Source organism: Salvia hispanica, chromosome 4 (genome assembly GCF_029641045.1).
Source record: "Salvia hispanica isolate PSC_SH4W2 chromosome 4, Shi_PSC_v1, whole genome shotgun sequence".
Taxonomy (NCBI): domain Eukaryota; kingdom Viridiplantae; phylum Streptophyta; class Magnoliopsida; order Lamiales; family Lamiaceae; genus Salvia; species Salvia hispanica.
The window spans coordinates 6,297,855-6,424,827 of record NC_142695.1 but is presented as its reverse complement, the minus strand read 5'-3'; the positions used below and the strand labels follow the sequence as shown (position 1 = coordinate 6,424,827).

General features: G+C 37.7%; 20 protein-coding genes across 36 annotated transcripts; 10 read left to right on the top strand and 10 right to left on the bottom strand.

The window, feature by feature from the left end:
• The first annotated feature begins 4,558 nt into the window (after positions 1-4,558).
• On the top strand, positions 4,559-14,180 carry LOC125192974 (protein ACCELERATED CELL DEATH 6-like). 2 transcript variants are annotated; one of them, XM_089070017.1, is made up of 5 exons: positions 4,559-4,606; positions 6,211-6,376; positions 11,864-12,680; positions 12,772-13,304; positions 13,416-14,180. In XM_089070017.1, exons 2-5 carry the CDS (start codon positions 6,233-6,235, stop codon positions 14,016-14,018), a joined length of 2,097 nt encoding a protein of 698 aa, XP_088926143.1. In that variant the 5' UTR covers positions 4,559-4,606; positions 6,211-6,232; the 3' UTR covers positions 14,019-14,180. The 2 variants fall into 2 exon arrangements, with proteins under 2 accessions (XP_088926143.1, XP_088926142.1); XM_089070016.1 differs by having other exon boundaries at positions 4,591-4,606; positions 6,182-6,376.
• Positions 14,181-29,059: 14,879 nt separating this feature from the next.
• RPL3P (ribosomal protein L3 plastid) lies at positions 29,060-32,383 on the top strand. Its single transcript, XM_089057675.1, has 5 exons — positions 29,060-29,496; positions 30,072-30,281; positions 30,648-30,752; positions 31,733-31,846; positions 31,969-32,383. The coding sequence occupies exons 1-5, from the start codon at positions 29,173-29,175 to the stop codon at positions 32,140-32,142; spliced, it is 927 nt and encodes a 308-aa protein (XP_088913801.1). The 5' UTR covers positions 29,060-29,172; the 3' UTR covers positions 32,143-32,383.
• Positions 32,384-32,462: 79 nt separating this feature from the next.
• LOC148927139 (putative pectinesterase/pectinesterase inhibitor 13) lies at positions 32,463-34,671 on the bottom strand. The gene is made up of 2 exons (XM_089057674.1): positions 33,880-34,671; positions 32,463-33,465 (listed from the first exon to the last, which is right to left on the bottom strand). The coding sequence occupies exons 1-2, from the start codon at positions 34,449-34,451 to the stop codon at positions 32,607-32,609; spliced, it is 1,431 nt and encodes a 476-aa protein (XP_088913800.1). The 5' UTR covers positions 34,452-34,671; the 3' UTR covers positions 32,463-32,606.
• Positions 34,672-35,850: 1,179 nt separating this feature from the next.
• Positions 35,851-37,619, top strand: LOC148927138 (CST complex subunit TEN1-like). Of its 3 annotated transcripts, XM_089057404.1 has the most exons (4): positions 35,851-35,943; positions 36,085-36,200; positions 36,993-37,143; positions 37,326-37,619. In XM_089057404.1, exons 2-4 carry the CDS (start codon positions 36,097-36,099, stop codon positions 37,443-37,445), a joined length of 375 nt encoding a protein of 124 aa, XP_088913530.1. In that variant the 5' UTR covers positions 35,851-35,943; positions 36,085-36,096; the 3' UTR covers positions 37,446-37,619. The 3 variants fall into 3 exon arrangements, with proteins under 3 accessions (XP_088913530.1, XP_088913529.1, XP_088913531.1); XM_089057403.1 differs by lacking the exon at positions 35,851-35,943 and having other exon boundaries at positions 35,995-36,200; XM_089057405.1 differs by lacking the exon at positions 35,851-35,943 and having other exon boundaries at positions 36,072-36,200; positions 36,886-37,143.
• Positions 37,620-41,334: 3,715 nt separating this feature from the next.
• On the bottom strand, positions 41,335-44,269 carry LOC148927137 (pyruvate dehydrogenase (acetyl-transferring) kinase, mitochondrial-like). The gene is made up of 6 exons (XM_089069759.1): positions 43,888-44,269; positions 42,641-42,899; positions 42,319-42,499; positions 42,002-42,149; positions 41,698-41,908; positions 41,335-41,619 (listed from the first exon to the last, which is right to left on the bottom strand). The coding sequence occupies exons 1-6, from the start codon at positions 44,128-44,130 to the stop codon at positions 41,561-41,563; spliced, it is 1,101 nt and encodes a 366-aa protein (XP_088925885.1). The 5' UTR covers positions 44,131-44,269; the 3' UTR covers positions 41,335-41,560.
• Positions 44,270-46,903: 2,634 nt separating this feature from the next.
• NPSN13 (Putative plant snare 13) lies at positions 46,904-51,664 on the top strand. The gene is made up of 10 exons (XM_048095905.2): positions 46,904-47,364; positions 47,846-47,938; positions 48,753-48,846; positions 49,356-49,393; positions 50,049-50,143; positions 50,408-50,487; positions 50,565-50,621; positions 50,700-50,792; positions 50,988-51,062; positions 51,255-51,664. The coding sequence occupies exons 1-10, from the start codon at positions 47,285-47,287 to the stop codon at positions 51,360-51,362; spliced, it is 813 nt and encodes a 270-aa protein (XP_047951862.1). The 5' UTR covers positions 46,904-47,284; the 3' UTR covers positions 51,363-51,664.
• A 1,818-nt stretch (positions 51,665-53,482) lies between these two features.
• Positions 53,483-58,924, top strand: LOC125194045 (squamosa promoter-binding-like protein 1). The gene is made up of 11 exons (XM_048092046.2): positions 53,483-54,533; positions 54,612-54,793; positions 55,577-55,719; positions 55,794-56,186; positions 56,521-56,595; positions 56,685-56,792; positions 56,943-57,060; positions 57,157-57,298; positions 57,397-57,547; positions 57,651-58,250; positions 58,349-58,924. Exons 1-11 carry the CDS (start codon positions 54,040-54,042, stop codon positions 58,760-58,762), a joined length of 2,820 nt encoding a protein of 939 aa, XP_047948003.2. The 5' UTR covers positions 53,483-54,039; the 3' UTR covers positions 58,763-58,924.
• A 495-nt stretch (positions 58,925-59,419) lies between these two features.
• LOC125196044 (MATH domain and coiled-coil domain-containing protein At2g42460) lies at positions 59,420-61,048 on the top strand. The gene is made up of 6 exons (XM_048094399.2): positions 59,420-59,524; positions 59,599-59,728; positions 59,809-59,978; positions 60,048-60,339; positions 60,417-60,583; positions 60,669-61,048. Exons 1-6 carry the CDS (start codon positions 59,494-59,496, stop codon positions 60,821-60,823), a joined length of 945 nt encoding a protein of 314 aa, XP_047950356.1. The 5' UTR covers positions 59,420-59,493; the 3' UTR covers positions 60,824-61,048.
• Positions 60,890-62,140, bottom strand: LOC125196048 (uncharacterized). The gene is made up of 5 exons (XM_048094405.2): positions 61,881-62,140; positions 61,558-61,626; positions 61,384-61,459; positions 61,247-61,311; positions 60,890-61,093 (listed from the first exon to the last, which is right to left on the bottom strand). The coding sequence occupies exons 1-5, from the start codon at positions 62,001-62,003 to the stop codon at positions 61,028-61,030; spliced, it is 399 nt and encodes a 132-aa protein (XP_047950362.1). The 5' UTR covers positions 62,004-62,140; the 3' UTR covers positions 60,890-61,027.
• Positions 62,141-62,291: 151 nt separating this feature from the next.
• Positions 62,292-64,588, top strand: LOC125196045 (DNA-directed RNA polymerases II and V subunit 8A-like). Of its 6 annotated transcripts, none has more exons than XM_048094400.2 (5): positions 62,304-62,670; positions 62,793-62,905; positions 63,139-63,308; positions 63,695-63,789; positions 64,137-64,366. In XM_048094400.2, the coding sequence occupies exons 2-5, from the start codon at positions 62,833-62,835 to the stop codon at positions 64,246-64,248; spliced, it is 450 nt and encodes a 149-aa protein (XP_047950357.1). In that variant the 5' UTR covers positions 62,304-62,670; positions 62,793-62,832; the 3' UTR covers positions 64,249-64,366. The 6 variants fall into 6 exon arrangements, with proteins under 6 accessions (XP_088913796.1, XP_088913795.1, XP_088913798.1 ...); XM_048094402.2 differs by having other exon boundaries at positions 62,307-62,670; positions 63,151-63,308; XM_089057670.1 differs by having other exon boundaries at positions 62,292-62,619; positions 63,695-64,588.
• Positions 64,589-64,830: 242 nt separating this feature from the next.
• LOC125196047 (putative serine/threonine-protein kinase PBL3) lies at positions 64,831-70,226 on the bottom strand. Of its 3 annotated transcripts, XM_089057666.1 has the most exons (8): positions 69,071-69,126; positions 68,924-68,998; positions 67,761-67,852; positions 66,550-66,761; positions 66,324-66,459; positions 66,099-66,235; positions 65,577-65,703; positions 64,831-65,489 (listed from the first exon to the last, which is right to left on the bottom strand). In XM_089057666.1, the coding sequence occupies exons 2-8, from the start codon at positions 68,950-68,952 to the stop codon at positions 65,206-65,208; spliced, it is 1,017 nt and encodes a 338-aa protein (XP_088913792.1). In that variant the 5' UTR covers positions 68,953-68,998; positions 69,071-69,126; the 3' UTR covers positions 64,831-65,205. The 3 variants fall into 3 exon arrangements, with proteins under 3 accessions (XP_088913792.1, XP_088913793.1, XP_047950361.2); XM_089057667.1 differs by lacking the exons at positions 68,924-68,998; positions 69,071-69,126 and adding an exon at positions 70,122-70,226; XM_048094404.2 differs by lacking the exons at positions 68,924-68,998; positions 69,071-69,126 and having other exon boundaries at positions 67,761-67,979.
• On the top strand, positions 68,592-70,064 carry LOC148927136 (MATH domain and coiled-coil domain-containing protein At3g58210-like). The gene is made up of 6 exons (XM_089057668.1): positions 68,592-68,707; positions 68,782-68,911; positions 68,982-69,151; positions 69,221-69,512; positions 69,589-69,755; positions 69,841-70,064. Exons 1-6 carry the CDS (start codon positions 68,677-68,679, stop codon positions 69,993-69,995), a joined length of 945 nt encoding a protein of 314 aa, XP_088913794.1. The 5' UTR covers positions 68,592-68,676; the 3' UTR covers positions 69,996-70,064.
• Positions 68,739-71,182, bottom strand: LOC125196049 (uncharacterized). 3 transcript variants are annotated; one of them, XR_016129062.1, is made up of 6 exons: positions 71,042-71,182; positions 70,743-70,811; positions 70,569-70,644; positions 70,432-70,496; positions 70,122-70,275; positions 68,739-69,649 (listed from the first exon to the last, which is right to left on the bottom strand). XR_016129062.1 is itself a non-coding variant. In XM_048094406.2 (5 exons), exons 1-5 carry the CDS (start codon positions 71,150-71,152, stop codon positions 70,210-70,212), a joined length of 387 nt encoding a protein of 128 aa, XP_047950363.1. In that variant the 5' UTR covers positions 71,153-71,182; the 3' UTR covers positions 70,005-70,209. The 3 variants fall into 3 exon arrangements, 1 of the variants encoding a protein (XP_047950363.1); XR_016129063.1 differs by having other exon boundaries at positions 68,739-69,379; XM_048094406.2 differs by lacking the exon at positions 68,739-69,649 and having other exon boundaries at positions 70,005-70,275.
• A 2,999-nt stretch (positions 71,183-74,181) lies between these two features.
• LOC148927135 (RING/U-box superfamily protein) lies at positions 74,182-75,993 on the top strand. Its single transcript, XM_089069525.1, has 3 exons — positions 74,182-74,524; positions 74,600-74,676; positions 75,606-75,993. The coding sequence occupies exons 1-3, from the start codon at positions 74,300-74,302 to the stop codon at positions 75,850-75,852; spliced, it is 549 nt and encodes a 182-aa protein (XP_088925651.1). The 5' UTR covers positions 74,182-74,299; the 3' UTR covers positions 75,853-75,993.
• A 2,070-nt stretch (positions 75,994-78,063) lies between these two features.
• Positions 78,064-80,676, top strand: LOC125196693 (S-adenosyl-L-methionine-dependent methyltransferases superfamily protein). The gene is made up of 9 exons (XM_048095303.2): positions 78,064-78,374; positions 78,507-78,620; positions 78,766-78,834; positions 78,926-78,945; positions 79,032-79,084; positions 79,189-79,219; positions 79,363-79,438; positions 80,132-80,265; positions 80,409-80,676. The coding sequence occupies exons 1-9, from the start codon at positions 78,173-78,175 to the stop codon at positions 80,433-80,435; spliced, it is 726 nt and encodes a 241-aa protein (XP_047951260.1). The 5' UTR covers positions 78,064-78,172; the 3' UTR covers positions 80,436-80,676.
• Positions 80,677-81,097: 421 nt separating this feature from the next.
• On the bottom strand, positions 81,098-92,555 carry POK1 (phragmoplast orienting kinesin 1). Of its 2 annotated transcripts, none has more exons than XM_089069524.1 (32): positions 91,889-92,555; positions 91,639-91,794; positions 91,336-91,419; positions 91,134-91,253; positions 90,938-91,051; positions 90,725-90,817; positions 90,482-90,642; positions 90,337-90,411; positions 89,631-89,718; positions 89,446-89,504; positions 89,288-89,351; positions 89,154-89,219; positions 88,895-89,062; positions 88,683-88,787; positions 88,372-88,607; positions 88,221-88,290; positions 88,076-88,144; positions 87,929-87,987; positions 86,857-86,923; positions 85,509-86,672; positions 84,099-85,367; positions 83,917-84,024; positions 83,662-83,825; positions 83,494-83,566; positions 83,341-83,415; positions 82,617-82,853; positions 82,310-82,408; positions 82,153-82,227; positions 82,024-82,082; positions 81,756-81,867; positions 81,393-81,654; positions 81,098-81,303 (listed from the first exon to the last, which is right to left on the bottom strand). In XM_089069524.1, the coding sequence occupies exons 1-32, from the start codon at positions 92,372-92,374 to the stop codon at positions 81,272-81,274; spliced, it is 6,069 nt and encodes a 2,022-aa protein (XP_088925650.1). In that variant the 5' UTR covers positions 92,375-92,555; the 3' UTR covers positions 81,098-81,271. The 2 variants fall into 2 exon arrangements, with proteins under 2 accessions (XP_088925650.1, XP_047950656.1); XM_048094699.2 differs by having other exon boundaries at positions 83,494-83,581; positions 91,889-92,554.
• Positions 92,556-96,376: 3,821 nt separating this feature from the next.
• Positions 96,377-97,579, bottom strand: PER1 (1-cysteine peroxiredoxin 1). Its single transcript, XM_048090236.2, has 2 exons — positions 97,417-97,579; positions 96,377-97,039 (listed from the first exon to the last, which is right to left on the bottom strand). Exons 1-2 carry the CDS (start codon positions 97,532-97,534, stop codon positions 96,495-96,497), a joined length of 663 nt encoding a protein of 220 aa, XP_047946193.1. The 5' UTR covers positions 97,535-97,579; the 3' UTR covers positions 96,377-96,494.
• Positions 97,580-98,633: 1,054 nt separating this feature from the next.
• On the bottom strand, positions 98,634-104,230 carry DRM3 (S-adenosyl-L-methionine-dependent methyltransferases superfamily protein). Of its 2 annotated transcripts, none has more exons than XM_048089037.2 (12): positions 104,089-104,230; positions 103,698-103,760; positions 102,970-103,089; positions 102,709-102,805; positions 102,451-102,497; positions 101,979-102,068; positions 101,523-101,621; positions 101,067-101,166; positions 100,611-100,720; positions 100,391-100,493; positions 100,195-100,265; positions 98,634-100,102 (listed from the first exon to the last, which is right to left on the bottom strand). In XM_048089037.2, the coding sequence occupies exons 2-12, from the start codon at positions 103,698-103,700 to the stop codon at positions 98,753-98,755; spliced, it is 2,190 nt and encodes a 729-aa protein (XP_047944994.1). In that variant the 5' UTR covers positions 103,701-103,760; positions 104,089-104,230; the 3' UTR covers positions 98,634-98,752. The 2 variants fall into 2 exon arrangements, with proteins under 2 accessions (XP_047944994.1, XP_088925720.1); XM_089069594.1 differs by lacking the exon at positions 104,089-104,230 and adding an exon at positions 103,842-103,974.
• A 2,596-nt stretch (positions 104,231-106,826) lies between these two features.
• LOC148927134 (uncharacterized) lies at positions 106,827-111,441 on the bottom strand. Of its 3 annotated transcripts, none has more exons than XM_089057401.1 (8): positions 111,151-111,441; positions 110,332-110,408; positions 110,023-110,161; positions 109,813-109,886; positions 109,261-109,734; positions 108,622-109,152; positions 108,270-108,482; positions 106,827-107,905 (listed from the first exon to the last, which is right to left on the bottom strand). In XM_089057401.1, the coding sequence occupies exons 2-8, from the start codon at positions 110,377-110,379 to the stop codon at positions 107,282-107,284; spliced, it is 2,103 nt and encodes a 700-aa protein (XP_088913527.1). In that variant the 5' UTR covers positions 110,380-110,408; positions 111,151-111,441; the 3' UTR covers positions 106,827-107,281. The 3 variants fall into 3 exon arrangements, with proteins under 3 accessions (XP_088913527.1, XP_088913526.1, XP_088913528.1); XM_089057400.1 differs by having other exon boundaries at positions 110,332-110,395; XM_089057402.1 differs by lacking the exon at positions 110,332-110,408 and having other exon boundaries at positions 111,151-111,440.
• A 936-nt stretch (positions 111,442-112,377) lies between these two features.
• On the bottom strand, positions 112,378-118,641 carry LOC125193278 (DEAD-box ATP-dependent RNA helicase 40-like). The gene is made up of 8 exons (XM_048091048.2): positions 118,484-118,641; positions 116,662-117,941; positions 116,243-116,470; positions 115,860-115,928; positions 115,063-115,332; positions 114,628-114,978; positions 113,918-114,195; positions 112,378-113,749 (listed from the first exon to the last, which is right to left on the bottom strand). The coding sequence occupies exons 2-8, from the start codon at positions 117,925-117,927 to the stop codon at positions 112,696-112,698; spliced, it is 3,516 nt and encodes a 1,171-aa protein (XP_047947005.2). The 5' UTR covers positions 117,928-117,941; positions 118,484-118,641; the 3' UTR covers positions 112,378-112,695.
• Between the last annotated feature and the right edge of the window lie 8,332 nt (positions 118,642-126,973).

The window sequence follows — 126,973 nt, the reverse complement described above, 5'->3', positions numbered from 1 at the left end:
TAAATAGCGGATAAACAAAATTAGTAATGTAAGACTTGAGGAATATAATAATGCGCTTATTACTTGTAGAGGATTAGGATTAAAGTCTTAGAAGTATAACAATTTTGTTGGTTCAGAGAAGTGTCAATTGAAATTCCTTTATACCAGGTTTGCACTGCGACTGCATCCTCATAGAGTTACTGATCATGGTTTGCGGCGTATGTGTCCAATTTCGTTAGATATGACATGTGTAAAATTTGAATACTTGCAATAGTAATAGCTTCTGTTGTGTTTGTAATGAATTTTAGAACTCTCACGAATAGTTTAATACTCCCTCCGTCCCATGTTATTTGCACTTTTACTTTTCGGCACGTCACAAACTTCTTAAATTATTTATAGTTTAAGTTAGAATTAATGCATTTAATTAATATGGTAGTTTAAGTTAAGAGGTCCTTTATTAAGTGACGTCTCATTACACTTAAAATTTTAACTTAATTACATAAAAAAATCAATCTCAAATTTACGGCCTAAAATGAAAAGTGCGAGTAGCATGGGACGGAGGGAGTAGTAAGTTTTGATTTTAAAATTCAGCATAATTTGTGGTACCTTATTTGTAGCATCTCCTATTTGGTTACGTATGAGGGATATTACAGATCTTGTGATCAAACGTTAGATTAATGCAACGTGTCATCCAATAATGCAATTAGCGCAGATAATAATTTAGATTTTTAATCTAATTTTAGATTTCCAGTCTAATAATTTACCTCGGCTAATAATATAGATTTTTAATATATAGTAATGTAACGTAGCACAACCATGCAATCTAAGGATCAAAGAGTTATGATTTGTGCTGTGTTTTATACTAAGAAACTGTAAGGACCCTAACACATTCTATAAGAGTAAATTTTGTTCTTGATAAATCGGATATTATAAATAAATTGATTTTTTCCTATAAAATCAGTTTATCCTTGTTCATAAGGTGGTCACATAGATTTATCCTTCTTATAAGATCCAAAATTATTTCAAAAAAAATGACTGATGCTAAAATAGGATTTTAAGAGATATTGAGGTAGATGTAACATAAAATAAGAAAAAATAGAAAAAAATAATAAAAGAATTTTTATTGGAGAATGGGTCCTACTTATTTTATTTTTTCCACTTAATAACCATTCACCAATCCTTCACTTAAGTATTTATGAATCACTCATTTTATTTTTTTTCCCCTATTTTTTAGTAGTTGATCATTTATTTATTTTGATTCAATTAAAATATGAAATTAATTAAAATCCAAAAACTACATTTTGTCGTAGGCAAATCCAGTAAACACATGTGTTGAGGGAAACCCTTCTTTTTGTTCATTTTCGAGTTGCCTAATAAGATTGCTAGGGCGATTACAATTCAGCCTCGTTCATATGGCTCGTGTTGGTGAGTAAGATGGAGTACTATGCAATTAGAAAAATAATTAGGCATTATTCACTTGTTCCACCTCCTCCAGTGGCAGGGGCGCACAGGTCAAACCGCCGACTCGTCCTTTGCCTTCGTGACGTAGTTGGGCATTATTGCCGAGGCGCGCACACACAAGTTCAAAACATCGTTTCTCGGGCCCTCCATTCGCGTTATTGCATTGGAAAGCATGTGAATGCTTAGATGTTCCTTACAGTGTAGGTTATTAGTGTGTGAACACAATTGAAATATAGGAATATTGCTTCTTCATGCGAAACCGGGAAAAAGTGGCCATCTCAATTTCCATCAACTTTCTACAAACGAAAATTTACCTGACTAATTAGACTATAGTGATTTAGAGGTAAATCTTTGTTTATTGTATTTATTAATTTATTTATAACATTGTGATAGTGATATGCGCATCATAGTTTGGCCTATTAATTTTGGAATTAGATAGTAAATTTGGGCTATATTTTGTAATTTACTATCTTTGTTTCATTACAAATGAGAGATTTTTTTTTTACATGTGTTTTGGAAAAATCATAAAAAATCATACTAATAAGTAGTTTAAAACTAAGTGAAGATAAGCGTGTGAACGCAATTGAAAAATTGGAATACTTTGCGAAACTGGGAAATAGTGGCCATCTCATTTCCGTCTACTTTCCACCTACGAAAATGTTCCTGTGCTACTACTTTTTTTTTTTATCAATTGATTACATGACTAATTATAGCGATTTAGAGGTAAGTCATTGTTTATGTATATATTGGTTTATTTAATAACATTGTGATAGTGATATGTGTGCATCATAGTTTGGCCTATTAATTTTTGGAATTAAATAGTAAATTTGGACTATAATTTGTAATTTACTCCCTTTGTTTTATTACTAGTGACAATTTTTTTCCACAAGTGTTTTAAATAAATCATACTGATAAATAGTTTAAGTGAGGGTAAGCGTGTGAACGCAATCAAAAAATTGGAATATTGCTTCTTCATGCGAAACCGGAAAAAAGTGGCCATCTCAATTTCCATCTACTTTCCAAAAACGAAAATGCTACTGTGGAGTACTACTTTTTTTTTTTATCGATTACATGACCAATTATAGTGATTTAGAGGTAGTAAGTGTTTGTTCATGTACTCCCCTCGTCCCATTTAAGATGACACGTTTTCTTTTTTAGTTTGTCCCAATTAAAATAACACATTTTATTTTTTGAAAACTTTCTTTCTCCAATTAATACACTCAACCACTTTTTCTCACTCCTATTAAAATATTCTTTTTTCTTTATCTCTCTACTTACATCCACATTTTCTCTCTCTAATTTAACACTTTAACCAATAACTCCTAAAATCTCGTGCCGGCTAAGCAATATGTTATCTTAGCCGGGATGGAGGGAGTATTTATTAATTTTAATTGATTGCCTATTATTCTTCTTATGAAAAGACTATTGAACCCTTCTTCATAAAGTTGACTTTATAGGAAACGAAAAAATATGTTAGACAACTAATGAGTAGTGTCATAATCCTAGTTAATGGCCCAACTCCGCTGCTTGGAATGGGCAGACCAGAAATGGTATCCAAAGCCCAATCGAATGATGTGGGAAGTCCTGATGACGTGACAGACTGTGACAAGTCCTCGATGATATGGCAGGAAGTGTTTTTAGCTAATTCTAGTGCTAGTCTATTGGCTAGGGTGTGCTATTGTGGATGCTCTAAATGGCCTTCTGATTTTCTATAATGTCGCCTACTTTAATAAATACCCTCTCAATATTTTTAGACAAAATAAATTATTTACATGTTTAATAGGAGTAGTTTCTTATTAAGATCCAAAATAGTTTCACAAAAATTCACTAATATGCTAAAATATGATTTTGATGTGGGTCTTTTGGAAATAATTTGGCTAGAAAGCCCATCTATATAGATACTTTCTTCTTCGTATTTGAGTGATGAGACATGATTTTAAGAGATATACTCTCTATCTTACAAGAGAATATGCACTTTAGATTGACTATGAGTTTTAATTCATAATTGATTTTATTGATAAAATAAAAGAGGTATAGAAAGAAAAAAAACAATTAAGTTTAGTTGGACATTTTTTGCCTCATATCTCGGGCCATCCATTCATGTTATTGCATTGGAAAGCGTGTGAATGCTGAGCTGTCCCTACGCAATTAAAAAAATGGAACATTGCTTTTTCTTGCGAAGTACTCCCTCCGTCAGCCATTAGGAGTCTCATTTTTTGGCGGCACGAGTTTTAAGAAATGTTAAGAAAAATGGGTGGGAAAAAGTTAGTGGAATAGGGGTCCCACTTGTATATATTAGTTTTAAATGAAATGTGAGTGGAATGAGTTAATGGAAGGTGAGACTTTATTACCATTTATGGTAAAAGTGAACCGAGACTCCTATTCGTAGACGGACTAAAATGAAAAAACGGGACTTCTATTCGCGGACCGAAGGAGTAGGTAGGAGTGGACGAGTGGTCTTCTTTTTAATTAGTTAGATGCATCACAATTTCCATCTACTTTCCACAGACAAAAATGCTACTCCATTTTTTATCAAATGATTGAATGACCAATTACAGTGATTTAGACATAAGTCTTTGTTTATGTATTTATTTATTAAATTTAATAACATTGTGAGAGTGATCTGTGCATTATAGTTTGGCTTATTAATTTTGGAATTAGATAGTAAGGAATTTGGGCTATAATTCGTGATTTACTACAATTTATGTGAGTTTTAGATTGATGATTTTTGATTTTTTTGTTCATTGCAGTTATCTCGAGTGCCTCATAAAATTGTGATACCGTTATATACATATAAAAAAACTTTAAAATTATTATTGTTATATTAATAATAATAATGAATTTCTGCACCGACGCTACTGTTTATCTATCTTCGCTTCCATGTTTTTGAGAAATCCGTTTTAGATACACAAAATAGAGACAATATGGAAATCTTTAGTTAATGTGGGTGTGGAAGACACAGAATTGACTCTATTTCTACCATTCCCAATTGCTGTTGATTTTGATAAAACTATTCACAGTCGTTTTTTATAGTATTAAAAAACCTACTAATATTCTAATAAGAAGTCGTTGGAAATTTCGGTTTTGCATATTATATATATGAAGCCAGCAGAATTTTTCAGTCCATCATCTACTTCCAATTATAGGGAAATTCTGCTTCATCAAGGTTTCATCTTCTTCTCCATCACTCATTTTTATCATTTCAGTAATTTTATAGTAAACAAATTTAGCATCAGCCCTTTTTGTCAACCTTTGGATTTTTTTATATCTCGAATATAAAGAAGAAGATTAATAGTGGCAACATTTTATTTCATCACTAAAGTTAGTTGCTTTTTTTCCCCAAAAGTTTGGCCTATGAAAATGTATATCTCTGTTTGTCTATACGGTTTCAAAATCACATTTATCTCACAACTATTCATCCTGCCCCATGTGACGAATTTAATTCATACTCCCTTCGTCCCGCTTAAGACGACACATTTTTTTTTTTAGTTTGTCCCAACTAAGATGACATATTTCCTTTTATTTTAAACTTTCTCTCTCTATTTTAATACTTACATCTACCTTTTTTTCTCTCCAATTAAACACTTTAACCAATAACTCCTAAAATCTCGTGCCGGCCAAGAAATGTGTCATTTTAGTCGGGACGGAGGGAGCATTATATTTATATCTCACTCAGTGACGAATTTAAGGGGTATATAAATGTGGAGTATTTGTTTTCATAAGACATTGTACATAATTGGTAGTATAATGGTTAAGTTATTAGTCCTTTAGGGTCTATGGTTCAATTGGGAACATTTTTTTTATTTTCTTTATTGTACTTTATGAAATTTAAACTTTTTAGTAATTTACACATATTATAAGTCCTCGATGAGAACATAGTTTTACTTTTCTTTATCCATTCTCTCTCTCTCTTTCTTTATTTATTTTATCAATTAATAATATTACTTTTTATCACCAAAATAAACTATTAAAATACTTCATAAAATCTAAACTTTTACTAGTTTACATATATTCCATGTTTTATTTATTTTAAAAAGCCTAATTATTTATCTTAGTAAAAATAATTGTGTAATAATTGAAATGATTTTGGATTTTATAAATTAAGGTGTTTCACTCACTTATTGTACAAACCTCACAGATGAATCCTTAATTTAGGGAGTGATATAAATTACCTGTTTACAAATATAAAATTCTTTATTTCTTGTAATTTAATAAGGAGTAATAATGGATATATATGTATGTGCAACCTATATAGTTTATATATAGTTTTTAGATGAATAATATATATAAAATCAATTACTTATAAAAAAAATGATCAAATCATTACAATTCAAGTTTATATATAGTTTTTAGATGAATAATATATATGTATGTGCAACCTAATGCATGTTTATACTTTATAAGAGATTATTATTATTATTATATAAATATTACACCTCCTATTTGAGTATAAATATATCATTTATTTATAATTAAAAGATATATTAATTATATATAACTATAAATATTTAATTTCGCTCCTTCAAAAAATTTTGGATCCACCACTAATCACGCTATTATTTTATCCAATGAAATGAACGTTGTCTTAGTTTATAGTTTACGGTCCTGAGATGTTGTTTGAGCAAATTAAAGTCATGTTTTTTTAACAAACAATATTTTAGTGTATATGTAAATAATCGTTCATTCAATTTGTTATTTTTATGTTTTTAGATATTGTTACCAATATCATCTCCTTTATCAGGATCATTCATTTTTTCTATTTTGGGTAAGATTGAACATAGTATCTTCTTTCATGGAAAACAAACAAGAAGAAGAGAAGATGAAAAGTGTGTCGAATCTGGTCCAAGATCTGAAGGGGGAAGTTGAGATTAAAGATTCCATAACTGAAGAGGAGCTTTCTGCAACGCACCAGAAACCAAAGCCGAATGTTTTAACGGTTAGAAATTTTTATTATATTGATACAAGTATAGTTCAATTTTAGTCCTAAACACATTATCAAAATATGAATTTGGTCCAAAACATTCATTTTCTGAAAAACAGGTCCCATAACAGATAGTTTAATTATACATTATATAAAAATCAAAGTCAGTTACTAATATCCCTAAGCAAGTGGTTTGTACTTTGTAGGGGAAAAAAAACATTAAAACTAAAGCAATAGATTTCTATGGGTGGACTTATTCTCGATATGAGTTACTTTATTTTAAAGCGTATATTTATCATAAATGTATGTGTCATGGGGTTGGGTGTGACAGACAGTCTTCTTCCTTCAATCTCTTGAATGTGGGAAGCTCCTTGACCTACAATTCACCTTCTAGGTCTTCAATTCAGCTCCAAATCGGATGTGTGGAAGTTGGGGATCGAAATGTGTGAAGTCCATTTTATACTTGGAGTGAAAAATAGGCAAAGTAAGGGCGTTCTGTCTAGGTCCCGTAATGCTGCAAAACGCCCGGGCGGGCGTTTCTGTGGATGGAAAACGCCCGACCGGGCGAATTCTCTGTATCTTGAAGTGCAATTCCAGCTAGAACGCCTAGCCGGGTATTTCTTCGCCTAGAAAATGCCCGGCGGGCAAATTCTCGGTATTGGTCCGTTCAACTCCGTTTAAGCTCGTTTTAGACCTATTTTTGCATCAAGACTTCGACACTCTCGTTAGCTCTAAAAATAGCAAATAAGTGGATGAAACTAGACATGCCCACGGTTCATGAACCGGCGGTTTCGGTTCGGAACTGTCGGTTCCGGTTTGGAAAATATGGAACCGGAACCGAACCGTGAGGCTATTTCACGGTTTCGGTTTCGGTTCGAAAACCAGCGGTTTCGGTTTCGGTTCCGAACCATCAGTTTTTGGACGGTTCGTAGCGGTTTAGGTTCGGTTTCACGGTTTCGCGGTTTTTTTCCTTTATTTTTTTTTTTGCCATGTAGTTTGAAATTATAAAATAAATTGAAACAAGAAAGTAGATAGTTTAAATTGGAGTAAGGTGAAAATGATATCAAATTTACAATTTCAATATACAAATTACAATGTGATATATAAATAAAATCAACATTTAAATAATAAATAAATAAAATTAAAAAAATAGTGTTTTGTGCAATCATTTTTGAAGAGTGCAACCATCACTCACCACCAACCAATGAACCAATCAATTTTGAAGAATGCATATTCATATTTGAAGACTACATAATCATACTTTAAAAATGGTGAGGTTGCATTAACTAAATTAATTGAATTTAATTAATCTTGATTAACTAAAACTAAATCATGTATGATCAACAATGCCAATGAACCAATCAAATTTGAAGAATGCATATTAATATTTAGAATACTACATAATCATATTTAAAAAACGGTGAGATTGCATTAACTATAGCGGAAAAATAAACGAATCCCTCCGTTCCATAGGAGTAATAAATAAATATTATAATTTAAGCTAAACAAATGATCATATAAAAAGAGTACAATTGGAAATGTAAGATCAATCAAGAAAATTACTCATATTAATATTAATTTCATTTTGGAATAACTTAATGGCATTGATTATCATTTAACAATATTTCCTTGAATTTCTAATATAAATTGAATCAAATATCAATATCCCGTTTAGATAATCATTAAATAGGGTTCATAATATGTATATTATATATGATATCTTAAGCCAGCCATTTACTCTCGAGAAATCATTAAATAGGATTTTGTATATCAATTTTACAAAAAATAATCATTAAATAGGGTTTATAATATGTATTGTATCAAACGCCAACCAACCATTTACTCTCGAGAATGATAAAAATTTAAAAAGTCTATGTTAATTAGTCTCATATTAAACGATCATCGGAATTTGATGGGACAACTTGTGAGTTGTGACTATTGAATTTGATGAGTGGAATTTGGATGGACGAGATTTTGATGGCTTTTTAAATCCGGACTATATGTACAAACACCATTCATCAAGATTTTTCAAAGGTATATATCATGTTGGAACCGTGAAACCGCCGGTTCGGAACCGTCCGGAACCGGCGGTTCGGTCGCGGTTTCGGTTCGAAAAATTTAGAAACTGAACCGAACCACGGTTCTAAAGTTCACGGTTTCGGTTCGGAACCGTAACCGGCGATTACGGTTTCGGTTTTAACCGCCGGTTCGATAAACCTTGGGCAGCTCTAGATGAAACCTAAACTTTATACCTCAAATTACTCAATAACTTGTGTTAATCATCCACCTAAACAATCTAAACTATGAGTTTGCCAGAATCCTAAATTAAAGTTATAAAGTATTTCCAACCTCGTGTGTCACGTGGCACGTAACATGCAATATTGTAAACACTACCATGCAGGAGCGGAGCTAGGATGTGGCCAGAGGGCCTTTGGGCCCCTCGCCTGGTCGAAGTTTTCCTATATACTCCCTCCGTCCACCATTAGGAGTCCCATTCCTTGGCGGCACGGATTTTAAGAAATGTTAAGAAAAGTGGATGGAAAAAGGTTAGTGGAATACGGGTCTCACTTGTATATATTAGTTTTAAATAAAATGTGAGTGAAATGAGTTATGTGAAAGGTGGAACCCTATTACCATTTATGGTAAAAGTGAACCGGGACTCCTATTCGCGGGCGAACTAAAATGGAAAAACGGGACTCCTATTCACGGACAGAGGGAGTACTTCATTTTCCCCCCAAAAAAGAAACTCTATCATTTCTTGTCCGTCCCCTAAAAATATAAACATTCTATTTAAGGAAATTTCTTTTTCTCTAATGAGGCGGGATCCATTTCTACTAGCACACTTTTCTTTCTATCTCTCTCTTATTTGATCAATTTTGCATTAAAACCTGTGCCGTTTCAAAATTTTTTATTTTTAGGGAATAAATGGAGTACAATATATATACGCAAAATCTGATTATGGTATGTGTATCGATCTTGGAACCCATTGATAACATGTTCAGGTCCTGTTTATGCATTCTGGTTTTTTATTTTTCTATATCTCCTTGGATTCTCTAGTAATTTTATGTACTTCCCTGTCCTATTCAAAATGTTCATATTCTTAAATGACTCGAATTTTAGGTGGAGTAGTTGAGTGTGTAAAGTAGAGTGAAATTTTTTTTCATTCGTCCCAATTAAGTTGAGTTAAAACTTTTATATACAGAAATTAGAAAATTGTGTTGAAAAATAGGAGAGATGAATAAAATAGGAGCGATAAAGAGAGAGTAAGGTACATGAGGAATAGAGTAAGAGTTGTTAAATGTTTTGTTTTTTGTTAAAAAAAATGATTCTACTTAGTTGGGACTTGAGACAATCCAAAAAAGAACGACTCAATTAAATTAGAACGGAGGGAATAGTTGAATATTTTAATGAGGAAAGAAGAGAGAGAGAGTTATTTCCAAATATAGAAAATGAACATCTTAAATGAAATAAACTAAAAAAATATGGACATTTTGAATGGGACGGAGGGAGTACGTCTTACAGGAATAGCTAGTAACCTTGTATGGATAATTTTCATATTTTAAGAATAGAAATTACTACTGTTTTTTTAATACGTATCATATATATGTAAATATGTCACGGGGAGTGATCAATTACTAACTAATTAGCAATCCCAAATTAAGACCAAATCTTAGCCATTAGATTAGGAGATCTAGTGGTTGAAATAATTTCACATGAATTATATTTTTAATTAAGAAAATTATTAAATAAAATTAAAGGGTATTAATGTAAATTCCCTCTCATTAAAATCATATTAAAACTTTAAATTTACGTAACTCTCTCGATTTAAATATTTTTTTCCAAAAAATATATCAAATTAAAGATAATTTTATAAGGATTCCAACGATATCTCAATTGCATATGTTTCGACGACGTTCGGATGATGAAATTTAATACTCCCTCCGTCCCGCTTAAGATGACACGTTTTCCTTTTTAGTTTGTCTCAACTAAGATGACACATTTCCTTTTTTGGTAACTTTCTCTCTCCAATTAATACACTCAACCACTTTTTCTCACTCCTATTAAAATATCCATCTTTCTTTATCTCTCTACTTTAATACTTACACCCACCTTCTCTCTCTCCAATTAAACACTTTAACCAATAACTCCTAAAACCTCGTGCCGACTAAGCAATGTGTCATCTTAGCCGGGACGGAGGGAGTATTTTTTATTTTAGTTTTCTCAAATGTTGATAACCAGATTTTTATCAACAAATACATCAAAAAATTTCAATATAATGCATAAAATCTCAATAAAACCATGTAAAAATCTCAATAAATATGTGCATATATTTTCTTGTACTAGTGTTGATATTCTTATGTCAATATTGTTGATATTTGTAATACACTATGTTGATATAAAAAAAACCCTCACGAAAATTATCATATGATAACATAATGACGATATTACCCTTTTGTTGATATTTTGTCTACTATTTATTGAAATTCGTAAGGTTCAATCTCATCCACTCATTTTAAAATCTAAGGGTGTAGATTTGGTCTTAATTTTGGATTATGATGCTATAAGCAATGGAAGATGACCCAATATGTCATAGTATAACATTATTTAAAATCAATTTTGATTATATGCTCTTCGTAAATAAATACTACATCATTTCTCAAAGAATATGCACTTTGAGTTCGACACGAGTTTAATGTAAAATTGGTAAAGTAAATAATAGGTAAAGGGAAAATGTAATTAAAGTATAATTGCAAATTGCATATTCTTGTGAGATGGGCTAAAAAAGAAAGAGTGCATGCATAATCTTGTGGGATGGAGGACAGTATAATATTTGCAAAATTAATTTTAATATTATACTCTTTATTTTCAAAAAAATTATCCTTTGATTATTTTGCCGTCAAAACATGGACATTGTATACATAATTCATAACTTTGACTTAAAATTATACTCCCTCCGTCCCAGATAATTCGTCCCAGTTTTCCATTTTGGTCCATTCCACATAATTTATCCCACTTCACTTTTACCATTTTTGGTAGTGAACCCCATATTCCACTAACTCATTCCTACTCACATTTTATTATAAAACTAATATATAAAGGTAGGACCCACATTCCACTAACTTTTTCAACCCACTTTTCATTACAATTCTTAAAACCCGTGCCCGGTTAAAGTGACCCGAATTATCCGGGACGGAGGGAGTAGTAATGAATTTTGGAATAGGTTTGGCTAAGTTAAACCGAAATTTGATTGCGCACCCCTAATTTGAAAAAAAAAATAACTATAGTACTCCATTATATTTGGAATTTTATAGAAAAACAGTCTACTTCTATTGGGGCGAATGGAATACTATTTTATTTTGCATAAATTGTGAAAAAGATAATCAAGGACGTCTAGAGAATAGAGATTATGAATAGAAGTGGGCTTACTGTTGATTTATGCATTGAGTTGAATTCAATCACTTGTTCCTCCTCTTACTTAAGTTTGTTGATACTTTGAAATAGATGGTACCAAAGAAACCATATCCAGAGAAACCAAAAGAAGTGATGCCACCAAAAGTGATGCCACCATGTACGGATTTGGATATGGCGCGGATCAAGGAAAAATTCTACTCTAATCGAATCTACAAAGAGGAGGAGCTTGTGGCTGCAGAGATGTACAAGGATCTTGACTTGTATCTAGCAGCTATAAATGGCGATCTCGATCACTTCAAAATAATTCTCGATAGAATTTCGAGTTATTCTGTAGATGATATTTTGTCTAGGCTGAGCCCTATTAAAAACACATTTCTTCATGTAGCAGCCAAACATAGAAACCAAGACATTGTGAAATTCATAGCTAGTATGAAACCATCTCGTGTCTTGGCCAAAAATGTCCATGGAGAGACTGCGTTGCATCTCGCAGCAAAAGGTGGAGACGAAGCAATGGTAGAAGCCCTTGTGGGAATTCTCTCTCATAATGAGACAGAGAAGCGTAATCTGCTGATGGCAGAGAATGAGACGGGAAACACAGCCTTGCATGTGGCGTTACTTAGTGGTTGGGAATCAATTGCAACATATTTGATCGAGCAACATTCTGAGCTATCATATCACCTAAACATGCATGGGGAATCTGCCCTTTATTTGGCAGCTAAAGCTGGTTTTGTAGAATGCATCTCTTCAATTCTTGAACGGTGCACGGATAAGAAATGCCGAAAACTGCTTTTCAAGAATAAATCTCCCATTCAACCACCGATACCGATTAAACCCAATGAAGCACCTGAAGCACCAAGGAGGGAGAATAAATCTCCCATTCATGCAGCAATTGAGAGGAAGGAATTAGGTATTCATTAATGATTCAATTCCCACTTGATTGGAAGCTGGAAAATGGTTAGATTAGTTTCTTATACTTATCATTTTTTTTGGTGCATCAGTTGTTTTGAAAGCCATATTCAACGCGAAGCCTGAATTAATCCATATGAGAGACAATGAAGGAAGAAATCCGCTACATTTTGCGGCATCTTTGGGTGACTTTGAAGCAACAAATTACCTGCTACAAAAATGTAAGAGCAATGCAACTAGAAGAGACAAAAGAGGTGAACTGCCTATTCATTTGGCAGCACTTGAAGGCCATGTTGACGTCATTCGAGCTATGCTCATATATTGCCCCGAAGCAGAGGAGCTGCTCGACAACTCTGGTCAAAATATTCTACACATTGCTGCTGTGAGTGGAAGATATAATGTGTTCCACTATGTTCTCAACAATCCAAAACTCAACTCCCTCATAAACATGAAGGACAAATCCGGAGACACGCCCCTGCATATTGCCACCGGGAACGATCATCCTAAGATAGTCAGTACCTTAACCTGGGACCAGCGGGTCGACATTAAGGCGGTTAACAACAATGGAATGACAGTCCTTGATGTTGCTTATGAAAATAGGATACATAATCCTTCATTTGAAAAGGTATGTATGTACAGTTAGTTAACTATATTTTCACTCTTGTCACATGTGCACAATATTTGCAAAGAACACAATCCTAATAGTATATTACTAATATCTTTGTGTGGGTTTCAGCGTTTAACTTGGGCTGCTCTTAAAGCAGCATCTGTTCCTCAAAAGTCAGATTCAAGGAGAATGTTGAATGTCGACTTGAAGGTCTATAAAGAAAGAGTAAACACTCTCTTGGTTGTGGCAACTCTGGTCGCCACAGTAACTTTTGCAGCGGGCTTCACCATGCCTGGTGGCTACATTAGCTCTGACACAGGCACTGATTTGGGCATGGCAAGCATGTGGAGAGACACGGTATTCCACGTTTTTGTTTTATGCGACACTATAGCCATGTATACTTCAATCCTTGTTGTCACAGCTCTTATCTGGGCTCAGTTGGGTGATAGTGTCTTAGTCATGAATGCCCTCGAACTCACAGCACCTTTGCTTGGGGTAGCTCTGGTCATGATGTCCGTGGCTTTCACAGCGGGAGTTACCATAGTTCTTACCAAACTCAGGTGGCTCCAAATCACTCTGCTTGCCATGAGTACATCTTTCATCGCCCTATTGCTTCTGCTACTGCTTCCCTTGTGTGCACCAATCACTTCAAGGAGTCGGATTCTACGTTATCTTTCTTACTACCCATTTTGCTTGCTCGTATTTGTTAGTAGCACAAAGCGAAATAACTGAAGTCTTAAGCAACACATATTCCACATTGCATGTGGCACTGTATCGTATCTAGTTATTTATGTTGGTATGCACTTTTAATTATTTTGGAGATTGTGGCACTATATCGTATTTGGTTATTTGTATTGGTATGTACTTTTAATTATTCCAGAGATTGTGGCACTATATCGCATCTGGTTATTTGTGTTGGTATGTACTTTTAATTATTCCAGAGATTGTGGCACTATATCGTATCTAGTTTTTATTTTGGTATGTATTTTTAATTATTCCAGAGATTGTAGCACTATATCGCATCTGGTTATTTGTGTTGGTATGTACTTTAGTCTACTAATAAAGAGGTAAAGCACTTCTTATACTAGAATACATACTTTCTTACTACTACTCTCTCTGTCCTATAAGAATATGCACTTTGAGTTAGACACATGTTTTTAATGCACAATTGACAAAATAAGAAAGAGGTAGAAAGAAAAAAGTAGTTGAAGTATTGTTAATAGAAAATGAGTCCGATGTCATTAGATATGATCAGAGAATTTCTAAAATTTGAAAGTGCATATTTTTGAGGAACAAACTTAAGAGGAAAAAGTGTATATATTCTTACAGGACGGAATGAGTATTATTTATGTGTCATATTTATATGTTGGATTAGAATATTTTGCATTGCATGTGTGTTGTTTGCTTATGAAAATGGTGTTGGAAAAACTTTATGTTCTTAAAAGCTGTCTTGGGGAGAGTTGAATCTTAGCTGCATCCGACAAAATTTGAAGGAAGAAATTTGGTCACGTACCAATAGATTCCAACGTTAAAGTTTAAAAATGTAATTTTCATTGTTAAATTAATGTAATTTAGATTTATTTGTTTATATTATGAAATTGGATAATAATTAAATAAAGATGAAATAGAATAATTAACTTAGTGTCGTGATTTGAGGTTTGAAATGGGATATGAATTGTTGGATTTGTGCTTGGCGCGAAATTCTAGTAAATATTGTTGCATCGTTGGAAATAGGCTTTTTAAAAATAATTGGGCTAGAAAATATTTACAACTAATTAGATGATTGGCCCTTGCTCGGCCTTAAATGGGCAGGGCCGATCGGGCCTATAATTAATTACAATTATTAAGAAATGATTTGTCCCGAACTTTTACTTATAAAAAAGTTCAAATAGCTAAACATAATTGTATAAAGAATATTTGGGAGGAGATGATAAATAAAAAGAATATATCATATTTATACTTTCTTAAAAAATGAAATATACCTTTCCAAAAACGGAACAACTCCAAAGATAAAAGATATAATGAAAAGGTAAATGGTTATTTCCAAAAATTTAGTTGGTAGACTTTATTCTATAAGAATGCAACGGTACTATTTTAAATACTACTCGTATTATGCACTAAAAAGAACTACTACTAGAATATAGCAACGATACTATTTTAACTAGAATCGGTATTTAGGATTATATGACAACAACAAGATGAGTTAACGGATAATTTATTTTCTGATCAAATGTTTCCTTTTCCAAATATTTTAGATTATATGAATAATGATTCGAATGATGAATTTGATGCCATTATAACGGCCGCACAAGAGGAAGAGGTGAGTCGTCGGCGGACGAGGGGCCATCGCGCTCCATTCCGGGACATCGAGTGATTAATAGTGGTAGGCAAGAAAGTCATGAAAGACTCTATCGCGATTACTTCTGTGAGCATCCCGTGTATCCTGCAAACTTATTCCGTAGGAGATTCTGCATGAGTCGTCCTCTTTTTAGCCAAATTGTTGATGATGTGGTAGCTCACAATGCGTATTTTCGCTAAAGATGTGATGCTACCGGTCTTCTGATACGATCCCGCAACCTTCAGTGGCCAAAGCAACCGGTGATGCCGAAGAGCCGCTGGCGTTTGAGGACGTGTTAGACGTGGGGAACGAAACGTCCATCGCAAAGTCGAAACCGAAAAGGAACGTGCGTCCGCCCGAGAAGTTGGGCGACTTCGTTCCCAAATAAGTCCATAGTTTATTTCATTATTTTATTTTTTGCTATTTTCTTTATTACTTATTTTTGGATATTAGTATTTTATTTTGCTTATTTTGATTAAGTGTCGAGCGTAATTATAAGCTCCGTTTCGGGTTTTCTTTGTTGATTCTTTCCCGAGATGAATAGGATTAGGTCGAATCAACCCTAGGGTCCTTAGTTTATAAATAGGGCTTTTGTTCATTAACACAATTATGAATAAAATTATTATTTGCTCAACATACTATTGATATATCAACAAACCCTAGTTATCGTGTTGCCCGACGGAAGAACCACGCACAACTCGAAACTAAGCACATCTGTCGACCCTGCGTAGGGCGCCGGAGAAATCTCGATCGTCGAGCAACCGCCGCCGATCACCGTTGAGGAGGAGGTCCTCAACAACTGGTGCTTTCATCAGCTTACTCATGAAACGATTCAACAACAACAACGACAAGGCGGTTTGGGGGATGCCAAGGTCGGATTCTTTCCCTGCAAACCGGTTCGCGGGTCGCCAGCCGACCGGAGGCCACCGAGAAGAGAGCAGTTATTACCGTTCGCCGCTGGGTGACGGTGAGTTCGAGGGACGTTCGACAGATGACAACCGATCTGTTGATCACGGTGGTAATAAGTTGGACCGTCTGCTAGAGAAGTTCGACAAATTCGATTTATGGAAGGAGGAAACAGATCGTCGCTTTGAGACTCTGGATTCGGACCTCTCTCGCGATGCGGGTCGACAGCCGAGATACGGCAACGGGGACGATGAGGAGTATGGCGATTATCGTTGCACTAAATTAGGAGACAGGGGTTTTCATTACAGAAACCCCAATCTGGGTTTTTGGGACAGTCAGCCCGGGGAATGGGGGCGTCGTGAGGGTAGAGAACGTGAGGGATCAGGCTGGGAGACGGCCAGAGCACGGCAGCCGCGGCGGCAGTTTGGTGGTGCCGATTACTCTAACGATCGCCCTACGTTGTGTTGGGATCCGCCTCAATGATATCAGGCTCATGCATCAGGGTACGAGAAACCAAACCGTGTGAAGATGGACCCACCGCGATTTGACGGGTCAGATGCCACAAATTGGGTCTCGAGGGTTCAATACTACTTTTACCATTTAAATATGCCCGATGCCCAACGACTACACTACGCCGTGATGCTATTTGATCAGCCAGCCGCTGGGTATTTAAATATTGTGCCAACAACGAGTTTGTCACATGGCAGGAATTCTTGGACGACGTGTGACATCGTTTCGACAGACAGAGTTTCAAGGACTATTTCGGGCTGATCGCCAAGTTAACTCAGATTGGAATGGTGCATGAATATCATGATACATTCGAGAGATACCTGAACCGAGTCCATGGGGTACCGGAGTCTAGGTTGTTTACGATATTTATGAAGGGACTGGTAGCGGAAGCGCTAGGTTTTCATAAATCAATTACATAATAATTATGATCTATTTAGCGGATTATTTAGACAAATTCTATTCGCGCAATTATCACATGTATCATGCTCAAAACTCAAATAAATCATGCTTTAAATTAATTGAAACCTAAAACATGCTTTTCTACGGTTTAGCCATTATACCTTGATGATTCTCCAAAGAATCGAAGATGGCTAGCGCCTTCTCCACATGAAGATCTTTAGTACAAAACCACGGATCTTCTGACTGGTTCCCGGACTGTAAACTGATATCAGGGTGGGCTGATCTCACCAGTATACTAGGACTTAAATAAAGAATACATAAATCCTATCCAACAAATGAGAAAATTCGACCACTCCTTGGAATAGGGAGGGGCGAAAATTTTGAGTATAAATCAAGTATCTTTTCTGTCTCCTTTATTCTCCTATTTATAATAAGTCACATATTGAGCCCAGATAGGGATCTATGGAAGGCTTTGGATATGGGCTCCTCCAATTTGCTTTTTACTAATTAAATTAAACCCAATTTAATATAAGCTTAAAATTGGAATATTACGAGCAGCCACTACAGAAGTAATATTGCACTCCCCATCCAAATCCGAAATTACAAGTACTTCGGGTTTCCAAAAATTAATATTTATTTCCCGCGCTTAAGATAGAAACATCCATTAATTAATTATTTTCTGATATGGACTTAATTAATTAACATCTTATTTATTCCAAGAGAGGACTCAGCAAGAACATCTTATTTATTATTCATAGAGTGATTAAACTCCAACTAGCTAGGTTCCGAATAATAAAACCTTATTTCAAGCTTCTCTTGAGGATGTTATCAAACGAGACTCACCTCGCGCACGATTCAACATAATAGCAATCCTAGCACCGCTAGATATTAATCACCACTACCCAATATACCAGGCTTATTGGGTTGCAAAAAACCCGCACCATTTGGTAAGTCAAAGTAGTGCATAATCAATACCGTATGCTCAATGCTAACGTACATTGATTAAGAAACAAATACCATAATCTAAAGAAGTCACAAAGTTCCTCAAGAGTCATATATTCAGCCGGTTTGGGATACCAAGAGCAATCATCTCTGATCAAGGGACTCACTTTTGCAACCGAACGGTCGAAGCATTGATGAAGAAGTACGGAGTTCATCACCGCCTATCCAGTCCTTACCACCCCCAAGCCAACGGGCAGACAGAGATCTCAAACAGGGAAATAAAGAACATTTTAGAGAAGACAGTCAACCCCTCCAGAAAAAATTGGAGCATAAGGTTGGAAGATGCTCTGTGGGCATATCGGACAGCATACAAAACTCCTATAGGGATGTCCCCCCTATCGCATCGTCTTTGGGAAGATGTGTACTTGCCAGTGGGAATTGAGCACCGAGCATACTGGGCAGTACAACAGGTTAATGTGGATGCTAAGGCCTGTGAAGAGGAAAGGAAGCTACAACTACAGGAGCTGGAAGAACTCAGATTGGAGTCGTTCGACTCAGCCATGTGGTACAAGGAGAAAACAAAGATGTGGCACGACAAAAATCTAAGAACCAAAGATCTCCAAGTTGGCCAGAAAGTACTACTCTTCCAGTCAAGATTGAAGCTGATGCCTGGGAAGCTCAAATCAAAATGGGCAGGACCTTATATTATCACTGCCTTACGTGCTAATGGAGCGGTCGAGATTTCAGGGAGTATCCCTAACTCCGAACCTTTTGTCGTTAATGGACATAGATTGAAAATATATAGGGAAAATGAAGAGGTGTGTGTAGTGGAAGAAATTCCACTACACTTTAAGAGCATCTAAATGACCAGTAGGAAAGGGGTTTGAAGTTTCACTTGGTCAGCAGCATAGTATCGTACTTACTGACCGGGTAAAACTTCAAATACCCTTAGTAAGGATGTAAATATTGTAAATAATTGTTATTTTAATTTAAGTCAAGAAAGAAAAACAACAAAAATTTTTTTTTCCGGATCTTAAATATTAATTCGGAGTTCGTACTGACCACGAGAATGCCACTTGGGTGAAACTCTGAATTATATTAAAGAGCCATTTATCTACTTTTTCTATTTCTAGCTAATTGAGAAGAGGGAGTTGAGTAAAGTTTGAATTTTGGGCGTGTTGCAGCTTTGCAGGCGAGTGCAGAGGCTGGGAGGCGCGTGAGGCAAGGACGTGACAAGCAACGTCCAATCGGCTGTCAGCAAGCACAACCGCCTCCCACACGAAGCGTCTCAACCGAGCGACCGCCTACAACCGGTCAAAACCCTCAACTGCCCACCCCTCTATAAAACACCCCACCGCCTACTCCCCTTCACTTTACAAACCCTTACCTGCACTCTCTCTCTCACAACCACCACCCCAACTCCGAAAAACCACCACCCACTACAGAAACTACCGCAAACCACACCGGCACAGCCATGGCAAAGAAGAAAGCAACCATCAACAGAGCATCTACCGCCGGCGGGGCCTCGTCTGAACCCCAGACAGCAGCCGAATCAAGGCCGCCAAGCCCACAACAAGCACAACCACCGCCGACGACACAAACTCCGGCGATGGTTCCTTTAGACGCATTGGCGGCGTTTCTAAGCCAACAGGACCCCAACAGAGACTGGGCAGCAACCCTAGCCGGATTTGGCTTAACCGGAGGAGTGCCGGCGACATCAAACTCTACCCCAACCATAACCACAGAAAATCCACCCACCAGTCAGTAGAGGAGAAGACAGACGAACAACCGAAAAGAGCCGAACAACTTGAAGAGGAGAGACGAGACCCAGAAACACCTCAAGAGGAAGCCTCAGTGGTGACTAAACCCAAACCAGTAAAGAGGAGGCTAGTGTTGAAAAACGACCCCAAGGCGGAAAGGCAGAAACCCCAAAGAGTGTCACAGAGATGTTTAGGAAAGTGGACGTCCAACAAGGCAGGAGCAAACACCGCCGCAGATGCAGTGGAGATTTCGAGTGATGCCGAGAAGACTACTCCTACAAAACCTGGGGAGGAGCCCTCGAATGCTAGCCAGGAGGACACCCAATTGGCAACAGGGACAGTATCAGCAACGCCGACTGACCAGGAGGAGGACACTGACAAGGTGGCTGAGGGTCTGGACCTCGCATCAGAGTCAATAGGTCGGGAGGAGGCAGCAAGGAGTGATACTAGTACCCGCATGGTGGCCGAGCCTACCGCCCAGGAGGACATTTCAACACAAGCCGACGAGGAAGCAGAGACAATGGATGTCGAAGAGACTAAGTACATTCAAGAAAGAAAGAGGAAGGGGAAAGCCCCTGTCAAGAAGAAACAAGTAAAGAAGAAGAAGCGCACTGCCAATGCAAGCATAGTGATCAGAGAGCCAGAAGAGAAAGAGAGATCAAGCGACACAGACTACACTTCCAGCGAGGATTCTGGCTCAGAGAGTGATATCTCTCTGGAAGGAGAAGACTATCACGAGCAGCAGCTCCCAGACAACCACTTTGAACTAGTCCACCCTCCGGTAGAGAGGATTGTATACCGGCGGTGGAGGGTAACGCTCACTGATGAGCTTATGGAGGACATGAAGCACTTCGACACCCAAAAGCTTCAGGACGCATTTGACGACAAGGATGACAGTAGCAAACAAGTCAAATGCAGAAAGGTACTCCATATACCCTCTTTGGATGAGTTGTCTGTTCGTGATTCTTTCCTGGCCAGTATAGAGGCATTGGGCTTTGAGTGGCTGTTAGATAATAGGGACCCAGAGATATCCGTGAGATTAACTGTCGATGAGTTTGATAGAGTGGACTGTCAGATTGGGAATGTGTAGCCTGGAGGAGGCTATAGGGCCGGACTGGAGAAGCCGTGAGAGGGGGGTACCGAGGCGTCATATAGAATTTGAGCCCCAGGAAGCCTGGGAGGAGTTAACCCACCCCAATGCTGGCCAGTTCGCCTCCACAAAATCCAGATCCACCCACTTCAACAATTCCATGCTACGGTTGGTGCAGCTCTACTTAGGCTACAACCTGCTGGGGCAGAGTAACTCAGCCGCCAGAACGTCCATGACAGAATTGTACCTAGTGTGGTGTGCTAAGCGTGGAAGAAAACTACACTTGGGATTCTGGACAGCCTACCAATGCCATCTAATAGCCACCTACCCAGCCAGAAATTTGTCCCTCTGCAACATCCTAGGAGCTTTCGTGCGCAACAACATCATCATAACAGAGGCAGAGGACCTGTCTCCAATGTACATGGTCGACGCTCCTGGCCTATTTGATGTACCCTTCTTTGTCCGCACCAACTTGGTATATTATAGAGAAGGAGTACCCCAGTTCTACCCAATGGGAGAAGCCCCTGGGGGAAGGGCACAACAAGGCCAGGAGGTGCAAGCTGCCCCGATCGACCAAGCGCAGAGGCTGAGGCAAGAGAATCTAGAGCGGGCAGTGACTGAGCTGGCTGAGGAGAATAGACAATCGCGGGCGGAGATGGCGAAACTGACAGCACTGATGGAGAGCGTACTAAAGGAGTTGGCAAGAGGAAAAGCAAGCAATGAAGCTGGACCAAGCGGACATGGAGGACAAGATGCTGGAACCACCGGACCTGAGGAAGAGGAAGATGATGAGCAAGAGAAGGATGACGACAACCAAACCGGACCTGCTGAGGAAGAACCAACGGACCCACCTGCACAGAACCCTGCCCCAAGAAGGAGCAGGAGGAACATCTGATCGAACCACCCGAACTGACCAGTTAGTTTTTCTTTTTAATTTTTTTTAGTGTTTCTTTTATTATGTTATTATATTTTTCTTTGGTGCATATGTTATTATGTTTTCCTTTGTGTTTAGTCGTGAGCATGTTACCTCACACTTAGCCTACTGCGTAGTCTAAGTGTGAGGAGTTTATATGTTATATATCATGTTTGTAAATTTTTTTTTTATTTTGTACATCTATGTTTATATCTGAAACTCTCCCACTTAGCCTATTGCATAGTCTAAGTGTGAGAAGTCTTAGATATAATATGTGTTTGTTATAAGTGTGTGTCCGCCATACTAGCCATTCCCACTTTTCACTTCACAGCCCGTATCTGAGGCAGACACTTGTGAAGTGAGAGGGGGGAGCAAATGGCCAGTATGACATGTATATATGTGTTATTTGAGTCAGTACATGTTAGTTTTTTAGGTTTGTTTAGGTCTAGGAATTATGTGCTATGTTTTATGAATGGGCTTAAAACTCAACTGCCTCGAACTGACGGTGAGGGGAATTGAGAGAGATAAGACATGTCGGAAAACGGAAACCACCCCCTCCAGTAACCCCTAGTCAGTATAGATGATGCGAGTATGAAGGAAAAACCCAACCCTTAGGTCAGACACGAAAGCCCTCTTAAAAGGTGAGTTAAAGGCCTAAGGTGGAACCACTTTCCACTAAATACTGGAAAAAAAAAAAGAGAGGCTACCACATGATGTCTAGGGCAAGGTGACCGCGTGTAGCAAACCCTAAAGGCAGTAGGAAACCCCCCCCCCCATAAAAATTTAAAAAAAGAGAGAGAAAAAGAAAAAAAAACCTACCCTTAGAACCCCACTTTCTAGCCTGATTTCTACCCCGAAATAAACCATCAGCCACTGGAACTGTGTGCGTGCAAGGCATGAGGCAAGGAGGTAACTGACCAGGAGGACATACAAAAAGGAACCAGCTGAAGAAGAGAAAAGCAAAGAAAGAAGCAGAAAATCGATCTGAAGTTTCCAGATCCAAAAAAATAGAAGAAGGAATAAGGGTGGCGAAGCCACAGAAAGAAAAATTGAAGAAAATGGTCGCAGATACTTGACCACAAAAGAGAAAGGAGAAGAAGGAATAAGGGTGGCGAAGCCACGAAGAAGCTACTGACCAGTTGGAAGCCAATGTCAGAAATTGTCCGGCCGAAGAAGAAGCCCTAGCCAGAAGCCCGAATGCACACAGTTCTCCCTCATCAAAGTAAATAGTTAGTTTTTGAACCTAGAGCCTTAGGGACAACTACCCCAAACGCTACAAGCCACTAGCCCCATTACAAGCCTTAAAAGACCTTCGGGAGCTGCATGTGAGATCTGAGTCCGAAACATCTGTGGTTTAGCATTGAGAGAAAACAGTCCTAGCATCCCCTGTGAGGAATGAGTGACTGAGTGAACCCAGTGTTTGGCCTAGGATTGGGTGATCTTGACAAGCAGATATACTGGCTGGGGAAGAAAAGGGGGGCGGCGGAAGTTCAAGGCTGCCTAAGGCCGGATTGCACCTGATCTCGAGGGGAAGGGTGGTTGAAAATATAGCCTGTTCTGTGTGTTTAAGTTAACTATATGTGTATGTGTTTGTGTCATTAGTGTTTTCTTTTCTTTTGCATCAGAGTCTTGAGTCTAGCTAGGTAGAGTCGGTCAGGGGGAGTAACCAGGCTCGAATTCGACTTATTTCTTTTTGTTTGTCTTCACGCTTGAGGACAAGCATGTGGTAAGTGTGAGCAGTTTGATAAGTCGTATTCTAAGCCTTGGTTACTGGTCAGTATGTCGTGAAATACATGTATTATCTGCAAAACAGTTGCTTAAGTGTGCAGGATTGAAGGATCCAAGTCAGTAGGTGGCGATTCGTGTGACGCAAGTGGAAAGGGCACTAGAAGGGTGCGATACTGACCAGAATGCATGCCAGAGAAAAGGCTCGAGATGGAGAAGGAGGATAGCTGGGATGATTATTTTACAAGGGCAAAAAGGTCAAAGTGCGGGAGAAGTCTACCCTAAAAGCAAGGGCAAGCCTCCCTATAAAAGAAGCCATTTGGAGAGAGAGAAGGAGTTCGGTTCGGAGTTTGACAATCACACTTAGTAGAATTCTCTCTAGAAGATCCATCCTTCAGCATTATCTTACCTCTCGTTCCTCACCACAGCCATGGTCACTTAACGTCCAAGAGTCTGCCGGAGAAGTCATCAGTTCGCCTTTCCAGCCAGTTGTCGCAGTAGTATAGTAGTATCATCGTCCGGAGTGGCACAAACAATCTTAATCGCTTTCTTAGTTAAAGTTTACTTGTTTTCATCGCTAGTTATTCTGCAAACACTCATCGTTGTTGCCTTTTTGAAGTACCTTGTTAATTTCCAGCTTTTACATTATGAAGTTTCTATTTCGCATGTCACTTTGGTTTGAGTTTGTTTCATTCTGCCTAGGGAAGTTAGATTTAGTTATTGCTTTCAATTTCTAAGTGTTTTTTATTCGGGAGTTGTTGATTTGAAGTTGTAGCTAAGTTAGTCAAATTTTCGTGCATGAATTTCTTTTCTGCGCCGTGATGATCACCTTGCATGTCAGCCAGTAGAAGTAAAGTTGCAGTTTACCGTTTAATTCAAGTTTAAGCATTTTAATCGATGGATCTTAAGTTTGAATTCATGAATCTGAAGTTTAGTTATGGTGTTTGTGTTTATCTGAATTCTGTCAATACTTGGTGAAGAAGAAAACGTCAAAATCAACTTTAGTTTGAACCACTTTTACTTTTAAGTTACTTTTTACTTTTGTTCCCTACTTTTCAGAGGTACTATCCAGACTTGTCAGAAAGCCCCCAGCCATCAGATACACTTTGTTTTCTAACTTTCCTCTTTCAGTAACTGTCTACTTTCCGTATGTCTCTGATACACCTTGTCCCCTACTTTCACGAACACTCCCATACGTCTGTTATTTTTCCGCCTACTAGTCAGTAGAGTACTTCCTTATTTCCTGTCTAGGTAAAATCTCAACCCAAGCGTGGTAGCTAACCAAACACCCAGGAAAGTCACCACAGTTATCTAAACGTGTCCATCCTCGTGGGATTCGACCCTTACCTCCGCTATACTAATCAGTAGAAGTGGGTTGAGGAAATTTGTTTGAAGTCAGGTCTCGGTCGTCGTATTAACGACTCAGCTGGGTCGAGAATCTCTTCCTGATCAGTTGGATACACTCCAATTTCACACGCGAAACCATCGAGGACCAGGAACTGACCACTTCATACCCCTGAATTCCCATTTCTCCCAAGTGTGTGAGTGTGTGTGTGAGCTGAGAGCTAAAAATTGTATCTCTTCTGTTGTTGCATGCACCTTTTTATATAGGCGTGGAAGTGGGTCCAGCAGGGCTTTCGTGTATGAATAGTCTTCTTTGCCCTCAGCTTTGGACTCCCTTCGTCTAGCCATTTTCTTCTTAATTCTGCTCACTCTTCGCCTTTTTCCTTCGCTGGTCCACTGCCTTCAGTTCTTCCTGGACCTGGCGGATTCCTTCACACACTTGGCTTAAAACTTGTGTTAGACCCAGTAAAAAGGTGATTTTTCACCACAAAACCGATGCATGAAATTAGCCTTATCACCAACATCGTCGTGCATGTATTATATCGCAAATCATGATTATAGAAAATTAGAAGGAAACGACATAATTGATTGCGCATACGAAGAAGTTAATTGGTTCTAGCCTGATTTCAGGTCAAGGTGTGCGTCTCAATTTTGAGGGTTGACATGTTTCTATATGCGAAGAACAATCTCATAGCTGCTATTCATAGCTCCTCCGACATTCTTGATTCCTGCTCCGGTGCGACAGATTGGGTAATTCTTTTGATTTGACATTGTTGATGAGTGTAATTGTTGTGTATGCAATTGTTTGCTTTGGTATTTCTATCAGTTACTATATTGATTTCGAGTTTTGATTTTGTTTGGGTTCAATTTTGAATAAATTCAAATTGCTTGTTACAAGTTGGATAAATACTTTTGTGTGACCATATATCTGCTTGCCACTAAAATTGCTTGTGTTTTAGTATATATCTGCTTTCTACACATTTTTTGATGCTTGGAATACTCGATAATAAGCCAACAATGTAATAATTTTAGTTATTGAACACGAGACTTGCTTATTAGAATAGTTAAAAAAATTATCTCGAATTGCTTGACACAAGTTCGAAAAACGCTTGTGTGTTACAATATATTTGCTTGCTACTTCAATTACCTATGTTGTTATTGTGCATATACTTACTGCATATTTGCTTGTTGCTTGACATACTTAAGACTGAGCTTTTAGTCTAATAGTTTTGGTCGTTAAACATAGGACTCAGCTAATTAAAATGGTTACAAAAAGGATTTCAGATTGCTTGCCACTAGTATGAAAAATGCTTATGTGATTCAATATATATGCTTGTTGGTTCAATTGCTTGTGTTCTATCGTATATCTGCTTACTACATATATACATATATGCTTGTTTCTTGTCAAACTTGAGAACGAGCCAATAGACTAATAATTTTGGTCATTCAACACAACACGCACGCTTATTACGATGGTTAGAAAAAGGAAGGCAAACAAAGATCCTGGAGAAGATGACTGTAGATATCGAGTTATGTTTGTCATTCAGCACATTGAGATTTAGAACATTAATCACACATAAGGGATCAATTATTATTATTATAAGCAAATGTTAATGCACACACAAGCAATTCATCAAATGTAACCAAGCGAAATTGTAGTTTCAAAATCAATTGCGAATATTACCTGAAATCTATCACAAATCGATATGCACTATGGTAATCAAGCAAAATGTGATGCAAAGTCATTGTTAAATTTACACCACAACAAGCACAAATCGATATCTATTACTAATAAGCAATAAAATATATAAAGGCATGAAATATAGCTTCTATTATTATTTTTAGCAAAATAATGACAAATAAGGAATCACTAAACACTGATACGCAACTTCATACTCATAAACAAGCAATATAATATATTTAATCAAGCACTCTAACATATGAAATTGGTAATACAAACAGCCAATCAATAAATTACAGTAAATCACTAAATATAAACTCCACCAATAAAATAATACTACAATAATATTATATAAAGAAAACAATATGCTGCATATAAAAAAATTAAGCAACGAAAAATAATAATTAAGAAAATCATATACTCCCTTCGTCCCACATAATTTTACTCAGTATTCCATTTTGGGTCGTCCCACATAATTTTACACACTTCACTTTTACCATTTTTGGTAGTGGATCTCATATTCCACTAACTCATTCCTACTCACATTTTATTATAAAACTAATATTTTGAAAGTAGGACCCACATCCCACCAACTTTTTCAATTCACTTTCCATTAGATTTCTTAAAACCCGTGCCGGGTCAAAGTGGGTAAAATTATATGGGACGGAGGGAGTAATACATTATAAGAAAATAACTATATTTTGTACAAAACAAACGTGCCATAATAATATATGAATAATAATTTACCTTATCTATCACATTAATTGCTTGAATTTAGGGAAGAATAAAAACCGTTTAGTGGCATACCTTTATTACCCCTCCACGCCTAATTCCATACTTTTTGTATATGTTTATGATGTCATGTGGCCGTTTGTATATCATACAATTCCTATATCTAATGGTCATAATTAGTGGTACAGTGTCACTCAAAATAGTATTGTCATTTTAACATTTTCCCGTTGGCATATCCTTAAGAAATTAGGGAAAGATAGATAAAAATAAGTAAGCCAACAATTTTGGCATATGACATGTAAATAATGAACATGTTATAAGCAATATTATCCTTCGAAACTTTCCTTCAACAAATGCTCATTCAATATTAAATGTGAGAGGACAGGATATGGGAAATTATTACTCCCTCCTTCCCTTTTCTTTTTCTTAGTCAGTCTTTTGTCCGACAATGGGTCAAAATGAGTTCATTCTACCCACAAAAAAACAATGCAATGGCTAACTTTGATTGACATCATACGTACTTTCTCCATACAAAGTTAAATGTTCCATATAGTATTTCATTAATCGGTCCACTATTAAAAATATTTATTTTATTTTTATTGTTTTAATTAGGTGATCATTATATTTTACATATTCATTCAACACACATTTTATTGTAAATTTAATACCAAAAAATATGGACAATACAATTTTAAGGGAAAATTGATAAAATAAAAAATAAAATGAAAAGAAATATAGATAAAGTATGAAAGAAAATGATAAAATGATATAATTAATTTGGTATAAAAGGTGCAAACTCCATGACCAATTCCAAAGTTTTTTCTTGGAAATTTTGGTCCTTATATATTTGAAGCCAGCACAGTTTTTCAGTCCATCCACTTTCAATTCTAGGGTAATTCTGATTCATCAAGTTTCATCTTCTCCCTCTCTCTTTTTATCATTTCGGTATTAGTATTTAGTTTGTAAAATATGTGAAGTGTGTATAGTGTGTAAAATATGTGTATTGTGTGTAGTGTGTGTAGTATGTGAAGTGTTTGTAGTGTGTGAAGTGTGTGAAATGTGTGTAGTATGTGAAATGTGTGTAGTGTGTGAAATGTGTGAAGTGTGTATATTTATCAAACATGTCAATTCAATTTCATATCAATTCTCATTTTACCAAACATAGGATTTGGAATTGAACCTTCCAATTTAATTTCATAAAATTCCAATTCCAATTCCAATTCCAATTCCAATTCTGTATACCAAATGGAGCCTAAGTCTAAATAAAAGGAGAGTATTGATTACTATACTATTTTTAAAAATTGTGAGAATGATAAAAAACTTTGTTCTATATTTTGATAAAAAGATAAATAAATAAAGAGGCGACTTCACGAATAGAATGATAGTGGGCGAAGTAGAGGAATATAACCCGTGAGCACTAAAACCCTACACACCATCTCAGTGAAATCCCGACTCTGTCTCTCTCTCATGACACCGCCGGAGCTTAAACCCCAGAATCCCCAATCTCCACAATAACAAATCAATCAATCAATCAATCCAATCGACAATGGCGGCCGCGTCGAGAGGCCTCGTTTCTCGTGTCAGGCACCTCCTCTCCGCCGGTCCCTCTCTTAGATCCCTTTCATTTGCCCAGCTGCGGAGCTTCACCGCCGAGCCAGAATTCGAGACCACCACATCCCGAATCATCGAACCCAAACCCGGCGTCATGACTCCCGATTCCCGGCGCACTGGCACCATCGCCGTCAAATGTGGAATGACGGCGCTCTGGGACAAGTGGGGCACCAGGGTTCCCATCACCATTCTCTGGATGGATGACAACATCGTCTCCCAAGTCAAACTCCCCGAAACCGAAGGCTTTTGTGCGCTTCAGGTTCATTTTTGCACTAGCATTTCCCTTTTCTTTGTTCAACACAATAATTTCCTGTTTCTCGGCCTTAGGGCATAGGATTTAGGGTTTACACACTATTTCGGTCTTGAACATCAGCCTGAATAGTTTGTTTTCTTGCGGTGCTTAATCTGGTCAAATTGAGGTTTGGAACTTCTGTTTAGAGAAAATTGTAGATCATGAGGTGCTGAGTTCGATAAATTGTTTAATTTAACTGATTGTTTGTGTAAATGAAGAGAAAAATCAATTCTTCCTATTGATGGTTGGTACACAAGAACAAATGTTGGCATTTAAATTATTTCTATTTTGAACAACAGCAGAGTGGTTTTGCAGTTCCAATTCCTGAGTGAGTGCTAAGTTGATAAAATTGATGTTTGGAACTTCTCTTTCGGGGCTCGATCCTCGCTTAGTGTGTGGGAACTCTTATGATGTGGAATGTGCAGATATGATCATTCGGAATTTGTTTAATTTATTTTGTAGTCTCTTGGAAAGTTTTTTTTTTTCTTATGTGATTTCAACCCCTCAATTGGTTTAACATTTAGTCGTATGGTGGTAGCTAGATTGGATGTGGACAAAAAAAGGAGAAGCATTTGAGAAAGCCTGAAGTAGGTCATTTTAGAGCTCAAGGTGTGCCCATGAAAAGGAAGCTCAGGGAGTTTCCAGTGACTGAGGATGCTCTTCTTCCTGTCGGAACAACACTAGATGTCCGCCATTTTGTTCCAGGGCAATATGTTGATGTAACCGGAATTACAAAAGGGAAGGGGTTTCAGGTGACAGTGAATTCTTTTTACATCTATAACCGCTTTCTGCTTCATTCAAGTACTTCCTCTCTGCAGTTTGTTTCATTTGATTGATAGAATATTATTAGAAACTTAAGAGGTGATTTCATGGTTGACAGTAGACTTCTGTATTGTGCTCAACTATCTGTATAAACTTATTAACTTGTAGCATCTCTACTGAAAAGAAACATTACTTGAATACTTGTCATGAACTGGAATCTGTCTTGAAGTTCAGTTTTTTCCTTGTCTTTGCCCTAGTTTGCTTAAGTAAAATATGTTGAGAAATGCATGTCAGTCTTTTGAAAAATAACCTTTCTCCATGGCCTGAACAACATTAAATTATTGTTCTGTCTATAGGGTGGCATGAAAAGGTGGGGATTTAAAGGTATGCCTGCATCACATGGTGCATCATTGTCACATCGAAGTATCGGCTCTACTGGTCAAAGGGATGCGCCAGGAAAGGTATGGATTGTCAGTTATGAAATGTTACGCTTGTAGCCTTGTGAAATGTCAGATTTTAGCAGCATACTGCTGCTCCTTAATCCCTTTCATTACGTTATTATACTGACCTTTTAGATCGTATTTGAACATCTTACTCTTTCTATCAATGGATCAAAATCACAACAATTCGCTGGGATGCCGCTTTGTTGCATCATACATTCGAGATACTATTACCGAACTGTAAGAAAGTAGAAAACTGTCTTTAATGGATTTGAAGTTGATACCTATCGTTGGTAGACGTGCAATATACAGAGATGTTTAGAAAAAAAGGGAAAGAGATTGTTGAGGATTTGATAATGCTTTAGGTTGTTGGGAATTGGAGAACTGCTTAATGCTTATAGTTCACAGTTGCAGACTTGCACTCAGTAATTTGGCATGTTTGGTGTTCCTTTATGCATTGTTCCTTATTTTTATGGACTGGCTTGCATTCTTTTCATGCATGGGGTTCTCTCTAGACGAAATGTGTTGGAGTTTTTTTTAGCAAGGGACATGTTTTAAAAGGTTCAAGCTGATCTTTTGGTAACATTGATGCACTAGTTGATCACTTGCGAGCTGTTTGCAACATTTTTCTTGTTGATTGTCTTTTTTAATAACTGATCTAGTTGCATATGTACTGTTGGAAGTATATGTATATATGTGGTGACCAGCAAACTTAGGTCTTTTTTAAAAAGTGGTGGCCAAAGAAAGGTATATATTACTAGTATATACTACAATATTAGTGCCTATATATCATGTTTTATTGGCATAGCCCGATTGTAAAAGTTGAGTATCCATTACAATAAGGAGATTATTCGTCTTAGGCTTTGAGAATCCATAGATGCGGTTTTATACTTTCACATGGCTCTGTTTGTGTAAGCTGTTTTAAGGACTGTCCATGTAAAATCAGCAGATGGATATGTTGGTTTTTGCATATTGTAAGTTTGCTATATCTTTGCTTACAGGTTTTCAAGGGAAAGAAGATGCCTGGTCACATGGGTGTTGAACAGAGAACAGTTAAAAACGTTTGGGTTTACAAAATTGACCCGGCAAGGAACCTGATGTGGGTGAGAGGCCAGGTACTTGCTTTCTTTCTTTTCCGTCCGCACCCAATGTTAGAAGCAGCTGATAAGTTATAGCTTGTTTTGCTATTTTCATCTTTTCCTTTCAAACTATCTTGAATAATTGTCCTACTTTTCAGGTCCCAGGCGCAACAGGAAATTTTGTATTCATAAAAGATGCTGTGTACAAGAAGCCAGACGTCACTTTGCTTCCATTTCCTACTTATTTTGCACCAGAAGATGAGGATCCATCACAATTGGAACCTATAGTAGCTGATCATGGTGATATAGACCCCTTCATGGCAGCAGATTGAGGGCTGAACGCTATTTTTTTAATTTCAGTTTGAGGCATTAGAGCAAATTCCAATCAGAAGGGCTGTTTTGAAATGGTGGTTTTATGAATTGTATTTGGTTTAAGGATACGAGGTTAAAATATGAGATCCGAGGGTTGTGATAGCTGTATTAGAACTCAATCCTTGATTGTCTTGTTTCATGTTTCTCTAATAAATACACAAGGTTTATGCCAAAATTAGAGAAGTTTGTTTACAGTTTTAATCCCCATTTGTTTTTTATGTAAAATTTATTGCCCGGCTTTTCCCTTATTTTGAATCTTGAATTAGTTCTAGCCAGAGTTTTCAAATTGTTTTCATTGTACAGTATGAAATCGTTTATTTATTGATGGAAAAAATATAAATACAGTGCATTATTTGAATACATGTGGGATGACAGGGAACTAGGATTCATCCTCCTCTGCTTCCTATGACTATACAATGAACATCTAGTAAGCAAGGCCGACGGAGAAGGGGACGGTGGTGGCTGGCAACCACTGGTCTCCTTGTAGGAAGGGTCCAACGGTGTACCTCTGAGCTTCGTCCTTATTAGTCATCACGGCGTAGCCCTTCCAGTTCACCCTCTTATCTGTGGGGCTCCCTGGCCCACGGTTGTTATACTCCCGGTAAAACAATGTGTCAAGAGCGAAGGTGCCAGCCCACGGCAGCCACCCTTCCGGTTGAATGAAATCAGCCAACCAAGACTCCATCACCAAGGTCATCGAGTTCTCCTTCCACGGCCTCCCTAGATAGGTCGGGATCTGCATCTTGACCGGCTCCAGCTTCTTCTCCGGGACGATCTTACAGTTCTGGATCACAAGCCCCGTCGGCTCGTTCTTCTTGATCCTCCCTTGGGCAGTAATCGTGTTCTTCTGCTTGTCCATCGGCTTCCTCACTATGATGAGGCAATTCTGCAGGATGGTGGCCGAGTCCCCGAAGATGAAGTCCACCGTGCCCGAGACGAGGCAGTTGCGGTAGAACTGGCGATGCGTCTGCACGTATAGTGTGTCTTGATACCCATCCATTCGGCAGTTGTAGAAGGCCGCCATGTCGGATTGCACGCGTAGTGCCACGGCCTGGTGCCCCTCCGCCCCGGCCGTGTTGCGGAATCCCATCGACTTGCAGATGAAGCCGTCGCCGATCGCACTGAACGAGGCGGTCTGGAAGGTCGAGACGCCGTCGGTGAAGCACTTCTTTCCGGTCACGATCGATTTCCTCGGGCCATCTCCGTACATGTAGATATTGATTTGATCTTTTGTGACAGTGATATACTCGTCGTACACTCCTGCCTTCACATATATCACATACCTATGACCACATATACATATAAATTTTTCACTCCTAATACAAACTTTAAGTTTATATAAGTTGCATGCATGCCCTAATTATATTACTAATAAATACTACCTCCGTCCCACATTAAGTGTCATATTTAGTATCATATTTAGTGTGTGCACGGGTTTTAAGAAATATAAAGAAAAGTGGATTGAATAAGTTAGTGGATTATGATTACCACTTATACATATATATTAGTTTTATAATAAATTGTGAGTAGAATTGGTTGGTGGAACGTGGGTTCTGCTTAACATTTATAGTAAAAATGAAATGTGACTTTTTTTTGGGACGGACCAAAATGGCAAAATGTGAAATTTATCGTGGGACGGGGGTAGTATATAGAAAATTTAAAAGACTCGAACTCGAGATATTTGGCGTATATATTACCTTCCCTTAACGCCGCCTTTAGGATACGCGTTAAGCGCTGCCTGAATGGTCTTAAACTGTCCGCTCCCGTCCTGCGCCACCACGGCGTTGGGCTCGGGCTCCCCTCCCATGGCGAGAAGCTTCCGGTCCCCGGACTTCATCCACGTGGGGAACCCGTCCAGCAGCGTCTTGGCGGCATCGGGCAGGCTCTTCCCGTCCAACGACTTGGTAATGTTCGATATTGAGGCAACAATCGAGAGCGCATTATCCGTGAGCTCGGTGGCATTCAAGAGCCCGTTGGAAATCCCGTCCTTGAGCTCGGGCGTCTCGAACCCGTCTTTACACGTCTCGTGGTAGGAAAGCACGGCGCTGAGCCAGTTCTTGAGCTCGGCCTCCCTCTCGTGGATGGTGTGGACCGTGCTCTCCCCGACCGCGGCCATGGAGTCCTGCAGCTCCTCCACCGCGAACTGGAGGAGCTCCTTGCAGTCGTCCACCGCCATCTTCTCCTGCGGCTTGGTGGCCGACTTCCCGATCTCGGCCGGCCGCGTCTTCGCCAGCTCCACCTCCTGCTTGGCCACCTTGATCGCCGCCATGAGGTAGTCCGTCAGCCCCGCGGATTTGTTGCTCGCCACGGGGGTCAGGGCGGCGCTGCACGACTCCGCGTTGCTGGTGAAGGAGCAGATTTTCTCCACCGGGACTGTCCCCAGCACTGCGCCCGCGTCGATGCTGCCGCCTTCGCCTTCGGCGGCCGCGGCGAGGTGGTCATGCTGCAGGAAGGCTGCAACCGCGCATGTGAATATCAACTTGCGCCAATTCATGTTGGAATTTTACTGTGAAATCGATCCATCAAAGTCTCTCTATATAGATGTATATGATTGCAAATTATTAGTGGCGCTGCGAATAGTTAGAAATGTGGAGGTGTGTAATTCTAGTACCTACATACTTAATTTAGTACTACTACTATTACTACTACTAATTAATTTAAACATTTTACATTAAGGGGGCATAATTTTAGTAGATATCGATCCCCCTAAAATTTATTCAGAAAATATTGTTACCACGATCCAAATAAGTCAACCGGTGCCCATTTTCTTGAAAGACATGCATGGTTTTGATGTGTGCAAGCCTTGATCATATTTCAACCACATTGGAATTACATTGATGTTATAGAATGATAGGATGATCTACTACCACTATAATATGAATCTGCAATAATATATGAATCTGCAATTGGATTGTACTTTGTAAATCTGTGTTTTGTTTGGTTCAGTTTGTCTTATTTTCTAGAATATCACATACCAAAATTTGAATTATATATATAGCCAACTTTCAACCCTCAGAATCTGATAAAACTTTGATCCTTAATACTCGCTTTCAGTATAATATACCCTACTTTTACTTCCAATTTCCCTCTCAAGCTTATTTTGTTCTTCAACAGTCAACATCATAGTCACGGACCCATAACTGTCGACTCCAATATATCTACAAATTTTTTAAGCGTAAGTGCCCAATAAGGAAACAAATAAGTATGAGTGAAATTTCATTTCTTGGTGGAATCGGTGAAATATAAGTCTCACTTATATATATTAGTTTTAAATGAAATGTGAGTGAAATGAATTATATAATGGAATGTGGAATCCTATTACTACCATTTATGGTAAAAGTGAACCGGGGCTCCTATTTGCGGACGGACTGAAATAGAAAAATATGACTCCTATTCGCGGACGGAAGGAAATCAAGTATGAGATAATGTCATTAACACGTTTTTAGAGCCCATATGCTACTTATATTCATAAATAACTTATTTGTAATTTTCTGGTTTTTTATTTGTAGATAAAATGTAATTTTCTTTAAGGAAATGTACACGAAAATTGAATACATTTATTCTGTATTTTTTCTCCGTGATTTTTGTACTACTGTCAAGACAAACTTTTTTGTTTTATAGGTTCAAATTTTGAAGTACCAATCTAAAAAAAATTCCAACAATCATGGAATCAACGAGAATTAAGTTAAAAAAAGAAACACAAGTTTGATGGATCGGTTGAATTCACACCACACATATCACCTTATTCGCACACAATTTTGGTACGCATAGTATCAAATAATGTACAATACATAGCATAACTTTGCATATGTATAGAAGATTTAATTTTTATAAATTTATACGTATTTGACTGGAAAAGGCCCAAAGGCCACACCTTATTTCCCGCCTCACTTCTGTTGCAGAACCGATTGAACATGGATGCGTCTACAATTAGTGCTGGTGCATTGGTTCGTTTACAAGAATTGAACCCGTCTTCCGCAAATTTCAAGCAAGGAGCCTCATTTAGGGTTATTGGGAAGTAAGTATTCGACCAAGCTTACTTTCTGTTATTGGGTGTGGTTTGATTATATTTTCGAAATCTCTGCTTATTTTGATAGTAATTGTTTATGTAGGGCTTCTAAGTTTGGAATTCTAAAATGTCTTCTAAGTAAAAGACGCATTCTTGATTGATAATATTAGAGATTTATGAGATTCCTTTCTGCTGCATTTTTCAATAGTATGATTGAGCAATTTATCGAACACCTCCCCTGCATGTGAGAGACTTTGTTGCAAAACTAAGCTTTGGAGAGTTTTTTAGTTGTTTTACTATTCAAGATTTGAAGAGCGATATATATATATATATATATATATGATACGATAGCTAATTGGAACTGTTTGGTGATTTTTTTGCCTTATTTTGTATGTATAAAATGCAGCCTGTATCAAGAACTTCCACAGCTAGCTTCCTATCTTGTTTAAGTTAATACTCTATTGGATATTTGTATGATTCAACCGTGAATGAAGAGGGCTTCGTTGGTACGTCTTTGGCAGTTCGTTTAGCCAATAGCTCTATATATCTCTGTTTGTGCATATTTCTCAAGCATGTGAAAAATAATTGTGAAGATCAAATCTTTCATTAGTATATGTGATTGTTGATGGAGATAGTAGCTTAAGTCTAGCGCTTTTATCTTGTAGAAACTAGAATTGATTTTTTGTACGATCAGATCATGAATGAAGAGGTCTTTGTTCCGATCATGATTTTGTCTCTAATAACGCATGTTCCATGCCGAACAAAATTGGGGAAGAATGACATCATTCTGAGCATTTCTAGGATGCAAGAGTATGATTTGGAGACGGCAGTGGCTATAATCGTTGATGGAGATGCTAGCTTAAAGGTTGACACACAGTACCTGGCCCTTAATCTGCGCCCAGGTTCTCTCTACCAGTTCATCGGGGAACTGCAGATTGAGCCAAATAATGAGGTAAGGTGGCTCAATTCCATTCACGCGAAAACTTTCTTAGCCTCTGAGTCTATGATCATCCACTTGTTCGTTGTACTAGTTGGTGTTATTGTATGGAATTTGAATTTATACGTTGGTGGTGGATGTGAAGACAGCAGCACTACACATGTTGCTTGACTGTATAGATGATTTATCTTTCTCAGGGAATTTTGAAGGCTCGAGTTGGACGAAATGTTGATGGACTGGACATTAACCTCTACCATCAGACAATGCAACTCGTAAGACAGGTTCAAGCCGAACAAGCAGACATTCGAACATCCTAATGTACGATTGTAACTGCCATGAAGCAAGGTATGCAGCTGAGCTGCTGAAGTAGTCATCTAGGGATGTTGGTTCCATAGAACCGGATCCTTCAACCAATGAGAACCTTTTGTGGTGCGATTTTTGGTAAACCTATGGTTTGGGTTACTATTACTACGTGAATCTTCGTTTGTTCACTCTCTGGTGTTGATGCATCACGAAACATTAGGAAACAACCTGTGATAAACGAATGGCTCCAACATACACAATGGTCCTTCCAACCATATGTGCTCATGGTTATAGTATTTTCTATGGGTGTCTCCACCGTCGCCCTTCCCACTCGCCCGTCGCGGACGGGCGACCTGACGGGCGCCATAGTGGGCGGGACGGCCGCCCACGCCCGTCCCGTGTGCCCCTGCGATGGCCTCGCCCCTCCCGTCGACGTCCGACCGGACGTCCGCCACTGGGCGAAGGTCGGACGTCCGACATTTTAATTTTTTTTTTTTTTTTAAATAAACTCTATAAATAGGGCTCCCCCAACTTCATTTCATTCACACCACTTGTGTTGACAAGTTTCTCTCTCTCTAAATTTTATTTCTACTACAATGGAGTACAATAGAAACTCCCCACCACGAGCGGAGGGAACACACCCTCTATTCCCATCGGATCGGAGGGAAATTTTGCGGGGATGAATCCCCAGATGGCGGGGATGGGCGGTATGCCGGCGATGACTCCCCAAATGTTCTACAATATGTACACTTGGATGAGTCAAATGGGTCAGATGATGCCAGGGGCAGCGGGTATGCCGGCAAATATGTCGGGGATGGGTGGGACTGCGGGGATGGGCGGTATGCCGCCAAATATGGCGGGGATGGGTGGGACTATGCCAGGGGCAACAGGGATGGGCGGTATGCCGCCAAATATGGTGGGGGTGGGAGGGATGATGCCCGGGGCCGTGGGGATGGGCGGTACGCCGCCAAATATGTCGGTAAGTGGGTCGATGCAGCACAGGAGCCCGAGGACGCCTAGGGAATCTGTCTATCGGCCATATATAGATTTGTTGGCCGATGACTCCCCTTCTTCTGTTCCGGAGACTCAGTACGCCGGCATCGAGACTTTCTCTTTTAAGGATCTGGGGCTATCGCCGATCCGTGAGACTCCCCAGGAGGCAGGGCCTGCAAGGGGCAGGAGCAAAGGCAAGACCAAGGCCAGGAGCGGGGGTAGGGGCAAGGGCAAAGTCCCGAGCTCTTCCTCACACACGGGGGCAAAGGAGGAGGAGGGTGAGGATGAGACTGAGAGGATGACGATCTGGACCGTGTGAGAAAATGCCGCGCCCAGTATGTTGACCGAATGTGGCATCGCATCAGTGCCGCCTACTGCGCCATCAAACCGCCTGGGGCGAAGCCTCGCATCCCCGAGCAATGCCGGAAACAGTGGCTTCGGTTGAGGCCTAAGCTCAGTCGTTTTGCCGCCCTCTACCAAAACAACATGCACATGGTAAGCAGCAGCATGTCTGGGGATGATGTGCGGAGACAAACCTTCTCCCAGTACCCCAGCAAAGAGTTGGGGATCAAAGAGTTTGACCAGTGGGAGGCCTTTCTCGTGGTCAAGGAATCGCAAAAGTTTGCGATTGGTGTCGAATCGGGCTGGAAGCGGACGAAGATCAACTCTTCTGGTGAGTACAGCAGCAGTGCTGGTTCGCACGAGCTCCCCGAAGCCGAGGAAGTGGCCCCGCTACCACGAACAGACTCTCGTCGTCGTCGTCGCCCGATGGGGCAACAGGCTGCGCAGCGGATGGCGAGGGGAAGCGGCAGCGGCAGCGGGTCCTACGAGGTCGAATCGGAGGTCCCAGGAGGAGAAGAGGACGACAGCCTCGCCCGCGCGCAGCAAACGAAGACCCTGATGTAGATCACTTTGAAGTGGTATAACACGCACGATCCAGTCTTGAGAAGGCTGTGCAAGGAGATGGTCGACCGATGTCGGCGCGATTTAAGGATGCCACCCATTGATGATGATGGCGTCGAGATCGGGGGCGGGGACGTCAGAGGTGCCAGCGGCACGGGCGACGGGGACGAGGACGAGGAGTGAGAGCCGAGGGTATTATGTAATTCTACTTTTTAAACTATGTTTTTTTTTAAATTATGTAATTTTTTTTAATTATTTAATTTTCGTATTTTCCGTTCGTATTCGTGTCGAATTTTAATTCCATGAATTTAAATTTTAATTGTGAATTAATTTAATTGTGGAAAAGGCGAGTGGAAGGGCTAGTGGGAAGGGCTAGTGCAGTGGGAAGGACTAGTGATGTGGCTAGGCCTGTCAAATCGGGTACCCGTGGATACCCGATCCGAAATTTTCGGGTACCCGATCCCGAAATTCTCAAAAATCAATACCCGATACCCGATCCGAATTTGATTTCGGATACCCGGATACCCGACTCGGGTATCCAGTCCCAAAAAATCGGGTATCCAGTCCCGATTGTGATTTTGATTTTTAAAAAAAATTAGTTACAAACTTTAGGAATTTATTTAATATTCTTATTTATCCCGATTGGCAAATTTAATACAAAGTTGAATCCTCACCCTCTTCCATATACATACTATTATTTTTACTGTTAGTTGGATATTAAATATATGTATAAGAAATTAAACTATACAAAATCAAGACACCTTTTTCTTTAGTGTTCAGAATCCAGACACCATTTTTCTTCTGATTTAGAATGAAGATCCAATTTTCTTGTGTTTTTAGAATCAATACACCATTTTTAGTGTGTTTTAGAATTAAGGCTTTGACCTGAGGATTTAATACACTGTCAATAAGAGCCAAAGAGGCAGTGGCGGGATCCTACTATTCCGGCGTCTTCCATGGCTTTGGCAGTCGCGGATGGCAGAAGAAACGGAGGGCGGCGACCGGGAGGAGAGCACGCGGCGCTGGGAGAGGAGACGACACGGCGGCGGGCGGCGGCGGCGGAGGGAGGTGTAGGCGAGAGAGAAGAGCAGGAGAGGGGAAGGAGAGGGAGGCATTATGAATTTTGGGACCTACGCTAATAATTTTCTAAAATGTACTATAATTAAGAAAGATAATTACATTTAATTAGAATAAAACCATAATTTATTAATTTTAAAAAACAAATCGGATAATTCGGGTATACCCGATCGGGTATCGGGTTACCCGATACCCGATAATCCAAATTTTCACTACCCGATCCCGACCCGAAACCCGAAAAATCGGGTTTCGGGTATCCAATTACCCGATTTTGTCGGGTTTGGATATCGGGTATCCAATATCCGATATCCATTTTGACAGGCCTAGATGTGGCAGTGGAATGAGAAGGGCTAGTGCTGACGTGGCATGGGTAGGGCTAGTGGAGGGGCGAGTGGGAGGGGCGCCACCAAAGACACCCTATGTGATCATGACATATTATACACTTTGGTTAAAGTAATTTGAGTTTAATTTTGACATTGTTCATATTCACCGTATGGTTCAAAAGTATAATCAGTGAACTATTTATCATAAAATAACATAAAATTCAATATTCGTAATTTACTTTTAACTAAAATTGATTTTAATTTATACTCGGTCTCTCACTATATCTTGTTATAAAACCAAACTTCACGAAGTCTCAAATACAGTTCACTATATATATGATTGAATTGGAACATGTATATCCATTATAACCAATGAAAAGTTAGCAAGGTACTGATCCTCAAATACACTTTACAATTAATGATTGAAATGGACATGTATATCCTTTATAAATTAACCAATGAAAATTAGCAAGGTAATGATTGAAATGGAATATGTATTCTTTTTAACCAATGAAAAATTAGCAGCTCTTGACATTCATTTGGAGTACTAATCATTTGCAAACTTATTTATAAGTCATTTGCAGTAAATTTTATTCTGGTGCAGATATTTACACACATACATATATCTCCATTCTATTCAGAGGAGCCAACCAAAGATTTGGCCTGAATTAGGCTTTTTGTTGAGAGCATAGAGGCTACAGTTTCTTCAAAGCCCCAACCCACATATGTTTTATTACACTAAAAAATAACAACAAATACCACATACAAGAAGAATACTCATCTTGTGTATCTACATATCATTCTCAAGAATGGTTTTAAGCCACATCAACTCATCATGGAAGGGGTTCTTGAGAATCTCCCAACCGCGACAGATGGAGGTAAGCATCAGTCCCTGTAAAGCCGGATCATACAATTTCAGATCAAATCCAATACAAATTGACATTGGGACGCATAAGTGGAAAATGTTTACCATATCCTTCCATGGAGATAATTTGCAGATCCCCTCCAAAGTACCTGGCATACAAACGGCTTATAGGAAGACCGTAACCATAACCTGCCATAGTTGTTGCTGTGTCAGGGTCAACGTCTGACTCATCTAGAGGATTTTTTGCAGTACTATATAGATATGTGAAAATCTTTGAGAGACCGCTTCTGGCTATACCACCTCCTTCATCCGATACCTATAGGCATAAGATGATCAAACAAAATATAAGCATAGCGAATGGTATGTAGGTCTCAACCCTGTAACAGGAAGGTATCAAGACTGAGCCTGCCTTAATTGTTACGTCCTCCAATCCATCAGCAACTATTATTCTTACAGGAGGTGCAACCTTGTCTGAGTCCATATATTGTTCTTGAACAGCACGCAAGGAATTCTTTACCAACTCAAAAACCATCAGATGCAAGTGAGTGGGAACGTAACTGCCACAGAAACAGATTTTGAAACAGTAAATAAAGGGTCGAAATCCAAGAGCAGACATCTAAAAGTTCAGGCACTGCACATCCCATAAGAACGAAACACAGATGATGAAAGAATGCAATGCAGCCTTTGGTGTTAAATATATAGAAAGTGAAAAGGTAAAATACTGACGGAAATGTGAACTTAGGGTCTCCATAAATGTTAATATCTGGGGCACTGCCATATTCTCGCAAGCAAATGGAACGGGCATCCTCACTAGCATTTCTTGCAACCTCAACTGGGGACATTTTTGTATGTATATATCCAACACAATCAGGAGGTGGATCCGGATCATGCAAGGCGACATGCTGCCCTGATTTACCCATAACATTTTTAATGGAATAAGAAAAAGGTTTAGCTCAGGTTTCTTCCAATGCCAAAAATCAGTATCATGATCATAAGGGTGGATGCACCAATAAAAACAAAACAAGCCAACAGAGGAAGTGGGGCTAACCAATAAGCATGCGGATTCCAATTCTAGACATATAAAACCGATCCAGAAATTGATGGATTTCATCCAGACCCTCTTCACCAATTTTACGATTCAGATCTTTTTTCAACTGTTGCACTCCCAAAGCCATCATAGGAACCACATTGTTGTGTCTGACTTTAACCATCTTAATCATTTGTGTGAAATCCAATTCATCGTTGTTATCCTTTATTTCCGGAATGGATCTAACATCACGGAAGGACTCCAAATACCAATCTCTTACCTAGAATAGGAAGTTGGGATAAATAAACATTCATATATCATAATGGAACTTTTTAAAAAAGTGCAACTAGGAAATCGATATCCCACAAATGAACTAGGAATTTTCCAACCTTATAACATACACAAATAATGCAATCTCACATAAAACAACAAACTCAGACTCAGACTTAAAGTAAACTTGGACACAGTCACCAGTGACAAAGATAGACGACCTAAGAACAACACTGCCTGTGTCCGTAGCTAGAAAGGGCAACTGTTATAATTAATTCTGATAATATACACCAGCAAATGACTAAAAACACAATCACTCACTGCACACATATCGCATTCTCAATATCAGTTTTTGGTAACATGATTCATAGTAATCGATTTCTCGACATTTTCTATATTAGCCAGATAATTTTTTTCGGATTAACTAGGCCGCCGGTGGTATGTTGAAGATTAAATGTCATAGAAGTCTACGGATTAAAGTCAACTTACGATGCTTTGATCTCATTAAACTAACAACCAACATTACTACACCAGGTCAAAACTTTCAAACAGTAGTTGATAAAGAAAACACTAGCTTGAAGGCTGTCTTCTCTAGCAAAAAGAATGGGATATATAGCAAACGTAATACAGATAATAAAGTATTGATGTCGAGAATCTCACTGACACCTTCTGATCGAAGATTGTCGTCCAAGTTTTCCTCTAATAGCAATTACTATTAAAAAAAAAGGTCAGCACCCCTTTTCCTTTTTCCTTTAGCAAAGTAAAGAAGAAAAAAAAACAATTTTTAAGTCAAAGCCGCTGAAGATTGGGGCAATACAGCTATATAATTAGTATTCCTCCCTCCACAATTACAAAACAGCAAACTCCAATTAGCCTCACAATTACTTCAGATTTCAAACATACCAAAACAAATTGTGCCATGCCAGATCAAAATTTATCAATAATAAAAAGGTATGAGAAGAATGATCAAAATTCGGATTGAATTTAGGGAAAGCAACCTTCAAAACGGCGGGTTTGAGGGAGAGGCCGTAGGGGAGGGACTCGAGCTCGACGGCGCGGCGGGCGATGCGAATTGGGAGCTCCTTGTGGAGGAATTGAGCAGAAATGAGGAGATTGCGGGGCGTGGGGCGGGAGCCGAATTCCGTCATGTAACGGAGGCTGACGCCGTTCTGTTTCTTGGCAGCCCATCTCCGAGCCTCCTCGATGAGATCCTTCGACGCTTTCTTGATCATCGCCGCCATCAAATCTACCCACTCGCACTCCTCTTTCTTCTTCTCCTTCTTCTGTTTTATCGTTTTCTCTCTTCTAATTTTTCATTTTTTCTGCAAATTATAATACAAACTTCTCTTTCATTCCTTTTGCCTTTTCATGCTTCTTTCGGTTTGTTGAGATGTTTAATTGTGTATCAAACTCTACTAATATTTGGTGATTTATATTAATTTGGTTGGATAATTTTGATAATAGCAACTAGTATCAATTATTGGTTTATACTAAAACCACGTTAAACAAATTTTCATTTATTTATTCATATTCTACTGCATTATTCAATTTTCTACTTAACATGATTTTCGTTAATAAAGCGTGACTTAATTAATAATGCTAATTGTTGAGACTAGCGATTATTATATTAATAAAAAATATAAACCATGGAAGAATGATTTAGCACTAGCATATAATTTATTAATAAAAAATGGAAACCATGAGCCAACTCATTTTGGCCTTGGGGCATTTTTAAGCTAAATATTGGAGTTTGGATTACATGTATATCATAGTAGTGGTATTTAAGAGCACTCCCAATGGCACTCCCTTATTTCTCCCTTATTTCTCCCTAACTCCTGCCACATCAGCGCCACATCAGCATCACATTTTATCCCCAGTTTTTAGCCAACTGCTACATTGGTTTCTCCCTTATTTCTCCCTAACTCAACATCTCATTTTTATATCATTATTTTTTATATTATTTAATTTTCCCTACAAATGTATTTAATAAATAGACTAATAATGAACAATTCATCGTTGTATTAATCATTGGAAAATATAATACAACGAGAAAAAAAAAACTACAAATAAAAACCGCAAATAAACAAAGATTTAAAAAAAAAAAAAAACTAAGACGGAGGGGCCGGAGGGGCGTCGGGCTCGAGGCCCATCCTAATCTGCAGGCCTTGGATGCATTTCCAGAGGGCCGCCTTTTCTTCAGGGGTCCCGCCGCCGGTGAAGTACAGCGTGTACATCTGCGTCAGATTGGCGACATTGCTCGAATAAGTGGCTTTTTCTAAGTCGATGTGGGATTCCGAACCGACTTCCGACGTTGTGCCCTTCCCCTTCCGCCTCCCCTTCGCCTTCTTCGCTCCCTCCGGGCGCTCGTGCGGACCATCCCCACTCAAGTCGATGTGGGCCACGCTCCCCTCGCTCTCCGAAACGCTAAGGCGCGAGCGCACCGATTTCCCGTGCAGCGCGGCGTGCATTCCCGTCCGGAATTTTGGGAGATCCTTCAGCTTATCGTAGATGTTCCAATACTTGAACCCCTTCGACAAGTACTTGCCACAATACCTCTGCATGGCCTCATCTCGGACCATATGCTCGTTCTGGCCACTGGGCATGTCCGCCAACAAGTTAGAATAAATACCGTTGAAGTGGCCGCAGTCCCTCATGAGGCGCTCCCAATGCCGACGGATCGCCTCGCTGCCATGGTCCTTCATTGAGGCAGTCTTGTGGCTCCTGTACTTCGCGGCAACCCGCTCCCAGAATATGATCTCAGTCTGGTAGTTGCTGCGCTCCGCGTTCTGTGACGTGTCCGCCCAGCAGGTGGCTATCAGCTCGGACTCTTGAAGTGTGTAAGTAGTCCTTACCCGCTTCGGCCTCTCATCGGAACCCGTATCAGTCGCAGGCGGCTCGGTGGGCGTTTCTTCCACCTCGAAGTCCTCCGCGCTCAGTGTCGCGGCCTGAGGTTCTTGGTCGCCTGGGGTTGATCCGGGGGTGTCGAACTGGGGCCGATACATATCGTCGGCTGGAGAGGGCATTCTGCCGGCATAGTTGAAGTACGGAGAAAGTCTCCGCGCCGGAGGAGTCTGCAAAGGAGACGGACCCGCGTATGGAAGTTGGCCGGGAGGAGAACCCATCGCCAACAACGAGTGCATCCACTGCTCGTTTGCTTCATCCATGTTGGGAATTTGTGAACTCGACTCTTTCCCCTTACCCTTACCCTTACCCGAGCGGGAATTTTTCTTCCAAAAGCTCATAATTTGATGAAGATTGAAGATTGGGAGAAGAGATTGAAAATGGAGAGAATGAAGATTGTGGGTGATGAATGGAGGAAGTGGAGGAAATATTTATAGGGGTGGGATTTAAAAATAGCCGTTGGCCGAAAAAAAAAAAAAAAATTTAAAAATCGCCGGATTATCGCCGAGCGTCGCCCACAATGGCCGGCGATCGCTCGGCGATAATCCGGCGATAAAACGCCGGTTGGCGTAAAAACGGTAACTTCATTGCCGAATTATCGCCGTTTTCACCACAACGGCCGGCGATAATCCGGCGATGATCGGCGATTTATCGCCGGATTTTCGCCACCCCCATTGGGAGTGCTCTAAGATTACTTTGGTATAAAATATCTCATACAATCCGAAAATTCAATTTTTTATGAAAATTCAAATCGAACTTTAAATTTCCATTTGATTCGAATTGAATTTTGAGATTTCAAATATTTTGTTAATCAAATCAAATTTTCAGATTTCCAAAATTTTGTTCACTCCTAGTATTGTCTAACAACTAAGTGGAGCTTGAATTAGAAAAAATATGGCTACATTCTATTATTAGAATGTTCTTCATTTACAAGTATAAGCATGAGTCCATGCAACAATCTAGTCGTTAAAGAAAATATAATATAAATAAAAGTTGTTTGGTGAATTACCTAGACTTTTTAGTTAATTGTTGAATGGGTGAGTTGAAAAGAGAAGAAAAAAATAATTGTTGATTAAAATAATAAGTAAGTTTTGGTAGAGTTAATCAAGGCAACGTTGACAGCATTCCATTGCGCTAATCCTCTCTCCTTCGGAATTCTCTTCCACTTTCTCTTTCCTCTTTCTCACCGCAACTTTCACCTGAGCCCTAAACCAAAATCTCAATTTCAATTTCAATTTTCAATTTCCTCACTGTCCACTTCAATTCAACCCTTCTCTCTCCGAATTCTGAATTATATCTACTGTAATTCAAATCCTCTCACTCACGCCCCTTTCTTCCTGCATTTGTTTCTTTTCCCCCTTTTTTCATGGTGATGGGCTGAATTTTGTGGTAAAGCCTTCAGCTTTATCTGTTTAAGGGAAATTCCTACCCGCCCCAGCTCCTCAATTTGTTTTATTTCAACAACGGGATAGTGAAACGGGAACTAGGGCACAAATGGCTAACCCGGAGTTAAGTATGAACCCTCAAATGGAGCAGATCCATGGCGAAATTCGCGACATCATGCGAGCGCTCGCGTAATATCTCTATCTCTCTCCTATTTACAATATATATCACGACGAGAGCAACGTTTCTTCATTTTCTCTTCTGATTTTTATGTTTTATGTAACTTCTGCTGAGTTATTATAGCCAATTGAAGTAGGATGTCCTGTATTCCTTTGTATAATTAAAGATGGATAACAGACTAAATGCAGTTTCCCTAGCAAGACGTTTCTCTTCCTTTTTGGTTCAAAATATGGAGGACTTATGTTTGGTAAAGTAGTCTCATTACGTGATACCATATGTCTTCTTGCCAGTTTGCTTGCACTTTTTCTGCTTCTGCAATATAATTAATGCTCTTCAACTTCTTTAAAGCTTTTACCGTTTATTTTTTGTTTCCTAACATGCAACTTACAGATGAATTGTTGTCAACTTGTCATGTGGGGATTCTTTTGTTGCTACTGTCAGTGATACTAACTTATTTAAGATACTCATAGCCACTTCTTGATTACTAAACAGAAATGGCTTCCAAAAGCTGGATAAGATCAAAGACTCAACTAGACAGAGTAAACAGCTGGAGGAGCTTACTGGGAAGATGAGGGAGTGCAAAAGGTGAGTGTACATTCTGTGATGTCATTTCTCTTTATGACTTTCATTGATATGGAGTGAGTTATAAATGATACTCCCTCCATTCCATAGTAGTGGGGAGACATTTCTTTCCGGCACTGAGATTAAGAACAAGGTGTGTAATGTACTCCCTCCGTTCCGCGGTTGTAGAGGCGTTTCTTTTCGGCACAAAATTTAAGAAAAAATGTGTTAAGTGAGTGAAGTAAAGGAAGAATAAAGTAGGAAATGAAAAGGGTAGAGAGATGAAGAGAGAAAAAAGTAAGAGAGAGTAAAGTAAGTGAGAAGAAATGTGTTGACTTTTACTAGAAAGGGAAATGACTCCACTACTATGGAATGTACCAAAATGGCAAAATGACTCTACTACTATGGAACGGAGGGAGTATTAAATAAAAAGATCATAAAGTAGAAGATAGAAAAAACTAGAGAGAATAAAGTAAGAGAGTGGGAAAAGTAAGAGTGAGAAAATGTGTTACCAAAAAAGGAAATGACTTTACTACTATGGAATGCCCAAAATGGAAAAATGACTCTACTATTATGGAACGGAGGGAGTACTTAGTATGCTAATAAACACTCATGCGGTATGTGTGTGGGGGGGGGTGCATTCAATAACTATTACGACCTGTAATTCAGCCTTAGAGGTGGCGTTTCCAGGATGACGAGTGTAACTTCTAATAGCAATGATTAAAATATAATTACTCATTTTTCCTTTTTTGGGGCTAGTGCCTTTAATTTATATTCTGACTTCTTAGATATGCTTCTTTTGAACATCCTCCACTTGTTGACCTCATATTTATTCTAGATTGGTTAAAGAATTTGATCGAGAAATCAAAGATGAGGAAAGCAGAAATCCTCCGGAGATTACCAAGCAGCTCAATGACGAGAAGCAATCTATGGTAATTACAGTGCATTTTAGTTGTCCAGTTGCCCTCATGTCCTTATAGTTTTAACATTGTGTTATTGAACCATTCATGTTTTATTTCCTCCATATCATTGTTGTTCACTAAGATTGCCTAGAATTACTAGAGGACGTGAATAATAAATATTGACTCAGGGGGCATTTACTTGTTTTCGTGCAAGAATTTATTGTCTTAATAACTTAATATCAAATCTAGTGTTAACTGCTAAGTATAAAGAGGATGTATAGTAACTGGATAGGTGCTACATTGCCAGTGGGTAATGTCATTGAGTATAGTGGTGTTGGTGGTTTGCTATAGTCTTTTTTATGTTCCGGATGCGGCTGCAGTTCATCATATTTAAGTGTGGTTTTGTAGGTTTCTCTGAGCACTTAGAAGTTGACGCCCAATGCAATACCTGTGCAGAATGACTTATTTAGTTTAAATAGTATATTTGGTTTTGGGTCTAATTAATGGTTCATGTATTCTTTTATTTATTTTGCTTGCAGATCAAAGAGTTGAATTCATATGTAGCCTTGAGGAAGACGTAAGTACTCTATCTCGGTTCACTATTTTGAGTTCATATGTAGCCTTACTCTGAACAAGAAGATCTTAAAACATGTTTTAACATCTTGTCACACAATATGTGAATGACGCTTTAACCATGGTGACCTCTATGCCATTATTCCATTTTGTTCATTGTATGAACTTATGGGGATCTGGCAGTTATTATGCATTGATAATAGTATATGATCATGGTTTCAGATAAACTCCATCAAACTATATTGGTTCTCCATTTCCATTGTGTTTCACAGTAGGTCTGTAACTCTAGAAATTAGGTTCGCGTGCGTGCGTAATGATTTATGCTAAATGGTTTCAGATGCTCTTCATTATATTATTGGTCCGCTACAACGTTTCAGGATGGGTCCACAGTTTTCGCTTGTGTGTTAAATAATACTGTGAAGCTGGTTCATGTTCATGTCAGATTTAGCTAGGCTGTATTTTGACAGAATCATATCCATCCTATGGGATTACTCACGCGTCTGAAAAACTCTATTTCTGTAAACAATTTAATGTTCCTCTTCTTATGAAAATGGATTGAGTAATGTGATACCGCATCAGCGATTTTATTTCTATATCTCTGTAAAATATGTATATTCTCACTTTTTACCTTTGCTGCTCTACCTTTTTTGTCGACGCAGTTACATGAGCACATATGGGAACAAGAGGGTTGAACTTTTTGATATGGGTGGTGCCAGTGATCCCACAGCTGAAGAAAATGTATTAGTTGCATCAGGTGCTATTACAGACTCAGCCTTAACTTTTCTGGTGATAACATGTGATGATACATAGGAGAGAAAGTGAGAAGAAAATGCTATGCTGTCAAATTTATAGGGGAATAGCTACACTTTGTATCTATTTATGATTTTAGCTTCTATTATTCTTCTGAGTATAACTGCAGTATAAGTTTTCGTTCAATTAGCTTTGAATCTTCTATTCGATAGTTCTTGTTTTGATCTTTATTGCTGACTGTTCTTTCCATCTTCATTTATTAATGTAGAAATGTCAAATCAGCAGCTTATTGATGCTGGAATGAAGTCAATGGATGAAACTGACCAAGCTATTGAGCGCTCCAAACAGGTGGAATAAAATTTACATCCGTTCTTGAATGCTAGATTTGGTTTATGATGGAATTTAAACTTCTGGCCTATTGTTAGGTTGTTCACAAAACTCTTGAAGTGGGAACACAAACTGCTACTACACTGAAGGGCCAAGTGAGTGAACCACATACTATTGTTTTCAACCTTAATTACTTCACTGTGCATCACTGATGTGTTTTCCAATTCTCACAGACTGAACAAATGGGTCGTGTAGTCAATGAACTGGACACAATCAATTTCTCTTTAAAAAAGGCTTCACAACTTGTAAAAGAGATTGGCAGACAGGTAGACTTGTCAGAAATTCTAATCTGAACTCTATCTATCATATATTGTGATATTTTGCTAGTTAGTACTATCTGGCATGAGACAATGGTACTACTTTGTGCAAAAATTTCATTTTTCACACCTGGATGAATTAAAACCTTTTAGGACTAGATTGACTACCTCTACTTTTAACAAGGCTAAAGTATGTGTTTCCAGGTGGCTACTGACAAATGCATCATGCTGTTCCTTTTTCTGATTGTATGTGGGGTTATTGCCATAATTGTTGTGAAGGTATTTCCCGTCCCCCTGTTCTGTCTTTTACAATCTCAATTGTACCCTCGTTCTTGAATGGTTAGGTAACTCTTTCTCAGCCATATATTGGGAAAGAATATCTTGATTTCTCTATTCTTTATTGTTTGTATATATATATGACATCTTAACAAGCATGTCAACTGACGATCTGGAGCCGTGTTTTTTGTTCAGATTGTGAATCCAAACAACAAAGACATAAGGGACATACCCGGACTTGCGCCTCCTGCTCCTACAACAAGAAGATTGTTGTATGTAAAGCCGACAGAATTTTTTGAGTAAAAAACCGACATCTCAGAGGCAGTACAGATTATTGAGAATCATTGTGTTCCTGGTGTGTTTTCTTTATGAGGTGGGTTGCTTGAGTTGTGCATATGAGTGTGTTAACTTCTTTGTGTAAATTGTGGTACCTTGGCATTTCACTTGTACTTGTTCCATTGTGTTGATTATTGGTGTGAATCGCATTGCCATTACTCTTGGTGTAAACGTTTTGGGAGAGAAAGGTTGCATTTGTACCCATTCCATTCTCCTAAACTAAGAATTTCATTATTTTTGGTTTTATGAAATCATCACAATTCATTGAAGCATCATGTTATTAACAGCTCATCATTAGGTTTCTGTTTAAGTCTACGTTATTTGCACTATCCAGCAGCGTTTTTTTTTTTTGGCAAATTTGGTGGATATCATAACCTATCTTGCAATATATAGTATAATTCATTCATGTATTATATCACCAAATGGTCCTTAATTAAATTTAATATATGGGCTTAAGTTGGTTAGGAATAGTGTTAGGTTTGTGCTAACAAAAATCAATGCTGCATGGAATCCACCGTTTGTGTGTTGGATCCACGTTTTTTATTAGTAGTATATTAAATTATTGAATGGAGTTACACTAAAGTGAATAATATTGAATGAAGTTACACTAAAGTTATCATTATTTATTTGTTAGAAAATTGCTGTGTCTTGCCGCCTTCTAGAAAAAATTAGACTCGGTCACATACCTAAAAAGGGTAACTAACAAACCTCAGAGACAAAATTATTTGGTCTTTCTAGGTTATTAATATATAATTAAGCTAGGTTACATACCACAGTTTCCAATTTGCACTTAATTATCTTATAGACTTTTTAATTGGTATGTACAAATTAAAGTATGTGCTTCGCATCAATTGGAATTATTATGAACTTAGTCATGCTGCCTAATCTAAATTTGGTGTTTTGAAAAATTAAGAAATTTAAATTGTAGTGGATGAGAGGGACACAACATAACATTTCATTGAGTTGAGCCGACCACCAAGTGCATGGATAGATAAAATAAAAATAATAGAGGCATCTTAAAATCTTAATTGTTGATTTATTTTTTATTATTATTGTGGATTTTCATTTGACTGGTCGTTTTCTTGAGTCCTAGGACCCTATAACAAACAAACACCATCTATTCAGACTTCTTCAGTCCAACTACAAGAGCGATGAATTTGAGTTTGAATGATACACTTCATGTCAAAATTAAGAACAAACAAGATATTAGATATTGTTACATAGGAAAAACACATACAGAAAACATAAATTCATTTAATGTATTTTTATTTTTTTTTACCTTGTAAAGTTGACTTAAGTGTATATACCATGTAGTATAATATTTGAATTATTTTTATTTGAGTCCGTGAAGTTTATAGTGGCTGGAAATAAATGAAGTACTAGCAGAGTTGAAAGTGTGGTCTCAATTGTTCATCTGCACTATTTCGATATAGACAAATGGGATATATTCCATCAATTCAATTATTTTTCATCTTATCTTATTTTGACCGCAGACAAAATTTAAGGAATCTTATGGAGCATAAACTTTAAGTCTAACTCACTTGAAAATCTACACAAGCTCGCCACCATCTCCATACAGTATAATTTAATTTGTTAAGTTCTAAATTCTAATCAAATATTTAAAACAAAATTAATCATGATTAGATGTGGCCGCGTGCACGCCCAATTAACCAAATCTAATTCAACTACAACTCGATTTTAGAGGGGAATCTTAGTTTGAATAAATACTCCTTCCCTCAGTTTTAAGTCCTCAGTTTTAAGAGGGGGAATCATTTTGTCATTTTGGTATATTTCATAATAGTGGAGTCATTTATAGTAAAAATTAACACATTTACTCTCTCTTATTTTATTATTTTTTAATCTCATTTAATATAATTTCTTTTAAGTCGCGAACAGTAAAGAAAAGCCTAGTTACTACGAAATAGAGAGAGTAGTATAACAATTGTTTAGAGAGTCTTTGATGTATAAAAGTCAAGAGTAGAAGTAGAGTAATTACATTAAATTCTCTTCATATAATTCAGTGAAGATGTGGGTCTTAGATTCTGTGAAGTGTGCGTCCAAATTAAGACACCACTTGTTCATCTGTACTATGTTTTGCTTTCGTTTTCACTTTCAATTTCCGACAAGAAAATTAATAATCTTGGGTGAAATGATTTTTAATTTTACAAGAAACGCAACAGACGCAGTGAATTAAGCCTCAATTTCTTTATTTTATTACCGGTCCCCAACAAACCATGTCTAGATTTCCTCTCTCTCTCTCAAATCGCCGGCGATTTTTCGGACCTGACACGTCTGCAGATCAAATCCCACATCAACTAGAGTCACTTGTTACAATCTCGAGTGCAATTTACTTATCCGCGAGAAACCAACAACGTGAGTTGGTCTAATGGAAGTTTTCCCCTTCCCTTTTTTGGGACCAAAGCTGGATTCTTTACGGTTTAGTTGATCTATCTTGCCTTCTAAATTTGTAGAATAGAGCTGTTATTTGGCATGTGGGTTGCTCTTGTTTGGGTGCAAGGATGTTTGGGTGTGATTTTCTTGGATTTCTGGGGTTGTAGCGAGGCTGATTGAGATTGATTCTTTCATAGCGCTTCAAAGTTTCAATCTTTTTTTGCTTGTGGGTGTTTCTTGATTTTATCGAAAAATGGAGACTAAGTTTGGTGGAAAGCTGCATAATTTCTATGGGCCGGTGGTGCCTGAGGTGGGGATGAAGAGTAATGAATGGGATTTGAATGATTGGAGATGGGATGGTGATCTGTTTGTGGCTTCTCCTGCTCCTACAGATTGTACAACTAGGCAGCAGCCCTTGAACATTGATGAAATGAATGAGAGGGAGATTAGGGATTTGGAGAAAAGGAGAAGGGATGTTGAGGTTGAAAAGGAAGATGTTGGTTCACTTAATTTGAAGCTGGGGCAGGAAGAGTATGAGTTGGAAGGGAAGAGTGGGAAGAAGAGTAAAGTCTCCAGTGGTATCCCCCTGGCACCTACCCGTGCTGTTTGTCAAGTAGAGGATTGCAAGGCTGATTTGAGCACTGCGAAGGATTATCACCGTAGGCATAAAGTCTGCGACGTGCATTCTAAGGCTACGAGTGCTGTGGTGGCGAATGTTGTACAAAGATTTTGTCAGCAGTGCAGCAGGTCCAAATGATGCTCACACTCTCATATTTTAGTCTGTGAGCTGTTTATTAGATGGTGTAAATCTGTTTGCCATTGCAGGTTTCACGTTCTTCAAGAATTTGATGAGGGGAAGCGTAGCTGTCGCAGGCGGCTGGCTGGCCACAACAGACGGCGTAGGAAAACACATCCTGAGAATGTGCTAAATGCAGCCAACCAGAATGATGAGAAAGGGAGTAATTACTTACTCATCACTCTGCTGAGGATACTCTCCAATCTACAACGTAAGTAAAATCACCGATTTAGCATTTAGGGCTAGTTTGAGTGTGTTAGCTTTTGCATTATGTCAATGAGGACAAACAAAATACTTGGTGGTTATGCTCGAGTCAGCAAAACCTGATAGCTAATGTTTATCAGCTGTGTTTGTAAGCTAACTTCCATAATATATGTTGCAAATTGTACATCATTAATTTGGGGGGAAGCTTGGAGTCTTGAAAGCATAACTATTTTTTGCAAAAATGTTTGTTCTATTAGAATTATATCAAACAAAAAATGGTCTTGACTTCCACACATAATGACTCAACCCTTCTCTGAAAAGCTGAGTATGCTAGCTGACGCTTTGTTGGAAGAATTCTTGCTCTGGAAACATATGATACATATTCATGTTGGGAGCCATTTTGGTTGTTCGGGTAATGACGTGAGAGTTTCAAAAAATCCAAAATGACCATAAATTAGTTCCATTACCATTACTATGAAACTGGTCATATGGAACTCTGACCATAGGTTGACTTGTAGGACTGATTTTCGTTAACTGGTTAGTCAAAATGTTGACATAGTAAAACTGAAACTAGGTTCATCAGAGATATATCATCCTCAAAAGCATATCTCATATAATAAACACTTACAGATTGATATATTTTCAGGGTATATGATAAGTTTTGAAGTTATATGGTCCAGAATTTAAGTGAAATCTCATTAGATGTTGTTTCTCCAAATCTTTCTTTCCTTGTTTTCTCAGTTTGAGCTTTTTTTATTAGCATCATGATTAAGTTACTTAACAATTGCAGTCAATAGCTCCGATCATACCAAGGATCAAGATCTACTGTCTCATCTCTTGAAAAACCTTGCAAGTGTTGCCAGTACACCTGAATTGCTACCTATATCTCAGGACACACAGAATGCGGGGACGTCTTCAGGGGCTGCTCAAAAGGTGATAAACGTAATCCACAAACTTCTGACGATGTCGATTGAGTTTCGTTTCTTCTGACTATGTTTTACCTCCAGGACCTTCCTACTGGTACTGGCCTAGATGCATCTGATTTGACCAAAACAAGGGTGTTAACTGATAAGACTGCAGGTGAAGTAGTACATAATGCATCCACTTCAGGATCTCCTTTACTGTTCAGGACGAACACAAGCAACTCCGTTCAAGGGAAGAAAGATACTACAAGGACACAACTGAACAATATTGACTTAAATAATGAATATGATGGCTCTCAAGACTGCTTGGAGGAGGATCTTCCTGATCCCTTTGCCTGTAAAAATCTTGGAGATATGTCTTGTGCTGGCCCTTTATGGTTATGTAAGGATTCTCAGCAGCCTAGCCCACCACAAAATAGTGGGAATTCAGGTTCCACACCGAGTCAGTCGCCATCTACATCTAGCGGAGAGACACAGGTTTCATCTTAAACTTTCCTGCAGCAGATGCTACCTTTTTTTAGGAAGGAGAACTGGGTGGGGGTTGCTGAGATCAAATTCGCATTTTCTATAAATTGGGAATGTTTAGCTAAATAAATGTTACTATGTGGTTCGAGTATTTTGACAGGCTTCGATATAGGCATGTGCTTATCATTATGAGATAAACTATTGACAAAATTTGTTTCTCCTCAATAGTCAATACGGATTTCTGACAAAATTGATTCCTATCATTATAGTATTTCTCGAGATAGAAAGTAGCCAATATTTCCTTACATGACAGGATATATTTGTAATTTTCAAAATTTGTTTGCAGAGTCGCACAGATCGGATTGTCTTTAAGCTGTTCGGTAAAGAACCAAATGATTTCCCTCTTGTTCTGAGGAGACAGGTGCATTTACTGCTTCTAAGGTCAAAATGTTTTCAAGTTTGCTTTTCATTTAATCTTTGGTGGTTTTACTTTGTCCTACTTGGTTTCAGATTCTTGATTGGCTTTCAAGTAGCCCAACAGATATGGAAAGTTACATCCGACCCGGTTGCATTATCCTGACAATATATTTGCGCATGGAGAAGTCTTGCTGGGACAGTGTAAGTTTGATTAAGCGCATTATTGATTTCGTTTCTTCAGTCGTTGGATCATCATAGTCTTAGTTTCACTAGATTGATACTAGACCAACATGCCATATCCTAAGTTTTATAAAAATTGCGTGTAACTGCTAACACTATTGTGGTTTGCAGCTTTACTGTGATCTCACATCCAGTTTGAGAAGGCTTCTTGATTCATCTACTGATCCATTCTGGAAGACAGGATGGATATATGCTAGATTACAACATCGTGTCACATTTATTTATAATGGTATATTCAATTTATTGATTCTACGTTTTTATTGCAAATATCGCTCATGGACAATCGTTTTTGGATGTTAAGGCTGACAAATTTTACATGCTTCAGGCCAGGTTGTGTTAGACACCCCCCTCCCTGTGAAAAACAATCAAAGTTGCAGAATATCGAGTATCAAGCCAATTGCTGTTACTGTGTCAGAGGGTGTTCAGTTTGAAGTCAAAGGACACAATTTGACTCGTTCTACAGCAAGGTATTCTAGTTTAAGATGTATCGGTGTTTTGGCATTGGAATTGAATACGGTTTTTGTTTCCCATTAATTTTTTTGGTAATGAATCTACTTTGCATCAGGTTATTATGCACTCTAGAAGGGAAGATTCTAATTCAGGAAAATTGTGCTGATATGAGAGGAGGATCAGATTCTTTGATTGAACATGATGAGATTCAGTCGTTCAACTTCTCTTGTGCTGTACCAGACGTTATTGGAAGGGGTTTCATTGAGGTGGTGCCACTTTGGCATATTCTATTTGTTCGTCTCCTGCTGAATTGTATCTCGTTGTTCTTCGCACTCTCTAACCACTGAGTTTATACAATTATTGGATTAGGTTGAGGACTATGGTCTCAGCAGCAGCTTCTTTCCATTCATCGTTGCAGAGAAGGACGTCTGCTCTGAAATTTGCACTCTGGAAAGTTCTATCGAGCTTCCTGATTCAGCTAATGCAGATGATAACGCACTAGAAATCAGGAACAAAGCTCTGGACTTCATACACGAAATGGGTTGGCTGCTCCACAGAAGCCACATGAAAGTTAGGTTAGGTGATGTGGATCCATTCCCTTTCGAACGTATCAGGTGCCTTCTTGAGTTCTCCATCGATCATGACTGGTGCGCTGTAGTGAAAAAGCTATTAAGCACTGTATTTGATGGTGTTGTGGACTTGGGACTAGATTATTCCAATATACAAGCTTTGCTGGATATTGGCCTCGTTCACCGAGCTGTTAAGCGAAACTGTGTAGCCATGGTGGAGTTTCTTTTAAGTTATCGCATCGACAAGACAGGAGAGCGAGAACATAAGCTGGTCGGCGAGGGTGGCTTCTTGTTCAGGCCCGATGCCATGGGGCCTGGTGGATTGACTCCTCTTCATGTAGCCGCCAGTTTAGAGAGGTGTGAGGATGTTGTGGATGCATTGACAGAGGATCCTGGATCGGTAGGCTCGTTTAATCTCAGAGTAACATATCTTTAGGTGATAATAGATTAGGTTGGCAATACATATATGATTTGATTGAGTACAAATGTGTTGTGCAGGTGGGAATTGAAGCATGGAAAAATGCTCGTGACAGCAGCGGGTTGACCCCCCATGACTATGCATGCCTCCGTGGTCATTACTCGTACATCCACCTAGTGCAGAGGAAGCTGAACAAGAAACGGGGAAAAGGGCACGTGGTGGTTGACATCCCCAGGGTGTTAGAGAAGAGCAAGAAGCAAAAGGTGGTGAAATACGCGCCTTTGGAGAGCGAGAAACATTGCAGGCAATGTGAGCAGAAACTGGTGTATGCAAGGCGTAGAGGGTCGGTGAATATATACAAACCATTAATGGTTTCACTGGTCGCGATTGCTGCAGTGTGTGTCTGCACAGCGCTGCTCTTCAAGAGCTCGCCGGAGGTGTTTTGTTCATTCCATCCCTTCAGGTGGGAGCTGTTGAAGTATGGATCCCAGTAGTGAGAGAAGAGAGAGTTGATGTTTGATGATGATGATTTGATTGTTCTTGTCTAAAAATGTAAGTTATTTTGTTGATGGTTCTTGTCTAAATGTAAGTTATTATAGAGATGAATTGACGAAGATTTTAAAATACAATAATACACAAATGTCTTTACGACTTTACATCTTTCTGATTTATTCGGTATTAGGGATGGGAACATGAAAATGTGTTGGAAAATGTAGTGTTTACTGTTGGCTGTTTACGAATTACACTAAAATCCATTATCTAATCAAAAGTAGAATCAGGCAATCAGCAGCATTTACCAAATTTCCGTTTAAATTAGGATTAATCATACTTGCTGAATTATTAGGTGTATTATGGTTTAATTGAGGTGGATTTTAAAAAACGCTAAAAAATAGAGACCTGAACAAGGTAATGGATTAAATCTTGTTTTTTCTCAAATTCAAATGAAGGAAGCAAATTCATTATAATCAGTTGGTAAGAGATTCTTAGTGTGAGATAGCCATCGACATAATTTAAGAGGGGAGTTGAGGAATAATAGATTGGCATGCCATAGCCTATACCTTGTCTCCTGTTTGGGACATCAAGAGAAGACTAAAACCAAGGCAAAGGATAGCTTTTCTACTGCCTTTTCTTTCTCATATAAGAACCTCACCATCCTCCATCACAACCATCACAACCATCTCTCTCTCTCTCTCTCTCTCTCTCTCTCTACATACTAACATACCTGATGGGAGAACTATCATTCCCTGGACAACAAGGTCTCTTCCTAAATTCGGCTACTATATCTCATTCTTGATTTTACTCTAACACTACTAGTCTTTATTTCCCATAGGTGTGTCGAGATCAATTTCGGAAACGCCTCCGACTCACTACATATTCAAACTTCAACTATTCTCACAGCTTGTTAACAGTAAGCTAGAGAGCTACACCTCCAATGAATTCCAAGCCGGCGGCTGCAAATGGTAGTTTCTCACCAACTATAACTCCAAATATCATCATCATCATCTATTCATCTATATACGTTCGTTTCGTCTGCGTGCAGGAAGCTCGTTCTTCACCCTAATGGCAACAAAAACAAAGGAATTACCGACCACATCTCCCTATACTTGGTCATTGTTGAGCCTAACTCACCCGGCCCAGCTTGGGAGATCCGAGCACTTTTTCGTATCTTTCTGCTTGATCAGAACAATGACACCTACTATACTCTTCAAGGTAAGATATCAAACTAGAATGAATACCACTATCAATTACCATAATAATAACCTTGTGCTCTTCTATTAGACACAGCAGAAAACGGGAGACGGTTTCACAAGATGAAGCTAGCATGGGGATTTGATAAGTTCATACCCCTTGATGCCTTCAAGGATGCGGCCAACGGGTATCTGGTTGATGATACCTGCGTGTTTGGGGCAGAGGTCTATGTGTGCCAAGAAACAATAGCTGGAAAAGGAGAGTGCTTATCAATGATTAAGGATCCAATAGCCTATAAGCATACCTGGAGAGTCGACTTATCTTCTAGCTCAACTGAAGAATACGTAGAATCTAAACCATTTGTTGCTGGTGAACATAAATGGTATAGTTTCTCATTCATTTACATCCATCATCAAATTCTACGAGATGATAAATATGTTCTCTGTCAAACTCTTCCAGGAAGATGCAACTTTATCCTAATGGAAAGGGCAGTGGTATTGGCAGCTATGTATCTCTTTATCTGAATTTAGCCGAACCAGCAAACTTACCCCCAGAATCGAAGATATATGCAGAATTTACACTACGCATACTAGACCAACTTAATAACAAGCACTACTTTGGAACATGTAAGATATTCTTTCTTCACCTAGTGTACACTCTTGACGCGTGATAAGAACAAGAGGCATAAGCATGAATACTTTTCTCCTGCAGCTAGTTATTGGTTCCGTGAATCAAATGCAGCAAACGGATGGCCAAGATTTGTCTCACATGGCTATTTGTATCGACCAGCAACTGGTTTGCTGGTTAAAAACATATGCCTAGTAGAGGCAGAAATCAAAGTCCATGGGGTGGCTAAAGCTTTATGAGAATGCAAGTTATACCCAAAGCAATATTTTATATGTCAAAGCACATTGTTCATCTCTAGATACTCATTAAAAAAACTGTTCAATATGAATAAAAATCTCTGCAAATATAAATGTAATCGAAACACAAAATTAAATATTACTTCCAAATACTAGCACATAACAGGGCAACCAAGGGGCGAAAGTCCTCTTGATGAATATATTTCTTCAGATTTGTGGCTTTGTGTATCCTAGACTAATAAGCTTTTGCAGTAGCTTTTTCTCAGCACTTGCCTGAACCCCAAGAAGTCAAGTTAAACACAGAACGAAAGATGAGCAGAAACAATTATGATTTTGAGATATAAAGAAGTCTGCAATTGCATTTAGTAAAAGACTAAAGAAATACTTGAAACATAAACACTGATAAAGCAGATAGGGATATCTAACCTCGAGCATGGGGTTATTCTTTGGTAAATTACAAGCAAGAACAACATTAAGGCCAGTCTTGAGAACTGAAATATAAGAAACGCGTAAGCCATGAAGCGGATGATGCAGAAACATATCTATGGTCTAAAAGCAATTACCTAATCGACGTGCAATACCAGAACCTGTATTATCAGAAGACCCCCCAATTAGAGAAGTCACACCAACTGCATTGCTCTGCTCATAAACTCAAACATCAGAGCTAGCAATGTGATGTGGAATCAATCAATTGAGAGGAAAAACTCTAGATTCTCAACAAATCAAGTAATACTTACTGGTCGTGTGGGAAGAGCTGCATACAGATGTCCGAAGCTAGCAGAGTTGCAACCAATCCATACATAAATCTAGACAAGGAGGCGGCTTTCTTGTAAGGATGAGGTAATGCAAATACATTGAAACATATGAGAGGGAGAGAGAATTCAACAGAAAAGGGGAATTTTCCAAGTCGTGAAAATGAAGGAACAGAATTCATCATTGACAAGGGATAGAGATGAATTCAATTAGATGCAAGAGTGAACTGAAAACCCTAATTAGAAGCATAACCAATGACAAAAGCAAGCAAATATCAGAATTACTGAATTGAAAGAAGAAAAAAAACCTGTTTTTGAAGACGAATAATCTGAAAGTGGAGTAAAACGTCGCCGTCTGATTCCTCAGAAAAGCAAGTGAGTTGAACACCATCGCTCTGGCAGTCATTATTCTCAGTCTTAACTTCCTCCATTTCTGTAATTTCGATTGATTAACAGAGAAAGTGTTGGTGTGGGAAGGATTATGGAGGAAGGATGTTTGGTCAATATGTCTAATACTCATACATCTTTAGTCTTCGTTTATGAAACTGGCAGTGGAAGAAGCAGACGAAAAAAGTTTAAATCATCTACAGTAAAATATTTTTAAATAAAAAATCGAGTGAAGGCCAAACTTCGTTCAATTTTTAAAAACGGTTTTAATCCGATTTTGATCGATTTCAATGCTTTTAACAGTTCCGTTTAGGTTAAAACCGTTTAAAAATCGGATTAAAACTGTTTAAATGAGGAAAATGCCCTAGCACATCTCTCTTTCCTCTCACCGGCGTCTCCTCCCTCTCACCGGCGCTCCGTCACCGGCGTCGCGGTGCTCTCCTCACCGCCTCCTTTCCACCACAAGTTCATCCCCTAATTCTCTTCAACCCAATTCCTCAAAGTCAAATTCCTAATTGGAAAAAAAAGGGGTGAAAACAGCACCTCCAACTCTCTCACGCCATACTCTCTCTTGACAGCTCAGTCGTCTTCCCCGGTGAGCGCCGAAGTTCCGACGGTATCCTCCGTCCATCGGCTCGCAGTCAGCGCCGACCATTTCAAGTGTGTGTAGTCTTTTTTTTCCATTGTTTAAGTTTCAGAAATTTTGGAGAGGTGAAGGAACTTGCTTCTTTTGGAACTACTCATTTTAGAGATGAAATTGCTAAAAATATGATTTTTTTTCAATTTTTTCATTTTCTTATTTGATTATTTGGATGGTTATGTATTTTCTGTAGGTTGTATTTCTCGAGGCCGACGTTTGTTTTTCCTGCAAGGATGGTGGAGACACTTTTTGAAGATATATTCCGAATTGATGCAATTGATCCAGATGGAAAAAAGTTTGATCGGGGTATGAGTTTTTTTTTAAAAATTCATCTATTTTTCTGTTTCAAGTTTCTTGTGTTGTAGTATATGCCTTGTTAATACTTAAACTGATCCGTTTCGGTTGAATGGATACTCTGAGATAGAACGAGAAAAATTGAATTTGGTTTATTGATTGGATGTTACTTGGGATTTCCATCTCATCGCGTCCTTGTTTTAATTTTTGGCCGTGGACATGTTATGACTCTTAAATGTCGGTAGTTTTTCCTTTAGTCTCTCGTATTTCCGCTAGGAGTGAGCAGTTTGACATGCTGATGCACCTTGATATCAACACTCAGATTTATCCTATGCGTGTCGGGGAGAAGTTCATGATGGTATTAGCATCCACTTTGAACTTGGACGGAACGCCAGATTCTGGCTATTACACTCCGGTAAAAAAAAATCATGATATTATCTGCTTTGATTTCACGAGTTTATGCAATTCATGATGACTTAGATTGTTACTAATAGTTAATTGGCCATAGGTAAGAATCGACTAGTTCAGGAAATAAAGGTTGAGGTACACACTGATGCGTTTATCTCAGTGTATCAAATTATCAATAATGGCTATCTAAGTTGAACACCACAAAAAGCTTGTGCGTAGTGTCATTAAATATATACTCCGTAGACATACTGCTACTGTTGATTTGGTTTAAAATAGGAAGATATGCTTAGTTAACTGCTATATCATGTATAGCTGAATAGGATTGTGGATTATTCATCTATTGCTCCAAATCACTGTGGTATTGAATGATTGCCTTATTTGCTCTGATATCAGGGTAACAAGAAGTCGCTTGCAGATAAGTTCGACTATGTCATGCAAGGTAAACTGTACAGAATCTCCGAGGAATCTAGCGAGAAGCAAGTCAAAGCGTATGTTCCCATACCTTGTCATGCATTCATCTTAACATATTTCTCTTCATATCCATTCTACTTAATACACAGTAGTCAGTATACCATTATATATTTGTATGTGTGCGGACTTCACCTTAATGATGTTGGGGTGCATTGTGTATTATGAAATTCGACTTGTGTTGTAAGGCCATCTGTTGTTTTAGTAGTCAGTATACCATATATATTTTCAAGTTTGCGAACTTCACCTTAATGATGTTTTGGTGCATTGTGTACTATGAAATTCGACTTGTGTAGAAGGTCCATCTGTTGGTTTATGTTTTAAGCGTTGTTGTCTGGCTATCGTGTTTGTTTCCTATTGGATCCAGGGATATATATGTCTCGTTCGGTGGACTTCTGATGATGCTGAAGGGGGATCCTTCCATTGCCGCTAGATTTGAGCTTGACCAGAGGCTGTTTATTCTAATTAGGAAGGTTTGAGTCAGAGATGCTACTGGGCAAAGAAATTTCAAAGGAAAAACTTGTTTAATATATGCTCCTAGCTAACTCATTGTCTGCATTTGAACTGATGATAATATATTGACATAATTGTCGACTACTAAGGACATGCTTGGTATGATGGAATGGAATGGAGGGTGGAATGGAATGAAGATAGGAATGAATGTCAATTTCCTTGGATTTCCTTTGCATTTTCATCCATTCACTCATTCATTCTATCACACCAAGTGAATAGAATAGAAGTAGGAATCACATTCCATTCCACCATTCCATTCCATCATACCAAGAAGCCCCTAAGTGAGCATTTTCAACCATTTTCTAAGCATGTCTTGTGCAACTGATTCCGTTTGAAGGTTTAATCACAATTACAATATGATAAATTTATGCCAAGTATTGGTGACAGTATGTGTATGACGAAATTGTGGGAGTTGCTAATTCACTGAGATTGGTTATGGGGTCAAATTCTTAGTGATAGTAATGTCATCACTTAATCATTCATGTGTATAGAATTGAAACAATAACAATATTTGTACATATATAGGAGTATTATGGTGACAATATGACTAAAATAATAGCAATTTGCGTTACATATGCAAACTAAGGTTGAATTTGCTGCTAAATATAAGAGTTCTCATTCGTGGTAGATTGTTATTTTAGTATAATCCTATAGAAACCATGTCTAAACACTGTAATCAACAACACAATTTCAAAGCCTCAACTAAGAGACCATCATCTAGCCTTCAAAAAGATCGCTCATAATTTTTCTTTACTCAATCTTCAAGCTCTCTGTTTGTGGAACTTACGAAGATCTTGGCAACATAGTTTACACGCATCCATCAAGGGTTGTTCATTTTGGTCCTATGCTCATGCAATGGCGAGCTAGCTCTACAACCATGTACTAAGCCATAAACCGTCTAGGCTTCTGGTCATTACATAGGTTCATGGTCTTGCAAGTTGCAACTGCTCTAGTGCAACCACAACATCACTCATTCTTGGTCTTGATTTTGGGTCCATGTTTTGGCACTTCAATGCAAGCTTCACGACTTTATATGCTGTATCACGAGAGTACTGACCCTCTAATCGGATATCCAAAATCTGCAGTAATTTTGACTTTTTATTAAAGTAGGATTGTTCCATGTTCAGATTTGATACGACGGTGCCAGATAGCAATTCTAGTAAAACAACTCCGAAGGTGTATGCATTCGATTTAGTAGTCAGGCGACCTGTGCATCAGAAAAGGAGTTTAGAACGAGTACAACAGGGAGTAACACAACTACGAGTATCAAAAGGTGGAGGAGTGATTCAAGAACCTTTCGATATATATTCTGGTGGAGTATATCCAGGTGAAACAAATATTTGACGAGTTGGTATGGAAGTCATTTCACTGGTAGGATCATCTGTGCCGTAACAATAGTTAGATAGCTTAGCATTCAATTCCTGCACACCAAATATATGAAAGATCAAATATTCATTTATATAATTGCATGACCAGAGAAAAAAAGGGCTAGAATATACTCCCTCCGTCCACAAAAAATAGGGTACATTTACCATTTTTGGCCGTCTACAAAAAATAGAGCGCATTCATTTATGAAAAATTTTCAACAAATAATAACTCTACACATCATTCCACTTTTATTTCTTCTCACTTACTTTTTCTCTTTTACTTTTTCTCTTCTCTCTTACTTTACCAATTCTACATTAAAACTCGTGACATAGACCAATTGCCCTATTTTTTTTGGACAGGGGGAGTATAATTTTCTGTTTTGTCTAAAACTGCAGTAGTTATTTACAAATTTACAACCAAAGCAAAAAGAGAAGTCAAGCATATCTACCCAATCTAGAAGAACGTTAGCCGTCTTGAAATCTCGGTGTATGATAGGTATATCTCGTTCGTGCAAGTAGCTAAGCCCTCTAGCAATATCTATAGCGATTTTGATTCTCCTCGCCCAAGGTAATGATTGGTATTGAGCTATGAAGGTTACCACATAATAAGATCATAGGTGAATTGCAACGAAAGAACGTGCTACTAATAATGTTCATCCAAAACGAAAAATTACTAGTGAATAAGTGATCCGACAAGCGTCCATGGGGCATGAACTCGTACACCAACATCATGTTGTATTCTTCCGTACAGTACCCAATGAAGCTGACCAAGCTTGGATGACGAAGTTGCACCAAATTATCAATTTTCTTCTGCATAAGTAGTTCATAATTAGTACTCCAAAACATAAGGTCAAAATTAATTTACTTCAGAAAAAATCATCTTTGGAAAGACAAACCTACCAACCAATCTTGAGGTCTTTCCATGAAATTCGACCATTTTTTAACTGTAACAGCCATTCCAGAGCCAGGCTTCGAAGCAATGAGGGTATGTTCATCGATCCATGCTCTAAAAGCTTGACACATGACTCCTACCCCTATGAACATGTCTAATTGAAAGTTTTCCGTCGCTTTTATAATCTCTTTCAGCTCTATAGGCCGTGCAATGGGGTATGCTGCAGTATCATCAGTAAGTAATATGGAAAACGGTGCACAGTGTAAGTATCTAAGACTTAATTCAACTGATGCAAAGGTATTGATGAATGGATAATGCAGATGATATAGTTGAGAAGCCAACTTCAAGTTTAAGATTAGTACAAATCTAATCGCACCCTTTTCAGTTTTTCAATTTTTAATACATTTGTCCTGTCCTAAATGCATCTCCAATCATTTAGATACACTCAAACTCATTTTAGTGTAAATATCACATCAAATATGATTTTACTCCAATCATTTATGCTAAACTCAAACTTAAAATATTCTCTATATTATGTCATTTTCACTCACAAAATTTGAAAAAGTTTTTGGTTTTGGTTTAGCGCAAACCTTAAGATAGGTATTTTTCACTCAAAAACCCAAAATGAGATTGATTTTGGAGTACTATTGGAGCTAATTACCTATCTAATTTTAGGTTTTAGTGTACCATTTGAGATGTTCTAAGTATTTGCAGAATTTGGAGTTATGATTTGGTTAGCATCTCCAACTATATACATTAAACTCAAGCTAATTTTAGTGTAAATGTCTCATCAAATATGATTTTACATTTACATTAAACTAAAACTTAAAATAATACTATCTATATTATGTCTCTTTTTACTCACAAAATTTTTAAAAAAAAATGGTTTTGTTTTAATGTAAACCTAAAAACAAGAGTATTTTTTACTCAAAAACTAAAAATGAAATTGGTTATGGAATAACATTGGAACTAATTGTCTATCCCATTTTAGATTTAATCTTGAAAGTTTGAGTTTAATTCACAAAAATGCTAAAAGGTTAAGATTTAATCTGCAATGAAACCCCACCAACTTTTTCCCAAATCAAAAAATAAAATGAAAAGTGAAAGAAGTATTCGGAACATGCCAGAAAATTAACACCAAAATTGAATGTAATTTATAAGTCAAGAATGAAGGAACCGATTTGATGGTTGAATGTTGAGAGATTAGAAAAAAGTATACCAATGGAGGAGTCAGAAGTGAAGCACGAGCTGTAATCGGAAAAAGCGGAGGAGCTGAAGCTGTTGCGAAGCGCAAGTCGCCGGAGCTCCTCCCTGTCGAGAACAGCACCGACCAATTTCTCCCATAAATCATAAACCCTTGACATTTTTGCAAATGAGGCAGAAAATATGAAGTAGGAGTATATCTGGTGTCACTTGTACAGTTGTACTGACAACAATTGATCACCTCACACTTTTCTTCTAGATAAGTCTACCTCTCTGACTATTCTTCAAAAAGTCTTCATGCCAAGTCAAAAATTGAACACGTCAAAAGAAGAGAATTGGTTGAAACATTGAGCACGTTTGTTAATACGTTAAAGAGTGACGTGTAGAGGTGGGAACATGAAAATGTTTTGGAAAATGTAGTGTTCATTGTTGGCTGTTTACGAATTACACCAAAATCCTTTTTCAGCATTTATCAAATTTCCGTTTAAATTTGGATCAATCATACTTTTCTCCAAAAAAATAACCATGCATCAGCTTTTGCTGTATCATTAGGAATATTATGGTTTAATTGAGGTGAATTTTTTAAAACGCTAAAAATTAGAGACCTGAACAAGGTAACGGATTAAAAGGTGTTTTCTCAAATTCAAATAAAGGAAGCAAATTTATTATAATCATTTTGGTAAGAGATTCTTAGTGTGAGTATAGGCATCGACATAAGCTAAGAGGAAAGTTGAGGAATAATAGATTGGCATGCCATAGCCTATAGCCCTATACCTTGTTTCCTGTTTGGGATATCAAGAAAAGAATAAAACCTAGGCAAAGGATAGCTTTTCTACTGCCTTTTCTTTCTCATATAAGAACCTCATCATCACAACCATCACAACCATCTCTCTCTCTCTCTCTCTCTCTCTCTCTCTCTCTCTACATACGTGATGGGAGAACTATCATTCCCTGGACAACAAGGTCTCTTCCTAAATTCAGTTACTATATCTCATTCTTGATTTTACTCTAACACTACTAGTCTTTATTTCCAATAGGGGTGTCAAGATCAATTTCGGATACGCCTCCGACTCACTACATATTCAAACTTCAACTATTCTCACAGCTTGTTAACAGTAAACTAGAGAGCTACACCTCCAACGAATTCCAAGCCGGTGGCTGCAAATGGTAGTTTCTCACCTAACTTTAACTCTGAATCCCATCATCATCTATATACTGTCGTTTCACCTGCGTGCAGGAAGCTCGTTCTGCACCCTAATGGCAACAAAAACAAAGGCATTACTGACCACATCTCCCTATACTTGGTCATTGACGAGCCAAACTCACCCGCCCCAGCTTGGGAGATCCGAGCACTTTTTCGTCTCTTTCTGCTTGACCAGAACAATGACACCTACTACACTCTTCAAGGTAAGATATCCAACTAGAATGAATACCACTATCAATTACCATAATAATAATCTTGTGCTCTTCTATTAGACGCGGCAGAAAATGGGAGACGGTTTCACAAGATGAAGCTAGCATGGGGATTTGATAAGTTCATACCTCTTGATGCCTTCAAGGATGCGGCCAACGGGTATCTGGTCGATGATACCTGCGTGTTTGGGGCAGAGGTTTACGTGTGCCAAGAAACGATAGCTGGAAAAGGAGAGAGTTTATCAATGATAAAGGATCCAATAGCCTATAAGCATACCTGGAGAGTGGACTTATCTTCTAGCTCAACTGAAGAATACGTAGAATCTAAACCATTTGTTGCTGGTGAACATAAATGGTATAGTTCTCATTCATTTACATCCATCATCAAATTCTACGTGATGATAAATATGTTCTCTGTCAAACTCTTCCAGGAAGATGCAACTTTATCCTAATGGAAAGGGCAGTGGTATTGGCAGCTATGTATCTCTTTATCTGAATTTAGCCGAACCAGCAAACTTACCCCCGGAATCGAAGATATATGCAGAATTTACACTATGCATACTAGATCAACTTAATCACAACCACGACTCTGGAACATGTAAGATATTCTTTCTTCACCTAATGTACACTCTTGCACATGAAAAGAACAAGAGGCCTAAGGCGTTAATACTTTTCTCCTGCAGTTAATTATTGGTTCCGTGAATCAAATGCAACAAGCGGATGGCAAAGATTTGTCTCACATGGCTATTTTTATCGACCAACAAATGGTTTGCTGGTTAAAAACATATGCCTAGTAGAGGCAGAAGTCAAAGTCCATGGGGTGGCTAAAGCTTTATGAGAATGCAAGTTATACCCAAAGCAATATTTTATATGTATTTTATATGTCAAAGCACATCGTTCGTCTCTAGATATTCATTAAAAAACTGTTCAATATGAATAAAAATCTCTGCAAATAGAAATATACCCGAAACACAACATTGAATATTCCTTCCAAATACTAGCACATAAGAGGGCAACCAAGGGGCGAAAGTCCTCTTGATGAATATGTTTCTTCAGATTTGTGGCTTTGTGTATCCTAGACTAATAAGCTTTTGCAGTAGCTTTTTCTCAGCACTTGCCTGAACCCCAAGAAGTCAAGTTAAACACAGAACGAAAGATGAGCCCAAACTATTATGTTATTGAGATAAAATGAAGTCTGCAATTGCATTTAGTAAAAGACTAAAGAAATACTGCTTGAAGCAAAAACACTGATATAGAAGATAGGGATATCTAACCTCAAGCATGGGGTTATTCTTTGGTAAATTACAAGCAAGAACAACATTAAGGCCAGTCTTGAGAACTGAAATATAAGAAACGCGTAAGCCATGAAGCGGATGATGCAGAAACATATCTACGGTCTAAAAGCAATTACCTAATCGACGTGCAATACCAGAACCTGTATTATCAGAAGACCCCCCAATTAGAGAAGTCACACCAACTGCATTGCTCTGTTCATAAACTCAGACATCAGAGGTAGCAATGTGATGTGGAATCGATCAATTGAGAGGAAAAACTCTTGATTCTAAACAAATCAAGTAATACTTACTGGTCGTGTGGGAAGAGCTGCATACAGATGTCCGAAGCTGGCAGAGTTGCAACCAATCCATACATAAATCTAGACAAGGATGAGGTAATGCAAATACATTAAAACACAAGAGAGGGAGAGGGAGAGAGAATTCAACAGAAAAGGGGAATTTTCCAAGTCGTGAAAATGAAGGAACAGAATTCATCATTGACAAGGGATAGAGATGAATTCAATTAGATGCAAGAGTGAACTGAAAACCCTAATTAGAAGCATAATCAATTGGAAAAGCAAGCATCAGAATTGCTGAATTGAAGAAAAACCTGTTTTTGAAGACGAATAATCTGAAAGTGGAGCAAAACGTCGCCGTCTGATTCCTCTGAAAAGCAAGTGAGTTGAACACCATCGCTCTGGCACCCATTAATTTCCTCCATTTCTGTAATCTCAGAAAACGGGACAGAGGCGAAGAAGACGAAAGTGGCTTAAATGGAGCACTTATTTTTAAATAAAAAATCGGTAAATTACATTAATTTTTTAATATGATTATTATTAAATTAAATATGATTAATGATTTAAATATTACATTAATTTTTTACCATAATTATTATTAAATTAATGTATGATTAATGATTTAAAAATTGTACTAAGACTAATATATTATTAATCGATAATATATTATTATAAACAATCATAATTATTTATCGTTATTATACTAATCAATTATTACACAATATTAATTACTATTTACATTCTTAGTTGAGAATTTATTATACTTCATACGTCCCTTAATAATGTCACATTTTCATTTTTAATTTATCTCATTTTATTTTTAATTTGTCTAATAAAAGATGTCATATTTTTTTTATCTTTTTTATCATAAAAGTTATCCTTCATATTAATATAAATATGTACTAATTTCTCTTTTCACCTAACATACAAAACAAAATCTTCTAAATCTCGTATCATTACCTAAGTATGTCATTTATTATGGCACGGAGCTTCGATAGTTGCTGATTTTATTTTGCCTATTAATTACATCACAAAACTGCTGAAATTTACTCCATTACCAAAAACATTGTAATCGTAAACAACCTCATTTTGACAATTTGCAGTCACGAATATATTAATCAGACTAATTCACGTGGACAAGTAATTATTTATTTAGATATTGGTCGGTTACTTGGGTACGAACAATATGGAGTAGTACGTATTTAATTTGAGATATTTCAGTACATTAAACATTAATATAATGAAATAAGTAAAAATAGATTTGTTTAGGATTAATTTAGTTTAAGGATAAAGATGTCACAGATAATCACATGACACATTGCCATCTAAACAATTTTAAAACGGCTTGAGATATATTGTCATGGGTCTTATTTTCAAGAGAAAAAAATAGCCGACAAGACATCCGAATAAACATGACATCTAGTCATGAGCAATGGTGGGAATCGAACGAATCCTTAAATTATTGTTTTTCCCCTACATTCAAATGAATCAACCTACATTATTCCACAAAAAATATTTTTTAAATCTTTATGATGGCAAAACGTATAGTATTTTGATGTATTAAAGCATGTGTGTATCACTGATATAGGAAATATTCCGTTACCTCTGAAATATTAGAATAAAAATTTCATAGTGTAATTTGTACTAGTACTATCAATAGTTGCAATGTTTGTCTTTTACTTGGGGTGGGAAAATGGTGTGCTTAATCATAAATTAATCGATTATTATAGGGAGAAAGTCGCACCATTTATTTCGAAAATACATCAAAGATTTGATGTAACACAAAAGTACTAAACGATTCAAACGAAGTGATTATGATTTATATGCGATTAATTAGAATTTTGAAACAGCCACACAATCAATTAAATTATTAAAAAGTAACGAATAATTAAGATAGTGCTAACTTAGATACGAAGAGTGACACATTAATAATGCATGCATCTTTCATCTTCATGAAAGGTTTTTTTGCAAAGTGTTGTGTGGTTAGATAAATCTTAAGACATAAAGGCAAAAGTTAAAATCACTTATTTTTTTTGTGAGTGTAACTAATCAATAAGATAAAAGGGCAAATCTCTCTTTTCGTCAAATCTACAAATATCTCTAGTAGTGGATTCTCATGGCCTAATGATCTATTTATTTGAATAACAAGATTTTGCCTTCGTCACACCACACTCAAAAATGTAGACGCATCACAATATTAACTACTATAGTACTATATATAAAAATATATAATGAAGCATTTAAGGTTAGTCTAAAGGGCTAGCTGCATATGTTTGAGATGAAATGATGCATTTAAAAAAAATGATTTCAAAACTAATTAAATTATTTAATATTAGGGTAGGATTAAATTGCTAGGGTCCATGCATGCATTCCTGCCTGTGGGTCAGAAGAAGCATGTAATGTTTGGTCTAGGTATTAATAAGTGCTTTTGCAGTGGACCAACTACTAATATAGTTGTAGTACATATCTATAGCAGTGAATTACCAAGACCATATATTTTTCATGAAAATATCACCAAATGCATAAATTAAATTATTGCACTAGAATTCGAATTAATAGCACTTGGATAAAAATTGAGATTTGAAGTCATGAGAAAATGAAAGATACATCCAATATTTTATTGAAGGAATTTGTGGTATTAAATAGATCCATAAAATGCAATATTTTATTTTATTTATACATTGATAAAATAAATAAATGTAACATAGTTGTGATAGATTGATGGAGTGGAAGAATTTATGTGTGCACCCACCATTATCTCTCTCAACATCCACGAGCGACAAGAGGGAGGCCTATAACCCATTAACATGCTCGACCATACATTATAGTATATATAATTATATTGTAAACATATAATTAACATTATCCGTAATTCCTAGTGGAAAAGCTAGGTCTAGTCTCTATTTTTCTACCATCTCATGAAAATATGCACTTTACTTTGACTACCTTCATCATATACATATATATCAACTTCTTTGAAATACATATAGTACTACTAGTATTTCTTTTCATTAAATTATTGATTGTTGAAATAATTATGTTGGTTAATCATAATTCATATCAAACCAACAAGATCAAAATGCCACGTCTAATCTAAATTAATTAGCTTATCACGGACAATATTATAGAGTTCATTACTATTCATGTCCATCTTCAACACATTAAGATTACTTAATTTATTTATTTATTAATTTATCACGGACACTACTATATCAATATGTCCGTAGCTACTAAAATTTGATACATCATGATAATCATTATAAAAATTATTATTAAGCTTTTCCTGACAAGAAAAAATGAAAAAAATTATGATATAACTAAGATGAATGATTAATGGGACCGGGCATGCCATGATCTACTAAAGTGGGGGTGTCCCATTTCTCACTTAAAAATAAAAAAGAAGAAACAAGGAATATTTAGTTTGATCTTCTAAAGTTCTTTCCAGGCGTATTATAGCCACTACCCTTTAATTCTTAATCATCAAATTCATTTAAATCCTCTCTCTATCTCTCTCTCTTCATTCCATAAGTACATGCAAAATGAATAAGGAAATTTATTGCAATTAATCACCAATGAAGTCTCCTCCCCAATCTCAGAGCCCTCCTCACCAATATCCTCAAGAAATCCAGCTTAAGCTATATCAAGCTTTTATATTTTCAATTCCAATCCTTTTTTCAATCATTTTATTTCTCTTATTCTACCTTTTTTACCTCAAGAGAAGAGCCAACTCCTCCTCTTCTTCTGCCGCCGCACCTCCTCTCCTCCCCACCACCGCCGCCGCCGATGCTACTACGCCGGTACTCATACTATCCATCTCTCTTTCTCTAACAATATTAATTAGTAGTTAATGAGATTTTAATTGATTTTGCTAGTTGGATTTGAAAATTGAAGTGAAGAACATGCTATGCCAAATCCTCTACGATGACTCTATGAAATCAAGGGATTCATTGTAAGTGCACATACACTACTACACAACTATAGTAGCTAATTAATTTTGAGATATTTATTTAATTATTACTTTATTAATATATATGATGCATGATCATGATATATATGATTAAACAAGCTATAGGAGATTGGAAATGGACGATGGAGGTTTAAGGGTTGGGGGAATTTTTCACTTTATGGGCTGCCAACATAGGTAAAGTGGCTTTAATTAGATAGGAACATATGCTAAGACCCACTATATATGCTTCAACACTACTATATGTGTGTGCATATGTCTCCTTTTCCTTCAATCATTATTTAGTGCTACATGTCCACAAATGTATTGCTCGTTTCATTTTTGTGTTACAACATTACGTTATGTTACCATGTTCCCTTATTGGGCTGTAAATGAGTCAAGCCCATCAAAAGTCTAGGAGGTTCGAGTTGACTCGAGCTAGAGGTTGACAAGAACATTCTCTTGTTTATGCTCGAGCTCATCGATATTCATATAAATAGTGTTCGAGTTAGAGCTTTTAAGCATATATAGTGTTCGAGTTAGAGCTTGTTAAAAGCTCGCGAAAGATTCAAAAAAATTATGTTGTTGATCAAACTGGTACTCGAGTTCAAGGGTAGTGAACTTGAAGGTTCACAAATAGGATTGACTAACAAATTCGCAAACATGTTCATATACAAACGAATCCAAATATGTTTTCTAGCCCACCGAACCAAGCATGCACCGTCGAGCTCGGCTAATTTACTATGAAATTGACATCTAGACGAGTTCTTTTTTAGCTGAATATGGGATAGCTTGAGATTGACTTTGTTCATTTAAAATCCCTAATGCATCATCAAAATTTTTAACTAGCTACTATTGATATACTCATGTACATGAAAAAATTGATACTACTACTATATAATTTTAGCAAATTGATCATATATGAATATATATAGGTGTTGTGTTTGCTTGGGAGAGTTCGAGCTGAAAGAGGAGCTGCTTCAAGTGCCGGTATGCAAGCACATTTTCCACGTGGACTGCATCCGCCACTGGCTCCATAACCACTCTACTTGTCCACTCTGTAGAGCCCCCGTTGCGCCCTCTTCAGTTGATAACTCGAAGCCGGGCCGCCCCGGCGCCGCTCCCACACACCAACACCATATAACCATAACATCTGAGGGATCAACAAGTATTGTTGCTTAGTTGGTGAGGCTGGTGATATGCATACATTAAACAGTAGATAGTTAATTATATTGTAATTGCAAAGATCGAATGCATGCACGACTCCTACAAAGGTAGTAGTCGTGCAATTTTGAGATACAAAATAAAACTATATATTGACGATATCTTGCATCATAAATAGACAATGTAGAGAGAAATGGCATGGAAAATTACTTTTAGGGGTTAATTTGATAGAAAGAAAAGAGATGAGAGATACTTTTTCTTTTTTGTTTGTTCTTGAAAGGATGTAGTATGTGTAGCCAACTTTTTTTGTCAAGAGGCCAAGTTCTTTTTCCGAATTTGCAAACATTGTAAAAGATGCAAATGGAATTAGGGCGGAGTGATCCATTGCTAACTCATCATTTAATTGCTAACTACAACTAATTTAAGGCCACATGATTTTAAAAAATGTGTGGTCTACAATTTGCCACGTGTAATTTTCGTTTTTATTAATTAAATCGAAAAAAATTAAAAAAAAACGCCAAATTAGGGTTTTGGATGAAAATGTCAATATAGTGTTTCGAAAATATCAACACAATGCTTTGAGAATATCAACACAAATTTAGGATTGACATTGTATATGCTTTATATTGACATATTATCTTAGCTGTATTGACATTAGTCTGTGTACGAAAAATATGAAAATTCTAGATTTTTTTTTCAAATTTTGACGTTGGAACATATGCATGTAGTATATCGTTGGAATCCTTATAAAATTATCTTTAATTTGATATATGTTATATGAATTTAAAGTTTTGGGATTTCTTTTAAAAGTTAGTTATAACTAACTTGACATTAATACCCCTATTGATTTTTATTGGAATTAATCCTATAGCCTTATTGACGTTTTTTGTTGATCGTATTGACATTTTGTGGTTAATGATCTAGGCCTTTAATTTGAATATCTAATGGCTATTATTGAGTTGTAGTTAGCAATTAAGTATTGAGTTAGCAATATAACACTCCCCGAAATCGATGATGGAGAAAGAAATTATAGTTGGGCCTAGCTTCTAATGGGAGGATTCCTTTTGTTTTCTCTCTTTCCTTGCCCAATTCCTTTTTACACTAATTTTGGGAGAAGCCCAATTAGTTTAATGCTCACAGTTTTGTCCCATAAAATCTGGGATCCGTTATGCCTGCAAAATAGGATTTAGATGAGCAACAACCAATACATATATATACATAAATCTGAGAAGAAGTAGAGAAGAGAGTTTCAGCAAGTAAACATCAATCACACTTTACCCTACAATCCGTTTTCATCCCATAATTCTCACCAATATTCCAAATTCTTGTTTCACCAAAAGTGAAGCGAGAAGAAATAGAGCACAGCAGACTCCTCACTACATAAGGTAAACCCCTAGGTTTCAAGTTCCCTTGTTTTGTTTTCTAGTTGCAATAATGCATACAGAGATAGTAGGCAATACATGCGTATACATGAATACTGTAATTCCAGAAACAAAGCAAATCGATAATCAAGACTGCCCTTTTTCCTTTCAAGTTAAAATCATAAGAGAACGAGGTGGATTTTCTATCCTACATTATTTTGTACGCTTACTTTTAAATTTACGCTCAAGTATGAGTTTTGTTATTTTCCTCTTTTTTTTCCAGTATATATTTGTTTTAATTTTTTAATAATCAAAACAATGTTTTATAATATTGAACTCTGTCATGTCGTATATTGATCGTTTGGCGTTTGAATTCATGATAAATTTCAAAATGCATCAAATTTACGTAGACTCTAATTTTATAGAGGGAAAATTATAATTTAAATCATAATTTTTGATTGACTTCTAATCAGTCTCGTAACGTTTAAAATCAATGAATTAAACTATAACTTGTGTTCACTTTGAATGAAATGTCAAATCCTAGCTTTCAAAGTTGGACAGTGGGGATAAAAACGATCGTTTACTGAGTCGGATGATGTTATATTGGCAAAAGTTAATGTCATCTAAAATTTGATGATGAAATGTTATTAAAATGAGACATGCTAAAATATTTTTAAAAATTTTATATCGACATTAAATAATAATAAACCCTCCTCACTTACGAGTTACGACAGCTCCACGTTTTAGTTAAATGAAATGTTATGAGATTTCCTATGTCTACAATCATGATTTTAAGAAATGAATAATATGGTCCACTATCTCAATCAACTCCTAATTTATAAAACTAAATATAAAATCAGTGTTTTGAATAATTTTATAATCCGGAAGTTTATGTGAAAAATTGAGTCACGCGTAAAAATTCATCTCATCTCATCTGTTGTGATCTGATTGATTAAATTATTTAGCTGGTTAAGGAAATGACGGCGGGCAAATCTCCGGCGGCCGGCAGCTCCACCAGCACGCAGGCCTACGGAGAAGCATGGTATTGGGACAACCGCTACTCTCAGGATCCCTCCACCTTCGATTGGTACCAAAAATACCCCTCCCTCGCCCCCCTCATCCGTCTCTACATCCCCGCCCACCACCACCCCATTCTCGTCGTCGGCTGCGGCAATTCCGGTCATTTCCTTGCTCCCTATCTCTCTTATTTTCAATTCATCTTTTTTTGCACATTGATTGATCAACGAAAGCGATGTTTTTGTCGTGATTGATTCAACGGAATTGGCGCCTTGATTTTCTCCCTCTCTGCAGGTTTTAGTGAGGAAATGGCTGATGATGGATACAATGAAGTGATCAATGTTGATATCTCCAGAGTGGTGATCGAAGCAATGCAAACCAAGTACTCGGATACTCCGATGCTGAAATGTATCTTTTCATTTATGATTATTTCTTGCTGGGGATGATTTTCAATAAATTTTATGTTTTATGGCTACAAGTTGCTAGATTTTGAGAAGAAACCAAGATATTAGTAATAAATTTATTACTAGATCCTTAATGAATGTGTGAACAGATATGGTTATGGATGTACGAGATATGAGTGCCTTTGACACGAGATCTTTTGCTGCTGTTATAGATAAAGGTAGTGTTATTGCCATTATTTGTGTATCTCAAAATAAAACAATGTGTGTACTTTGTAGTATTTTCTGATGCTTTTTTGTGCATTCTTCCAGGGACACTGGACTCTCTTTTGGTGAGATTTCTATATTGCTTTTAGATGTCCATTTCTCATACTTGTCTTATGAGTTATGAAGAATTGATTTTCTTTTTTCCGTTCAGTGTGGCCACAACTCACGACAAAATGCTGCTAAAATGCTTGAGGAGGTCTGGAGGTACAATTAATTGACTTCAAAATCTTTGCGTAATTTCTAATTCTCATGTTGCTTTATCAAATTCACTCTTTCAATAAGTTGAAGCAGTTGATGACAAACTATAGGGTACTCAAGGATAAAGGAGTATATATTCTGGTAATCTACCCAATTTGAGTGTTTTCGTCTCTTATCTTTTCATTTCTTTTTAATTTTAAGCATATTTTTGTACGACGTTTCTTTCCCACCCGTTGTATTGGGAAGCTGCTTGAGGTTTTATTTAGGTTCTTTCATATTTGCAGATTACGTATGGGTCGCCAGTTTATCGACTACCAGTATTGAAAGAATTATCTTGGACTATTAAGCTTCATGTGATAGGTTTGTTAAAACTTTATAATGGTCATATATGTTATCCAGCAGGTTTTTTAAACCCATGTGGGTCCATACTTTCTATCTCTGTTAAGGTTTGATTCCTTTAGATTCAACCACCATGGTTGCTAAACTTTGGTTATTGAAATGTTTCCTTGCTTGGAAGCACTCTACTTTATACCTTTAGCTTTGGCAACTTTGTTGCTTGGATAGTTTCCATGCTTACGATTACTTTAAAAAATCTGCTTGTGTGCACATAAGCTTTAACACACAATAAATTACTAATAACAGAGAAGTAACATTAGTACATGCAATCACATGCAGGGAGACTTTACCTCAGAGAATTACCTCACAATCCCTCATTAAAAAACAATTGTGTTAGTGATTCTTGATGTTGAAACTTGAAAGTAAGGTACCTTGTATGTTTGGGGTGGGTGGTAAATGGAAGAATTATAAGTATCTTTTGGCAAAACACTTGGCTTTATGTGGATGTTGAAAGTAAGGTTCCTTGTATCTTAAAAGGTTTGGGGTGAGGCAATCAAATGAGGCATCTTTTCCTTTACTTTTCATATCAATACTGAATACTCGTTTAACTAACTATTTCAATTGTTAATTCGCTAACCTCATATGAACTTAAGATTATGAAATATTTGTTCGAGCGCTAAAGCTCTATTTAATATGTATATACATTATCACATGCAGGGAAACTTCAATCTGGTAATACTTCAAATTTGACCAGGGATCTGACAACTCCAATTCCTTTAGATGCAAATGGAGGCTCAACAGAAAGTGTAGGAATGAATGCTGATGTTCACTATATTTATGTGTGTATTAAGGTACGTATTGGGAAAAAAATCCATCTTATAGCATTAACTTTCTTGAATCGCTAAGCATATATGTGCAAATACCTTAGCGCTACTTTGATATTGTCCATAAAATAGTTGCTGCTTTTGAAATATAGTCTCGACATGTTCTTCAGGATGAGTCTGGGAAGAACAAAGCATGAGCCAGCCGTTTGGGGGAATTGCTTCAGATGTAACTGTATTCCATAGTAGGATTATCGCTAAGCCCCCTAGTTTTATACGTGATTGTGATTAATGAATAAAGCTGAGATTGTTGCCTGCTATTTTGAAGAGTAAAGTCCTTTAGTTGGGTCAACCACTAATTATACGTATGCGTTGCTTGGTGATTATAATATTTGATTATTGTTGTGTATTTGGAGATAAAATGCTGTCTTTTTTTTGTTCCTTCTATTGTTTTGCCTTTCTAATGTTAAATTTGAATATAGCAGTATTATTTATGTCATGAGTCATGAACTACAAAATGATTTTCCAGCTATTTGACGAAGCTTTAATAGCTTTTGGTTGTTTTTTGGAGACTTTGCTGATTAAAACATCAGATAAATAGTTGGATGACAAAGCCCACTTATTGGTAAGACACTTTTTCTTCAACAAATGTGTCAGGACTTTGAGTCACCTTCTAGCCTGAGTATAAGTTTGACTGTAACTCCAAAAAAAGATCGTCGAACTTTCTGTCTTTCTCGTTCCTAAAATACAAGTAGAATGAAAATCCAAACCTCATACGATACTTTCTTTTGGAATGATAATACAATATATAGTGTTTTCAATAAACCCTGTCTAATTACAAACAAAACTTGCTGCCATCAGATGAAACAAAATTATTTCAATTGCCAGAAGAATAGGAAGAGGAATGGTGCAGCTAAATTGTAATAACCAGCTCCAGCAATTTACACTATAAATACAACCCCACACAATAAATAACTCTATACATACTACACATAGGCTGTTTGAAGACAGCCCTGTCCATCTGTTCATGTGATTATCACGAATGATTCTGATAATGGTTTTTGTAACCTGTAAACAATTGTATAAACTAGTAACCAACAAGAAGCAGGTAATATATCACTTTAAATAAATGCTCTCCAACAGTCTGAAGAACTCACCTTTCAACTGAGCGTTTGCCTGAACTTTGGCATCCGGGCAAGTGCCATCAGGCCTTGGGTACTGAGCAAGTTGATCATTGACTCTTGAGAGCACTTTCTGTGAGTGGGCCAACCTCTCAGAAAGATCGGATCCAAATGACCTTGAGAAACTTGAGTTTCTGGGTTGGTTCCGACTTGGGGGTTGGGACTCTTGCATGCTGAATAGCTTCCTAACCATGTCGTCTAGTTCAGCTACCCTCTTTTGTAGATTCCTCTTGTCCATCTGTTTGCATATTAACAGTAAATGCACATAAATTAATGCTTCTTTTATATGACATGAGGAGATAATGTGTTATACAAGATCAAATAAAGAGTGCCTCGTACCTTAAGCATATCATTTTGTGCGATCAACAACTGACCTCGTTCCTGTAATTGTTCTAAAGCAATTTGAATGGTAAGTCGGTCCGTGTTTGTTTTATGAATTTCTGAGATGCATCTGCAGATAAAGGAAAGATGGGGTGAGATTTGAAGTGACTTCATGGAAAATCACTAGCCAGAGAATGCATAGCATATTTGTACCCAACGTTCTTTAAACAAGCATTTAAATTTTCAATGATGTGATTTATGTTTAGTATGACTAACTGAAAATCACCTTTCTCGTTGTTCTTCTAACTCATGAATTTCACTCCTCAGGTTGACAATTTCGCGCTCCTAGTCATAGAAAATTTAATGTTATCCAAGATATAAATCAAGAAAATCACCACAAAGTTGTCGGATATACCATAGCAACAAAATCTTGTTTATGTTGATGAGCTTCCTCAATCAACTTTTGCAGTTGATGTTGCTCAATGATAGTCTGCAGGAACCGAAAATTTAGAACATTAGATCCAAGGAGAACTTTTTTTTCCAATATCTTGAATATCCAAGCCTACACTTACAGCATAATTCGAGATGTCCAATTTGACACTGAGTAAGTCACGAATGACATCGTGTGTCATGCTTTCAGCACTTGCCAGTTTAGTATTCAGTGTACACACCTGATATATAAAGTATAGGCATTAACTATTTAAAGGGATTCACGATAAGAATAAAAATATCAAAAGGAGATACCAAGACAAACACGAGCAGGAAAATATAATTATGAGGGAACCACAATGAATTAGTCTTTACTAAAACAATGTATATATGTATGTTAGCAGGCTGACAATTTTTGAAAATGGCTGACAGCTGAGATAGTCTATTTACCTCTTTATACCTATTGGCTGCCAGTGCCTCCAGCTCTTCTATACGAAGACTAGCACTTGACAACTCCTGATCCTTCTCTTGGTTCATCTGCTGAACCAGAGTACTTATGCATCTGAATGGTGAACTCGAACCTCTAGTTCTCGCTGCAATTTTATCAGCTCTTTCTGAGATGCACCCAGCAGATACATTTGCTGCATCTGTTTTAACTTCATCAACCATTGCTTCCAAGGTCTTATACTGTTCACAAGACATTAACACACAATAGTAAATGAAAAGATTGTGGTAGGACAAACACAGAATACCAAGCCACATCTAGGCTCAGAACTTGCTCGATGATATTTATAGAGAGGTCAACATTTCACTCCTTTGGAAGTTCAAGTCGATGATTCTAGACTGTCTGCCTACTATTTTATTTTCTTTTTTGAGCAAAATTGCAGGCTTACCGGGGGTTATTAAATATACAGAATACTATTGGCCAAAAATAGGTTTTCTTTTTTCAACAATATATGGTTAAGATATACTCCCTCCGTCCCTTAAAAATAGACCACATTTGCCATTTTAGGATGTCCCTTAAAAATAGACCAATTCTATATAAGGAAACTTGGTCTCATTCTCCACTAACAATACTCCAGTCACTTTTTCTTTCTATGTCTCTTACTTTACCAATTATGCATTCCCAAAAACAATCTGAACTACAAGCGGAGGATCCCTCCAAAGACTTTACCCTTTGTTGATACTGAGATGCCTGTGCTTCAGCGTGCAGAATGAGTTCAGAAATATAATCTTTGAACCGTCTGATCTGCAGATATGTCAAACCATATTCATTAGCATACAGCAACACTAGTCTAAATCTAGGTATAATTAGAAGTAACCAAACCTCTTTAGCTTGTTTTGAATTCTCCTCTTCAAGAAATCTTATGCGACGACGGTTCTCACTACTTTCCTGAGACCTGTGATGCAACATCCTGAAAGTAACAATTTAAAGTCTGCAAACAATTTTGAGTGTATAATAGTACTATGAAGAGTAAAATAAAGATTCCTCTACCTTGAACGTTGTTCATCAAATGCTGCTGAACAAGAGCTCTCCGAAGTCATACTTTCAGTGATGTCTTCAACAGTTAATAATCTGTCTCTAAGTTCTTGAATTTCCAACTCCAATGAATCTCTTATCAGCTTCTGTTGTTCAACTTCTTCTTCCATTTCAAGCACCTTGAACATGACAGCACAGAGGTAAATATTGTTTACAATAAGCTGGTATAAAATATTAATTCATATTTCCCAACTACAAAATTGGACTTACTTTCTTCTCCAGTACATTTATGGTACTCTCAAGTTCCTCCACAGAACGTTCTAAAATCTTAACCTCCTCTTCCTTTTGCTGAGCATTCAATTTGCTGGTCTCTGACTCCTGAGAATTCAACCTGAGATCAGAAGCAGGTAGTACAAACTAAGACAATATCTGAAGTACTTCAAAAATGATACCTGTCGGGCTTCCACAGCGATAGCTTGGTTTTCATCAGCTAAAGCAGATGCAATATCCAACTTTTCTTGCAAAGAGGTTAACTTTTCAAGGAGAAGATCTCTCTCAGTAGTCACCTCTGTTAAAGCACCTTCATAATCTTCCTGTATTTCTTGTAATGAAGATAACCGTACTAATTCTTTCTCCAAACTTTGGATAGCTTTTCTCTGATCTTCAAGTAGCTGCTCAGCTTCAGAGTTTTTCAAATATAGATCTTGTGAAAGATCCTTTAATGCATTATTCTGCTCTGACAATACACTAATTGTCCCTTTTGCCCGACTTAATTCAGAGTTTGAGTTGAGTAAGGCTTGCTCAGCTTCAGACAAGTGATCTTCAAGTTTAATCTTCTGAACAAGCATTTCATCAAGTTCAGTAATTTTGACCTGCAGCTCTTGCCGAACATTGCTCATGGCAACAACTAACTTTTCCAATTCATCCTTGATGTCCATTCTGTCGGAAGCAAATTCTTGGAGCAAGCTGAAATCAAATAGTAACCCTTTCAATAAAACATCTTTGCGCTGGAGCTCTCTCTGGAGTACAGAGCGCTCATTCGAATTATTACCATCAACCAGTTCAAACCCTTTGATTTCCTCACTTGATACACTTGCAACCTGTGATCCTTCACATGTATATTTTACAGGTTGAAGAACAGGGTTACGAACAAGACTTGCATGATTTAGTTCCAAGTTATCATAAGCAATGGACTGTTCTTGGACTATGGATCTAAGAGAATTTGAAGTTGAGCTTTGGATTTTTTTGGAGTACTCTCTGATCTGTAACTGTAGCACGTGAATGGTAATATCATTCTGCAATGCTCTGCACACTAAGTCCTCCAAGGATAATCTGAAGCTACTAAAGCAACCTAGAGTCTCTTCAACAACTCTTTTAGCATCACTGCAGGTTGTCTCAAACAAATTTTCAACTTCTATTTGCATTGCAGGAAAACGTTCTTCAAGAAAAGACAACTTACAATCCTTTTTATTCAAGCTAAGCTGGGATTTTTTCTCCCCATCTCTCATAAGAACACATGATTTTAACTGTTTTGTCCCTTCGCTCAAGTTTGCGCTATCAAATATTAATTCCTCTGCGGCCTCTTTCCACATTGTTTTCAATGTATTTGCATTTTCATTGGCCTTAAGCATTTCCTTTAACGTGTGATCAGCCTCTTTCATGGCAGCAAAAGCCTCCTCACATTTTGCGAAAAAACTACTTGGTGTGTCCTCAACAGCCAACTGCATGTGGCACAATATGTCAGGTTTACAATCAAGAAGGAAAATCAACTGTTTTCTAAACATATGGTATGGCATTAAATGATGGGAACAAACTACATCAGATAATGCTTACATATATAGTCAATTAATTTGATTACTTACCTCTCCGAAAGAGTTTATGCATGCTTCAGTTCTTCCACTTTCTGGTAGATCAAGTCCTTCTCCACCTGGAAGGGTTGCCAAATGAATTTGTTTGTCAACATCTGTTGATGCAAGAGCATCTGTAAATGCTAATGGTTCATTATGAACAACTTCAGAAGTGCTTGTAGAACAATATATAGCCTGGCTGTTTCTAGACTGGGATCTATTTTCAGGAAACTTATCAACTTCAGTCGATTCATTTGGCATTCTAGACATCTGGCTTTCCTCTGTCTCTAAAGTGTTATCAAGCCGCTGAAACTCAGTCAGAGCAATTGCTGCTCCCCTTAAGGAATATAAATTATTTTCTACATGCCTCACAGTGTTCTGTGCATCTTCCAAACTTTTTTGAAGTAGCAAAATGGTTTCCTCCTTTTCAACAGACACTTGAGCAGCTCTCTCAACGTGTTCATTAATCCAATCATTAACATTTGGAAATGATGATGAGATACTCTTTATCTGATGAGATGCATTTCGCAGGGATCTAGAACCATCAATGAGGAATGTAGTTAGCTCCAAGGTTGCCCTTTCCCACTCTGCACAGAATACTCTTAGTTCCTCCTCCTTAGCTGCTACACTGTTTCTGAGACTTAAGTTCTCTTCAGTCATAGAGCACAAGCATACATCAAATTCTGATTGTAGTCTGTCTATTTCCTCCTGCAAATGTATGATAGTTCTTGTAGTTTCCATTTCAACTTCACCTCGCACCATTTCTGTCTGGTGATGTTCGGAAGATTGCATTGCATGATCTTCAATATGTTGTTCATTAAGTATCTTTGCTTCCTTCAGCTCCTTAGTCAATTTTTCCAACTTAGCTTGCAGCGCCAAGAAGCTAGTGCCTTCAGATTTTTCAACACTGTCATGAAGGCATTGATTCCTCTCGAGCATTTTCATCAAGCTCCGATTTTCTGTCTGGATAGATTCTAGTTCAGTGAGTAGCTGGGACTGCTCCGATTTCATGGTTTGAATTAAAGCTTGTGCATCCATCAGTTGTTCCTCTAAGTCCTCGCACTGAATTTTAAATCTGTATACTTTCTCATCATTTTTTTCATCAATTACTTCATTCTCCTGGAGTCGGTTGGATGTAACTTCATCAGCACAATCATTACCTAGTAACAGGTTATCCATCTGCAAGATATTGTTCAGAAAAACTTCAATATGAACTGATTTTCCCATAACACTCTTCATTCTTTCTCAGCCATGCAAATTAAAACAATAATAATATGTTTCAGTTCTTCAAGTTTAAATTATAGCCTTGACCAGTTGCACCACCGTAGAATCCTTTCAAATAGTACATATAATTTATCCTTACAGAGTTGAAAGTATCTTGGCTAGAGTCCCCTCTGTTTAACAGTCGCTGTTGTAACTCATCAACATCCCTGAAAACATCAATGTGTACAAAATTTTCAGCTGACTTAAAAGCAGTTCTTTTTATAAGGAAGTAAACAAGGACAAAGTCATTTGTATGTCATGAAAAGGGAATGCTTAAAAATAATAGGACAGCTGACCACAAGCCAGGAAAAATAGTAAATTCATTTCAAATACAGTCGAATGTAGAATTTATTCCAACCATTCACGAGTCAAAATATTAACTATTAAATTAATAGGTATCGATAATACTACTTCTGTCTACAACCAATAGTCTCTTTTTTCCATTTTTGGCCCGTAAACGAAAATTAGTCCTTTTTCATTTTTGTATGTCCCCCCCCCCCCCCTCTCCCCTATTTATCCATCTTCAATGAACAATACTCCAATTATTTTTTTCTCACTCCTACTTTACCAATTTTACGTTAAAACATATGATGTCCAATACCGACTATTGGTAGTGGACGAAGGTAGTAATATTTTGATGAATCCATTACTAAGATGGAGTGTTAAAATCTCTTAAATTTTGTCCTACACCGACTTGGTGAATATCTCATCTAATCTATATAAGTATGGATAATCTTCCCCCTTACAAGGCCTTTTAAGGGGGTAAGTGGCCCATTTCTAATATTGTAAGCGGGCCCAATGGATTTTTATCTCTTTTATCTCTTGTCTTGCCTACCCACGTGATGGAAGTCCGATGTGTCATTCCAGTCGCAAGTCCATACATGCGGGGGCATGTTAAAATCTCTTAAAGGGTTGAGTGGCTCATATTTAATATGGTATCATATGGGTAGGCAAGACAAGAGATAAAGAAAAAGAGTCCATCATCGACTCGGGCCCGCTCTGATACCATATTAGAAATGGGTCACCCTCCCCCTTAAGAGGCCTTTTAAGTGGGTGAGTGGCCCATTTCTAATATGGATAAAGCACACAAAACAGCCAAGATACATGTAAGAGTTTTGCCATTGCCTAGATGAGTTCATTGAAAGTCATCAAATCTGAAAACATAAATTCACCTGAGTAATTGTGTATTCATGTTCTTGCATAGTTCTAACTCTTTTGTGTCTTCTGGTTCCTGCATTTTTAGTAAGATATAATTAGAACGAGATTATGCCACATTTTAGTAAATTGAATGTAGAATACGCATGTGCTATGTTGTTAACCTGATCTCTTTTCATTAGAGAGAAGTGGTGGTGAATGTGGCCTTTTCCAGCTTCAAGTGATTCCAAAAGCTGCAGACATGAGACATTGCTATAAGAATGTCATCATGGGGTAAAAACTGACATTATTTATTACACTGTGCAGTACCTGATTGCGCAATTCAGATATTTCAGCTAGCAATGTTTCTCTTTCACCCTGTTCATAGAACTCCTGAAACCTGTGATGAGTGGAGAGAGGGAGTTAGATACAACCAGCTCATAGCATAAGCGTTAGAGAAGTAATATTTATCATTGCTTACAGTCTGATTTGCTCGAGCAATCTGATATTCTCCATAGCAAATCTTATGACTTCTGGATTTTTCTCAATTTTTGCTTGTAGCAGCTGGTTTTCCTCTCTTAAAGCGCTATTTTCCTCCAAGTAGTACTCATCAGCAGATTTCAACCCATCAGACAGCAATTCCAATCGTTTTATCTTGTCTTCTCTGAATTTGAGCATCATCTTAGTACGCTGAGTTTCTTCCTGTTGCTGGTGAGACTGGACCAGATTCATAAATAAGTAAAACTGTGGAAACACAACTATAACAAAACCTATGAAGAGTACAATTTGTACCAAACGATTTAAATGTTCAATTTCCACTTTCAGGTTTCTGATTTCTGTCTCAGCCAATTTCTCTCGTCGTAGAGCACTGTGAAGGTTAGCTTTCAAGTATTTGTTCTGCAATACATTATATAGCAAACAAGCCCATAGAGCATTTGTCAATGTATGGAAGATACATACTTTTCAGCTGATTAATTGTAATTTCATTCACATTATAATGCTACCTTCGTATTTTCTTCATTCTGAGTTACACACACATCACGAACTTTAATTTCCTCAGAAGGCTTACGAACGTCAGAAATATAACCCAAGCGTCCATGTTCAGTTCCAGGAACAATGTCTCTGAGTTCCATTGGATTGTTCTGGTTCTTCATCAAGAAAGACAGCTGACCCTGTTTAAGATTATTATAAATCACTAAATGTCAAGTTCACATGTGTTATTTGTCACAATTTACGCTTGTGAACTAGCAGCATGGTTTCAACCTTTAACTGTTGGATTTGGTGCTGCAATGCAATGACACCCGCAGAAGCATCTTCATTTATTTTTGCCTGAAGAAAATCAAGCATTAATAACTGAAACAAACTTTATGTAAAACAAGTTAATTGAGACTCTATACATTGTTTTGGATTAGCTTAGCACGTTGTGCGAACTTCAAAGTGCTCAAAGTCTCATTTGCAGAGCTGCAAAACAAAATTAAAAAAAAAAAAAATTGTTTTGGTCAACTTTCATCAATAAATTAGTTGCATGCTAAATTCCAGTTTATCATCATCCTACCAAATTGATGGGCTGACATTTGCTATGATGGTTGTCTTTGAATTTCCACCAAGAGAATCCTGTATGCAGAGCAGTCAATGTAATTACAAACCCATTTTATACAAGCTTGATGAAAATAAATCTTACAGCACCTACTACTTCAGAATATTTGATTTATATAGTGCCAAAATGTAAATTTATCTGACCTGAAGAAGGAATGTCAGCCTGGAGTCTCTATAAGGCACATGTCTATGTTTCCCTTGTGCTAAATCCACCAAAGACATTATGACCAGTCTAAATGTACAAATGAGAAAGATTTAGAGTGAAATCCTTAAGTAAAGAAAAAAAATAAGTGATAAAGAATAAGAATCGACAGAGTTTCTCCAGAATGAATTGGCCAGTACATACAGAGAGAATGGTACAGCAGAGAGTGAACGGATGGACACTGGACAGATCGATTAACTTAAGTACAAATGAGCACGGAAGACTTGTTCATATCCGAATTGGAGCTTAGTTTGTTTTCAATATATGTTGTATAGCAGCATCATTTTCCACTATGACATTAATGCTGGCCCAATCAAAATTTCTAATATACAGTATGCATTAGAAATACTCCTATATTGAATTCTGAGTCCAAATAACATTTGAACAACGTGATATTTCAGTTGAGGATGATTGCTTAAATTAGAAGCCGAGAATATAACTAGCTAATCTAAGACTACTGGACATGTGGGCATTGATATGATAATAAACCAAAGCGATTAGAAAATATTCGACATGCTATATATAATCTAAAAATGAAGACAAGTTATCTTGATGGTAAACAACGTATTAGCACATGAAAAGGACTAAGGAGTAGTTGTATCGATAGAAAAACTATTTAGTACGGAGTACAAGTTAAGAAACTAATACCCTAGAGTTGATAGTGACTTGTTAATATTTGCAGCTTCTTTCAATCGATCTCCTTCTGCCCCTGAGCTCTTCTGCCTATCAAACATGAAATATTATTCAAATGAAATAGTCCGCCAAATTGACATTATTGCTCTTTAAGACATACCTCTCAGAACCAGCAAGGTCTACCAAATTCAGTCTTCCAAATCTAAAATGGGCCATTGAATCTTTCTCCCAACGGCTTTCAATGACGCAGGTGAAAACACTATGAGATCGACTACTCTCGCTGTTCATATAAGTTGCAGCTATCTTCCTGTTTGCAGCTCCCTGCCCACGATATAGTCAGATCAGCAATTTTTTGTGAGGAAAAAATAAAGAATTTACAGTAATAAATAACTTAATGTATCACCTGTTGTAAAATGTGCAGCACATCACTAACTGTTCTAACACGGTGCTCACTAAGATTTTCAACATATACCCCTTTCTTCAAGTCTTCTCTAAGCTATCCTTATCGCAACAAAAAAAAGTTATTTACATCATAAGGAAATATGCAATTTTCTGGTTATTTACATAGTTTTACATTTACCATATACACATAAATGACAACCATAACTTTTGCTACCTGTAGATTTGTAGATGAAGGTTCAAGAAGGTCAGTTATATGCTCGTTGTATATCTCTAGGAAAGAACATTTGCAGCTGTATGTTAATCTCTCTTGCAGCCTACTCTCTTCTTCCTTAAATATATAAATACAGATCAGGATCTGATGTATAAAAAGCACATAAGATCCACCAGACAGGAGTAACACGGTTATCAACCTTTCTGATCCTTGAGAATAGATACTCAAAAATGCGTGGTGTTATCCCACAGTCATCACCAAGCCTCCCGTCCATATTATCAATGTCGCCCATCATTGTATATGTCTTTCCACTGCCAGTCTGCAAAAAAATTATCTTAGACTCTATTATTCTGTCAAACAACCACATCATTCATATAACAACCTTCCACGGTGATACCTACCTGCCCATATGCAAACATGCAGCTGTTATACCCGGACATGCAATTATCCACCATGGGTAGTCCAGCAACTCTGAATAGTTTTTCCTACACAAAAGTCAAGATTATTCAAGTCAGTACGAAGAGCCATTGTTTGAGCTATACTAGACATGAATGTCATGGTTCAAGAAAAATTATTTTAGATGCACACTTTGTCAGTACCGTGAATTATTGGTATCTAATTCTAAGTTCACAAATAAAAAGTCCCTGCATTTCACTTCCATTTCAAGACTACTGAATAAAAATTATTTGCAAACAAAGAGGCACCTGTGATATACTTTCACAAGCTATATGATCAAATGTAAATCTGGTTTCAGGGTGGCCTTGCCAAACCACTGTCTGCGCACTTTCTTGCCTCAAGCATCTCCCATATCCTTGTGAAACCATCTCAGAGCTATTCAAGGGCCTCATTCGAATCAAAACCTACATTACAACAAAACCAGAACCTGAAAATTAGAAAACAAAAACCATTTACCCTAAATCACAACGGAAAAAACTGAATCAGCTAGTGATTGACCTGCACATTATGGTCATTCCAGAAGGAGGGATCGTCATCGAGCTCAAAATGCGGAACCTCGGCCAGCAATTGCTGAGGCGTCGCAATGGAATACCTCCGAGAATCGGAATCCCGGTGCAGTCTTCCTCCACCATTACCAAATTGAGGCGGCAACCTTGTGAGCGTAGAGGCACCAATAGAAACCCTATGCACACTTCTCGCGGGAGTGCTCTGAGCTGAATTAGGCTCTGAATTAGAAGGCTTTGCTCTGCCGTTCACCTTTGGAGTTCTCATAAGAGACGAAATGAGCTGCCTTTCTCCCATTCCTTCATGCTTTCTCCTCCGAGACAACTCTGGCTTGTCTTCAGATTGGAGCTGCGATTGGGATGGGTCGGGAATCGAATTGAGCGGAGGTCTAGAAGGACTGGGAATCGTCTGACTCCAGAGGCTCTCAAATTCATTCTCGTCGCCAGCCGACTGCGCCGATCTCCGGCGAATCGGCGACATAGGCGTAGCTGTGATTTGAGGCGAAAAATTTATGAAATTAATGAAGCGTTAAAGATGATGCATTGATTGATGATAGTTTTGGGAATTGGGAGGGCTTTGAATTTGATTGGAGGTGCAGGTGAAGGAGAATGAAGGGATGAGGAAATGATAATAGAGAAGAGCCCGCTTCAGATTCAAATTTCAAATTTCAACGGATGAGTATACTGGGCCACCCCTCAGCTTTCTGAGTACTATTTTATTTAATTTTGCTCCGAATTTATTAGGGCAACTTTGGGTTGGGGTTAGAGCATCCCCATCCGTGCTCTTAGCTAAGAGCACGGAGATGGGCCCGGACCCACTTTTACTCCTTGTCCTTAGCTAAGAACACAACACCCACATCCGTGTTCTTAGCTAAGGACAAGCTCAAGGGTCCACCATTCTATTATTCAATTTAAATACTCCAATTATTAAAAACATTTCTACATTATAAAAATACATTATAAAATAAAAATTACATAATTAAAATCCTAAAAAATACAAATTAAATAATTAAAATACTAAAAAATAAAAATACATAATTAAAATCCTAGAAAATAAAAAATACATAATTAAAATCCTACAAATTAAAAATTACACACGTGGAAGACTAGTCCTCTATCCCCAATTGCCTCTTGAGACCCGATCATTTGCTCATGTGTTGCAAGTTGATCCGGAGTCATCCGAGACGTATCGTTCATATAGAGTTGACTCAAGATGGCCCACAACGAGTTGTTCGGGGGTGGAGGAGGCACAAAGGGAGCGGGGGCGGCGGCGGATGGAGTCGGGGCGCGGCGGCGGGTGGTCGCCACCTTCTTCCTTCCGACCGGCCGGCGGGAACCGCTCGTGCCAGCGTCGAGGCTACCCAAGTTAGTTCCGGCAAGCTGGGTAGCCACATCATCGGAGGAGGATAGAGCTGCCGACCTCGACCGTTTGCTGGAGGAGCTGGAGGAGGATGCTACTATGCCGCCCCTATACTTCGGATGTAGGCGCCCCTCCTGCCAACAATCGAGGTACTTGAACGGTTTGAACTCCTCCCGTTGGTAGGTCGCCAAGGCGGCACTGATGATGTCGAGCTCGTTCGTGCCGCTCCCCGCCGACCGCTCTTCCTGGAGGTAAATCCCCTGAAACTTCCCGATTGCCTCGTTGCATCTGAACATGCAATTGCGAACCATACTATCATTGCGATATATGGTTCCCTCCGGCCGGGTTTCATTGTAGAGGCGAGTGATGCGCCACCAATAAGTTTCCCCGGTTTGGTTCGTGCCAACGTCCGGATCTTCGGAGACTGCCAAGTAGGCTTTGAACATCGCCATCATCTCACCCGGAGTGTACGGGGTGCGGGTGCCACGAACAGGAGGAGTAGGAACGAAAGTAGGAGTAGGAGTAGAGCTGCTGCTCCCTCCCGATCCGGGTTCGGGTGCCCACCCGAACCCGGGGGCGTTTAGGTCGTGCACCGGGTAAGGACGGTAGCCACCCGGAGCTTGCGAACCTTGGGTTTGAGGAGGGGTCGTAAATTGGGTTTTCAGACTATATCCGGCCTCGGAGTCGAACCAATCGTGGTTCCAACCGCGATTGCCGGAGGGGTGATCGCCGGAGCCGGACATTGTGTAGTGTGGTGGGAATTTAGATGATAGAGTATGAGGAAAAAAGATGATGATGATAGTATAGATAATAGATGAGAATGTGATTTTTGTTGTGTTGGAGTGGGGGTATTTATAGATGAAAATGTGAATTTTCGGGGAAAAAATTGAAAAATAAATTAAAAGTGGGTAGAAAACGGATATATTTTTTTGGGAAGTGGGAAAATATTTTTTTTATTTAAAAACATTTTTTAAAATAAATTTCGAATTTTTTAAAAAAATAAAAATAAAAAAACGAAATTGCCAATGGCTATGCCGTTGGCCAATCAAAAGCTGCCACGTAATGGTGCTCAGCGGCACGGACGTGCTCTTAGCTAAGAGCAGTGCCGTGCCGCTGACACGGACGGACAAGCTCCATCGGCGGACGGACGGGCGAGTGCTCAGCGGCACGGACGGACGAGCAGCGGTTTGAGCACCGCTGCGGATGCTCTTAGCATTTAAATTATGGGCCTCATATGATGAATCTTAGCAAGTAGAACAATGATTATACTAATATAGTTGAGAATTATCTCCACTTTACCATTATTCTCTTGTTGAGAATAATTATACCATAAATGCTAAGAGTCTTCTTCATTTCTCCACTCTTTTCGATATTATTATCTCTCTTATTTTACCATTTTTTCATTTTAACTATTATGATTTTTAGAAAACGGGTGTGCAAAAGTAACCGGAACTCCTAAAGTGAGACGGGGGGAGTAATAAATTAGTAAAGACTTAAAGTACTACTATGAGAGAGAGGAAAAAAAGTAAGAGAGAAAAATAGGGTAAAGTATGAAAGAGAAGTGAAAAAAATGAGTAAAGAATGAACCGAAGTTTCCAATTTTAAAATGAGACTATTTTTTATGAGTAAAAATGACAAAATGAAACTATTTTCGACGATGGTGAGAATAGTATAGTACTATTTTAAACGGGTAATGTCTGTATATAATGGAGTAAGATGGTGGACTCCTCTGATGGAACATGATGCGGAAAATCTGATATTGTCAACTTCCTTCGATGTAAGTGGTAGTAGTATATCTTTTCAAACAATCTAGTTAGAAGGTAAAATAATGAATTAACATAATCAGTAAATTAATGACATATTTGGTAGGGGTGATAACTCATTTAGCGATGGAATTTTATGAACAAAAATGTCATTTTTGTTTATAAAATTCCAACTCATCTCATTTTTTTCATAAAATTTCATCCCTAGATGAAGTATCACCCCTACCAAACATGTCATAAATGGTGTCCATTACTACACATACACAAGATAGTACTTGCAATCTTCCATCGATACACACAATATAGTACTTCCAATCTTCCATCGATACCAGCAATCAAGAAAATACAAGCAGCTAAGTTATGGTACAAATAACGAAATGTATTCACTGAATTGATAAAAATTAAAGAGAAAGGTAATGCGATATCCGCTGGCAAATTAGATTAATGAAACTTTTCCAATTTCCATCCAGGGAGAAAATTGGTAGGATTTAAATTTCAAACTGAATCAAAGATATTTAATCTTAGTGGGACCCCAAATTGATATTCATCCGATATCAATACATCATAATTGAAAATATATATACTGATGAGTTCGAACCCAACCATTTTAGAATTGTCAGAGTAACTTTTTTGAGTTAAAACTCCACGCACACCACATTCAAGTTGAACTTTGGAGAACAAATGCGTCATCATACGCAATGAGTTGAAAGTGGTATTGAAAAATCTTGGCATTAATGATCGAATTATAAAATTCATGTAGTATATAATGCTTTTATGATCATTAATACCGACGACAAGGCAACAACTAACATTATGTTTGGTGTTGCTACAAGCATCCTCCAATTTCAAATTTACTAAACGACCCTCAATTTACTCTCAAACTACAACCAAGTCCTTCAGTTTCTTCAAAGTTGAATATTTACCTCTAGATTCACAAAAATATTATACCACTAGTAGTACTCCACTAAAAGACCATGCGTACGTGTCTTTCAGAAAAATCCTAGAAACAAAACAAAACTATTGGAGTACTACTAATATGCTTGCACTAGCAAAAAGAACTATACAACTTCAAAAGTGAAATTCCACGAGTATCAAGATGACCACAAATTCTAATTACGCAAGTATAAAATGCCTACAAAGTGGAACTCCACTTCCCACTTCAATACAGAAGTCCCACAATATCTAAATTTGGATACAACTCATACAAGTCCATATCACATTTCTTATGTCCATGAAAAAAATGGGTTCATGAGAATACACTTCTTGAAAAACCTCACGATAATTGGATACGTGGCAGACAAACAATGGAAGATCAATTTTCTTTGATGCTTGGAAAAGTTGGTTGTTAAAGACAAGCACATCGATAATATGGATGTATATATATGAAGGATACAAAATTACAAAAAACACACCCACATGGATTGAGAAACATACATTCAAAGAACAGGAGAAAATACTAGTAGTACAAAATAAAAGGATCAGTCGACATTGGTGAACCTCAAGTAGCCCTTGTTGGAAGGGAGATCGGCGGTCTTGTAGCCCTGCGGGAACATCTTATTGGCCTCCTCATTCGACACGCTCGGCGATATCACCACCGCCTCCCCCTTCTTCCAGTTCGCCGGCGTCGCTATCTTGTGCTTGGCCGCCCTCTGCAGCGACTCCACCACCCTCACCACCTCCTCCATGTTCCTCCCCGTGCTCGCCGGGTACAGGAAGCTCAGCTTTATCCGCTTGTCGGGCCCCACTATGTGGAGCGCCCGCGACGGCACTTGGTTCCCGGACGAGTCCTTCTCGTCCGGGTCCACCATGTTCAGCTCCTTGATGATCCTCCTGTCCGGGTCCGCAGCGATCGGGTACGTCACCTTGCACCCGTTGCAGTAGGCCTCGATGTCCTTGATCCACGCGTTGTGCGACTCCACGTCGTCCGCCGAAAGCCCTAGAAGCTTCACGCCGAGCTCAGAGAATTTATTTGAGTACGCCGCCATGGCTCCGAGCTCCGTCGTGCAAACCGGAGTGAAGTCACCTAGGAATTCAATTCAATTATATTAAATTAAGGTCAATTTAGTCCTAAATATATAATAAAATATAAATTTAGTTCAAAATATTCAATTTTTGAAAAACAGGTTCATGACAAATGAAAATGTCGCTAAAGTAGTCCTTTTTTTTTAAGGATTTCGTCAAAAAACTAGCGGTCAATGAATAAAACTAACGAAACCATAAGAAAAGGACCACTCCAACAAGAATTTCACAAGAATTTCATTTATCACGGGCATGTTTTTAAAAAAATGAATATTTTGGATTTGGTCATATGTTTGGACCAAAATTGACTTTTACTATTAAATTAAATCAAATTAAATTACAAGAATCAATTGAATTAATAAAGGGATTGAATGAATTTACCAGGATGAGAGAAGATGATGGTGAAGGAGTTGCCAACATAGTCATGGAGTTTGATGGGGCCATGGGTGGTTTCCACTTGAAGATTTGGGAGAGTGTCTCCGATGGTAAGACCAGGCATGTTTTTATAGTATATGTATGTAGTTTATTTTTTCTTTTTTTGGTTAGTAATAGTAGTGTATGGTGAAATTAGACTTATATATAGTGAGAAGTAATTGCATGAAGGGAACGTGGCAGTTGAGGTGGAAGGTTTGCATGCATTACCTGCCTATTTTGCCTCCACGTTCTATTTCCACTTACGTAACCATAATTATAATTATTGCAACCTTCTTTTATTTATCCACAAAATAAAAAGGTCAAACAATTTTAATTCGCTTTCAAATCCACTCCTTGATTGCAGGGCTCCTATTATATAATTTTCACTGTTTCAGTACTAAGATAATACTCCCTCTATTTGCGATTAATTATCTTATTAACGTAGTTGAGGTATTAAAATATAAAAGTAAATAAGTGGAAAAAAATTAAGGTAATGTGAATAATTTAGTAAAATGTAAGGTTCATGTACCAAAGATAGTAACATGATTATTTGCAGATGAGCGAAAAATAAAATATGAGATAATTATTTATAGATGCTTAAAATAAAATGTCAGACAATTTATTTGTGGACAAAGAAGTACTAAAGCCAGAGTAAGGCTAAAAGAAAACAATTAGGGCCCAAGTGTACTCTATTCATACATAACCAGTTGAAACGATATTTTGCATTTTCAAGAGATTTATAGTTATATTATTATTATTATTCTTTTAAATTTAGAGACCTAAAAGATAGACCTAAAAAATTCTTCAAGAGATTTATAGCTATATTCTTTTAGTTCATAGATCTAAAAGATGTATGTAGGTTTCATTTCCTGATGGCATGAATTTTAAAAATGGTTAGAAAAGTGAATGAAAAAAAGTTAATGGTGTATGAGTCTCATTTATATATATTAATTTTAAATGAAATGTGAGTAAAATGAGCTGGTGGAATATGGAATCCTATTACTCTATTTATAGTTAAAGTGAATGGGAACTTTTATTACAGAGCTAAAATGGAAAAACGAGACTCATATTCACGGACGGAGAGAGTACACTGCAATTTTAAGAAGAAAATTGTCAAGACATTTTTTGTAGACTTCAAATATAATCATTTGCATACCATTCATGTTACAGAGGATAAATAATAATGCTAATAATAATCCTTAATCATGTTTCTTAAACTACCATTCATTTGCTCTTCTGAGTCAAATTAATTGCAAATTGAGAATGTCGTCTGGAAGATACAATTTCATCAGCATAAACAACTTCACCTATATCTATCCATTGTCGACCTCACACGCTGCAAAATCCTTACAAATTCCGCAAACATTGAGAAATCCATACCACTCAAGCTGTCACTATCTGCACCTGAATATGGATTCTGGCACACAACCAAATCAAATCCCTTCATATTCTTCATCACTTCTTCAAACTTTCTGCTTGACAACTTGTCGATGCTCTCCAGCTGAATAAGCTCCCCACTCTGAGCTGAATTCTCCCACCACTTCTTCACCATCCTCCGCTTCGTCTCGCACGCCTCCACCGAGACTACGCCCTTCAGGCGAATCCCCAGCCGGTGCAGTGCCACCTCGGCTCCACCGATGCCACTGAAGAATGACAGCACTGTCACCCCGCCTGGACACATCCGCTTCAGCACCGAGAGATGGTACCCCAACGTGTCTGTCTGGAACGAGAGCTTGAGCGACTGCAGCCTCTCCGCGGGGGTATATCCAGCGATTCGGGTGTGATGCTGCGGATACCCCATAATCTGCTCAAGATGTTCCGGTTCGAGTGGAGATAGCCTGTTCTTGCCTACCCAAACAAGATTCTTGGCCTGGCATTGTTGGAGAATCTTCGTTTGCAAGTCTGCAGAAGGAGGGCCGTTGCAATCGAACAGCGTTCTTCCCAGTTTCTCACATAGATAGGGTAATCCAGTCGATTCACAGCTGATTTCGCTTAGTTGCTTCCGAGTATCCCACGATGGCCACCATTTTTTCGCATATGGGATGGCTTCGGCGAGAGTAGTCGGTCCCCTAGGCATAATGTGGAATCGATCTTCAGTCGGGAGGTTATGAACATAGCCTTCCTTTCTGTTCAATGCTGAGAAGAGTTGAGAATCCACAAACTCCGGCTGAACTGAGTATAAGAACTGCGTTATCTTGCCCCAAGAGTCGCGAGACAGGCTCGTGACATTCCCATAAAGGAAATATGGGGGCTTAGCCACCACCCTAGTAAGACTCCGGCAAGGGTTGAGTGAGGATATGGGGGGCTTCCTATCTTCAACAAAACTAGGGAAACGGCCAGCTCGTCTCGGTGGGACAGGTGCCAGATTGTTGACTGAAGCGCTTTTTCCAATACCAGCTTCTAGCAACATCCGGTCAACAGCACTTCCCGAGTCTTCCATGAATTCTTCTTTTGGTTTCTTGAAATTGTTTGGCTCATCGTCTATCTCTACTTCCGGCATCTTGCCTTTTAATTTCTTGCCTTTCAATTTCTCGAGCAATTCAGAAGTCCTGACTTGAGACGCTGTGTCTGAACTGCATTCTTCAGTTTTAATGCAGATCGAGTCGCACTCTTCCATCTTTCTTTTCAAAGACCTTTGGACACTTGGGTTATACTGCAAACGAATATCAATAAACAGACATTATGATCCTTCCATAACAAGGAGATCTATAAATGAAGAATGCTAGTATTAGTAACGATATAGACCTTATCGGGTAATGGGCAAGTACCACCTGTAACAATCGATTCAGCAAGTAGTGTCACGGGTGCTTCCGAACCTGAAATATGATAACATGGCATAAGATATTAAATCACTTTCAGGAAACCTATCATGCTTTCACGACGACTCTTTCTAACAAAATCGAGTGAATGAATGTTTTGCCAATTTGCATAAGCATCTCACCACATCTATCAAAAGCTTCAGAAATATCATTTTCAGTAAAACCCATTTCAAGGAGTTGGAGTGACTTCTCCATGATACCAAATAACAGCTCATTGTTGCAATCCTGCAAATTTGCAGCCGAGTTTAAGACATGAAGTTCTACAAAATAGCAAACGATATACATGACAGCCATCCGAAGTCACCAGATCTAGCAGATAATAAAAAATACATAAGCTAAGACCTCAGTTTCCTCATCTCCAGGAATTGGATTATTTGTATCTTTTTCATACTTTCTAGCCATCCGAGCAGCAAAGATGAAGTCCATTAGTTTACCAATAGCAGCATTTTTACCTGCAATCCAACACCATAGTAACCAGTTAGATGACACTGTGAGGTTCTCTTTTATTAGCTAACTGTGAGGTAAACTTACAGCTAACTTCTTATGAAGAAGACTTGGCTGTAAACTGAATAGTACTCCATAATTTTAAACCACAGGAATGAGACCAAGGAAAACTTAGATCAACAAAAATTCTGATTAAAAACAACTACTAGTATATTCGACATTCTAAGAGTAGCATGCACAGCACATTCTCATGTTACAAATTCCTAATCCTGGGGAAACACTGACAGCACAAATAGGTTTACAAAATGACACATGGTTCACACAGAATGCTTGAATGGGGAAAGTTCTACGAACCAAGTCTTTGCATGGCAAACCCAACTTCATCCAAAGAGAAATTCATTTTTAGCAATGATGTCGTTTTCTCTTCAATGACACTATCGCCAACATCAAATTCCTGAAAGAACAGTTATTGCACCAAAATCAGAATTATCAGAGTATAACAAAGAGGAAATCTGAGTTATTCAATGAAAGAAAAAAGAGTAAATTTAATTCTTTGGAAGTAATTGTAAATAGGGAGTATATAATTAATTAGCAATGGGGGCATAGAGCCAAAAAGCTAGGAAAACATTTTCAACAAATATAACATGCACACATCACATAGAATTCTGTTAAAAGCAACTATCCAACACCAAGGCAACAATGCCTATTACATCAGTTGGTAAAAAGGAAAATTCACTTTATGTTACAACTTACAATTATGACATCGAAATGAAACAAATGTCAAGTAATAGAAAAAATATCGATATTTACCACTTTTACAGGAATATCAGTCCCAACATAGGCATTCTCCTTCGTGTCTTCACCAAACAATCTAACAAGAGAATCTGATGAACCCAATTTGCGAAGATCCTGGTATATTTCAAACTACTTCAGAAAACAGCAACTATACCTTTCAAAAGAAGTTATTCATAAACTCAAGGGCTTAGTTATTCAATACACATCCATATTATGAATGTTACGGAGTGAGAAAATGTAAGCTACTGTAGCTACAGGCTATATATAACAAAAAATTGATTAAAAAAAAAGTAGGAAAGACTGAGGTAAGAACAAAGATCTAGTATGATTCCAGGTATAAAGAATCAGAAAAAGCTGCATATCCGTACAAAAAATCCAACTTTGCAAGTTGAAATGTCTTGGAATTGTCAACTATTTAAATGTAGATATGATTGAAAGGATTCATATAGAGACAAATGAGAACAAGCATACCTCTCCAGGATGACCGTTTGCAGCTAAACTATCATTCTGTCCCCCGGAAAAGCTATCATCAAAAACTTCATTCTTTGGTTTCGGAAGGGCCTGTTCAATTAGGGACGGACAGTATAACTTCATAAGCAGAGAAAACATAATAGGATAAATTCTGTTGATATGCATGACACGATTCAGCATCCTAGTCAACTGAAAAAAAAACTGTCTGATTCAAGCATTATAAGCTGCAAAAAGAATGATGTCACTCATTGAAATACAGCAGCCACCCATAACTTATTAACATCCTAGAATGCAAAGGTGAGAAGTCAAAAGATTGAGTTTTAAATGGGCTAAAGTGTAAATTCCAAGGAAAATTACATTATCATACAAGGTGAAAAACAAACTTGTGAGTCATATTAACCCAAAATCCAAATGTATGAAAAGATGGTAGGTTATTAGTTATTACGTTTATCTTGCACGGATTAATGCTTACCGAATATGCAAAAAGAGCTTCCAGTATCAGTTCAGAATTTTCTTCACCTATAGAGTAAGGGAGATATTAGTTTCCTACTATGTTACTATTGAAAAGTAACAGTGCTGTAAATTACATAAGATATAACTACTTCAAAATCTCAATCTCGTTGAAATTTCCAGTACAATAGTTTGGAGACGTTCTTGAAGACAAAAATTATGGTAAACAGCAAAGCTTAGATTAATATCAATTCAAACTGTCTAGGAGCAAGCTACAAACCCTTTTCCTTTATTGCTTTGTCGACAAGAGCTGGTGCAAACCCCATTCCAATGAAGGATGATCTTAAATTAGTCCCAGACGAGCTTGCCACATAGTCCTACAGTGCAGCCAAAGAAGACAATGAATTATACAATAATTAAAGAAGTAAAGCTACAAAAGAAGTGGCCTCAAAGCTCACTCTTTTGGCATTAAACTTAACCAATACTTGATTTTCCTCCAATACTTAACGAAGTCACTATATTTCATTAACAAGAACCCTACCTCCCTGGGCATTGAAGGTAAACCATAATCCAAATTCTCATCCTTGGGTATAACTCCAGCATCATTTTCCAGTAAAAAGGAATCCTCGTCATCTGAAATGTCCACTAGGTCTACATCACACTGCAATCAGAAGAAATTTTTCAAAATTTTGGATTTTTTATTTTAATTTTAAAGGCAGACAATTCATAGAACTATCAAATGCACATTAGTTTGATATTGTCCGCTTTGGGCCAAGCCCCACGTATTTGTTTTTATGTTACTCTCAAAAGGCTTCAAACTAATTAGGGTTGGACAACATTTATATATTACTTCTAAAATTGTCCATTCAACGATATGGGATGATCTTTCAATCCAACAAACCTCCCCTCAAACCAAACATCGAGTCGTTTCGGGTCTGACTCTAAGTCGACATATCGAGTCGTTTCGGGTCTGACTCTAAGCCTAACTCGAACATGAGTCATTTAGGGCCTGGGCTAACCCGAGTCTTTCAGAGCCCGACTCAAACCACCTCTACTCTGATGCCACTTGTTAGCACCGTCGATGGCACATTAGTTTGATATTGTCTGCACGGATTTCTTTTGGGGCCACTCCCAAAAGGCCTCAAATTAATTGAAATTGGACAACCCTAATATATAACTTCCCTCATTCTCCGATTTGAGTGGGTTTGCAACCCAACAATACAGAACACCAAAGAAACAAAATAAAGCTCAAATAATTTACACTCTCACCATCTTAAAAATAAGTCTCGCGCCCAATCAATTGAAAGGACGAGCTTGCTTGTCGCACTAAACCTGCAATTCAGAATGACATTACACGGTAAGCATGGAACCAGAAAACAATCAACAAAATCCAAATTGAGAATCACATTTTACCAGCTGCAAATTTTAAGAAAAAAATAACAAATTGAGCAGCATTTTGAGTGCATGCAAATTAACTCATTAAAAAGTAGTACATCTATGACGAAAAATCATTGCTTTTTTCGACTTGATTTGCTCAGCAAACAAAAAAAAAGGTAGAAATAGAAATAAAATCAGAGATACAAATGAAAATGAAAATAAAAGTGAAAATGAAAATGAATGGAAGAACCACAATTAACGGGGAGAAGCATAAAGTACTAACGGCGGCAGAGAGATCGGCGCGTGGGGAATCGCCGCGGTGGGGAAATATAATTTCGTAGTTGTGTAATGAGTTCTGGGAATACTGGAAAAAAGTGAAAAGCTGGGAATTATAGAACTTATTTATTGACCCTCTTTTAGCAATTGGATCCCTGATATTTTTCCTACTCCATTCCCTATTCCAACCTTCATAAACATTATGTTTATAAGTAGTGAAGTAGGGGATGGAGTAGGGAAAGTATTAGCTGATCCAAGTGCTCTTTTCAAGAAGAAGAGGACACACAAACAGACACCTAAACTTTAAAAATATCATGGTTAGTCTCTAAATTAAGTTGTAATTATATTCATAATATTTTCTCATAATCCGTCATAATTTTGCACCCAAAATGCCTCTGATGCATAAAAGGCATTTTTGTATATTCATATAACATTTTCTTATAGTATGAATACCTAAAATGATACTCCTGTTTTTTCACTTTACTTTATCAATTGCTTTATGTCAGATACTCTCTTTCTCTTAAATTATTATAAATTAAAAAATAAAAATAAAAAATAATATATAATTATTAAATATATTAATAATAAAAAATTATAAATTAAATCATCAAAATAATTTATAACTAAATTTAATTTTAATTTTGATTTAAATATTTTTTTAATATTAAAAATTAAATTATTTAAAGTTCAAATTTTTTAATTTTTAACATTTAAAAATAATTGAATCACAATCAAAATTAAATTTAGCTATAAGTTATTTTAAAATTATAATTATAATGTAATTTTAATAATTAATTTATATAAAAAATTTATAGTATTTTTTATTTTGATTTTTTATTTTCTAAAAATTCTATAAATAGAAAGAGAAAGAGGATCTGACATAAAGTGAAATGAAAAAAAATATCATTTCAGGTACTAAAACTATAAGAAAATATCATATAATACTCAAGAGAGAGAGAGAAAAAAACTATCATATTCAGTACCTAGATATGAAAGTCTAAAAATGTCCTCCATGCCCAGGGGGTATTTTTTGTGCAAAATTATGATGATTAGTGAAAAGGTACCATAAATGTGATTACACCTTAATACATAGACTACCCATAATATTTTAAAAGTTCATGTAGCGTTTTCATGCGAAACGCATAGTTTAGGGACCATTTGCGTAATTCACTCTTTAGAAAAAATCGTCCTAATAAAAAAAATGAATGGTAGTAATAATTATTTAAATTAATCTAAGTTTGGAATTGTAATATTAAATGTGAATTTCAGCTTTTCTCAATTTTTCATTTATGCATAAATGGGCATCTGTTAATACTAAAAATGATACTCCCTTCGTCCCTGATTAGGAGTCACAGTTTGACCGGGCATGGGTTTTAAGAAATGTAAAAAAAAGTTGGTTGAAAAGTTAGTGGAATGCGGGACCCACCTTTTTATATTGGTTTTATAATAAAATGTGAGTGAAGTGAGTTAGTGGAATGTGGGACCTACTTACCATTTATGGTAAAAATGAAGTGTGGCTCTTAATTGGGAACGGACCGAAATGGAAAAGTGTGACTCTTAATGAGGGACGGAGGGAGTAATATAATAGCAGAAAAAATAAGAAAAATAAAAGAATAAATATAACTAATTTTAATAAAATGCTTTATTTTGATTTTTGAACTTTAACTTTGACTACATTTGGTAATTAAATGGTTATTATTCCTAAAAAATGAACTAGACAAATTCGTTGAGTTAGTTAGAGCATCCGCAGCGGATGTCCGTCCGTCCGTGCCAGCGAAAATGTATAATACTCAAATTTTAACTAAAATGGCGTAAATTAACTCATTTCTGTTGGTAAATAACTCATTTTTTATAGCAATTGTGTTAGTATTAATTTTACGAAATATATACTACTTTTATACTAATGCCACTTTATTTATGTATATAACCGTGCCCAAAAACTTAATCCATGCTGGACTGAAAGTCTGAAACCATTTTTCTTTTTTGATTTTTGTTTTTGTAGTTGTTTTTCTTTTCCTTTGGATGAAATATTAATAATCCAAATCCAAATAGTGTAAAAATAAATGAGGAATCTATTGGACATAAACATTTATGGACAGTGTCAGTGAGAGGGCTGCTTAAAGTTGACTGAACTGTTTTGTACGGTTACGAGGCGATTCCAATTCGTGGAAGGTGTAAGTTTTGGCACCTTTTTTTGCGACACCATTTTCCCGAGTATTATTCATGTGCACATGGTACATCTGATAACTGTATATTAAGGAACAATGAAACTCGAGTAATATACTCCTTCCATTCTATGTTAATTAAATTATTTTTTATTTATAAGTTTTAAGATGATTAAATTATTTCTATTTTTTTTGCAAAAAGTAACTTCTCTTTTGTTTTATTCTCTCTTTCATTCACCAACCATTTAACAAGTTTTATTCTCTCTTTCATTCACCAACCATTTAACAAGAAACGGAGGGATTATATAGAAGCGTTGTAACCAGACCATCGAGACATAATTCATGGAAAAAAACATCTCATTATATAACATCAAATTTCCATAAAACACAAATTTTTACATATGTATTTACCTATAGGGTAACCATTTCTTCTCTACCTAAAATATTTAATACTCCTACTACTTGACCAGATTCATCAGAAACATAAGGATTGAAGGAATAATAACAATACAGTACAATTTAAAGAAACAAATCTTACAGCACAATATGAACTATGAAGTCATTCAGAGAGAGATAGAGATTGCATGAAACGTAAATTTTTTATTTTCTTTTCTCTTGGATATAACTTCTGTAAAGATGGAAACCAATAGGCAAAAAACAGGGAGTTAAACGGGAAATAGAAAAGCAGCACAACCCTCGGCCAAAGACCAAGGCCACCCCACTCCCGCTAAAGAAAATGGAAAAAAAAATAACATCAGTATTTAACATTTCAAATTAGTTAAATGGGATCTCTTCTTCTCACCCAGACGAAAGAGAGATGAAGAAAACTGTGAGCTATCCAACCCCCGGAGGTTCTGGCGCTGAACTTCCAAAACAGAAGCCATGACCAAGTATGATACACTCAATTATACAAAACGCAGAGCTCCCCGGGACTTTGTCAACAACATTTCAAAGAAATAGGTAAACCATCCAAATCCACCTTCATGCGGCATAACTCCACCCCCCCCCCCCCCCCAATGCACTGTCCCCCTTCACCTACTCATGGAGGAGATTTCTTGGATCCAGAGGAATTGTTCCGACTGTCAGAAAACCAGAAGACTCCGTATCAACAACTTTGACCGGCATTGACCCTATAGTGACAACATTTACCATCTCACTGTTTGTTTTGTTAGATGCGCCAGCAGGCCCTGAACCCGGCTCATCTGAATGTATGTTCAATCCGCTAATTTTGAGTTCATCAACTGCATTCGGCACTTTTACCACTGAGCCTTCACAGCTCCCAGGGACACTTGCTACATTGTTTGGATTAGTACCTGAGGAATTTTTCCCTTTGGGCTCAACATGGTCGTTTGTGGAGCAAGTTGACACAGCACTTGAAGGAACTTCCCTTTTGTTCGCCATACTTGAATTATTGGTGTTATGTTTGGCAGCATTTGCATCGCTAATAGGAGGAAAATCGTGAACCGTCTGAAGCTTGCGAGGAGGATCCAATAATGGAACAAGATACGGATTTTCATAGTTCTTAATGAAAAGCCTAGCTCTCTCTCCCTGCAAAATCCGCTGTCGATTTTCATAGTACATGAAGTCATCAAGTAGGGATGTCTTTGACGTATGACCTTTGAATATTTTAAGCATTTCCAAGCCCTTCTTGAAGCTTATCTGAAAATCAGCATAAACATAATTCACGGTAAATTATTTATACCAGAAATCCGACACACTTAGTTAACATACTCCTATATAACTGCATAAGCAATATTTTTTCATTCCACCACCCTAACCTTGCACAGTTCAGCACAACCGACTAGCTCGCCATATGTTTAAAAATAGTATGGCTTCTTTTCTACTGAGTAACTATCATATGAAAACTAGGAGCGCATACTCTAAGTACTAAGGCTGCACCTAATAGGGCCTTTGATGAAATGGGAGCTTTAAAAAAACAAAATAAAACACTTCTTCACACAATATATGGTTTAGCACTTGCTTTAAACAAGATATAGGACAAAGAAGCGACAGCTATAAATACCTCTTGTGTGTCTCTACTGTTAGTCACTGGCTTGTTCTCATTGTTCTCCAATATGATGTGCCTAAAATTTGGGTTTGGCAAATCTTTTATGATGTGCCACTTCACAGGAAAGCTTCCGCTCCATTTATCTTGCTGCCAGAAATCCATATCTCTGTGGAAATCCACTGGGCCAGTCATTTCTGCAATACCACAGAACTGGCCACTCGCATTAACCTTAATTTGACAGAGAGAGAAAAGTATCAGTCAATACCACCACATGAATTAAGGGAAATAAAATATTCAATCTCATAAAAACATCAAACAAATCATTAGGAAGTAGCTTTAAATATAATGTGCAAAAACAGTTACTGACAGAAAAGAAGAGGAAGATGGGGCAGCCTCTAGAGTCTCCAACAGATATTCTCTTGGCATCTTCATATGCAGCATTAAGCTTCTTGTTTCCATTGGGAGTGGACGACCACACATTATACTTGATACTCTTATGCACATCATCCTCGCTATATGACTTGATTACGAAAAACTTTGCATTTGCATATTCCACTGGAAAATCAACTCTGTTATAATGATCTCTAGAGATAATGATGTTTCCTTGTGCATCAGGATTTCCAGCCCTTGTAGTATAGGCTTTAACAACCAATTGATTCTTTGATTTGCTCATCCTGGACTCACTATTCTGGTTGCTCAATATATCAGGACCAGCTCTTTCATCAAGAGCCCTCCCACTGAGTATGTTGGGCTTCACTTTATTTACAGATGCATGAGAATAATTGCTCGATTCGAAAGTAGATGATCCATTTCCAGAAGTAAAAGCAGTCTTCAACTGACTACTGACAGCTGATGCTTTACCACGTAAACCGTTCTCTGTGCCTTGAGGGCCTCTAATCTAAAAATTAAATTGTGCAGGAAAGGTATCAGCAATGGGTGTAATAACAATAGCAACTATCCATACAGACACAGCTAGTTCTATAAAAGAAAAAAAATGAACACTGACCTGGGAAATCTGTGGTGCAGCTTGACTTGTAATACTACCAGAAGTATTACTTGATGGATGCTGCTTGCCAGTCCCCACATTAACCCTACCTTCAGACGTCTTCACGAAGGAGTTTTTTCGACCAGAGGCATCACCCATTGCGCTTAATGAGGAATTAGGAGTATTCTGAGCGGAATTACGTTTAGAACCTAGACCATCAGCCTTGTTAAAAGATCCACCAGTATCAATGAATGAATCTACAAACCCATTAGCAACAACATCAGGCCTTGGCTGGAAAACTACAGGCAGGTATGACGCCGATGTAACAGGATTTTCATATGAGGGAAGGGCATAGTATTGTTGTGCTGGTATAATTGATCCATCAGCTCCTATTACAGCACCAGGAATATAAGGATTGTATGGGTTAAAAGGAGTTTGCCCATATCCATAATTGGGAGAATAATATGCATATGGCATGTTCTCATTTGCAGCAACCTGTGAGAAAAGAACTAGATTTAATATCTTTAAACCCCCATGGGGTATAAAAATGTGTATTACAAGTAAGAAACTCACTGTATAATGAATGTCTTGATTGTCTACACCGAAAAACCTATGCTGATCTTCCCACTCCATGGTTGGTTCATAGCCTAAAAAACAAAGGAAAACGTCATTACATTCAAGGCACCTAAAACCATTTCTTATACTGCCAACTCATTTTATCAGTGAGTATTAAAGTATTATATGCAACTCAACTTTGATACGGGAAGTAAAATCAAATTATACCTGTACAGATGTACCCATAGTTGGTTCCAGTAGGATAATACAAGCCCTGGTCAATAATATAGTCAGGTGCTCCCTCGTTATACATGGATCCGTATAGTCCAAACTGATCAGGCTGTGGATTTGACTTAGCACCTTGAATCTATGAAAATCCAAAATGGTTATAGTTAGAAGAAAGAAAAATGATACCTAAAATGTATGAAAAGAACGAAGTAAGAGAAGCACGCACACAAGGTTGCTCCCCTTTAAATGGGGAATTGAACATATGACCAGACATAATGGAAGACTGAGCAACTCAACTATAACAATTACCAGGTAAGTATCAGCAAGTCCTTGATCAGGAACTTTGTACACTTCCATCCCAGGACTTGCCACCCTAAAAAGACAAACTGCTATGTTTAAGACATGGTAGCTAAAGGAAGGACTGTAGCCTTGTTCTAAAACACCAATTATAGCAAACAAGTGTGATGACAAAAAGAAAATCAGATATCAAACTTCAACTAGAAGACTTAGATTAAAAAAAATTCCATTTAAAGCTGCCGGAGGAATTGAAAATAAAGCACCAATTATTGCAACATGTAAATGTTACATGAGTAGCAAATATTGTGACCGACCTTAATGTGGCTTCAATTTCTTATACTTGGATTATAACTATAACATCCCTATGAAGCAAAAAATAATTTACTGCCAACCAACCACTACATAGCAGTGCCTAACAACCTTATTAAAGGTCAAGCGCAATGGAGAGATGATGAGTTCAGCTAGTGAGAGCTCAACACAAATACAATCCTAACTTTGCAATCACCCAAAACAAAATCTTACAGCGTAACCCCCTCCGCAGAATCCCTATAATTCATGAGCACATTTTCTTTACTGAACAAAATTTATAAAAAAAACAGTTCACAATCCAATCAATCTACAGCAAAGGAAACAAGGTCAACGCTCACAACTCCCCCTAACTAAACAGAGCTATCGACAAAAACACGATCCGCGCAGAAACATTCAGGCATGAAAATAAACAGGAATCAAAATTAAATTCAGAACACGTGAATAAACCTAAAAATCACAAGAGCGTGGAATCTTCAAACGAAGAACAATAGAAAATAGGGATAGGACGGAAGAGAAACGCACCGAAGGAAGGAGCAGATTTAATCCATGATAGATGAAGAAAGCAGTTGAAGGATCAAAGTAGAGAGCGGCGGAATTGAATTCCTAATTTCTGGTAACATGGGTATGAATTTCCCCAAAATTTATCTGCGTGAATTAATTGCAGTAGTCTCTAATATTCCCCCCTTTGCCCACTCGTTTAGAACCCTAGAGAGAGAAAATAAAAGGCGGTCGAGTGCGTAGAAATGAAAGCTTGATAGAGAGAGATAATTGGGTGGCAGAAGAGGAACGACGTCTTCACGCAGAGGAATCTTGTAGAATATATATACGCGTTTCAATTTCAATTTAGCTTCCCACCTTAGTAGCGAAGTAACATTCAATATTTCTTAATTATTTAATATAAGTCTATGGTTAATTTAGAACATTCCATGCCAAAATCCAAACTATAATGCAAAAATAAAATTCATCAATTCGACAGCTCAGCATATATAATTGATGGAGCGATGACTCTAGAAATCAAACTCAAATTATATTTGCACTACAATGATTAGAATTTAGTTGCCTAAACGCACGAATTAGTATCAAACTAATTGATAATAATTTTTACTTCATATACTATTAGTTGGCTAAAATTGATTATAAAACTATCTACCTTTAGATCGTTCTCCAGATTCAAAAAATTTGAGTTATTGGTGGTCAACGAGATTTGGGATCATGCAACGTTTTAAAATTACAAATCGTCATTTAACCAAAATTATAGCGTTAAAAAACAAAATTTAATGGGAGTATTAAACGCCTGATCAAGTAATAAGCTATAGCATTTCAATAAAAATATATCGAGATAGAATATTCCGAATATTATGCCAGTATAGGATAACTTATATATTGTACAAACTCAAAACTCCTCAACACGGCTTTAACACTGTTTCAATACAATATTAACACAATGTAAAATTTTAAGATTTTAATGTCAACACTGTTTCAATACAATATTAACACAATGTAAAATTTTAAGATTTTAATGTCAACACAGCATCAATAATTGACTACCGTTGAAATCATGTGATATTTTTATGTTGATGCTTTTTGAGATCTATTGACATTTTTTAATAGTTCAAATCATAGTTTTGAGTTTGTATAATATTAAGAGTTTTCATTCGATCATGTTTCCACCGGTACAATACAAATAATAAAAAAAAATAGCATATAGTATTACATTAAATAATCCTCAAAACAACACACACAAAACCAAGAAACAAAAATGAGCATTGCCATCATCAGCGTCTGTAAATTTTTTGAAGACCTCGACAGTTCTTACAAATAAATGCATGAAGTAAATAGATAGGCTGAAAATTCTAGGGGAGGTATATATATTATACCATAGAATATATCACCAGATTTAAAATATTAAAAAATAAAATGCTACAACGCGTTAATTCTCATATCATATCTCCCGCGTGAATGGTAAAGCACGAAATTGAGCCAAACCCCAAAATTTCTTCCATCCACAACTTCTTGGGATCAACTTCAAAGAGACTTGTTGAACTCACAATCGCCATATACCCACCTCTACAGCTCCGAATGCGGGTTGCTCGGCACGGTTGCCCCAGCGGGGAGGCTGAGATCACCAGCTGCAACGGCTGGAACTTGCTGCGATGCAACAGGAGCAATTGGCAGCGTTCCAATTCCAGCATCTGGTTCCATCTGATCAAACTTGGATTTCCTTGGCTTTCTCTCGTATCTCTCATAGCTTCGACTCCGGCTTCGGTTGTATCTTGGGCTGCGACTGCGGCTGCGGCTGCTCCTAGGACTACGGCTACGTGACCAGCTTCTGCTCCGGCTACGACTTCTGCTATAACTCCGGCTCCTGCCCCGGCTTCTGCTTCTGCTTCTGCTTCTACTTCTACTTCTACTTGAGCTCCGACTAACATCCCATGTTCGAACTCTATCAGGACTGCGGCTAAAACTCCTACCTTTACTTCTGTCTGAGTTGCCATCTCTTCTGTTGCTATCAAATCTTCCTCGCCCCCGCCCTCTAGCACCACGTCCTCGTCCATCAAAGTTATTGAGACGATCATGTCCACCACGGCCACCTCTGTCCCAACCACCCCGAGGACCTGAAGCACCGCCAAAGCTGTCATCCCTCCCACCACCACGACCACCAAAATTTCCATCCCTCATACCTATCCCTCCACGCCCTCCAAGGCCACTCTCTCTCATCCCTCCACGTCCTCCAAACCCACCATCTCTCATTCCACCCCATCCACCAAAACCACCATCCCTCATCCCTCCGCGTCCACCAAATCCACCATCTCTCATCCCGCCACGACCACCACGACCACCAGAATCCCAACGCCCACCACCACCATCAGAAGGCTCAAAACGATTCATCATGCCACGATCCTTGCCAAAACCAGGCCCACCTCGTAATGCTATGTCCCTTATTTCAGGAGGCACCGCTTGGTTGGCCCCCTCCAAAACTTTGACAAGATCAGGAGCATGTTTCCAGTCCTGCTCTGAGAAGAATGTAAAGGAGATTCCTGTAGCACCAGCTCTCCCCGTTCGTCCAATGCGATGAACATAGTCTTCAACACCAGTAGGGAAGTCATAATTGATCACAACCCTGTAGATATGAGAAAACCAACAATGCAGCTAAAAACACAGAGCTGGTGACAGAAAGCAAGAGGGCAGGTATTTAAATGTTTCAACAATCTAATTTAACCCAATGAAGTAAACCAAGTGCTACACTTCCAGGCATGAAAACCAATGCAGCACAAGTGTAGTTCCTGACCTTATATCTCTTATATCAAGCCCTCGCGCTGCAACATCAGTAGCAACAAGAATTGGAGACCGCCCATTCCGGAACTGATTCAAAACCCAATCTCTCTCTCCTTGAGATTTGTCTCCATGAATTGCAGCAGCACCAAAATTACGCCCAAGACTACGTGCAAGATGGTCACACAACTTTTTAGTGGAACAGAATATAATGATTTTGGAGCCAGGTTCTTGGGATCTAAGAATTTGCTCCAAGCGTCTCTGTTTGTCCATATCAGGAACTAGTTCAACATGCTGCAAAGAAGTGCATCTTTCATCAATGGAAAGAAAAAACTAGGAAGAAAAGGAAAACCATTTTCAGTCATAAAATACAAGTTATAAGACCCAGAGATAAGTAACATTGAGACACCATAAAATGAGCTTTGAGATCTGAAGAAACAGTTTAGGTCCACGATTATAACAAAAGTAACTGACTGGCAATGGGTAGAACCAACGCAGCCAATGTTGTGTTTCACAACTAATTTGGCCCTCAATTTTATAAGAAAGGATCCATAATGGTTTAAAACACATGAGAATTTGACCAAACAAATATATCAGTCAAAATCATGTATAGAACAAACAGCAAAATATAAATCCTAATAGTACGAACATTCCCAAAGACGTGGAATTTATCACTCAAAATTCAGATCCAATTACGATGGCCAATAAAAAAAAGTCAGAAAATACCTGTGTAATGGACTTATTTGCAGCAAGTTCGTCAACACTGCCAATATTAACCTGAACAGGATTCACAAGAAGGTCACTTGCTATTTTTCGAACTTCTTTTGGCCATGTTGCAGTGTACATGAGAGTTTGCCTCCTAGGTGGAATCTCATTGACAATCTTGCGAATTTGCGGCTCAAATCCCATGTCCAACATTCTATCAGCCTCATCCAGAACAAGGAGGGAGACCTGCCTAAAGTCAATCCTCTTCATTTCAAGGATATCATTGAGTCGGCCAGGAGTTGCCACAACAATATCTGCTCCCCGGTCTAGCTCTTTCAATTGTGCGCCTTTTGAAGCACCACCATACAAACACTGAAATGGAACAAGTCAGCCATCCATCCAACCATTTGAAATTGTGACTGAAGTATTATCGAAAAGAATAAAAGGACAGACTACCGTGCAAGATACTCTAGATGATCGGCCAAATTTAATTGCTTCATCCTGGATTTGAGTGGCAAGCTCCCGTGTTGGAGCCAAGACCAACACAGTTGGGCCATTCTGAGGGTTGTTACGTAGTTTCCTAAGGTGAAAGAATGCAGGGATCAAATATCCCAGTGTTTTCCCAGAACCTGTCTTTGCAATAGCAACTATGTCTCTGCTCTGTTCAGCAATAGGCCATGATTGTGCCTGAATCGGTGTAGGAGCAGCAAAACCAGCAGCATGCATCTGCAATGATACAAGTAGAAGACAAAGCTCAATACAATTGATAGCAAGATGCATGCAACTCCATACGTTATGGGCAGTTCAGCCTACACTAGTCATAAGATGTTGAAGAACAAGAAAAACAAATTGAGCACAACAAGGAAACAAAGTGAATGCTCAACAAAACTCAAAGGTATACAGTTGCTTACTGAAGCAACTTGAGGCAAAAAATGGATCAAATAAAAGAGAAGAAGCTGAGCGAATAAGCTACAAATCCCAGTCACATATAGTGTGAATTGGATGAAGCAGTAGTGCTATAGAAAGGCTCCTACAATCCATTTTGCAGCCTCAAAAAGTCAGAATAGTTGCTGCATAGATATGAGCATAGCACTGCAGCGTACGACATGTGCTCCTCCTCTGGAGCAGATATCGCACCTGCGATAAGTTAAAAATTATAAGCTAAAAATATGATTTTTGTGAATGAAACAAGAAAGGGAGAATTCTTTCATGGATATCATTAGAGTTAAACAAATGTAGATTCAACTACTTACTTCCTGCAGTAGCTCCGGTGGCAAACCAGCAGCCTCAAATGTCATAAATGGAGGAGGAACATTTTCGCCCTGAATATTTTAAATCAAGTATTGTCAGCTTACAAGTTCTGAGTAGAAAGGGTATATGAACATTCTAAAGATTGAAATATATATATATGTAATTATGTATAGATATTTATATAAAATAAGAACGAACATGAGGAACAAAAAAGAGAGAAAGCGAGGAAGAATGCACTAAGCACGACTATTTAAACAAAAATGGAGAATATTTTGACAAGATTACAATTAGTCACTCATACTGTTTCATGCATCATTTGACACACACAATTGAATTCGCTTTGTTAAAAAAAAAGAAGAATTAAATAATTCATAAGAATACAAACCGAGGCTGTCACTTCATGCTTTTGTCGGTAAATATCTGCAGCTGATAAATGAATAGAATCTGAAGGTCCCATCATAGCTACAGGAGGCCTCACAATAGCAGTGTTTGGAAATTGATGGCCACCTGGGGAATGACCAAAGCCACCAGGCAAAGGTGGGCCCCGGACATTCAATCTCCCTGGAAGATTTGGTGCAACATTTGGAGAAGGGAAATCTCCAATTCTAGGGTCCTGATAAAAGTAAGAATCATTGAATCAGTCACCCAGCATCATCAAGCTGCTTCTGCTTGGTGCTTTTGCAATTATATACATATAAAGCATGCTTCCCATGCATATTCATGTCAAACTATGATGATTACTCGTTGAAAATATCACCATGCTGCTTCTGACAAGTACACGTTCTTGTATCTAAAGTAATTTACCTGCTGGTTTCTTGACAGGGGTAATGGCGGTTGATTAGGTAGAACATTGAGATCTTTGGGGGTGTTGTAAAGATACGGATTCTTAGGCCTTCCGAATTGGTTTTCTTCATAAGGTATATTAGACCCAACAGGCAGCTGGTTCTGCTGCTGGCCATGCATTGGACCTGAGCCAATATGATTTTGAAACCCAGAAACATGTTGTGGGTGTGCCAACTCTGTCCCTGTCTGCTGCAAATGCACTGATGGGTTGTTTGGTTGCACGTTAACAAGTGATCCACCATACTGTGTATTTTGGTTTGCTTGCATGCTCATCTTCTGAGGCAAGTTCTGAGCTGGTGAAAACCCAGCCTGGTTTACTTGCGGATTCTCAACATCATCTCTAGGAGGAATTCCAGCTTTCTGCTCTCGGAGATGAGGAAATTGTTGCCCCTGCATAAATTGCTGGTGTGCTGGAGAAAACCCAGGCTGTCTTCCCTGCTGAGAATCAGTATCATCTCTCTGGCCAGGTTCAATCTTTTGGTCTTGTCTCTGTGGCAACTGTTGCCCCTGAATTAGATGCTGAGAATGTTCCGAGGAACTTGGTGGCCCTTGTGAGGGCATCTTCTGTTGATGCATTGTATATTGTGGATGCTGATTTGTGAACTGGAAACCATGTGGAGGTCCCATCTGTGCACCAGGGTACATTTGTCCCTGCTGAGCATGCGTCATTGGCTGCATATAAGGATAAGGAGCTTGATGCCCCTGTTGCATTGACATTGGGTGCATTGACTGCGGATGCCCATGTTGCCCTGACTGCATAGGCATTTGCCCCATCTGAGATGGCAGTTGGTGACCAGATTGTTGCGGCATTTGAGGTCTGACTTGTTCTGGAGCTAATTGGCCATGTTGCATTCCAGGCCCCAAATGAGACCCCTGCAGCTGCCCAGGGGGTGTCTGTGATGCCACCTGTGGCTGCAAAGACGAGCTCGAGATCTGCCCATGTGAAGGTTGTGCCTGTATACTCTGCTGACTTTGAGGGGTTTGAACATTCACCGGCTGCAACGCTCTAGCACCTGGGATAGGATTCATCTTAGGAGGTGGCCCAAGTGGTAAAGGAGGTGGCAGAGCCGTGGGTTTTTCGTACTGAGTAACATTTGTCTCAGGATTCCAGTAATATAAAAGACCCGTACTTCCATCAATCAACCCTTTCCAAGGTTCAGGTAAAGTTGGATCATCCGGAGCATATCTGGGCCCAAGTGTACTAGGCGATGCCTCGGCAGTGGCCATTCTAGTTCAACTAACTACAGCATATAAGGATCCCAACATCAAAACTAACACCATGACCACAATTATAACAAATAACAATTCATTGTCAATAACATAGTTCCAGAAATGATACGTGAAAATTGAGCATTCGATGAGAGCAAAAGATTAAATGCCTCATAATAAAAAAAATTGTAAAACAAACTTCTTGTCCAGAGCAAAGGTATAAGGATTACAAAACAGAAACTCTCCTCCTACCAGCTGATATATATAACAAAGAATCTTCATCCTACCCACATAATTAGACAACAAAGAATCGCAATAAATTCCAAACTCATGCCAATAAACCAATCTCCGACAACAGCAACCAATTAAAAGAATAATTTTAGTAAATCGCTAATTAACCCATTTATAACCCAAGAACTTAAACAGCTCGCTGATAAAAGGAATATAACTAATTATATACAACCTATTCTCATCGAATATTTACCCATCTCGTCAACCGTCTAATCCCTAAACAAAATGTAATCGGGCACAAGAGAACAACCATCAATGAATTTAATTGGGAAAAAACACTCACCTCCAGGGAGAGAGCCCCGAGCTGGTAGAACAATCTGTTGGATTCCGCCCCCTCGAAATCGAACAGAAACTGTTGAGTCCCGTTGCTGCGGAGAGAGGAGAGCTATTGTTGTATGAAGATCAATAAGGCTTATTTTTGATACAGATGGTTGGGTTAGGGTTCAGAGCGGGAATTAATCACCTACGACGCTCTCCATGTGAAACCGCCTCTCCTCCTTTGTTAGCCAATGAATATTAGGAGTAAGATAATTTTTTAGTATTGTTTAACTTTTACAATTTTAATAGTTACCCATTTAGAGTTTAGTTTAGGACCAATTTACATTGTTGGACAGGTTGTCATGGATTGGTATACTTATATTGGGTTTTTGTAAAGATTAAAATGCTTTAATTTATATGGTTTGATGATTTATTATCGTGTAACCAAAACACAATTACCAAATTTCATAATTCCAAAATTAACTTTTATAATAATACTTTTTTTTCAATTAGCCTACGTCTCTTTGCAGATTATGCGGTCATCGTCTTAAATACTCTCGGATATAATATTATTTTTTAGTTTGTGATCGTATCATATGCCATTCCTAGCGCGTTCGTTTCTATGCAACTATCCATGCGTGTTCCATAAATTAATGGGAAATTGGTCTCTAAAACCATGAACTTTGTCCAAAATTTGGTATTTCCCATGAACTTTGAAATTGGTATATAATATCACGAACTTTGCATTTTGTTTGGTATTTCCCATATCATGTTTATTACTATATTTGACTAACTTACGAAGCTTTTATCATACTTGACACAATTAAATCAATGTGGTTTTCAACGTGACTTTTTATGCTACATGTTATGAACTTAAAAAATGGTTTCAAATATTATAAAACATATCACGGTTGCCTATGTTAAATAAGATTTTGATGAAAATATCTTATTTGAGTGAATTTGGGAAATACCAAACAAAATACAAAGTTCGTGATATTATATACCAATTTCAAACTTCATGGGAAATACCAAATTTTGGGCAAAGTTCATGGTTTTAGAGACCAATTTCCCTAAATTAATTATTAATTTTTGTAGCAAGTTAAAAAAGATTTCAAATTTCATAAAAGCTATGTTTGATAGTTATGTTTTGCAAGGATAAAGAGAATTATCTTATCTCTATTTGTTGTTTGTTTGCTGATTAATTTCACAATACGTCTGTCAGCGGCGAAGTCAGAATTTTAACAGTGGGGGTTCAAACTACCATTAAAATTTGTTGAGTGTATTCACTGCTAACGACAGGGAAACGCGAGCAATAAAGAAAGCCATGCGTTAGAAATGAATGATGAGAAAATTAATTAGTGAATAGATTTTTTGGAGCATAGCATTTTACTAATAATATGATAATTTTACACATTTATTTGACTAAAGATTTATTCTCTATTCCAGATTTTTTTTAGTAAAGGACATCGAATTAAAAAATTTATCATATAATATTTTAAAATACTTATAAAATCAAAGAATTACAATCTATTTTCAAGTTATAAAAATCATTTTTCATGATTACAATTTAAAATGTTTATAAAAAATTATTAGTGAAAAAATCAATAAAAGTTACTAATGTGAGAAAATTCATAAAATAAATGAATATGAGAAAATCAAAAAAATTAATGTCAGAAAAAAAAGTAAATGAACTACAACTATAAAATCAATTTACTAATAATATGAATATAATAAAACGTAAATGAATGCAAAATAGAAGGATCAAATACATAAATCAATATGTTTAATGCTTCAGCAGGGAATCAAACTTGGCACCTAGCGAACTATAAGCTGACAATCGAATTTATAGGAAATATCCAAATGACTAAGGGGCCCAAGGGCCCACTGGCCCCACTGTGGCTCCGCCCCTGTGACCCGTGTTAGCACCTCAATTTCTTTTTTAATCATGCTATGTTATTTTAACCATCAAATTGGTAAATTAATTTATCCATCTTGAAATTTCAACCATGTTAATGATATGAAATTATTGTTATACCCCTAACCTTGGGTGCACTAGCTCTATCATCCCTTCTTCCCTTCGTCATCTCTAGCTGGAAATAGTCTGCTGAATTCCGCCCCCTCAAAAATGACACTCACCTCTAGGGAGAGAGCTCCGAGCTGGCAGAACAGTCTGTTGGATTCCGCCCCCTCGAAATTGAACTGTTGAGTCTCGTTGTTGCAGAGAGAAGAGAGTTATAGTTGTATGGATCAAGGAGCTGGATGAATAAAGCTTATTTTTTATGCACATGGCTAGGTTAGGGTTTAGAGCGGGAAGTAATCACTGTAACACTCTTGTGAAACCGCATGTCCTCCTTTGTTAGCCAAATAAGTATTAAGATAATGTGAAATATTTTATTCTTCCTTTTTTATAGCTTTAACCAAGTATTACATCATTTTGTAGATGCCACTCTTACTTTCTCTCTTTTTAATAGCTTTAACCAAGTATACATCATTTTATAGAGGTCACTCTTACTTTATTCCTTTTAAAGTTTTACTTTTACTTAGAGCAAAGCTCAGCAATCATCTACTCCGAGTAGCATGCTTTTGGGTCAAGTTAATTCAATAAATTTACTTAAGATCTGTAATATGTCATATGTTACTGTCAAAGCTTGGATCCATAAGTTTTGTTTAGATTCGTTTAGGAGGAAGATTTATTGGATATCGTCTTGACATAATGCTCGAAAATATATGGAGTATATTATAAATAAAGGGATAAAATTCTCAAGCCGTTACAGGCGGTACTCTAACTATTACAATCGAAGGAAGATAATAACAATGAGTGGAATGAAAATAACAACGGAAATAATAAAACAAACCGAACTATAAGTCGAGTCGAGGGAAACCCTCTTTCTGCAAGACAAATTACGCCACAACTAGTGCTCACGGAATGGCGTATTGCCCCCAAAGATAAAACGACTTCCTCCTAGCGTGTAGAAGCACCTCAAACCCGCTAGGCACCGGCGAACTTGATGGAGTTCCGAGAATCGAGTTATGCAATGCTACTATGATGTAGAGAACTAGAGAGGAGAGAGAATGTTTTTTGTTGGTGTGTTTCTCATCTCTCAAACCCACCTATTTATAGGATAGGAGAGACCACTTCAAAAGTCTTGGCATTAAGGGTCACCATAAACCAATTGGAGGTTACATAACATGAAAAGCCAAAGGACTTGAAGGTGAAAAGCTTGAAGCCTTTTCAAATATTACACGTTTTCAACAATCCCCCACATTGGTTAGAGCACTGCAAGCTTAAACCAACACGAGACGTTTATGCATGCATGCAGACCCTTTGCTCAATTCTCGAGAAACAATATTACATTTGGAATAGTAGCTTGGGGCTTTGAACTTTCCATAGTCAACATTATCGGGAATACCGGCTGCCTGGTGGACGTGATGCCTTGAACCATTCCTCCTTGGTGTATACCGAGACAATAATATTGACACAATACTATTTACAAACTCATCAGTTCTCATGTTTGTGTCCTTTACTGGCCATGGAACACCACTTTGGATTCATAAGTGATTCACATGTTGAAGCGGCCCACACTTCTTCACTTACATAGGTGATTCTTTTCCAGGTATCCTGCAATACCCACCTCCTCGAGGCTTCTAAGAATAATTAAAAGTCAAAACTTAGCCTCTTCCCACATGCAGGTTACAACACTCAATTCTTTCAAAAGAATGGGCGAAGATAAAATATCTTCCGAGTGTTACAACTAGAGTCATATAGCTTTGTTTTCCCATTGAACCAAGCCCATGGGATCTCCAATCATATAGTTGGGTTACCACTATAATCATCTTTCAAAATGTGGTTTTCAGTCCCATTCCTTGTAGCAATTTATGCATTTGATCACGGTTTAAACTTTTCGTTAACAGATCCGCTAAGTTATCCACTGACCTTACATAGTCAACTGCGATAACGCCACTTGTGATCAACTGCCTCACGGTATTATGTCGCCGACGAATGTGTCGAGACTTACCATTGTATAAGCCACTATGTGCTCTCCCTATAGCCGTTTGGCTATCACAGTGTATCACTACTGTCGGCACTGGCTTCTTCCAACATGGAATATCTTCTAGAAAGTTTCTAAGCCACTCGGCTTCTTCCCCTGCTTTGTCTAAAGCGATAAACTCAGATTCCATGGTGGATCTAGCTATACGTGTCTGTTTCGTTGACTTCCACGAAACAGCTCCACCCCCACGGTGAACACATACCCACCCGTCGAGAATGAGTCTTTTGAATCAGAGATCCAATTTGCATCACAGTACCCTTCAAGTACTTGGGGATATCTTGTGTATTGCAGCTCAAAGTTAAGAGTATACTTCATGTATCTTAAAACCCTACGCAGAGCTTTCCAATGTTCCTTGCTTGGGTTGCTCGCATATCGGCTCAGCTTATTCACCGTACACGCAAGATCTGGTCGGGTGCAATTTATGATAAACATTAAACTCCATATGATCCTTGCGTATTCTTCTTGAGCTACATGCTCTCCCGTGTGCTTACTCAAATGCACATTGGGTTCCAATGGAGTCTTAGCTGGCTCACAATTAAAGGAGTGAAACTTCTTAAGCACTTTCTCAATGTAATGAGATTGTGTCAAAGCTATTCCCTCAGGATTCCTTTTAATCTTGATTCCGAGAATCACATCAGCTAGACCCATATCTTTCATGTCGAAATTTCTCTTCAACATATTTTTGGTCTCGTTGATAATGACACTATTGTTGCCCATAATCAACATATTATCCACATAAAGACACACAATAACGAACTCATTATTTGTGTTCTTAATGTAAACACACTTATAACACTCGTTGATAGTGAACCCATTTGACAACTTCACATTGTCAAACTTCAAGTGTCATTGCAAAGGCGCTTGTTTTAATCCATATAGAGACCTCACTAGCTTGCATATCTTCCTTTCTCGGCCAGGTACTACAAACCCTTCAGGTTGCTCCATATAAATTTCTTCCTCTAATTCACCATTCAAAAATGCAGTTTTCACATTCATTTGGTGAATTTCAAGATTGTGCAAAGCATTGCAAGAAGCACCCGAATAGAAGTGATTCTCGTAACGGGTGAATACGTGTCGAAGAAGTCATATCCTTCTTGCTGCTTAAAGCCTTTTACAACTAGGTGAGCTTTGTACTTTTCAATAGTACCATCAGTTTCCTTCTCAGGATCCACTTGCACCCTAAGGTCTTACAACCTTCTGGCAAGTCTACAAACACTCATGTGTTATTTATCATAATTGATTCAATTTCACTATTGATTGCTTCTTGCCAGAATGGCGCATCTGGGCCAGACAGCGCTTCCACCAACGACTTTGGTTCATCATCCAACATAAAGGTTATGAAGTCGGGACCAAAAGTCTTAGCAATTTTAACTCTTTCACCACGTCTTAGTTCTACATCCTCAGGACTTAACCTCGTCCTTTTTGAAGGTTTAGAACTAGTGGATTCATCCATCATTCTTTTACTAGAACGATCCTCCTGCCTCTTGCAAGGGAAAACATTCTCAAAGAATATAGCATTCCTTGACTCTATCGTTGATCCTTCAGCCACGCCAGGCACAACTGACTTATGGACTAGGAAACGATATGCACTACTATTAAGTGCATGGCCAATAAAGATGCAATCGACTGTTTTAGGGCCAATAGCAACTTGTTTCGGAGGCGACACTTCTACCTTTGCTAAACACCCCCACACTTTGAGGTATGAATACGAAGATTTCTTACCTTTCCACAACTCATAGGGAGTCACATCCCTATTTCAAAGTGGAATCTTGTTCAAGATATGATTCACCGTTAACACAACCTCCCCCTACATTTTCTGGGGTAAACCTGAACTAATCAACAGAGCATTCATCATCTCTTTAAGTGTTCGAGTTTTGCGTTCAGCAACACCATTCGATTGAGGAGAATATGGAGTCGTGGTTTGGTGAATTATACCACTTGCATGACATAATTCTGCAAACGGTGCCACAGATTCACCACCTCTATCACTTCGAACACACTTCATTCGACAATTAAGTTGATTTTCGGCTTCATTTTTTAAGTATTTAAACGCTTCAATTGCCTCATCTTTACCTCTTAATAAGTAAAGGTAACAATACCTTGTGCAATCATCTATAAATGTGATGAAATACTTTTTACCACCTCTTGTTTGCACAAATTTCAAATCACATACGTCTGTGTGGATCAACTCAAGAGGTTTTGTGCTCTGCTCTACCGAATGGAACGGCAGCTTAGCCATTTTGTCTTCAACACACACTTCACATCTTTCTTGTGAGTTAAACTTATCAACTTTTAGTAAATTAAGATTTACTAATCTTTTTATAGCATTTAGATTTACATGTCCCAATCTATTATGCCATAAATCAGAGCTCTCAAGCAAATAAGAGGATGTGTCATCTTCCTTATTGCATATTCCTTTTCCACGGTGAATGACCGTAACATTTAGCTCAAAAAGCCCATTCACTAGGTGGCCTTCACCTATGAATTTTCCATTCTTGGTCAATATAACCTTTTCACACTCAAATTATAGTGAAAATCCATGATTTACTAGAAGTGAGTCTGACACTAAATTTTTTCGGATGTCTGGGACATGCAGCACATCCTTGAGGGTAAGAACCTTTCCAGATCCTAGTTTTAGGAACACATTACCCACACAACTACCTCAGAAGAGGTTTGGTTTCCCATGCGTACTTTTCTACCTCCAACAGATTTGTAAATAGAAAAAACGCTTCTCTCGGAGTACACATGACATGAGGCACCCGTATCAACAAACCATTCATTTGGATTATTACCATGGTCCACGTCGGAGACCATTGCGACCACCTCGTGATCTTTGTTGTTTATAACAACAGGTTCAAATAATTTGCACAATATTGTCTCCATCAATAAGTACACAATTATATTGAACCATATGTGCATTGGTATATTCAACACCACATGCATCCCAATTATTACTACCAAGTCAAAATTGGTCTTGCTTGTCAAATGACAAACGATAAACACAATTCTCAAGAGAATAGCTCTCAAGGAATTAACCACTTCATTGCACATCGACATTGCGACTGTTCGTTTCTTCATTCCAGCTTTGGAGCTCATGTTTCCTCCAACTTCGATTGGTATAACCCTGTCTTAGAAGAGTACATTAATTTGTCTTGCGATTGTTAGAAATAAAGGGATAAAATTCCCAAGCCGTTACAGGCGGTACTCTAACTATTACAATCGAAGGAAGATAATAACAATAAGTAGAATGAAAATTACAACGGAAATAATAAAACAAACCGAATTATAAGTTGAGTCGAGGGAAACCCTCTTTCCGCAAGACAAATTACGCCCCGGCTAGTGCTCACGGAATGGCGTATTGCCCCCAAAGATAAAACGACTTCCTCCTAGCATGTAGAAGCACCTCAAACCCGCTAGGCACCGACGAACTTGATGGAGTTCCGAGAATCGAGCTATGCAATGCTACTATGATGTAGAGAACTAGAGAGGAGAGAGAATGCTTTTTGTTGGTGTGTTTCTCATCTCTCAAACCCACCTATTTATAGGATAGGAGAGACAACTTCAAAAGTCTTGGCATTAAGGGTCACCCTAAACCAATTGGAGGTTACATAACATGAAAAGCCAAAGGACTTAAAGGTGAAAAGCTTGAAACCTTTTCAAATGTTACACGTTTTCAACAGAGTATAAATCATCAACTCATGCTCTAAAAGCGATGCCTCGATACCTAAACAGGACACGATGTGTAGTGCAACCTTTGACAATGTCCTACAAACCATGATAGAAAATCGAGGACAATAACTTTTATAGAATGAACAACAACTCAAAAAAAAGTTTTGCTTATTTTACAAAAATGGTGAATTGTTTGCATTTTACTCCCCATGTATATAAGGTTTTAAACACAAAATTGGTGTTTCACAGGATTAATTTTATCCAAATATATTAAAACATAAATATATTTTAATATACCAAAGAAGTGGTTAAGTTATTTACCTTACTTATTAAGCATACAATACATCCAACGATGTTAATTTACAAGAAATATTTTCATTTTTTTTTCTAAAACACCTTTTTTTACCATGATTATATTATGAATTTGAAAGTAGAGCTAAATATGAATCTAATTGAAATTTATTCTATTTTTGAAGGTTTAAATGAAAAATATAATCCAAAATAAAATGAATATATATCATACTGTATGAAAAGAAAGAGCAAGATTTTCGTTTAATTATTCTCTCATGTAGTGTATTAAGTTTTGAGCACAACACCTTATCCTATCAAATATTGTGGGTATGTTTTATTTTTAAGTTAATATTGTTATTTTAATTTATATTAATTTCTTTTTTTCTATTTAATACTCCTATTATCATTCTATTTTCTATAACATTTTTTGTTATTTAAATCATTTTAGTTTAAGAGTGATTTATGGTAGCATCTATAAGTTAAAAACAATGTATTTGGAATAGTTT

Bases quoted from the DNA above. Each gene is read 5' to 3' on its own strand.
- LOC125192974 (XM_089070017.1), top strand. From the start codon at position 6,233: ATGGAAAACAAACAAGAAGAAGAGAAGATGAAAAGTGTGTCGAATCTG. The intron at 6,377-11,863 runs GTTAGAAATTTT...ACTTTGAAATAG, and splicing joins CAAAGCCGAATGTTTTAACG to ATGGTACCAAAGAAACCATA. The intron at 13,305-13,415 runs GTATGTATGTAC...TGTGGGTTTCAG, and splicing joins ATAATCCTTCATTTGAAAAG to CGTTTAACTTGGGCTGCTCT.
- RPL3P (XM_089057675.1), top strand. From the start codon at position 29,173: ATGGCGGCCGCGTCGAGAGGCCTCGTTTCTCGTGTCAGGCACCTCCTC. The intron at 30,753-31,732 runs GTATGGATTGTC...CTTTGCTTACAG, and splicing joins AAAGGGATGCGCCAGGAAAG to GTTTTCAAGGGAAAGAAGAT. The intron at 31,847-31,968 runs GTACTTGCTTTC...CCTACTTTTCAG, and splicing joins TGATGTGGGTGAGAGGCCAG to GTCCCAGGCGCAACAGGAAA.
- LOC148927139 (XM_089057674.1), bottom strand. From the start codon at position 34,451: ATGGCGGCGATCAAGGTGGCCAAGCAGGAGGTGGAGCTGGCGAAGACG. The intron at 33,466-33,879 runs GTAATATATACG...ATGTGGTCATAG, and splicing joins AAAGGCGGCGTTAAGGGAAG to GTATGTGATATATGTGAAGG.
- LOC148927138 (XM_089057404.1), top strand. From the start codon at position 36,097: ATGGATGCGTCTACAATTAGTGCTGGTGCATTGGTTCGTTTACAAGAA. The intron at 36,201-36,992 runs GTAAGTATTCGA...GAGCATTTCTAG, and splicing joins TCATTTAGGGTTATTGGGAA to GATGCAAGAGTATGATTTGG. The intron at 37,144-37,325 runs GTAAGGTGGCTC...TATCTTTCTCAG, and splicing joins AGATTGAGCCAAATAATGAG to GGAATTTTGAAGGCTCGAGT.
- LOC148927137 (XM_089069759.1), bottom strand. From the start codon at position 44,130: ATGGCGGCGATGATCAAGAAAGCGTCGAAGGATCTCATCGAGGAGGCT. The intron at 42,500-42,640 runs GTTAGCCCCACT...TGGGTAAATCAG, and splicing joins TGGAATCCGCATGCTTATTG to GGCAGCATGTCGCCTTGCAT. The intron at 41,909-42,001 runs GCAGGCTCAGTC...TTATGCCTATAG, and splicing joins TGGAGGACGTAACAATTAAG to GTATCGGATGAAGGAGGTGG.
- NPSN13 (XM_048095905.2), top strand. From the start codon at position 47,285: ATGGCTAACCCGGAGTTAAGTATGAACCCTCAAATGGAGCAGATCCAT. The intron at 47,365-47,845 runs GTAATATCTCTA...ATTACTAAACAG, and splicing joins GACATCATGCGAGCGCTCGC to AAATGGCTTCCAAAAGCTGG. The intron at 51,063-51,254 runs GTATTTCCCGTC...TTTTTTGTTCAG, and splicing joins TTGCCATAATTGTTGTGAAG to ATTGTGAATCCAAACAACAA.
- LOC125194045 (XM_048092046.2), top strand. From the start codon at position 54,040: ATGGAGACTAAGTTTGGTGGAAAGCTGCATAATTTCTATGGGCCGGTG. The intron at 55,720-55,793 runs GTGATAAACGTA...TTTTACCTCCAG, and splicing joins CTTCAGGGGCTGCTCAAAAG to GACCTTCCTACTGGTACTGG. The intron at 57,061-57,156 runs GTATATTCAATT...TACATGCTTCAG, and splicing joins TGTCACATTTATTTATAATG to GCCAGGTTGTGTTAGACACC.
- LOC125196044 (XM_048094399.2), top strand. From the start codon at position 59,494: ATGGGAGAACTATCATTCCCTGGACAACAAG. The intron at 59,979-60,047 runs GTAAGATATCAA...CTCTTCTATTAG, and splicing joins CACCTACTATACTCTTCAAG to ACACAGCAGAAAACGGGAGA. The intron at 60,340-60,416 runs GTATAGTTTCTC...AAACTCTTCCAG, and splicing joins GTTGCTGGTGAACATAAATG to GAAGATGCAACTTTATCCTA.
- LOC125196048 (XM_048094405.2), bottom strand. From the start codon at position 62,003: ATGGAGGAAGTTAAGACTGAGAATAATGACTGCCAGAGCGATGGTGTT. The intron at 61,460-61,557 runs GTAAGTATTACT...GTTTATGAGCAG, and splicing joins CAGCTCTTCCCACACGACCA to AGCAATGCAGTTGGTGTGAC. The intron at 61,312-61,383 runs GTAATTGCTTTT...CTTATATTTCAG, and splicing joins TGGTATTGCACGTCGATTAG to TTCTCAAGACTGGCCTTAAT.
- LOC125196045 (XM_089057670.1), top strand. From the start codon at position 62,833: ATGGTGGAGACACTTTTTGAAGATATATTCCGAATTGATGCAATTGAT. The intron at 62,906-63,138 runs GTATGAGTTTTT...AAATGTCGGTAG, and splicing joins TGGAAAAAAGTTTGATCGGG to TTTTTCCTTTAGTCTCTCGT. The intron at 63,309-63,694 runs GTAAAAAAAAAT...CTCTGATATCAG, and splicing joins ATTCTGGCTATTACACTCCG to GGTAACAAGAAGTCGCTTGC.
- LOC125196047 (XM_048094404.2), bottom strand. From the start codon at position 67,905: ATGTCAAGGGTTTATGATTTATGGGAGAAATTGGTCGGTGCTGTTCTC. The intron at 66,460-66,549 runs GTAGGTTTGTCT...CTACTTATGCAG, and splicing joins AAAGACCTCAAGATTGGTTG to AAGAAAATTGATAATTTGGT. The intron at 65,490-65,576 runs GTTCTTGAATCA...TCTGATGCACAG, and splicing joins ACCAGAATATATATCGAAAG to GTCGCCTGACTACTAAATCG.
- LOC148927136 (XM_089057668.1), top strand. From the start codon at position 68,677: ATGGGAGAACTATCATTCCCTGGACAACAAG. The intron at 68,708-68,781 runs GTCTCTTCCTAA...TATTTCCAATAG, and splicing joins ATCATTCCCTGGACAACAAG to GGGTGTCAAGATCAATTTCG. The intron at 69,756-69,840 runs GTAAGATATTCT...TTTCTCCTGCAG, and splicing joins CAACCACGACTCTGGAACAT to TTAATTATTGGTTCCGTGAA.
- LOC125196049 (XM_048094406.2), bottom strand. From the start codon at position 71,152: ATGGAGGAAATTAATGGGTGCCAGAGCGATGGTGTTCAACTCACTTGC. The intron at 70,645-70,742 runs GTAAGTATTACT...GTTTATGAACAG, and splicing joins CAGCTCTTCCCACACGACCA to AGCAATGCAGTTGGTGTGAC. The intron at 70,276-70,431 runs GTTAGATATCCC...CTTGGGGTTCAG, and splicing joins AGAATAACCCCATGCTTGAG to GCAAGTGCTGAGAAAAAGCT.
- LOC148927135 (XM_089069525.1), top strand. From the start codon at position 74,300: ATGAAGTCTCCTCCCCAATCTCAGAGCCCTCCTCACCAATATCCTCAA. The intron at 74,525-74,599 runs GTACTCATACTA...TGATTTTGCTAG, and splicing joins CCGCCGATGCTACTACGCCG to TTGGATTTGAAAATTGAAGT. The intron at 74,677-75,605 runs GTAAGTGCACAT...GAATATATATAG, and splicing joins ATGAAATCAAGGGATTCATT to GTGTTGTGTTTGCTTGGGAG.
- LOC125196693 (XM_048095303.2), top strand. From the start codon at position 78,173: ATGACGGCGGGCAAATCTCCGGCGGCCGGCAGCTCCACCAGCACGCAG. The intron at 78,375-78,506 runs GTCATTTCCTTG...CCCTCTCTGCAG, and splicing joins CGTCGGCTGCGGCAATTCCG to GTTTTAGTGAGGAAATGGCT. The intron at 79,085-79,188 runs GTACAATTAATT...GACAAACTATAG, and splicing joins ATGCTTGAGGAGGTCTGGAG to GGTACTCAAGGATAAAGGAG.
- POK1 (XM_048094699.2), bottom strand. From the start codon at position 92,374: ATGTCGCCGATTCGCCGGAGATCGGCGCAGTCGGCTGGCGACGAGAAT. The intron at 89,220-89,287 runs GTATAGAGTCTC...GATTTTCTTCAG, and splicing joins CTAAGCTAATCCAAAACAAT to GCAAAAATAAATGAAGATGC. The intron at 89,063-89,153 runs GTTGAAACCATG...AATCTTAAACAG, and splicing joins ACCAAATCCAACAGTTAAAG to GGTCAGCTGTCTTTCTTGAT.
- PER1 (XM_048090236.2), bottom strand. From the start codon at position 97,534: ATGCCTGGTCTTACCATCGGAGACACTCTCCCAAATCTTCAAGTGGAA. The intron at 97,040-97,416 runs GTAAATTCATTC...TTGAATTCCTAG, and splicing joins CATCATCTTCTCTCATCCTG to GTGACTTCACTCCGGTTTGC.
- DRM3 (XM_048089037.2), bottom strand. The intron at 100,721-101,066 runs GTTCGTAGAACT...GTTGGATTGCAG, and splicing joins GTTTGCCATGCAAAGACTTG to GTAAAAATGCTGCTATTGGT. The intron at 100,494-100,610 runs GTCTTAGCTTAT...GCAAATTTGCAG, and splicing joins CTGGAGATGAGGAAACTGAG to GATTGCAACAATGAGCTGTT.
- LOC148927134 (XM_089057401.1), bottom strand. From the start codon at position 110,379: ATGGAAGTGTACAAAGTTCCTGATCAAGGACTTGCTGATACTTACCTG. The intron at 109,153-109,260 runs GTCAGTGTTCAT...TTTAATTTTTAG, and splicing joins CTGCACCACAGATTTCCCAG to ATTAGAGGCCCTCAAGGCAC. The intron at 107,906-108,269 runs GTATTTATAGCT...GCTGATTTTCAG, and splicing joins ACAGTAGAGACACACAAGAG to ATAAGCTTCAAGAAGGGCTT.
- LOC125193278 (XM_048091048.2), bottom strand. From the start codon at position 117,927: ATGGCCACTGCCGAGGCATCGCCTAGTACACTTGGGCCCAGATATGCT. The intron at 115,333-115,859 runs GTAAGTAGTTGA...GTATCATTGCAG, and splicing joins CACCGGAGCTACTGCAGGAA to ATGCATGCTGCTGGTTTTGC. The intron at 114,979-115,062 runs GTAGTCTGTCCT...GTTCCATTTCAG, and splicing joins CATCTAGAGTATCTTGCACG to TGTTTGTATGGTGGTGCTTC.